Consider the following 144,179-nt stretch of genomic DNA (forward strand, 5'->3'; position numbering starts at 1 on the left):
ATTCTCAGAATTTTTATGAGCTTTTTCAGTCACATTTGCCTTGTATACTTTTCCCCAGTCTGCATATTTGTGGTTGGGTCCTATTCCATTTCATTGCACTGAGGTTTTGGTATATATCTATGTATAAAATGTATCTCTTATAATATAAATGCATTTTATTTTTCTTTAATAATCTTAAACTTATCTATCATACACAAAAATAAAAATTTTATTAAAATATTTAGTTCTTTAATACACCTGCAGCTTAAAATAGTGAACAGTGTGTGTTAAAGACAATATTAATTCATTTGCCAATATTTATTTAATGTTTCATATGTGTTACTTATTTTGTGTAGTAGGTGCTTAACGTCTGGTGTTTTGAATCTATTTCTGGGTTCTTGGCTCTTTTTTTTTTTTTTTGCTGTACGCGGGTCTCTCACTGTTGTGGCCTCTCCCGTTGCAGAGCACAGGCTCCAGACGCACAGGCTCAGCGGCCATGGCTCACGGGCCCAGCCACTCCTCGGCGTGTGGGATCTTCCCGGACCAGGGCATGAACCCGCGTCCCCTGCATAGGCAGGCGGACTCTCAACCACTGCGCCACCAGGGAAGCCCTGGGTTCTTGGCTCTTGATTCAATTTCATTTGTCATTTTTTCCTAATTTTAGCTCCATATCAAACAGATTTCATAATTATGATTACATTTATTTAAATGGTCATTCATATTTTTGGTAGTTTTATTAAATTTCACCAAGGAGTTTTAGTTTTTTAAAATGTCTTATGGTTTTTCTTTTTCTTTCTTTTTTTTTTTTTGCAGTACGCGGGCCTCTCACTGTTGTGGCCTCTCCCGTTGCGGAGCACAGGCTCCAGACGCGCAGGCTCAACGGCCATGGCTCACAGGCCCAGCCGCTCCGCGGCGTGTGGGATCTTCCCGGACCGGGGCATGAACCCGTGTCGCCTGCATCGGCAGGCGGACTTTCAACCACTGCGCCACCAGGGAAGCCCTCTTATGGTATTTTAATTGTTATCTCCTGTAATCTCTATCTAAACTTTGGGTGAATGTTCCTCTCATTTTAATTTATCTGTATGTTCTGATTTTTTTCTGTAGTGAACATGCAGGAACAGTATACACTTAAAAATAAGAAAAATATGATATATAGGATCTTTAGTGGTAATGAAATGAAGAATAAGAGGGCAGCATGATTGTAACTTCATGATTAAGTGTTGATTAAAATAGGCAGAGAAGAGTGGACCATCATCTCACTGGTTTCTGTACATAGGTTCCCCAAGATCTACTGTGTGTTGAGGACTGGAACATTTTACTCTTCTTGATTACAACCCTCAAAGAACTGCATAAGACTCGCATGACCAGAAATAGTCTTGGCACAATATAGGTAGTATGTATTTGCTAAATACATAGTAGTGTTACCTTGATTTTTTTTTCTTTTTTTCTTTTGTCCTGACTAATAATATTTGCCATAATTATTAGTGGTATTTTAAATAAAATGGGTGATTCCTGTCTGATTTCCGTGAGCTGACTTTGCTTCCAGACATGATTAAATAATAAGGATTGGATTTACCTTCTAGCCTTTAACAGCTAAAACACTGGACAAAGTATATAACAACAGTTTTTGGAATTTGGTCAGCAGATAGGACAGATCTGCGGCCCCTGAGAGAAGGAAAACAGATGAGGTGAGTTTTACAGTTGACTCAGTGTGCTGCCTGGATGGACTCAGTGCAGGGAGAAGGAACTCTCTGAGCTAAAAATGTAAACTGGAGTTCAGAGAGGTTAATGTAGCTAGAACTCATGGGGGCAGAGTACTGGAGAGGAGGGAAATGCACAAAGAAAGAGCTCTGGATATTTTCAGAGAGATTCCCTTAAGCCTTTGGCTGAGTGACCTGCACATGTGTGAGAGGAAACTACTGAGGCCATGGAAAGGATCACCACAAAGCAGTAAATTGAACAATTCCTGGAATTCACACAGAGCTGGGCATAGTTTGTGTTCCAGCAGCCAGAGTAGAAAGATCTCATAATTTCTAAAGCATCAACTAGAGATGCCAGAAGGGTATTTCCTTAGTAGTGAGACTAAATTCTCCCTGGACTAAAGGCTGCTCTGCCTTCAAAGAAAGCTTTGAAAAGAACAAACTGATTCTAGGTAACTTAACTGTACACCAGAACAAAATCCAACACTAATTGAGGAAATTAAACAAAACCCAGCACTCAAGTATAAAATTCACAGTGTCAGGCATCCAATAAAAAAATTACCAGGTATGCAAAGAAGTGGGAAAATATGATCCACAAGCAAGAGAAAGGTCAACCAATAGTAACAGACCCAGAAATGACAGAGATGATGGAATGAGAAGACAAAAATGTTAAAGCAGCTTTTATAAATACATTCTATATGGTTAAGAAGGTAAAGGAACACCTGAGATAGAAATGGAAGATGCAAAATGGATCCAAATGGAACTTCTAAAGATGAAAAATACAATATGTAAAATGAAAAAGTAGTAGATGAGATTAACAGCAGATAAGATACTACAGAAGAAAGAAAAATCAGTGAACCTGAAGCCATAGCAATTCAAATTCAAAATGAGGCACAGAGAGAAAAAAATACTGAAAAGTTTTATCATGAGATTGCAGCAATTCAGTTACTTACATCTTTAGGCTCCAAGTCTAATTCTAGTTCTCTTGCTGTTTCCACCACTGCAGATATTTCCTCCACTGAAGACTTGAACCCCTCAAAGTCATCTATGAGGGTTGGAATCAACTTCTTTCCAACTCCTGTTAACATTGGTATTTTGACCTCTTCCCATGAACCATGAATGTTCTTAATGGAACATAGAATGGAGAATCCTTTCCAGATGGTTTTCAATTTACTTTGCCCAGATCTATCAGAGGAATCACTCACTATCTCTGGCAGCTATAGCCTTATGAAATGTTGCTTCCTTTCTGGCTGTTTTGTTCCCTTGTTCCTTTTTTCCTCTCTTGCAGTCTTCCTTTGTGAATTGATGATTTTTCATAATGGTGTGCTTTGATTCCTTTCTCTTTATATTTTGTGTATCTACTGTAGGTTTTTAATTTGTGATTACCATAGGCTTACACAAAATGTTCTATGGATATAACAGTCCGTTTTATGCTGATAACAATTTAACTTTGATCATATATAAAAATGGTACCCTTTTACTCTGCCCCCACATTTTATGTTTTGACATCACAACTTAACATCTTTTTATATTGTGTATCCATTAACAAATTATTATAGATATGTTTATTTTTAATACTTTTGGCCTCTAACTTTATATTAGAGTTAAGTGATTAACACAGCACCATATTCTAATATTAGAGTATTCTGAATTTGACAGTATACATACCTTTACTAGCATGTTGTATATTTTCATGTTACTAACTGCATCCTTTCATTTCAACTTGAAGAATTCCTTTCAGCATTTCTTGTAAGGCAGTTCTAGTGGTGACGAACTCTCTCAGGTTTTGCTTGTCTGGAAAAGTCTTCTTCATTTCTAAAGAACAACTTTGTTTTTGTTTTTGTTTTTGCGGTACGCGGGCCTCTCACTGTTGTGGCTTCATCCGTTGTGGAGCACAGGCTCCGGACGCGCAGGCTCAGTGGCCATGGCTCACAGGCCCAGCCGCTCCGCGGCATGTGGGATCTTCCCAGACCGGGGCACGAACCCGTGTCCCCTGCATTGGCAGGCGGACTCTCAACCACTGCGCCACCAGGGAAGCCCTAAAGGACAACTTTGATGGGTAAAGTATTGACTGGCAGTTTTTTTCTCGCAGCACTTTGAATATATCATCTCAGTCTCTCCTTGCCTGCAAGGTTTTTGCTGAGAAATCCACTGATCGTCTTATGGGAGTTCCCTTGTATGTGAGGATTTTTTTCTCTTGCTGCTTTTAAAATTCTTTTTAACTTTGAATTTAGAATGTTTTATTATATCTTGGATAAGATCTTTTTGAGTTGAACTATTTTGGGGACCTGTGATTTTCATGAACTTGTATGTCTAAATCTCCCCCAGATTTAGTAAGTTCTCAGTCATTATTTATTTAAATAAGCTTTCCCCCCCTTTCTCCTTCTCTTCTCCTTCTGTGACTCTAATAATGCCTAGAATATTATCTTAATGGTGTTCCATAGATCACCTAAACTTTCTTCACTCTTTTTCGTTCATTTTTCCCTTGTTCTCTGGATAATTTTAAGTGACCTGTCTTCTACTTCGCAGATTTTTTCTGCTTGATCCAATCTGCTGTTGATGCTCTTTATTGTGTTTTGCATTTCATTCATTACATTCTTCATCCTAGAATATCTACTTAGTTCTTTTTTATGATTCCTATCTCTCTTTTAAACTTCCCACTTTGTTCAAGTATTGTTTTCCCAATGTTGTTGAATTGTGTTTCTGTGTTTCCTTGTAGTTCACTGAACTTCCTTAAAACAACTATTTTGAACTCTTTATTGGGCAAATCACAGTTCTCCAATTCTTTGGTGTCAGTCACTGGAAAATTATTGTATTCTTTTGGTAGTGCCATGTTTCCTTGATTTTTCATGTTTCTTTAAGTCTTGCATTGTTATCTTCGCATTTGAAGAAGCAGTCACCTCTTTCAGTCCTTGTTGACTGGATTGGGAGAGAAATAGAACTACCTCTGTCAGCCCTGTTAGGGATTCTGACACTTTCTCAGACTTTTTCTATGGATATCTCTACTCCACATTTCTTGTTCTTTCTTGGTGGGGGTAATTCTTTATTTTTTTTTTTTTTTGGTGGAGTTTAGTTTTCTTTATTTCTAGTGCAAGTTATGGGAAGTGAATCTTGAGAGAACAGTTCACAACGTGAATGTGATGATCAATACAATACAATTAGCTTAATTTCCACCCTGGAGGAGATCTTCAGTCAAGACATCAACACCCCTCACGTTGAGTGCATGACCATCTAAATGCAGAACAAGTTCGATTACCCTGTTTATAAAGAACTGCTGGCAGTGACACAAAGAACTCAATGATAGTGTCCTAGAGCATCAAAGAAACTAGGAAAATAAGCACTGTGAAAACCGATGAAATGACATTAATTTGAGCTTGGGACAGTCATTTAACCTCTATTGGTGAAAATTTCATAATCCTTTTCATTCAAATATCTTGTTGTTCTAAGAAGTTAAATACATTTGCAAAAAATTAACAATATCCCAATGAATCAACAAAAAAACCCTCCTGACACTAATAAGCAATTACAGCAAAGTTACAGCATCCAAGGTTAATAAATAAAAGTCAGTCGCTTTCCAATATACTGGCAATGAACAAGTGGAATTTGAAATTAAAAACACGATACCATTTACATTAACAGCCTCCCTAATAAAATACTTAGGTGTAAATCTAACAAAAGACTTAAAGATTTATATGAGAAAACTACAACATCCTGATGAATGAAATCAAATAACTAAATAAATTGAGAGACAGTCTACATTCATGGATGGCAAGGCTCAAAAGTGTCAATTTGTCAGTTCTTTCTAACTTGATCTATAGATTCCACACAACCCCCCATCAAAATTCCAGCAAGCTATTTTGTGGATTGTGACAAACTGATCCTGAAGTTTTTAAGGAGAGTCAAAAGACCCAGAAGTATCAACACAGTATTGAAGGAGAAGAACAAAATTGAGGACTGATGCTACCTGAATTCAACATTTACTAGAAAGCCACAGTAATCAAGACAGTGCGGCACTGGTGAAATAACAGACAGATCAATGAAACAAAATAGAAAGCCCAGGCTCATACATACAGTCAACTGTTTTTGACAAAGGAGAAGTATAATGGAGCAAATGTAGCTTTTCCAACAAATGACGCTGGAACAGCTGGGCACCCACATACAGAAAAAAAAAAAAAAAGAATCTAGACACAAACCTTACATGCTTCACAAAAATCAAATCAAAATGGATCATAGACCCAAACATAAAACTCCTAGAAGTTAACATAGGAGAAAACCTAGATGACGTTGGGTAGGGGGATGACTTTTTAGATACAACACCAAAGGCACAATTCATGAAAGAAAGTCCTGATAGGCTGGACTTCATTAAAATTTAAAACTATTCTTGCCAGTGATTGCCCGTCACTTTGCAGCTCCCGTTTGAGCATCATTAGGTTTCCCGGTTATGCTCCCATCACGAGGCCAAGACGTTCTCAGTAATCCTGATGGTCTTCTTATTCTTTTCCTTCTCCTCCTCCTCCTCCTCTTTTGCAGCAACCTAGTTCTGGAGGCTGGAGGTCCAAGATCAAGGGGCCGGCAGATTCGGTGTCTGGTGAGGACCCACTTCCCGGTTCATAGATGGCGTCTTCGCGCTCTGTCCTCACATGGAGGAAGGGGTGGTGGGGGTAATTCTTAAGATTGTATGCAGAACCAGGCTGGATGCTGATAGCCTCCTGTTTGCTTCCCCTAGGGTGGTGCTTAAAGCACAAGTTTGTTTACTTTCTCCCAGTCCTGAAGTGCTAGGCCGGCTTTCTGTGTGTGCTCGCTAGTTGTCTGCAAAGGCTCACTCTCCCTTCCCTCCAGGGTGCGCACACAGGGAGCCTGCAATGGGGTAGGGTGTGTGTGGGTGAGGCATGTGGAGCATTGTGGGTTCCTGTGGGCCATTTGGGGGATCTGCAGGTGAGGTATCCCTGACAGCTCGTGGAAAGTCTTCCTGATGGAGTCCATGACGCAGTTAATAGGACCTCTGTCCCTTTGATACCCTCCAAGAGCCCCGTTTGCTGGTCTATCGGCCACTTTCTGTCCCCAAGTCCTGCAGCACTCAGAAATATTCTAGATGCGGTGAGAAAGAAGTGGGTCTCTTTGGCAGCATCTTACACAGCTGGGGAAGCTAGGTACACACTCTCACTTTCTCCTGTGGGAGAAATCATGGGCTGAGTAGGTCTCTATTGGCACTGAGTTGTGCTGCCTTGGGGGAGGGGTGACACAGGTAAAGTGAAACTGTTTCCTCTTACTCTCATCAATGTGTCCAACATAAGATTTTTTTTTCTCCAAATGTGTTCTGTAACTTCTCCATTGGACTCCTGGAATTCCACAGAGGCACTCTTGTCCATGGGTGATTGTCAGAATCAGTGACCTGTGGGGGTAAGATAGTAGAAAACTCCTATTTCACCATTGTTTTTTATTTTTCTGGTACGCGGGCCTCTCACTGTTGCGGCCTCTCCCGTTGCGGAGCACAGGCTCCGGATGCGCAGGCTCAGCGGCCATGGCTCACGGGCCCAGCCGCTCCGCGGCATGTGGGATCTTCCTAGACCGGGGCACGAACCCGTGTCCCCTGCATCGGCAGGCGGACTCTCAACCACTGCGCCACCAGGGAAGCCCTATTTCACCATTTTGATGATGTCACTCTGTGTGTTGTGGTCAGAAACACTTTGAAAGCATTAGTCAGTCTATATAAGTGCTTAACATATCAAAGAAACAAAGATCAGACCCAGGAACTCAAGAAAGTGTATTGTTGAAATTTAGCATTGCTCTTGTTGCCAGTTGCTCTCTATACTTTAGTAGGCCCTGCGGGCTTCATTGTCATTTTAGAGAAGATTTAATTCAAAGTTCCAGAAACTCACTTAAACTTTCATAAACTAAATAAAGACACAAGTCTACAAGGGTATTTCAGAGAACCAAATGAAAGAGAGCCTCTGAGGTACCAGATTAGGTGCTGGAAAGCCACCAGAAACCAAGCTGTCTCTCCTTCCTTATCTCTCTTTTTGAGGCTCCATGGTCTTTTATTTCTGTTCTCTCTGAGAGTGTGCTTCATTCTTTTCTTTCCTTTGCTTTTTTGTCTGCTCTGTGTCCCATCGATCCTCGTAAGTACCCATAAAGCCTGACTAGAATGGCTATATACAATTCCAAATTACCATAAGAGAAAATCTGATTGGCCCAGCTTGGCTGAGTGTCTGTCTCTGGGCCAATCAAATGTGGCCAAGAAAGTGAAATCAGCAAGAACATGTATATGGAAATTACCCCCATGAGAAGGGGCAGTTTTCAGGGGAGAATCCCCAAAGGAGTCTCCTACAACCATAAATTATTATTATTATTTTTTAATTGGGGTATAGTTGCCTTACTATGTTGTGTTAGTTTCTGCTGTACAGTGAAGTGAATCAGCTGTATGTATACATATAACCCCTCTTTTTTGGATTTCCTTCCCATTTAGGTCACCACAGAGCACTGAGTAGAGTTCCACACAGCCATATATTGTTGATGTTCATTGCAAGGACTCATCATCTGGAGAAAGATCATCACAAAAATATTTAATTAATTAATAACTGCCCTATTCTAAAGAAGGATGTGAGACAGCTGAATCTTAAAGTATGCACAGGTGCCAATTTTAATATAACAAACCCGGAGAGTAAATTAATCTAGTATTAAACTTCTTTACTCTAAATCATTAAAAATTTCAAGTGTGACTTACTTTAAGTTATTGTTCTAAGTGGGAAGTATCCTTCCTAGTGATGACAGGTAAGTGCGAAGATTTTAGAAAGTGAGTATCTGGCTGGTTTGTTTCTCTTTACTTAAACACGGTCTATAGTTTAGCCAAAATTACGTTAGTAAGAAAATGTGGTAAAACAAGAACTAGTAAATCAATTTGAATGTAATCAACAAAGGGAGCTGGTTTTAGATATTTAAAATATTTTGGTTACTTGTAACGTTTTAGTTAACGAATTGTTAAAATTTTATAGGGAAATGAAACTCAGTTGTCTGGCTTTTACCAGGTGTTCCTATATGACTGAAGATAATCGTACCTAATAGCCTGTGTGTCAAACATTTTAGGCTACATATCTTGTTTTACTGTTAAATGAGTAGGGGAAGTGAAATGTGGAACAAATCATTACTCTGGACAGGAAGCAATAGAAAGGCAAATCAACATTGTTCTTCACTTGGTCCTTTGCGTTGTTTTTATATTTTTACTGGAAATGCTTTACAGCAATGCCCTTTTGGATCACCGTTGTTCAGTAAATATGCAGTCAAATGTAGCTCAAGAGCCAGCTGGGACTGAATTTTTCTGTTCCCCTGGGGAAAGACCTGGTACCCTAAGTTAATTTGTATGTGACTTCAGTAGGCTAGGGAGGGGAGAGAGCAGATGACCTGAAGACCAGGTTTTCCACCTTGGAGGAGAGGGGCTCTATACTCCAACAGACACGAGTGCATGTCCTTTTGTGCAACTGTAACTGGAAAGTAAAATGTTATGGAACGAGGGGGTTAAGTAACAACAAACTTCATTAAGTTGAGCTGCCTGCAGCCCTGGGTGAAGTGGGGCTTAGGGGCAGGCTCTGGTTGGAGGATAAACAGTTAACTGCAAGCTGGTAGCCTGTGTTTCCCTGTGAGGGGAAGTAAAACTTTGAAAGATTGGGATCTCCTTGGGAAGAACCTCAAGAAAATAAAAAGCTGGACTCCTGCTTGAGCAGAGGTTGTCCTAGAGAGACCCACCCTGCAGGGATCAGCTGTTGCTTTTACCCCTGACAAAGAAAAAGCTCAGAGATGGCTGGAGGGATTCCACTAACGGACCACTAGGGAGGGAGCCTGCAAGCAGTTGCAGTCAGACAGTGGAAACAATACTATGAGAACTGGTGGCCCTTTTTTTTGTGGGGGCATCAGCAAGATAAGTGAGGGAGACTCCAGGAAAGGCTGTGCACTTTCAGTGAGGAGGCAGGAAGATGCTTGCAGCTCCGCCTTCTCTCCTTTCTACTGGATCATTCCCATCAGTAGGTGTCACACACACACACAACCTGGCTATTGTGTCTCCCATCTTTAAAAAAGACTTCACTAGATTCTTCATCCCCTTCCAGCTGTCAGACCATTTCTCTGCCTCTCTTTCCAGAAAAAACATCTCAAAAGAATTACCTATGCTCTGTCTCCAATTCTTCACCTCCCTTAAGCCTCCTCTTTATCTTCAGGATTCTTTTGGCATTAAACAACAGAAAACTCTGAGTCAACTGTGTCAAATAAAATGGAGATTTATGAGTTTAAATAACAAGAACCCCCCCCCCCCCCCAGGTAGAGTGGGCTCCGGGCATGGGCTCTGGCTCTGCTTTGGGGCAATTATCTTGGCTCTGTCCTCCTCTTTGGCATTGACTTTATCCTCAGGCTTTTACCAAGATGGTTTCCAAGACAGAACTAAATGTCACATGTAGAAATGACAATAGCCAGTGTAAGTGAGGAGCTGCCTTCTCCTTGTGGCTCTTCTTAAGAAAAAAGAGACCTCTAAGAAATCTTCCAACAGATTTCCCCTCACATCTTGGCCAGAATTGTATCACAAGCACATTCCTAAAGGAATCATTGCCAGAGGAAAGTAGATTGTAGTGGTTGACTTGGACCTACCAGGATTTACAGTGGAGCTGGCTGTAGGGGGTTTGTTTGCAAGGAAGAAGGCGAGAACAGGTTCTGGGGAAGTATCTAACGTATCAATTTAACTTTTGTCCCTAACACTACACTGAAATGGGGTGGCACAGGGCACCAAATTCAGTGAGCATTTTTTGTCTTCATCTTTTCCACATTTTAGCAACATGTGGCTCCTTGGGTACCCTTCAGCCTCTGCTACGTCATATTCTCCAGGTTTTACTTTTCCCTTTGGTTACTCTTTCTCAGATTTCTAGGTACACGATTGAAAAACAGGACTCGTCCTATTTTTTCTTCAGCCTTGTCTTCCTTACACAATCCTAGAAAATGACTCAAGGAGATAATCAGCTAGGACTTGCAAAGGACCAGCCAAGAGTGGGTTTTATGTCCCTTAGTTGATTAAATACCTCCAGTTTATGAAAAAGGTTGAAGATATCAAAGTGCATAGGAAATTGGAGAGAAAATTACTTTAGAGAGATCTGCAATGTAAGTTTTCCCTCACAGTAGGGAAGCAGTGAGAGTGCTTGCTCTTCCCTGGTAGCTTGGTGAAAGAGGCTTTACTGGGAAGCACTTGGAGAGTGGGGCACAGAGGACTGGAGTCTGACCGTGGCTGGTGGCTCCTCTGATGGCAAAGAGATGCTGTGTTGAGGGTGGCTGTTCTCCCAGAGTTTTAGGCAAATGAGGCTTGAGTGCTTTCCATGGACCTGATGTAGTACACATGTAAAGAGCAGGCATGGGGTTTTCTTAGATCCTGCCCAAGAGGGCTCCTTGGAGAAAAACAAATAAACAAACCACAAACAAACCCTGGAGATATACGATTGAATTCTGAGGTGGTGAGGGAAGAATTTTAAGTGACCAGCCCTAGGAGACGCATTTACCTCCAGAAGGGGACTGCCATTGCAAGATTTCCTGAGATGGTGGAGTCTCTAAAAAAAAAAAAAAAAAAAACAAAACCATGGGAAAAAGAATAAGTTCTAAATACCTGCCAAGCCCAGGTACCTTTGTTTAGTTCACCCTCCCCACTCTGCTTCACCCCTGGAGGAATAAGGAGCAGCCTAGTGGTGGGGAAGGGGACTGCACATTTTAGGGGAGAGAAATAAGGATCCATCTATACTCTCTTCTCCCACTAGAGACAGCCAGGTTGGAGCCCGCCTAAGCTGGGGGAGAAACTTCAACTCATGAGTTTGGAAGGTTTGGTAATTACTTTGGACCATGCATATTACTGATTGAAATTAGACTCTGTGTGTGTGTCTGACCACAGGTGACTGGATGGTTTTTTATTACTTAAGAATGTCTAAAAAAGTCACAAAATTTTCCTTGATTTTGTTCAAGGAGTAGTTCCAAGGGGATGGTCTGAACAGGTAGTGGAGAAAAAGAATAAAGTGGTTTTCTGATTATTCCAAGTGCATTCCTCTTGCTCATTGTATTGTTAAGACTGGATTTTTCGTCTTCTATCCAACCTCTAAATGAGATTGTGTCCGAGACCAGTCCTGGGTCTTCTTCCTTTCATTGCCTACATTTTCTTGATATGCTCTCCCTTTCCATTTTATGATTTTGACCCTCCTTATCCTGATGACTTCTAAATGTGTACCTTTAGCCCAAACATTTTCTCTGAACCCCAGAATTAAGAATCTAATTGGTACTGGCAATTCTACTCATTGCCAGTCTAACAGGCATCTTAATATGCCCCAAATTTTCCCCTCTCCACCATTTATTTTTCTTCAGTTCTTTCCTATAAAAATAAAAAGCATCCCCTTCCAACCAGTTGCTTAAACCTAAAATCTAAGAGTCACTTTGGACTTTTCCCCTTTTCTCATCCCTTACTTCCAGTCCATAACCAAGTCTTGTCAATTCTACCTGAAGAATATATCCCAAATCCATCCTCTCCTTTCCATCTCTACTGTCATCCCCTACTCCCAGGCACCATGAACTTTTCCTGGGCTACTGACAAGCTCTCTTATCTGGTCTCCCTTGTTCCACCCCTCCCATGTTAAATCTGTTTTCTACATCACTAGAGTGAATTTTAAACATTTAAATCTAATCATGTCAATGCTCTGCTTAAATCATCTATTATTTTCCTATTTCATATAAAATAAAATCCAAACTCCTTACCATCAAATACAAAAGCCTTAATGATCTAGTCCCTGTCTTCCTCTTAAGTTCATATGGTCCATTCTCTTTTCCTCACTATGCTGCAACCACTTTGCCTTGAATGACCTAGTCTCTTGCTTACCTCAGGGACTTTGCACTTTCTGTTGCCTCTGCCTGGAATGCTCTTTTACTGACTCTGTTAAGGCTGCATCCTTCTCAGCCTTCAGGTCTCTGCTCTAATATCACCTCCTTGAGAAGGCTTTTCCTGAGTATGTTTTCTAAAGTAGCTCTTCCTGAGACCTCTGTTACTCTTTATCTAATTGCCTTATTATTTTTTTTTAATCCATGGCACTTATCACAAATTTAAAGAACCTTATTACTTCTTTGTTCAGTTATTTTGTTTTCTGTTTCTTTTACCAAAATGTAAATTTCATGAAGAGAAGCATTCCTAAATTGTTCACACCAGTATTCTTGCCACCTAGAATAGTATCTGGCAGATAGTAGGTGCTCAGTAAATACACAGTGAATAAATGAATGAAAGGGGCAACATCCAAGAGTGAGTAGTCATCCTCTGGAGGAACCACGTGGACCCGAGTTAGAAGAGCCCAGAGAGAAATTACAGGGCCCTAAACTTGTTCAGTGGGGAGGAAGCCACTTCAATGTGGTGTTTCCTCCAACTGAGCGGGACACTGCCTCACCCCACATTTTACCTAGGAAGAGGGGGACAGGATCCTCAGGGTCTGGGGAGGATAGATGTTAATAGTGATTAGTTTTGTCTTCTCCGCAGTCAGAATATGACAGAGAAGGAAACTTACTTAAGGCCTGGGCAGCCTCTCTCCAAGAAAATCTTGTTAGAATGGCAAAAAGGGCAACACTTTAAGCATTCCTCCCTATAACGGCCAGACTGAAGGACAAATCCCTCAGTCCTTCAGGGCCCAGATGAAGACTTCCCTCCTTGGGGAACAGGATACTTGCTTACACTGGAGCCCTCAAGACCTCCTAAGGCTGGAAATATCTCGCGTACACCCAACTGGTAGAAAATCCAAGGTGACTTGGGTGGGGTGTGGTGAATCACAGAAGTGATGAGAAATTCTGGGATACTACCCAATGTTTAAAACTTCCATTCTTTCCTCCACAACAAATTCAAATTGCAAATAGCAGTAGATGAAAATGACTGTTTGATCAGCATGGTATGGTGGAAAACTCATGGGCTTTGGGGTCAGAGACATCTGGGGTCAAATTCTATCTATGTCACTTATTGGCTTAATGATCTTGGGCAAGTCACTTAATCTCACTGAATCTTGATTTCTCTATCTAAGAAATAATTATCTTTGCAAAGTTGTTTGGGTATAAGCGTCTGATACATGGGAAGGGCCCGACAAATGATGGTATGGTCATTATGGTGGGAGATTTTCAATTTCTATCTCATTGTGCTAAAACGCTTCACAGACATAATAAAATGCAAAGCCTGGCTTACCTTTATCTTCCCATCTGATGAAATAAAATTATTTTTAAGGCAGGACAAGAAAAATTTTAAAGGTAAAATTCTCTCTCTGCCTTCTTGAGCCACTACCCCCTCCCCTTTAGTGTGTATTGTGCATCTGTGTTATATAATACATTAACTAGATCCCCTTAGAGGACACAGGAACGCCTAGTTGCCAAAAAAAAGAAAAAGAAAAGCCATTTCCTCCTTGCCCAAGAAAGGTAACTCCTTAGGAGATAACCTTCCTTTCTCAGTCCTGTAAGGGGTCACAGTAACCCACTACTCACCTCGTTGGACTATGTAAACTGTCAGTATGTTACTTTGATGTATAACCCTTTGTCTCAAAAAATTGTATAACTGTGTTTTGACCTCTAAAAGGCGGAACAGTCCTCAGAGCTTTCTGAAAGACTGTATCCTGGGTTATAATCCTCAGGTTGGCTGGAATAAAACTTCCATTTCTTTCTTTCTTTTTTTTTAAAAATCACACTGGGTATTTATTTATTTATTTATTTATTGGCTGTGTTGGGTCTTCGCTGCTGCGCGCGGACTTTCTCTAGTTGTAGCGAGCAGGGGCTACTCTTCTTTGCGGTGTGTGGGCTTCTCATTGCGGTGGCTTCTTTTGTTGTGGAGCATGGGCTCTAGGCGTGTGGGATTCAGTAGTTGTGGTGCACGGGCTTAGGTGCTTCTTGGCATGAGGGATCTTCCCAGACCAGGGCTTGAACCTGTGTCCCTTGCATTGGCAGGTGGCTTCTTAACCACTGTGCCACCAGGGAAGTCCTGGTATTTATTTATTTATTTATTTATTTTGGCCATGGGGCTTGTGGAATCTTAGTTCCCCAACCAGGGACTGAACTCAGGCCCTTGGCAGTGAAAGCGCAGAGTCCCAACCACTGGACAGCCAGGGAATCCCCCTCCATTTCTTTCTTAGTTTGACTATTGATTAATTTTTTTGTTGACACATCTCTGCAAACCTTGGAGGATCTGAGCCTTTTAGAGAAGCTGAATGCTTTAAAGAAGTTGATTTCCAGTGAATTTGGGTCACGGTTGACATCCAACATATCATTAGTGTATTTTAAGATGTGGTGGCACCTGCGATCCATGCTGGAAAGAAAAACAACCTAATTCCAAGTGATAGGAGGTTACCAAGAAGTAGCAGGTTATAAGATGGCAGGCTGAATCATGACTTAAGAGATTAAGTTTAAACAGGGGAATGGCATTCTAGGCCAGTTCAATTTCTTCCTAGACAAATGGAAAACTATTTTCCACAGGCCATGAGACTATGTTAATTACCCTGTCATGTCATTCGGTTTCTTCAAAGCCTCTGTTTTCTAGCCCTTTAAGAATGTATCTTAAATATCCCCTCAAGCGCTGGGTAATTGTTTGCTATGAGAGATGAAATGATTGCACATAAATGTGGGTGGTAGGCAGTCGTGTTTTCTACCCATGGATAAAGAAGTTAAAAGAGCCAGTCTGAGAAAAATAATAAATCAGATGTTAGGAGAAAAGAGCGTCTACTGGTTCATTCCCTGCCCTAGGAAAGCCTAAGAGCATTCCTGGTCATGGGTTCAAAGTGATCTTCTTGTATCTGTAACAATTTCTTTTTTTATGCTTAGGTAAATTTGAGTTGGGTTTTGTCACTTGAAACAACAAAAGCCCTATTTTTTTTTTCACTTAAAAAAACACTGTTGGGCTTCCCTGGTGGCGCAGTGGTTAAGAATCCATCTGCCAATGCAGGGGACCCGGGTTCGAGCCCTGGTCTGGGAAGATCCCACATGCTGTGGAGCAACTAAGCCCATGCGCCACAACTACTGAGCCTGTGCTCTAAAGCCTGCGAGCCACAACTACTGAGCCCGCCAGCCACAACTTATGAAGCCCGCGCACCTAGAGTCCGTGCTCCTCAACAAGAGAAGCCACCGCAATGAGAAGCCCACGCACTACAATGAAGAGTAGCCCTCTCTTGCCACAAGTAGAGAAAGCCCGTGCGCAGCAACGAAGACCCAACACAGCCAAAAATAAATAAAATAATTTAAAAAAAATACAAATAAAACAGTGATTTTGTTTGCTTATTTGTCCCAAGTGGGTACCAGTTTTTAATAAACATAGTTATTACAAATGTTTTAAAACACTTCTCTAAATGCATTACAGTAGAGCTATCACGCTCATTCCTTGAAATAACACTCTTCTCAAAGTATCCTGCATGTACAATTCTTTTAAACATCTTTATTATGTGTGTTTTTAAGCACTTCTTCAGAGCACAGGCTCCGGACACGCAGGCTCAGCGGCCATGGCTCACGCGCCCCGCCGCTCCGCGGCATGTGGGATCTTCCCGGACCGGGGCACAAACCCGTGTCCCCTGCATCGGCAGGCTGACTCTCAACCACTGCGCCGCCAGGGAAGCCCTAAGCACTTGTTTAAATGCATTACAGAACAGCTATCACATCCACTCCCCGAAATAACACTCTTGTCAAAGTTGCTTGCACAGAACACGCAAGTGTCCTATTTAATACAGCGTACGACACAATGTTTGGTACATAGCAGCAGCTCTCCAACAAATGATCACGTTATCAGTACTGTTGCTGTGGTACCGGTCCATGAAAATCATACTCCTAACCTCATTGGAAACTCAACAGTCAGTGTGGTCCTCAGAGATAGTTTGGGGAGGGTGATAAATCCTGGCCTTAAACTCAATCCTTGCTACTGGTTCTATCTACGAAATACACCTGCACATACTTCTTGCTTTCTTATTCATTCGTTCATTCATCCATCCATCCATTCATTCATTCAATATGCCACCAACTAGGAAAAAGAGTTTCCTGTTAGTAAAATCATCTGATAACAGGAAACAGGGATGCTTCAACCTCCCTGAAGGAGCCCGCAGTAGCAGAGAGTAAGAGAATGGATCTGGTGGTGGCGTTCTATGAAGGAAGTCTCGTTAGATCCCTGCAGTGAGTTTTCTCACCTTTGACCGTGCTTAGATGGGCCATTCCTGTAAGTCCGCAGCTCACGGGCATTTTACAGGCCTGAGCTGATCCATGTCCTGCCTGACCCTGCCTGACCTCACACCAGCCTCTTGGCCCCCTCTGCATTTTGTCTGACTTTACCCTGTAACAGCTGCTGCCTTCTTCCCTGTCACTGCCCCAAACTGGGCCTGGCTTCCAGCTGGCTTCACGACTGCAGGCATCCAAAGGGCTGGAAGAAAATTTCTGCATGTCTTTGTGGGGGCGTTTTCCCAGACAGCATGACCTCTTTGAGCCGCAGAGTCTCTTTTTCGTAATCCTTGCCATCAGCAGTGGCGTTTTCTGCTGTTTGAGCTCACCATTGCCAGAGATAGTTGAAAAAGCAGTACATATCACATAAGGAATGTGTCCTTGGATGTGGATCACTTTCACCAGGCAGGGAACCAAAACACTACTCATTCTGCCTCCGCCGAGAGTCACAGCCATGGAAGCACAAACTGCATGGAGAAATTAAGCAGCTGCATTCATTTGCCAGAAAATGTTCCAGCAACGGCAACCGGGCAAGGAGTGGCCCCACGACAGTGCTGCCGCAGCTGTCCGTGCTCAGCCTACATGGCTGAGGCCTCTTCTCAGGGCTGCGTTAGCAGCCCTGGGGGGAGGTATTGCTGGGGGCTTTTAGGGGGTGGGACAAGGGAACCAGGGAGGAGCAAGCGCTCCTGGGCCTGGGACTGTGGATTCATGGTGGCCCGATGCCATTCTCAGGACAGGAGAATGTTCTACTTACAAGAGCGGGGCCAGGGCATGAGGATCCCCGGCAGGTCAGGTAGGGAGGGCTCTTTGCTTGAAGCAGTCTGAGGCTACGTGGCCAGGGTGGAGAATCAAAAATCATCCCCCAAACAAGCAGCAGCATCAGAATGGACTTGTTCAAAACAAAGGATGTGAACAGCAAGTTTATGCGGAAGTCTCCCTTCCCTGTGGGGCTTGTGTGATTCTGGGGGTGGGTGTGAGGCCTTAAAGTAGCTGTACAGGGTACACAGATGGAAGGCTGAGCCTGGAAGCTGCCCCCTTTCTGCTTTTGATGTGTGAGCAGGGATGGCAGAGAAGGATCAGAGGAAACAACAAAATGACTGTCACCCAAAGAAGCCACAAGAGTAAACGAGGCTGGCCCTTTGCCACGTGTAGCCCATCGAACGTCCAGGTGGGCAGGAGCCACTGTGCAGCAGCGCTCCTGAGACAGGCTGTGTCCCACGGAGCTCGTCAACCAAAGGGGACCAGGTCTCGGGCCCTGGCCCAACCGAGACTTTAAACTAAACTCTTTCTGTCTTTAACCCTAGGTAGCTAGCACTCTAAACCAGTAGGTCTAAACCACCTGCTGATTTGCAATTTCAGTACTTTAAGCTTGGAAAAGTTGAATGCACTTACCATAGACCAGACACCTGGTCTGGGAGAGAAAAATGGTTTCCACTGTTTAATCAAGCTGAAGAAGGAAGTTCAAGCGCCTGATTTCCATTGTGCCATTCATCGGAAAAACAAAAGCAAAGAGAAGATGGCTCTCTGAAACCACAGCTGTCTTCAGGGATGGTGAATTTTGTTAAAGAAAAAAACCTATAAAATCAAGGCCTCTGTTGAAACACTCATATGGCCTATTTGTTCAGCTGAGCCCCTTGAAGGGCTTGCTTTAGGAAGTTGAGCCTGGGGTGGCTTGGGAAAGGGGTACTGAATGGCTCCTCTCAAACTGAGAGGAGAATTTGGACCAGGGGGTGGTGGTGACTGGAAAGAGGGGAGAGGAGAAGGAGGGAGGGGCACAAGCAAGGCCAGGAGGTCTGGACTAGGAGTGGGTCGGGAGATCTGCCCAGTGCCGGGTGTCTGAGGGACCATTACTCTCCCCATGGCAGCCTCATTTTCACAGTTGCTTCTCGGAGTCACAAGTGAAGGGGCTGGTCCTGGGTGAATTGCACTAGGGCCAGGATAAAGGAGCAACCCTAGAGCGCAGAATGGAGAGCCCGTTCCGGGGAGGCTGGGAATCAGGGCTGCCCTGCCCCATTTGTAGAAATCTCGGGAGAGCCCTGGACTTTCCACAGGACCTGGAATTGGGATTTGAGTCTATCTTTTCTAGATCTTAAAGGGGGCAGGGCTACCCCAGCTGACATTAGGGCCACATTTCAAGTGAGGTTTATTGAATGGTGTGATGGCGAAGATGATTAAAATTATGCATTTTCCTCAGGCCTGTGCTTGAACTATAACCAGTTTATGGGCATTTGGAAGTGGTTGAACCCAAAGGCTAGAGCGAATGGCTTATTTTTATATAATGAGTGGCTAGGATGAGGGGATTCATTGACTTGCTACTTGAGAAAAATGACTTGCTGGGAGTTCAAGTTCTGAGAGACTCAAAGGCTACCAGGCTGCACTTCCTCAGTGATGTGACTTTGGTGAGTTGTGGGGAACACTGACCTTGATATTTGTCCAGGGAGGTGCCGGGCCTTAGTCCCAAAACGCACAACTGGGAGGCTCTGTTCGTTTTCCATTTCTGAATTGCTCACAGCTCAGTGAAGTCACAGGTGTTGAAGAGTTAGTTATTTAGCAGAAATGAGTTGTAGTCTTGGAAAAAGTTTAATGAGTTTCAATTGTGCTTAGTTTCTGTGGCTTCTGCTGGGATTTTAGGAAAGGCTTTCCATATAGTTCAGTAATTTCCCAGAAAAACTGGTTTCCTTAGTTATGAACGTTAATTTAAACACACGTAATGTAAATGCACTAATGCATTTTGTACCCGGTGCATGGAACAGGGAGTTGGTAACAGGGCTTCAGCGTGGGACTGTGCTGAGGGGGTACGCTGGGACTGAAATCCTGGCTGACCTCCCCTCCCCCAGCTGTGCGCCCCTGAGTGGGGCTATATCTGCTAGGGAGGAAGGGAGGCCTTTTACTCAAGTGCCTGCCCAGAGGGGGCGCCTTTCCCGAATTCACACCAGGGCAGCCTGTAAGCAGGCAATGGAAAGACCTTAGCAAATGATGCTGCATGACGTGGGCATCATTGTCTCCCTTTGGCTATTCTAAGACGGCAATCAGGGCGGATATCCCAGGGGAGGTGCCCACACTGAGGGAGGCCACGGGAAACTTGGGTGTGCCTCAGTATGAATCCCTTCGGATTGATCAGTTCCCTGTTGGCTTGGGAAAATTAAAATATTTAGCAGACTTGTTATTTAACTCTGGATGGCAAACCGCTAGATATTCCTGAATTAGCACGGGCTTGCCTTATCAACACATTACATTTTCAAGAGCTTAAAGATAAAAATGTATTATGCCCACGTGACAGTCTCAGGGTCTTTGGAGTTCTGGAGATGGGTAGGTGCCAGTGGATACCAGGCCTAAGCTCCATGAGGGCCTGGACCTGGTTCTATTATGTTCAGTGCTGCGCATCCTGCCTTTAGCACAACGCTTGCCATAGAGTATGCAGTCAGTAAATGCGTGTGAATTGAAGGATGCATGAATGGTGCCCCATGGAGGTGGATCAGAGCAGAGGAGAAAAGGTAAACTTCACATAGTGGCTGATCAAGTGAAACCACATTTATGTGGAGCACATCTAAAACAATTCCTTCTTTAAAAGGAATTTACAGGGGTTTGCCTTAGTGGTAGAGCTGAGTTAATAAGATTTTATAAAATTACATGTTTTTATGTATTTAAGCATCAGAGTGTCTTTATTGATGTTACAGTTGCCTGAGAAACATGTGTCGAGGGCATTCACTGTTTTATTTACCAGATTTTATTGAGTATCTACTGTGCCTGACACTAGGGAGATGCAAATGTCCAAGGCACAGTGTTTGCCCTCACACTGCACACTGGTGTAGTGGAGGAATGGGCACTAGAACACATGTTTCCAACAATGGGTGTCAAGTGCCATCGCACTTGGGTTCTATGTGAGCAAATGGGAGGCACATGTAACCGGGGTTGAATGGAATGAGGGAAGGCTTCCTGGAGGAAGTGGCTTCTTTGAATCCCTCTCAACATATATTATTCCTTTGGATTGGGTGGGCTATGGCTTTCCTATTCTCTCAGTCTTCAAAGGTGTAGTCCCACTGGATGTTCTGCCTGGGGCTTGGCCACCGCTTCTTCTGGGGAAAGCAGCTCCCACCTGGGAGAAGCCTACACCTGAAAAAACTTCACCGCTTCCTCCACTGCAGCTGCTACTTGACCCATTGTGGAGGAGACCAGAATTACACTTAGGTATCTTTCCCCCAAAGCAGGCCAAAATTTGTTAAACAGAGCCTTGTATATAGGGATTGCTGAATTAAAAGTAATATCCACTTATGTAAATGTTCTAGCCATTACGTTTTCTGAATCTAAGCTGGCCATATTCTCAGATTAAGAAATCTGATTTGATGTTGTGAAGCTTAGAATTTTCCTTTCAAGAATAAAAATTCAAATAACTTGTGTTCCATTTCTTAGTGTTTACTTTTGTGAAGAATAATAAGACAGGACAACATTACAAAAAAAATGGGACCCTCTATCCTAGTTGGTGGTAGCAAAATAAAGAGCACAAAATCGGTATGGGTTTAGAAAGTATCTAACAGTTGAATAACAATGGTCTCATTTTAAATAGAGTTCACAATACATATATAATTAGGTGTGGGGTACACCCACATCCTGTTCTTGTTAAGAATGAATTTTGGAGGGGAGCAAATTTAAATGTATCGGTTATTAAAATGAGAGGCTAATAATACTCTAGATAGCAGGCGGTACTCAAGGCACTTATTGGTTGGTTCATAGAGAGCTCAGCTGCTTGGAGAAGTGGGACTGGTCACCAGTAGAAGTGGGAAAATAAGATGTGACGTTTTACAAAGAATCCAGCTACCTAGGGATCACATCCATCGGGATGACCCTTTCACATTTCAAACTCAACCCCTAAACGTCAACCTAAACCCTTCTTCTTCTGCCTTAAACCTGCTCTGCCTCCTGTGCCCCTATCCTGGTACAGGATATCACCATCTATCCAGTTGCCCAAAGTAGAAACTTGGGTGTTTTCCTTTATTTCTCTCTTTTCTTCTTCCTCTTGCCCCTCACTCCTTTCTTCTAATCACCTCCCAAATGCTGTGGGCTCTACCTTTTAAATATTACTTGAATCCATGTGCTTTTCTCCATCCCAGACACTTCTCTATCTCAGACCTCTGTCAACTCTCATCTGGCTTCTGCTGGCAGGCAGCAGCTTTTCTGATTTCCCCACCTCCCCTCTTACCTCACTCCAAACCATCCCCCATGCTGCGTCCAGAGCTGATCTTCTTAAAGTGCATGTCTAATGGTCCCTCACTTGCTTAAAGCCCTTCTGTGGTCCTACACCATCATCCAGGCAATGTCCAGGGTCCTGTGGCTCACATAGTCCTTCAGGAACAGGCTCTGGGGATCTTGCCGGCTTTGTCCGTTGCCCACCTCAACTTGCACGCCACAGTCAGCCTCCTTCAGTTCTTGGAATACTCCTTGCTCCCTCTTGCCTCTAGACTTTTTCTCAAGTTCTCGCCTATGTTTGAAATGCTTACCAATCTCCTACTTGTCTTTCAGATTTCAACTTAAACGTGACTTCCTCCATGAAAGCTTTCTCTTCCTCAAGTCCACAACAGGCTTCCCTGATACAGGCTCCCACACTAGATGTCCTCCATCACAGCCCTTTTCTGTGTTCTCATTGCTTGTCACTTGAAGGTGGGACTCTCTCTGTCTCAGTGTTTACCATGTGGCTGTTGCCCCATCAACGTTTGTCACTAGATCCTGGGAGTCCAAAAGGCATGGCTCCCTGCAGAAAGATTGGATAGCAAAATACATTATGATTTTTAAAAAATTTAAAGGAATTTTGTTCCCAACCCCATCTCTATTCTTTGCAGTTCTACCCTCCAAATGCCACAAAGTTTTGATGACTGTGTGTAACGGGACAGCCTGGGATGGTAGAAAAATCCCCAGACTCGGCCAACATTTGCTGTACTCTTGGGACTTGCCAGGATGTGTCTTAAGCACAATACACATGTTAACTCATTTAATCCTCGGAACAGTTCTTCTGGGTAAGTACTGTCATCTTCGTTTGGCAGATTAGGTGCAGAGAATCAGGCCCCAGCTCCAATCCATGCTCTATCACTTATTTGCTGTGTGACACTGGGCAAATGACCTCCCCTTCTGAACTCTCACCTCCTGAGCTACAAAATGGAGACAATACTTGCTGACGACTTGACTTCCAATGTTTCTGTTTTCTTACACACCATACGTATTACACGTTGGCCTTCGGCAGTTCAGTTCTGAAGGCCACCCGTACACTGCTGTATATCAGTGGACAGAAGAATGTGAGCTGAGGCACAGTGATGTTCCAGCCCACCAGCCGTCAGTACAGCTTTAACAGCATAGCCAGTATGTCTGTTCCATTAAATATTTTATTGCAATTTTTCCTTTTATATTATAAAATGTGTGGAAAATGAAAAGAAAAGTTCTGATGCTAGTGATTAATAAGTACAAACTATTCAGTGCTGTGTCGGTTATTAAACTATCATCTCTCAGCTTCAAACCCACTCGTCTGTATTCTGCTTTGTGATGCAGGGACTGGCATTCTGCGAATAACATTCTTCCTTGGCCAGCTGCTTTCTTTTAGGCTCTGTCAATGAGGGACGTCGGAGGGAGATTGCAGGGCTAGATGAGGAAGAAGGGACTTTTTCCTCTTTGCTTTTGGTTTATTTCTGGTTGGCCCCCTGTTCCTGTCATCAGCATCCAGCAATGCTGCTCCTTCGCTCTGGCAGAGGTAGTTCATTCCAGAAGCAGTTTGTTATGGGTTGAATTGTGTTCCCCTAAAACTCATATGCTGTAGTCCTAACTCTCAGTACCTCAGAATATGACCCTATTTGGAGATGGGGTCTTTATAGAGGTAATCAAGTTAACATGAGGGTGGGCCCTAATCCAATATGACTGATGTCCTTATAAAAAGAGGAAATTTGGACACCGAGATATGCATAAAGGGAAAACAACGTGAAGAAACACAGGGAGAAGACCATCTACAAGCCAAGGACAGAGGCCTTGGACAGATCCTTCCTTCACAGCTTTCAGAAGGAACCCACCCTGCTGACACCTTGATTTTGGACTTCTAGCCTCCAGAATGTGAGACAATAAATTTCTGTTAAGTCACCCAGTTCGTGGTGCTTTGTTCTGGCCGCCCTAGCAAGTAACATACAGTTCAATCCAGTTTGAGGTTTTACCAACTTGCAAAACCAACCTCATGGCATCCCTGCAGAGATACCATCACTGCTGGCTGGCCCCCTTTCTTCAGAAGTCTGGGTCCCAATCCATTGGTACCCTCCTCCAGATCCCTAAGTTTTAATAATTCCAACCTCTTCCCTTCGTTTCCCCGGGCTATGAACTCCTTCCTGCTTTTGCTACCTCTGTGGTAGCTTAGTGGTGTTTGCTTGTTTTTTTTTTTTTTTTTTTTTTTTTTGCCTTTTCGGTTGCTTAGTTAACAATTCTTTACTACCTAGTTAAACATTCTCTATATTAAATTCTCTCTATTAAAAGTACTAGAGACTTGTGGGCATGACCCTGGCTGTGGAGGTGGGGCTGCTGCCCCAGGGGGTCTGGAAGGCTGGGCATCAAGCCAAAGGGTGTTATTCTGGAAACTTAAGATCTAATGGAATTTGCCTTTCCTGCAGGACTTATCACCCCTTCCTTCTTTCCTATTTCTCCCTTTTGGAATGGAAATGCCTGTCCTACCATTGCATTTTAGAAGCACATAACTTATCTGATTTCACAGGTTCACAGCTGGAGAGGAGTTTGCCTCAGGATGAGTCATACCTCTAGTCTCACCTACAGCTGATTTAGATATTTAGCGTTTGGACTTTAGACTTTAGAGCTGATGCTAGAATGAGTTAATACTTTTGGAGCTGTTGGTATGGAGTGAATGTAATTTCCATGCAATAAGGACGTGGATTTTGGGGGCCAGGGGCTGAATGCTGTGGACTGAATTGCGTCCCCACAAAATTCATACGTTGAAAGCCCTAATCCCCAATGTGACTCTCACAGAGAGTGTGACATAAAGATCCTTTCTGGCATAGACTCCTCCAGACCGTATTAGGTACCTCTCCTCTGATGCCAGGGACAAGGACCGTAGAACTCACAAATTTAGCACATTCGAGACAAAGACGGAAACTTTTGAAGCAAACAGAGAGGTAGACTTTGTTTCCTCATTTGAATGTACATTGGACTTAAGCCCATTTGCTGAGTGTTTAATTGTTAAGGAAAAGAACTAAACTGAGGAACAGAATAAAATGTTGAAAATATATGAAGATTGGATTTAAAACTTCATATAATTTAGGGTGTCTTATTTTCTCATAGTAGCCTGCATGTTCCACGTACTATACAGAGATTTTCTGTTCTCATGTTGGCCTCATTAGGCTGGGAGGTCCTTGAGGCAGGGCTGGAGGATATTTAGTCCCCTCTGTATCCCCTAGTGTCCAGCACTGTGGCTGGCCCATGCTTGGCATTTAATACATATTGATTAAACTTAAATTCTGGAAAAGGGCCCATTTCAACTCCCCATCATCAGTGTCATCTTGGACTTGTCTATGATCCAGGACAGAGTCTGCAGGGAAAGGGGCAGCCTAGCAAGAGGAGTGTATTTTGTCGACTTCAGACAGAGAAATGACTTTCCGTTAAGGTGGATTATTTTGAGAGGGCTAGACATAATTTACATGTCAGTCAGTCAGGCAGTGGCCCAAATGGTTCTCATGTCTGGAGGGAATTTATGTCTCTGCTCTTTTTTGCTTAGAGTTTGAAACTTTTTTTTTTTTTTTTTGTGGTACGTGGGCCTCTCACCGTTGTGGCCTCTCCCATTGCGGAGCACAGGCTCCGGACGCGCAGGCTCAGCGGCCGTGGCACACGGACCCAGCCGCTCCGTGGCATGTGGGATCTTCCCGGACAGGGGCACAAACCCATGTCCCCTGCAACGGCAGGCGGACTGTCAACCACTGCGCTACCAGGGAAGCCCAGAGTTTGAAACTTTTGTTATTTAATAATAGTTGTTATTTATTTAGCACTATGGTATGTCAGGTTTGGTGCTAAGGACTTTACATAATCATCTCTCATTTGATAACCACAACAATGCTATAAGATGGGTAACCCATTTTATAGATGAAGAAACTGAGGATCTGCAAAGTTAAGCAAATTGTCAAGGCTACACTGTAGGAAATGCAATAACTGGAATTAAAATTCAGGTCGTTCTGACTCCAGTTTGGTCCTTTCTAATGGTCTTCTGCTTTCCTGTTCAAGCAGAGCCCCTAGACCCTTAGAATGGAGTGACAGATCTCCTGACTCTCTCCACACTAGGATCCTCTCTCCAGGTATAAGCGCTCTAGTTCCAATTATCCCTCTGCAAAAGTGATGGCTAAGTTTTCCAGTCCCTGGTTTAAATTAGTTTACTATAACTTCACCTTTCCACACACCATACTGAAGGAGACAATTTACGAACAGGCAGTGTGAGATTCAAAAGTGAGCATGAACTTCTACTTTTGAGTGCTGTCCCCCTCAATATTTCCTGCTATATTTGTACCTGGAAGGATTAACATGATGACTAAGTATGTTGATGGATAGACTATTGGTTATACATGGTACCCTTTAATAATATTTTATCTTCTCATTTATTATATCCACAATTCTGAGCAGCAGTGTTGTTAACCCAGAATGGGGATCATCTAAAAGTCCTTCCTGAATGCTTTTGGTATGTGTTAAAATGTTTCTACATATATTCTGAGAATCATAAAAGATCAGAGCTACTGAATCATATTTATTGTATCAGGTTTCCAGTATGTCAAGTTTAAAAGAATTTAGATTAATTTGAGAATCTCTGGATAATGTGGATGATATATCCAGAGACATACATGAAAGCTTCCCTTGAAATGGAGATATAGAACGAGTAGACTTCATTGACCCAATGTTTTCCTTGTTTTTCATCTCTCGTCTAAAGATGTATTGAAATTCTGTAGCTTGAAATGTCAAACAGACTTGCTCACATTTTTTCACCCTAGATGAAATGTTTTAAGGGTGAGAAGGCCACCTGGCTGTTTCAAAATGAGATTGATTGGAAGTCCCCTTCCCCCAACTCTTACACCCTACACTATGCTACGGTCTTACCCTTAGCTGTTCAGGTTCACACTTTAATTCTAAGGGTACATCCAGAGGTGACCATCTCTGCTGGATTTATTTACTCAGCTGGGAGCTTGTTGTAAGATTGAGTCCCTGGTGAGGCTCTGGCAGTGGCATCCCTGCCCTCTACTGTGTCAGTGAAGCAAGCTGCAGGATTTGTTTTGTTTTTTTTAAGATTTCTTATTTATTTATTTTATTTATTTATGCCTGCGTCAGGTCTTCATTGAGGCACGTGGGATCTTTCGTTGTGGCTTCTCTCTAGTTATGGTGTGAGGGTTTTCTCTTCTCTGGTCGTGGTGCCCAGGCTCCAGGGCACGTGGGTGCTGTAGTTTGTGGCACATGGGCCCTAGTTGAGGCGCCCGAGCTCAGTAGTTGTGGCATGCGTGTTTCTTCTCTCTCTCTAGTCGTGGTGCAGGCTCCAGAGCACGTGGGCTCTCTACTTGAGGAGCACGGGCTCAGTAGTTGTGGCACGCGGGCTTAGTTGCCCCGAGGCATGTGGGATCTTAGTTCCCCAACCAGGGATCGAACCAGAGTCCCCTGCATTGTAAGGCAGATTCTTTACCACTGGACCACCAGGGAAGTCCCGACTGCAGCATCTTAACTCGGGCATAAGGAAAGTGGTGTCCTTACCGGGCTGATCCTTCAGAGTGATTCTGAGCCTGTTCTTAGCTGCACCTTTCAAGCCTCGTTCTCCATCCATGCTGGAGATTGTGTGCTCCCTGGAGATTATGTGGTCCCTAAACACTCCTCCAAACATTTCAAATTTAAAATATAAAAGAATAGTAAAATGAGCTTCCGTCTGGATGCCGTCTGGATTACTGTGATAGACTCCACACTGGCCCCCTTTTCTTCCTGCTTATCCGTGCTGGCTCCTAGTAATTTGTTTTCCATACAGAGACAGCTATTGTCAAAGTGCAAATCTGATTATATCTTACACACTCAATCCTCACTGGCTCCCCGAATCTCTCAGAGGTAAAGACAAAACTCCTTAACCTGGCCTGTAAGACCTTACATGATCTGGCCCTGCCTACCTCTCCAGCTCCATCCCACACCATTCTCTCCCAACCTTTTTTACTTTTTTTACTCCAACCATACGGCCTTCCTCCAGTTCCTTATACTTGCTGTGGTCCCTCCTCACTGCGCTTTGCTATGCTATAGCCTCTGCCTGGACAACGCTTCATGCGGGTACTGCATACTCATCCATCACAGCTCAGTCATCAGAGAAGCCCTCGCTGACTTCTCTGACTGGGTCACATTGCCCCTGATAAAGTTTTCCGCCAAGTACATTTCCCTCAAACATTTAGAATGATTGCAGTGTGTGTGTTGATCTCCTTCACTAGACTGAAATATCCTTGAGGGTAGGAACTGTGTCTCCTTTTGCTCACCCTTGTATCCTGAGCACCTAGAACATACTCATGAAACATCTGATGAATGAATGAATGCCTTTCCTTCTGGTCTTTTATCTATTTTCATACACTATTATGTTTGCAGAAATAGAAACATCTTGTACCTACCATTCTGTAGCTTTCGTCGTGTACTTAGCAGTAAGCAAACATTTGGGGGCTGCTTTTATTGACAAAACCCACTCTTTGGAATTTTTGCTGTTTCCAATTTACTCCTTGACTTTTCATTTGGAAAGTCCACTGTAGGGTTGGGCGTAAATAGCAAAACTGAATCAGCACTGGCTGCAGCTATGGTTTCTGATCTTTTTTTGAGGCCCATCTTGGCACCTGGCAACAACCCTGGTCCACGCAGGAAGGGTAGTGCAGTGGTTAGCGTGTGGGGGGGGGTCAGACAGATGAGCATCTCAGCACTGCTCTGCTTCTGTCCCAGCGAGGCCCAGGTGAATATAATGAGCAAAGTCTCTATCAAGCTACTTCAAGACAAGTGGGGATCTAGGCAGAAATCTCTCTGGAATCCAAGAGCAGAGCTGTAACTAGAGCTAGAAGGTGGATCCAGATTCAGAGCAGCCCCAGGAACATCAGGAGCCCCTGGCTCTCCACCCAGTCTCAGGGTGACCTGTCTCGGCTACTCTCTACATGTCAGCTTCAGTCTCCTCTTTAACCTTCCAAGTCCCTCTGCTTACTTACAGTTTTTGCTTTTCAGACGTTTGGCTTGCAAATGGCTTTAACTTGGCATGGTTCTGACTCTATCTGTGGCATCTCTTGATACATCTTTTTGCCACCTCTTTCTGCTCTCAAATGGCAAACTCTGTGTTTCTTATTTCAAAATAGAGAGAGAGACTCTTGCTATCCCATCTGATCTTGTTGAGCCAGTTGTATATGTCCTTGAACTAATCTCTATATACACTTGGCTGTCTTTGGATGGGGGCATCCACTCTAGTTAGTAACAAGGGGAAGCAGTGGAGTCATGTAGTCCCCAAAATGGCTTCCTGGGCAACAGAGGAGGTGGGCTGGGAATTTTCCATTAGAATAGGGCATGGACAAATCAGACGCTATTACTGACTTACCTAGTACAGCCTGTGTGACCTGGAACAAAACACCCAACTTCAGTTTTGAGCCTTGGTTTCCTCAGCTGTAAAAAGAGGAAAGCAACCTATTTTATCAAATTCTCAGGATATAAGGAAATAAGATGAGATAAAACACACAGAACATTTGACCCAGTAGCATCTCAACTAGTAAGAGGTACTATTACATGTCTTCATTGTAATAGTATCATCTATAACATATTAATGTTTATAATGAATATACATAATACATTATATCTTTGAATATATTCTTTGAAAATAATATACTTTCATATTATAAATAAATATAATACATATAATGTGAGATATATATATAGAGAGAGAGATATATGGGATAATGTAGTTTCAAATTACCTCTTTTTTTTTTTTTCAAATTACCACTTTAATCCAGGTTACTTCTGGGAAGAATTTCTCAGATGGATAAATACTTCTATAAATTGTGACTCTAGGTAGAATAATATTTCTGACGCACAGGGTGGAGTGATGGGAATGTTTTTTTCCCCAGGGAGATGGTGGTCTATTGGCCCCTCTGTACTATGTGGAAATGATCCAAGATAACATGGGGACAATAAACAGCCTGTGGATACTAACAAAGGCTATTGTACTGAAGGAGTTTTTTGGTCTGGAGCCAGAAGCCAGATTTAGAATGAAATGCACACAATTTCTTTTCTACAGAAATGTTTAAATAGTAATAATTAATGCTTACATAGTGCTTACTATATGCCAGGCATTGTGCTAAAGGCTTCACATGTATTAACTCATTTCCCCCTCTTCACAACACATCAAGGTGGATATCTACGATTTACAGAAAAAGAAACAGAGACATTGATCTGTTTCTTAAAATCCTTTCCATAAGCTGTAACCAGCTGACCTTGCTTTGACTTTATGTCCATCTCTAGTCCTCAGTCCTCTGAGTGCCGTGGTTGGTATTGCTGTTGTTCCAGGACTGGAGTCTTGCCTTGCACCCTCTTTCTTCCCACTGCCAGTGTTCTTCCATGAATTCCAAACCTGAGGGCTGCCACCAAAGCCCTTAATAACTTTTTTTTTCACAGCCCAGAGGTTTTTTTTTTTTTTTTTTTTTTTTTTACACGTATTACTCTATGCATTATAGGGAATGGGTTCCAGCAGCTCAGGCTCCTTTGCACTGGTTCTCACAAAATGTGCTTCTGTCGGAGGAGCAGGCTGGCACTTCAGTTGAAACCAAGAACATTTCTCTTGGCTTCCTTCTTTTTTCTGATCGTTTTCCTTCACACATTTCAGGAAGCTATCTCAGCTCTTAGAGGACTGAATATGCTCAGTGTGTACATTACTTCTCTTGCCCTTAACTTCTTTGTTTCCAGCAATGCCAACAGCATGCTGGGTAACACTAGACTCTCCCAGTTTTGCCCTGGGAACATTTGTGGGGAATTCCTTTTTGAACATGACATCTACAATATCACCTTTGTTGTAAATTCACATGGATGTGGCTGAAGGAACTATTCCATGTTTTCTAAAAGGCTTAGAGAACTCATAGTGGGTGCCTCTCTTCTTTCCCTTTGTGTTGGTCATTTTGGCAAATTACTGGAAGTTGGAAGTTTCAGCCAAAAAAGAGAAAAATAGAACCCCTTAATAGCTTGAGCAAGCTTAGCTAAGTAGTAAACTGTGACATGAAGTCATAATAGGATAAGGAGTGAGAGGTTACATGGGCTAAGTGGCTCAAAAATCAGTGTCTACTGAGAAATTCCCTTTACAGGAAAACTGCATTTGCCTTCAGGGCAGGTGTAGAAGCTTGGAGGTGCCAAGCTGGGCTGTAGATGTGGCTGCCATGTCAAGTACTTGGAGGTGGGGACGACAACAATGTCCGAGGAGGAGGGGTGGTGTGCTGACCAGGGTACGGGTCAGCTGGAAGAGCGTCCTGATACTGCTCTGTCTCTGTTCTAGTGAAGCCTGTTTAGATGTAGGGAGCAGAGGCTCAATCCAGTTACTTTGAGAAAAGGGGGATTTAGGCAGAACGCCCCTGCAATCCGATAGTACAGCCTTAAGTGGGGTTGGAGGGTGTTACGGTCTCAAGGTGGCCTCGAGACCTAAGTTGTGTAAAGGGGAAGACGGTATATCAGTTGTGTGCTGGTTAAAAAAAAAGCCCTGATTCATAGCATTTATCATTCTGTTGTGTAAATACTCCTGTCACCGCCAGTTTCAACCAATATGATGTCTTTGAGCTTGAAGCTGGGAAGAAATGCGTGCAATTCAATCTCTCGAATCAATATGAGTCTATTCCAGGGCACCAAATTTTAACTTTTTTTTTTTTCTAAATTTTCCAAGTTTCCAACAAGGTGATTTATTTTTGTTTTATAGTCAGAAAAACACCTAACAAAAGTTATTTTTAAGAAGGAAATAGAAATAAAAAAATGGGACTTAATTAAACTTAAAAGCTTTTGCACAGCAAATGAAACCATTGCCCAAACTAAAAGACAACCTATGGAGTGGGAGAAAGTATTTGCAAATGATATGACATATAAGAGGTTAATATCCAAAATATATAGGCAGCTCATAAAACTCAATGTCAGAAAAACAAAAAACCCAGTTAAAAAATGTGCAGAAGACCTAAATAGACATTTTTCCAAAGAAGATATACAGATGGCCAACAGACACATGCTCAACATCGCTAATCATCAGAAAAATGCAAATCAAAACCAAAATGAGATATTACCTCATACCTGTCAGAATGGCTGTCATCAAAAAGACCTCACCACCACGTTGGTGAGGACTTGGAGAAAACGGAAACTTAGTACACTGTCGTGAGAATACAAATTGGTGCAGCCACTATGGAAAACAGTATTGAGGCTCCTCAAGAAACTAAGACGGGACCACTTTCACTTCCATCAAAGGAAAACATTACTATTTTCTCTCTTCCAACATTAATTGGGAAAATGTTATTGAATGCCTATAATAGGCAAGGTGTTTGGCATGCTGGAGGGGGAATAGAAATAGGATGACCAAATTGAGTTTTGGTTTTTTTGTTGTTTGTTTTTTGCGCTACGCGGGCCTCTCACTGTTGTGGCCTCTCCCGTTGCGGAGCACAGGCTCTGGACCTGCAGGCTCAGCAGCCATGGCTCACAGGCCCAGCCGCTCCGCGGCATGTGGGATCTTCCCGGACCGGGGCACGAACCCGCGTCCCCTGCATCGGCAGGCGGACGCTCAACCACTGCGCCACCAGGGAAGCCCTGTTTTGTTTTGTTTTTAATGTAGAGGCTTTGTTTTACTTTTTCTTTTTTTTGGCTGCATTGGGTCTTCGTTGCTGTGTGCAGGCTTTCTCTAGTTGCGGTGAGCAGAGGCTACTCTTCGTTGCGGTGCGTGGGCTTCTCATTGTGGTGGCTTCTCTTGTTGCGGAGCACGGGCTCTAGGCACGTGGGCTTCAGTAGCTGTGGCACACGGACTCAGTAGTTGTGGCTCACGGGCTTAGTTGCTCTGCAGCATGTGGGATCTTGCCGGACCAGAGCTCGAACCCGTGTCCCCTGCATTGACAAGAGATTCTTAACCACTGTGCCACCAGGGAAGTCCCCAAATTCAGTTTTCTCAGGACTGTCCCAGTTTTAGCCTAGAAAGTCCGGTATCCTGAGAAATCCCTCAGTCCAGGCAAACCAGGATAGTTGGTCACCCTACAAACAGAAGACACTTCCCAGCTCTCAAGGATTTTATAATCTAGAAAACGATCTCAGATCCACATCCTCAAGAAATATTTAATCATGTCTTAGGAGAAATAAAAATATAGGAAAACGAGAGAGAATATATAGCCGAACCTATCAGAGAAGGCTTCATGGAGATAGTTTCAATGAAGATGGCTATAATTTTTTTTTTTTTAAACCCAACATTGGGCTTCCCTGGTGGCGCAGTGGTTGGGGGTCCGCCTGCCGATGCAGGGGACATGGGTTCATGCATCATCCGGGAGGATCCCACGTGCCGCGGAGCGGCTGGTCCTGTGAGCCATGGCCGCTGAGCCTGCGTGTCCGGAGCCTGTGCCTCGCAACTTGAGAGGCCGCAGCGGTGAGAGGCCCGCGTACCACAAAAAAAAAAAAAAAAAAAAAAAAAAAAAAACACCAAGGAGACTTCCGGGAAGATGGCGGAAGAGTAAGACGCGGAGATCACCTTCCTCCCCACAGATACACCAGAAATACATCTACACGTGGAACAACTCCTAAAGAACACCTACTGAACGCTGGCAGAAGACCTCAGACCTCCCAAAAGGCAAGAAACCCCTCACGTACCTGGGTAGAGAAAAAGAAAAAAGAATAAACAGAGACAAAAGGATAGGGACGGGACCTGCACCAGTGGGAAGGAGCTGTGAAGGAGGAAAGCCTTCCACACACTAGGAAGCCCCTTCGCGGGCGGAGACTGCGGGTGGCGGAGGGGGGGAGCTTCGAAGCCGCGGAGGAGAGCGCAGCCACAGGAGTGCGGGGGGGAAAAGCGGAGAGATTCCCGCACAGAGGATCAGTGCCGACCGGCACTCACCAGCCCGAGAGGCTTGTCTGCGTACCTGCCAGGGCGGGCGGGGCTGGGAGCTGAGGCTCGGGGCTTCAGTAGGAGCGCAGGGAGAGGACTGGGGCTGGCGGAGTGAACACAGCCTGCAGGGGGTTAGTGTGCCATGGCTGGCCCGGAGGGAGTCCGGGGAAAAGTCTGGACCTGCTGAAGAGGCAAGGGACTTTTTCTTCCCTCTTTGTTTCCTGGTGCGCAAGGAGAGGGGATTGAGAACGCTGCTTAAAGGAGCTCCAGAGACGGGCGCGAACCGCGGCTAAAAGCGCGGACCCCAGAGACGGGCATGAGACGCTAAGGCTGCTGCTGCCGCCACCAAGAAGCCTGTGTGCGAGCACAGGTCACTCTCCACACACACACCCCTTCCGGGGAGCCTGTGCAGCCCGCCACTGCCAGGGTCCCGTGATCCAGGGACAACTTCCCCGGGAGAACGCACGGCGCGCCTCAGGCTGGTGCAATATCACGCTGGCCTCTGCCGCCGCAGGCTCGCCCCGCAGTCCGTGCCCCTCCCTACCCCCGGCCTGAGTGAGCCGGAGCCCCCGAATCAGCGGCTCCTTTAACCCCGTCCTGTCTGAGCGAAGAACAGACGCCCTCAGGCGACCTACACGCAGAGGCGGGGCCAAATCCAAAACTGAGCCCCTGGGAGCTAAGAGAACAAAGAAGAGAAAGGGAAATCTCTCCCAGCAAACTCAGAAGCAGCGGATTAAAGCTCCGCAATCAATTTGATGTACCCTGCATCTGTGGAATACATGAATAGACAATGAATCATCCCAAATTAAGGAGGTGGACTTTGAGAGCAAGGTTTATTATTTTTTCCCCTTTTCCTCTTTTTGTGAGTGTGTATGTGTATGCTTCTGTGTGAGATGTTGTCTGTATAGCTTTGCTTCCACCATTTGTCCCAGGGTTCTATCCGTCCGTTTTTTTGGTTTTTTCTCTTAATAATTATATTTTTATTTTAATAACTTTATTATATTTTATGTTAACTTTATTTTATTTTACTTTATCTTCTTTCTTTCTTGTTTTCCTTCCTTCCTTCCTCCCACCCTTCTTTCTTTCTTTTCTTTCTTCTTCTACTAATTTTCTTTTTACTTTTTCTCCCTTTTCTTCTGAGCCGTGTGGATGAAAGGCTCTTGGTGCTGCAGCTAGGAGTTAGTGCTGTGCCTCTGAGGTGGGAGAGCCAACTTCAGGACACTGGTCCACAAGAGACCTCCCAGCTCCACATAATATCAAATGGTGAAAATCTCCCAGAGATCTCCATCTCAACACCAGCACCCAGCTTCACTCAATGACCAGCAAGCTACAGTGCTGGACATCCTATGCCAAACAACTAGCAAGACAGGAACACAACCCCAACCATTAGCAGAGAGGCTGCCCAAAATCATAATAAGTCCACAGACACCCCAAAACACACCACCAGACGTGGACCTTCCCACCAGAAAGACAAGATCCAGCCTCATCCACCAGAACACAGGAACTAGTCCCCTCCACCAAAAAGCCTACACAACCCACTGAACCAACCTTAGCCACTGGGGACAGACACCAAAAACAACGGGAACGGGCTTCCCTGGTGGCGCAGTAGTTGAGAGTCTGCCTGCCAATGCAGGGGACATGGGTTCGAGCCCTGGTCTGGGAAGATCCCACATGCCGCAGAGCAACTGGGCCCGTGAGCAACAAGTACTGAGCCTGCGCGTCTGGAGCCTGTGCTCTGCAGAGAACAAGAGAGGCAGCGATAGTGAGAGGCCTGTGCACTGCGATTAAGAGTGGCCCCCACTTGCCACAACTAGAGAAAGCCCTCACACAAAAGCGAAGACCCAACACAGCCATAAATAAATAAATAAATTTAAAAAAAAACAACGGGAACTACGAACCCACAGCCTGCAAAAAGGAGACCCTAAACACAGTAAGATAAGCAAAATGAGAAGACAGAAAAACACACAGCAGATGAAGGAGCAAGATAAAAACCCACCAGACCTAACAAATGAAGAGGAAATAGGCAGTCTACCTGAAAAAGAATTCAGAATAATGATAGTAAAGATGATCCAAAATCATGGAAGTAGAATAGACAAAATGCAAGAAACATTTAACAAGGACCTAGAAGAACTAAAGATGAAACAAACAATGATGAACAACACAATAAATGAAATTAAAATAGATGGGATCAATAGCAGAATAACTGAGGCAGAAGAACGGATAAGTGACCTGGAAGATAAAATAGTGGAAATAACTACTGCACAGCAGAATAAAGAAAAAAGAATGAAAAGAACTGAGGGCAGTCTCAGAGACCTCTGGGACAACATTAAACGCACCAACATTCGAATTATAGGGGTTCCAGAAGAAGAAGAGAAAAAGAAAGGGACTGAGAAAATATTTGAAGAGATTATAGTTGAAAACTTCCCTAATATGGGAAAGGAAATAGTTAATCAAGTCCACGAAGCACAGAGAGTCCCATACAGGATAAATCCAAGGAGAAATATGCCAAGGCACATATTAATCAAACTGTCAAAAATTAAATACAAAGAAAGCATATTAAAAGCAGCAAGGGAAAAACCACAAATAACACACAAGGGAATCCCCATAAGGTTAACAGCTGATCTTTCAGCAGAAACTCTGCAAGCCAGAAGGGACTAGCAGGACATATTTAAAGTGATGACGGAGAAAAACCTGCAACAAAGATTACTCTACCCAGCAAGGATCTCATTCAGATTTGATGGAGAAATTAAAACCTTTACAGACAAGCAAAAGCTGAGACAGTTCAGCACCACCAAACCAGCTCTACAACAACTGCTAAAGGAACTTCTCTAGGCAAGAAACACAAGAGAAGGAAAATACCTACAATAACAAACCGAAAACAATTAAGAAAATGGGAATAGGAACATACATATCAATAATTACCTTAAATGTAAATGGATTAAATGCTCCCACCAAAAGACACGGATTGGCTGAATGGATACAAAAACAAAACCCATATATTTGCTGTCTACAAGAGACCCACTTAGGACCTAGAGACACATACAGACTGAAAGTAAGGGGATGGAAAAAGATATATCATGCAAATGGAAACCGAAAGAAAGCTGGAGTAGCAATTCTCATATCAGACAAAATAGACTTTAAAATAAAGACTATTAGAAGAGACAAAGAAGGACACTACATAATGATCAAGGGATCAATCCAAGAAGAAGATATAACAATTGTAAATATTTATGCACCCAACATAGGAGCACCTCAATACATAAGGCAAATACTAACAAACAGCCATAAAAGGGGAAATCGACAGTAACACATTCATAGTAGGGGACTTTAACACCCCACTTTCACCAATGGGCAGGTCATCCAAAATGAAAATAAATAAGGAAACACAAGCTTTAAATGATACATTAAACAAAATGGACTTAATTGATATTTATAGGACATTCCATCCAAAAACAACAGAATACACATTTTTCTCTAGTGCTTATGGAACGTTCTCCAGGATAGATCATATCTTGCGTCACAAATCAAGCCTTGGTAAATTTAAGAAAATTGAAATTGTATCAAGTATCTTTTCCGACCACAATGCTATGAGACTAGATATCAATTACAGGAAAAGATCTGTAAAAAATACACACACGGAGGCTAAACAATATAGTACTTAATAACTAAGTGATCACTGAAGAAATCAAAGAGGAAATAAAAAAATACCTAGAAACAAATGACAATGGAGACACGACGACCCAAAATCTATGGGATGCAGCAAAAGCACTTCGAAGAGGGAAGTTTATAGCAATACAATCCTACCTTAAGAAACAAGAAAATCTCGAATAAGAACCTAACGTTGCACCTAAAGTAATTAGAGAAAGAACCAAAAAAAACCCAAAGTTAGCAGAAGGAAAGAAATTATAAAAATCAGATCAGAAATAAATGAAAAAGAAAGGAAGGAAACGATAGCAAAGATCAATAAAACTAAAAGCTGGTTTTTTGAGAAGATAAACAAAATTGATAAACCATTAGCCAGACTCATCAAGAAAAAAAGGGAGAAGACTCAAATCAATAGAATTAGAAATGAAAAAGGAGAAGTAACAACTGACACTGCAGAAATACAAAAGATCATGAGAGATTACTACAAGCAACTCTATGCCAATAAAATGGACAACCTGGAAGAAGTGGACAAATTCTTAGAAAGGCACAACCTGCCAAGACTGAATCAGGAAGAAATAGAAAATATGAAGACACCAATCACAAGCACTGAAATTGAAACTGTGATTAAAAATCTTCCAACAAACAAAAGCCCAGGACCAGATCGCTTCACAGGCGAATTCTATCACACATTTAGAGAAGAGCTAACACCTATCCTTCTCAAACTCTTCCAAAATATAGCAGAGGGAGGACCTCTCCCAAACTCATTCTATGAGGCCACCATCACCCTGATACCAAAACCAGACAAGGATGTCACAAAGAAAGAAAACTACAGGCCAATATCACTGATGAACAAAGATGCAAGAATCCTCAACAAAATACTAGCAAACAGAATCCAACAGCACATTAAAAGGATCATACACCATGATCAAGTGGGGTTTATTCCAGGAATGCAAGGATTCTTCAATATACGCAAATCAATCAACGTGATACGCCATATTAACAAATTGAAGGAGAAAAACCATATGATCATCTCAATAGATGCAGAAAAAGCTTTCGACAAAATTCAACAGCATTTATGATAAAAACCCTGCAGAAAGTAGGCATAGAGGGAACTTTCCTCAACATAATAAAGGCCATATATGACAAACCCACAGCCAACATCGTCTTCAATGGTGAAAAACTGAAAGCATTTCCACTAAGATCAGGAAAAAGACAAGGTTGCCCACTCTCACCACTCTTATTCAACATAGTTTTGGAAGTTTTAGCCACAGCAATCAGAGAAGAAAAGGAAATAAAAGGAATCCAAATTGGAAAAGAAGTAAAGCTGTCACTATTTGCAGATGACATGATACTATACATAGAGAATCCTAAAGATGCTACCAAAAAACTACTAGAGCTAATCAATGAATTTTGTAAAGTAGCAGGATACAAAATTAATGCACAGAAATCTCTAGCATTCCTATACACTAATGATGAAAAATCTGAAAGTGAAATCAAGAAAACACTCCCATTTACCATTGCAACAAAAAGAATAAAATATCTAGGAATAAACCTACCTAAGGAGACAAAAGACCTGTATGTAGAAAATTATAAGACACTGATGAAAGAAATTAAAGATGATACAAATAGATGGAGAGATATACCATGTTCTTGGATTGGAAGAATCAACATTGTGAAAATGACTCTACTACCCAAAGCAATCTACAGATTCAATGCAATCCCTATCAAACTACCACTGGCATTTTTCACAGAAGTAGAACAAAAAATTTCACAATTTGTATGGAGACACAAAAGACCCCGAATAGCCAAAGCAGTCTTGAGAATGAAAAACGGAGCTGGAGGAATCAGGCTCGCTGACTTCAGACTATACTTCAAAGCTGCAGTAATCAAGACAGTATGGTACTGGCACAAAAACAGAAAGATAGATCAATGGAACAGGATAGAAAGCCCAAAGATAAACCCACGCACATATGGTCACCTTATCTTTGATAAAGGAGGCAGGAATGTACAGTGGAGAAAGGACAGCCTCTTCAATAAGTGGTGCTGGGAAAACTGGACAGGTACATGTAAAAGTATGAGCTTAGATCACTCCCTAACACCATATACAAAAATAAGCTCAAAATGGATTAAAGACCTAAATGTAAGGCCAGACACTATCAAACTCTTAGAGGAAAACATAGGCAGAACACTCTATGACATAAATCACAGCAAGATCCTTTTTGACCCAGCTCCTAGAGAAATGGAAATAAAAACAAAAATAAACAAATGGGACCTAATGAAACTTCAAAGCTTTTGCACAGCAAAGGAAACCATAAACAAGACGAAAAGACAACCCTCAGAATGGGAGAAAATATTTACAAATGAAGCAACTGACAAAGGATTAATCTCCAAAATTTATAAGCAGCTCATGCAGCTTAATAACAAAAAAACAAACAACCCAATCCAGAAATGAGAAGAAAACCTAAATAGACGTTTCTCCAAACAAGATATACAGACTGCCAACAAACACATGAAAGAATGCTCGACATCACTAATCATTAGAGAAATGCAAATCAAAACTACAATGAGATATCATCTCACACCAGTCAGAATGGCCATCATCAAAAAATCTAGAAACAATAAATGCTGGAGAAGGTGTGGAGAAAAGGGAATCCTCTTGCACTGTTGGTGGGAATGTAAATTGATACAGCCACTGTGGAGAACAGTATGGAGGTTCCTTAAAAAACTACAAATAGAACTACCATATGACCCAGCAATCCCACTACTGAGCATATACCCTGAGAAAACTATAATTCGAAAAGAGTCATGTACCAAAATGTTCATTGCAACTCTATTTACAATAGCCCGGAGATGGAAACAACCTAAGTGTCCATCATCGGATTAATGGATAAATAAGATGTGGCACATATATACAATGGAATATTACTCAGCCATAAAGAGAAACGAAATTGAGCTATTTGTAATGAGGTGGATAGACCTAGAGTCTGTCATACAGAGTGAAGTAAGAAAGAGAGAGACAAATACCGTATGCTAACACATATATATGGAATTTAAGAAAAAAGAAAATGTCATGAAGAGCCTAGGGGTAAAATAGGAATAAAGACACAGACCTACTAGAGAATGGACTTGAGGATATGGGGAGGGGGAAGGGTAAGCCGTGACAAAGCGAGAGAGAGGCATGGACATATTTACAGTACCAAACGTGAAATAGATAGCTAGTGGGAAGCAGCCGCATAGCACAGGGAGATCAGCTTGGTGCTTTGTGACCACCTGGAGGGGTGGGATAGGGAGGGTGGGAGGGAGGGAGACGCAAGAGGGAAGAGATATGGGAACATATGTATATATATAGCTGATTCATTTTGTTGTAAAGCAGAAGCTAACACACCATTGTAAAGCAATTATACCCCAATAACGATGTTAAAAAAAACCCAAAAAACATTGTAGGTATTTCTGGGAAATGATATTCTGGACTCTTTGTAGCTCCTAAATCTTCGGTGAACATCCTTACTTCTGTAATGAGAAAAAAAGAAAGTAACACTATCCCCCTCAACCAGAAACAATTTAAATAGATTTCAAATATACATATAAAGCAAAAAGGATATAAGAAGCATTACCAATCTTACCACCAAGATATAACCTCATTTAAAATTTTTGATAGGTATGTATCTAGGACAGTGGGTCTCAGCCAGGGTGATTTTGCCACTTGGGGGGACACTTGGCAGTGTATACAGACATTTTTTGACTTTCACAACTGAGGAAGGATGCTACTTGCATCCAGTGGATAGTGGCTAGGGATTCTGCTAAACATTCTACAAAGTACAGGACAGCTCCCTCTTCCCCAAAAAAGAATTATCCAGTCCAAAATGTTAGTAGTGCCATGACTGGGGAACACTGTCCTAGGATGTACATATGGTTTTGGTTTGAATTTACAAAAGTGATGCTAAATCTATGTATAGTTTTCTAATCTGAATGTGTTGTATTTCCTCAGGCAGAGAAGGGGAAAGACAGTCTAGGCAAAGGGAATAAGTACAATTAAAAGACAAGAAAACTCTAAGCATATTTAGAGACAAAATATGTAGTTATAAAATCATAGTGACAGAATACATCATAATGGTTAAGAACCCAGGCTTCGAAGTGAGCAAATGCAATTGGAATTTTAACTTCATCTCTTTGGGTCAAGGGGCTGAGTGAGTGGGAAGGAAAGATGAGATAGGAGCTGTATGCTCTTTTTTTTTTTAAATAACTTTTTTAAACTTTATTAATTTATTTTTATTTTTGGCTGCCTTGGGTCTTTGTTTCTGTGTGTGGGCTTTTCTATAGTTGCGGCAAGCGGGGGCTACTCTTCGTTGCGGTTCACGGGCTTCTTATTGGGTGGCTTCTCTTGTTACAGAGCACAGGCTCTAGGTGCGCAGACTTCAGTAATTGTGGTACTCAGGCTCAGTAGTTGTGGCTCGTGGGCTCTAGAGCGCAGGCTCAGTAGTTGTGGCACATGGGCTTAATTGCTCTGCGGCATATGGGATCTTCCCGGACCAGGGTTCGAACCCGTGTCCCCCGCACTGGCAGGCGGATTCTTAACCACTGCGCCACGAGGGAAGTCCCTGGAGCTGTATGCTCTTCACAAGCCATTAATCCTCTATTAGCCTCAGTTTTCACATGCTTAAGATGAGGAACAGCAATACCTACTTCAGAGGACTACTGTAAGCGTTAAAAGAGATAATGGTTGGCAAAGCCCTTGCTTCTGGTAGGTGTTCTATAAATGGTGACTATGTTACTATTATTATTGTTAACTTTTTTATTGTCAAACAAAGCATAGATATAGAAAGTGACACATAGGGCTTCCCTGGTTGCGCAGTGGTTAAGAATCTGCCTGCCGATGAGGGGGACAGGGGTTTGAGCCCTTGGCCGGGAAGCTCTCACATGCTGCAGAGCAACTAAGCCCATGTGCCACAACTACTGTGTTCTAGAGCCGGCGAGCCACAACTACTGAAGCCCATGTGCCACAACTACTGAAGCCTGCACACCTAGAGCCTGTGCTCCGCAACGAGAAGCCACTGTAATGAGAAGCCCGCGCACCACGAGGAAGAGTAGCCCCCGCTCGCCACAACTAGAGAAAGCCTGCATGCAACAAAGACCCAAAGCGGCCAAAAATAAAATTAATTTAAAAAAAAAGTATTCTTCAAGACTTGTTTCTATCAGTATAATTTGTGTTAGGGAAGATGGTTGACTGGGGTCAGAAGGGGCAATCCCTGGCCTTAGGCATAGAGATCTTCCTTGAGTACAGCTACCCATTTGTATGGGGACAGAATCTGTTCCTTACAAACATCATAAAGCCAACTAGCTTAGTAAGATATAATTAGATAGTTTTCTCAGTAGTAAAGCTTTTGCCAGTGCTTTGTATATTTTTCTGCCTGGTAGGAAAATAAAGCTTCCACAGAACAGATTTATTTTGCTTGTATCTGTAGAGAATATTTACAAGTTCATGCTGAATCTCAGAACATATCCAGGTTGACATAGATGCACTGATTGTGTTTTTTAACGTTTCTGCTAAAATCTAATCATAGATCTTATCACACTCATGGTACAACTCTGTGTGTGCTTGCTTACTAGGAAAATGGAGGGTTTGGGGGGAAGACAGCAGTTATCGGCTTATGTCAGGGGATGGGGTGGGTGGGCTTGCAAGGTAAATATATGGAACACTATGAGGGAACTTGGTGAATAGGATCTACCATGAATGAAGAATTGAGTTATATTCTTAATTTTGGTGTTTTGGGGGGTGGTTGGATGGAGTTGGATTATGGCCAATGTTGTTTATAATCTGAGAGGTTCTAGAGGACAAAATGCCACGAGAGGCATCGGGTCATGTGTTGTCCTCAGCTGTACTGGAGAGCATAGTTAGAGTCACGGAGGTGCAGTTCTGAGCTCTTCCCTGCCCAGGCCTGCAGGAGGAGTTCGGATTGTGCGTGTCCTTGTGGCAAGCACAGGGGGATAACTGTACACCAGCCCACCACCCTCTTCTGTGTTAACAGGTCCTGATTGTGTTCAGCTATCAGATGGCTATTCCTTGATCTTGGGGGAGGTGGACTAGTCCCAGTGCATGAATCATGTTTGGTGCAAGGCAATTGTGGTACTCAATTTATATTTCCTGGTGTTTGGTCTGAGGTGGCCAAGTGACCTAGGAAAAGTGTGATGGGGATTTTAGGAAATAATTTTCTCTATGATAAAAAGAGAGATGGAGGAGAAGAGGCCTGCCCCTTTCCATCCCGATTTTGGACCAGGGTTCTGTGAAGACATGGTGTTTGGTACTGTGCCAGCTATTATGTGACCATGAGGGTACACCTTTATCACACCAAGGGTGACAGAGTGAAAGATGGGAAAATCTTCTGTCCTTGATGACATCACTGAGCTTCTGGATCAACCTGGGACTCCACACCGCTAGCTTCTTATAATATGAGACTCTTATTGTTTAAACCACTTTTGATGGGATATTCTGTCATTGAAGCCAAAAGCATTTTTTTTTTGGATGCACGCGCAGCTTGTGAGATCTTAGTTCCCCAACCAAGGATTGAACTTGTGCCCCCAGCAGTGGCAGTGCACAGTCCTAAGCACTGGACCACCAGGGAATTCCCAGAAGCCAAAAGCATCTTGATTGACAGAGCTCTGGATGAAGAACAAGTGTTGGGAGAATATCAAAGGCCCCAATTTTAGGAGTAAGTATCCATGCGTAGAAGAGAAGAAGAGCTGAGGCAGAACTGGGACTCTGGGAGAGGCTTCAGTCACCACTGGCAAGGACAGACAGTTGGGCTCCTGCTGATCAGTTTCCTTAGCTATAAAATGAGGAAAGTTATATTAGTGCCACTGGGTTGTTATAAGCTTAAAAATACCTTAACTCCTATACATTTCCTAGGATATAGCAGGAGTTTAATAAAAGACAGTTATTTCTATTTAATGGAGACCTACAGAGGCAATGAAAATACTTCATGATCCACTACTAGATGCATGACCAATAGATGCTGGGTGAGGTCAGGCCAATTTGAGGCTTCCTAGGGCCATCTGGTGTCGACCTACCCTGATTGGTCTTCTAAGAGAGAAGACCCTGGGGGTGGAGTTTCTGGAGACCATTTCTTCTCTGCCCCCAGAGGCATATCTAAAACAATAGACATTTTGGGGGGAAGGGGAACATTAATATTTGCCATGACATTGTTTTCCCCTGAGCAGGGAGGAAGACAAAGACAGATGACATGCAGAGCTGATAGAAATGAGAATGCCAAAGCTAAGTGGGTTTTCCAAGGTTCCCAAGGGACTGGTCTGGGGCACATCATGGGGTCTCAGACTCCTGGGAGGAAGGAGGAGGAGGGTTTGGAATGTCCCCTGCCCATCCCATCATTGACACCTTGGGATACAGAAGCACCAGAAGTATGAATGTAATAACCAGAACCAGAGGCTTCCTGCTCACGGATGTGAGGGGGGTGGGGGAGGTGGACTGAAATAGCCACACAGCACTAACAGCAGACTCTGAGAAGCCACTCCTTTTCACTGGAGTGGCTTCCTACACAGCCTTCTAAGTAATTTCTAAGCTTGTGATGATTACAGAAAGAAGAAGAATAGAAGTTACTGGCATTTGTAGTAACAGGATGAGAAAGTGCAAGACTTCCTGTTATGTGTGTGTGACAGCTGGTGATAAGTGGAGGGCCCTGCACAGGAAATCCGCTCAGCTTCTGCAATGTGACCTGCCTGAAACTTGGGCACTTCTTCAGTCTGGATGTTGATGGCAGGACAAAGGGGCACCTGGACCATGGACAACGTGGTAGAGAAGAGTTTGGAAGGGCCCCTGGCACCTTCTATAGATGAGCCCTCCCAGAAAAGGGGAGACCTGGTAGAAATCTTAAATGGGGATAAGGTAAAATTTGACGACACTGGACTCTCCTTAATTCTGCAGAATGGCCTGGAGACCCTCCGAGTGGAAAACGCTCTGACAGACGTCATCTTGTGTGTGGACATTCAGGAATTCTCCTGCCACCGCGTGGTGCTTGCCGCGGCCAGCAACTATTTCAGGTCAGCACGCCTAGACCAGAGTCAGATTGGGTGCAGGTCATCAGGGAAATGTGTATTGATGTGAGAGCCCAGTGTAACTAGTTGGCTGTTGCATTTACGGTTTGTATATTTATTTCTGTTTGTGTGTCTATTCAAGATTCCAAAAAGGAAGCTATTAAACTTTAAAGTTTAGAATTTAAGTCATATTAAGAGAGCTTGCATCATTTAAGGGTAATGTTTATACATTATGGTGAACCTTAATGTGTATATGTCTTTGTTCCAGAGGGTGGAAAATTACCAAAGTTATGGGGATTTTCCCCCCACCACCTGACTAGTGTGTTGGAAACATAATGCTGTCTTTGTTCACCAATAGATGTAGAGAAAACAACGTGGCCACTCAAAGTTATCCAATGATCTGCTGAAAATTAGCGGCTTCTGTTTAAGTGCAGTGAATGGGTAGGAAGGGAAAGCAGTTACAAAGGTGCTTTAGAAGTGAGAGGCCACTAGTTACAACAAATTCAAGGGATCTGGGTTCCATCCCACTCTGCCCCTTCCTGAGCCTCTGACTTGAGGCAAATCACTTAATGCTCTGAGTTTCTGTTTTGTCATATGTAAGATGGGGACAATAATGCTTACCTCTCAGGATTATTGTGATAATTAAATATGAGAGGGAAAAGAGTCTCACATAGTGCCTAGCATCTCGTAGATGCTCAAAATATCTCTGTTGAAATTCTTCGCCTCATTCTTCTTAGTTCATCTAAGAGCTGTGTATCGGGCAAAAGCTTGGGGGTAGGAATGTGGGAGAATCAGGAACCCAGTGAATTCCGCTGGATCCAGAGTTCTCCAGATCGATGTAGACATGGTGGGAACCAGTCCCCAAGGGAAATGTGGAAGCAAAAGGTACTTGGAAAACTTGAAAAAAATACTCTTGTAATTCTTCTTAATAAGATTCTTCTTAATTCTTTGTTCTGGCTGAGGAAATTAAAAACTATTTACCTATGTAAATATCATGGAAGGTATTTTATTTTTTCATTTTTTGATATGCTTAGGAGAAAATCTTTGGAATTCAAAAAGCAAGGTTGACAGATTGTTGTGGGACTGATTAGGTACCGTATGTATACGAGGCAAGAGGTTATACGGGTTTGTAGGAAGCAGGGCCTGCTATATGCCAGACAGACAGTTATCTGATTTTATTTTTGCAATAGCATAATGAAGGTGGCTGATACGCCCTTTTACAGATGAGGAAATGTAAACCCAACATTACATATCTAGTCATTGCTGGAGCAAGGATTGGGCACATTCTAGAAATTTTTGTTTTTATTGCAATACAAACTGCCCCTAGATTGGAGGCTTTATTCCACAAGAAGTGTATAAAAGGTAAAGTGTAGGCACGGCCATAACACTGGGTTCACATAGATAAACACATTATTCACTCTACCAATATTGATCATATGGTTTCACATTGATCACAACCCCTTTCAGAAATGAATGAGAGTCAACTTAGCTGATGTGTTGAGCACTCACTTTCAGGTTTAATCTTTTTATTTTGGGTCACTAGAAAACTGCTATTATAAACTATATACCCGATTAGCGATTTCATTCGCTGCTTGACCTGGCTATGAAGCAGGACCGCTGGCTGTGTGCTCTTAAGTACATCAATGCTGTCTCCAGTCCTGGGGTTTCTCAGTCTAAACAGAAGGTGTTTGGGCCCAGGTCCTTCCAACCCTGCTGATGTAGGGTGCTTAGGGAAAGTGTGTGCCAGCCCCAGAGGCAGCAACGGGCAACGAGAAGTTGGAGGCGGCCATGCAGTGCACGTGTCTGCCTGTGGATGAAGAGTCTCTTCCCAAATTGCGTGGTTATGAAGGGAAATTCCTTCCATTCTCTTTTGATTCTCATTTTGGTATTTCCAAGGTGACTGTCCTCCTATAATGACCACAGTCCTGGAGACAGGATTCATTTTTCCGGTACTACTGTTAAAAATAACTTCTGTTGTTGAACACTTACTGTGGGCCAGTCCCTGTGCCGCCTGTGTCACATACACTGTCCCACTTAATCCTCATGACAACCCCCCTGAGGTGGGGAGTTGTCTCCCCATTTCCAGATGAGGAACCAAAACTTGGAGTGTCTCAGTTAACGCAGTGCCCAAGTGGGATTTGGACCTAGGACTGACATTAAGTCTGACATTGCCTCACCGCCTGTCTTGCTTTGTTTCTAAGATTTTGAAAAGGGTTGGTAGCCAAGTTCCTCTTATGCTCAGACTTTGAAAGGGCAGAGAGTCTGCTCTGTCTGAGAAGCTTCTGACATAGCCCTCTGTGCTCTGGAGGGCCTGAAGCTGGTTGTAAAATTATGTAGGGTTTTTTTTCTTTATTCATTGAGAACATAAATATTTTCCACTAAGTAAACCATAGTTTATTTAACCAATCCTCTATTGATAGACATTTGGATTGTTTCGAATTTTTTGCTATTATAAACAATGTTATAATAAATAATCTTATACGTCATTTCATATGCATTCAGGAGTGTCTGGGGGTGCATTTCTAGAAGAGGGTTTGCTGCGTCAAAGAGAAATGTATCTGCTGTTTTAATGGATATTGCCAGATTCTTCTTAATAGGGGTTAAATAATTTTGCAATCCCCATGGCTTTGCCAAAAGAGGATGGCATCTAATTTTGGGGTTTTCCCCAATCTGATAGATGAGAAACAGTATCTCAGGTTAGTTTTAATTTGTATTTCTCTTATTTTTTATAAGGTCAAACATCTTTTCATATGTTTAAGGGTCATCTGCAGTTCTATTTCTATGAACTCTCATTTCATAGCCTTTCAAACTTTTATTTATATCTTTTTTTTTTTGCGGTACTCGGGCCTCTCACTGTTGTGGCCTCTCCCGTTGCGGAGCACAGGCTCCGGACGCGCAGGCTCAGCGGCCATGGCTCACGGGCTTAGCCGCTCTGCGGCGCGTGGGATCTTCCCGGACCGGGGCACGAACCCGTGTCCCCTGCATCGGCAGGCGGACTCTCAACCACTGCGCCCCAGGGAAGCCCCCTCATTTATATCTTTTTCAATCAAAATTAATTTTTATCAAAGTACTATGTACAAGTAGTTAACAAAGAGTCAAATAGTATTTAAAGGCTTATAATGAAAACCAAAAATTCCTCTTCACTTCCTCCACCCTTCAGTCTTGGTCACTAGAGCCCACCATTTTCAAAATTTAGCTGTTTCTGTTTCTTCTGGTATTATATTTATATTTCTATAAAATACTCTTATACTGCTCTTTCTTCATTTCTCAGGGTTAGACATCATTTATTAATTTTCTAGTAGGTCTGATAAGGATTTAGCACTTATACCTAACTCCCTTCCTTCCCCTATCCTCTCTCAATATAATGTTATCACATTTTTCATACATTTGGATTAAGAGTTTACATTATATCTATGAAAACATTGTTTCCTGTTGAGCCAAACTGTGCTTTATGATTACATTTTCTTTCTTGTAAACCTTCTTGTCTTTCCTGAAGTTAATAACTCACTCTTTTTTCCATTTGCTTAGTTTTCGGGGTATCTTTTGCTCACAGCCTCTCCACAGTGATCTTTCATGTAGTCCAAATGCATCAGAGGATCTACCACTTCTTTATCTTATCACTTCCATTACCCTATACAGCTTCTCTGAACCTGCTGCCCAGCTGTTGTCTAGCTGCATGTGTAACCACGGTGGCTGTAAATAGGAACTATATTAGTAACTCAGACAATGTAGTTCCCTTTGGGGGCCTATTTAAAAGCCTGCAATGGAATGAGGAATCTGGGCAAACACGTAGAGTTGAGGCTGAGAAAAGGGTGAGGGGAAATAAAGCTTAGAAAAATCGAGGGAAGCACAGATTTAACACTTATAATAATATTTTTTAAGTGTATAAGATTACTAGTGTCTTTTATAAGATTGCTCCAAAGCTGCCATTTGTGTTTTGTCTCTGGACAGGTCCCCAGATCAAAGTCATTAGAAGGGCTTGTGCATCCTGCATGCAGGGCCCCACTTCCCAAATGATCTCCATTTAAGCCAGTGGTTCTGTCCATTTGCAGGGGAGCAACTCACTGCAGAATATGGCACATTCTGACGTTGACCCATGAGGGCAACCATGCTGTGATTCCCAGGGTTGGCAGAGGGAGGGGGGTAGTGCTGATGTAGGGAGGGGTCACCAGGCTACTCAGTCCTACGTGATGACTGGCTCTTCCTCCATGAATATATAAGCTTCCAGGCTGAGGCTGTCAACAGCAAGCTCCTTTGTTGCTGCTCCTTGGCCCCTGCCTTGCACCTCAGTACCTCAGTCTCTGGGTCTGGTTTCCTGAAGCTATGATAAGGGGACTTTAACCACTAGCTACAAAAATCAAGCACAAGGCCAGGAATGGCAAGGGTATTGTGGGCACAACCTATGAATAATTATTCTATATTAACCAATTACTGGATGACAGAAAGGGGGGCAAGAGGCTACTCATAATTTCTGTTTATATGTAATCCTTTGCATTTTCTCCATAACGACATAAGATATCTAGAAAGGAGCCAGTAATTGCAGGTGATAGAATAAACAAGGATGAGTTACAGCCATCTGGGTCTGGATTGAAAATCTGGCTAATGGCAAAAACATTGAGGATTGCTACTGCCACAGTGGGTACTGCTGATGAACTCAAATGGACTGATGATCGTACTTGGCATTGACTGGCACTGGGTTCTGTATTTTACACTTCAATATTGTCCTTTTGGCAGAACCAATACGGTGGTTAATATTTAAGTACTATATATAGGTCTATAATCTCTTATCTGCAGTTTCAAAATCCCCAAAGTGCTGAAAACGGAAAAGTTTTTCGTAATTTATTAGATGGCCAAATCCAACTGGAACCCCACTCATCTCCTCTTCTGAACCGAGAGGAGGCTACTTAGAGTCTTTATTATTTAACTTAGGACAACTATTCATATATTCACTGCTGAGGTGCTAATGTGTTCGATTAAGGAGTGCTGGAGGTACCATGTAGTATTCATGATATGGTAATAGCCAAACAATTCTGGATGCCAGAGCACATCCAGCTGCAAGATTTTAGGGGTAAGGGATTATGGAACTTGCTGATAAAGTTAATTTTCATTTTGGTGTTGTTCTTCTACCTTTTTTCATCTGCATATTTTAATATACTTGTAAACATAGTTTATGTATAATTTGCATCTTGCTTTGCACCCTTTTTTTCTTATAACCTTTCCCCCATAGTGCTCCATAGTTTTCATAACTACTATTTATTTATTTATATAGCTACCATTTTTAACAGAAGCATAATAAGAAAATCTTTCATCGTGAATATAGGTTGCTTCCAAAATTTTGTTTTTATAAAGTATGTAGTAATAAACACCTTGTATTAAGTACTTTTCACAGCTTGGAAAGTGGAAAGGCTAACATTTTTTTTAGCATTCATTGCATGCCAGGAACTTTGTTGGATTCTTTTTCACTTCGTTTAATCTTCACAATGTTGGCAATTAATAACGACAAGTAGGTAGCATTGTCTCCATTTCACCCTCCAGAGAATTCACTTTGCTAGGAAGAACGGTTTCCCTACTGGGATCCAAACTGAAAACAGACCTCTCCACTGGGCAGAAATATGGCTGTTAGGACATTTCCTGTGCATGACCATTAACTCCCCTTCCCTGCCGTGCACTAGTGTGGTCTACATAAGCTGAAAATGAGGAGAAGATGTAAAAATTATTGCCTCTGTGTGCTTGCACACACATGCACAGGCAGGATATAGTAGGAACACTCACCCAGTTTGTGTCTGGGGGCTGAGCTGACAGATGCTGGTAGCAAAGACCCAGCATGCCTTAGGGTACTGGCCTGGGTCAAAGGGCTAAGTGAGAAATCAGGAGGCAGGTCAGAGTGTGAGGTGAAGAGACAGTATGCTTTCAAAGTATAGGATCTCAAAAACCTGTGGGACATCATTGGGGCTGGAACCAATAGCTGTTGATATAGTGCAAAGAACACTATCTTAAGGTTCTGTCACTGGAATTTGAGTCCAGACCCTGCCCTTTCTTGGCTGTGCAAATGTTGGAGGAATTGTTTGGCTCCTCTGAGGCTCAGCACCATTATCAACAATACAGTGAGGCTGGGCTTCCTTGGTGGTGCAGTGGTTAAGAATCCACCTGCCAAGGCAGGGGACACGGGTTCGAGCCCTGGTCCGGGAAGATCCCACATGCTGCATTGCAGCTAAGCCCATGCGCCACAACTACTGAGCCCGCACACCTAGAACCTGAGCTCCGTAACAACCGCAACAAAGAGTAGCCCCCGCTTGCTGCAACTAGAGAGAGCCTGCGCGCAGCAATGAAGACCCAACAGAGGCAAAACTAAGTAAATAAATAAATTTATATAAAAAACAAACAAACAGAAAAACAATACAGTGAGGCTAATGATTTGTGTCTACCTATCCTGGGGAGTTATTGTGAAATACACATAATAAAACAGATTCACTCATAAATTTATTCGCCTAAACATTTTATGCATGGTAATAAGTCATATTTCTTAGTTCCAAGGAATAGAAATCAATTGGCTCTTTTGAGAAGGGGATGTAGGTAGGTAACTCACAGAATCCTCCAGAAGGCTGGAGTACCAAACTCAGAAAACAGACAGGAGCAAGGGAGGCCAGGCAGTGGCCAGGACCACAACCTAAAGCCACCTAGAACCCTTGTGGGGAGGACTCCCTTGCTGCTGCAGGACCTCGGAGGCCAATGCTAGCACGGCTGTGGCCCCTGGCACTGCTGCCACTGCAGTCTCGGGAAACTGGAGGCTGTGCTGCTTCTGTTGCCTCGACCAGAACAGGTTTTCCTCTGTTCCTGCCTTTGCACCACCAGCTCCCAGTTCATAGCCTGGTGTTGGTTTAGCTGATTGGTCAAGTCTGAGTTACACATGTTAGGGTATTAACTGTGACAAGCTGGAAAGTGAGCATCGGACTTTGCAGCTTCTAGATAGGGAAGTGGCTTCTGCCACAAACTACATCTCATTCAGAGGGAGATTTGCCACACCTCAGGAGGGTCTCAGATGCTGGGCAACCAAAAATTGCCAAGGGTCCATTATATGCAGCGACTATGTGACAGGCCTGCATCAGAGGCAGAATAGGGCTTAAAGTAATATGAGATAAACAAGTATTAGGGAATTCCACTGCTCTTGTCACGTATGCATCAGAGATAAGGATTCTGAGATCCTAGAAGACAAGAGGACAATTACTTGCACTTTCCTTCCTCCTCTCCCTCCAAATTGTGGGTAGCCCTGGGCATACCTGTGAGAGTATATGGCATCATCCATCATATATGGACTAGAATCAGGCTGAAAGTGTGAGCTACCACTGCAGTAGCTGGCATTCAGCACACCCTGTAAATGTTTGACATGAATAAAAACTTGATCTTCCTCCTGCAGATTCTGTCACTAAGTGGCATCCTGGTCAGAGCAGGAAGTCCTCAAAGAGTTGGGAGGCCATTGCACAACTTTAGAAAAGGGAAGGATGATAAAGTGTGGTCACCATAGGAAAAATTAGAAGGAGCAGTGAGAACATCTAAATGCTTCAGAATGTTGTGGATTCAATAGGTCACTCATGTGACCATCTGGACACAGATGTGCTATGCCTACAAAGTGACTCCTGCAGACCTTTCTTAGGATTGGAAGATGCTGGGCAGAGGTTGCTGCCTTAGGGCAGAAGTGCAATCAGGTCCTTTGAATTTTCAATAAAATGTAAGCTCTGTCATCTCCACCCTGGTGTCTAGAGCATATGGATCTTCTTTCAATCAAGAACAGAAAAAAATATTCTTCTCCAGTTGTTTTTTCTTACATCTTTATTGGAGTATAATTGCTTTACAATGGTGTGTTAGTTTCTGCTTTATAACAAAGTGAATCAGTTATACATATGCATATGTTCCCATATCTCTCTTCTCCAGTTTTGAATAATGTTCCGTGTAGCATTCAACTAAAACACAACAGAGAAGTACTTTCATCATTTACATCTTAAGTTCTGAGCTTTATCCCTGCATCAAGTACATGGATATGTAACAGTCTCTTTATGAAAATGCCTTTACAGAACTCAATTCTACTATAGTAAATGCCAAACAGTCCCTGAGAAGAGATGGCCAGATGCAGAACATCTGTGTTTTTGGTAAAACCTCCTTGGACCTCACCATCCATCTCATTGCTCAATGTTCCCGAATTAGTCAGCATTCTCTTGGTTGCAAGGGATAGGAACTCAAAATCAAACCAGCTTAGGCAAAAGAGGAAGGTATTTGGCCACATAACCAAAGCATAGGAAGGGCCGGAATGTAGCAGAGCCCAGGAGGAAGAGGAACAAAGTCCTTCAATGCAGTCAGGGAGATTTCTTCCCATCCATTTGGCTTCTCTCTCAGGTAGGATTACTCAGGTTGCACTTCTGCCTCATGATGGGGAATTTGCCTGTTGGCAGCTCTGAGACTCAATTCTCCCAGCTTTTGTTCTAGGGATAAACTGAGAGGCTAGCTTCAGTTTGAAAGTCCCCAGGAAAGACTGATTGGCTCAGCTCCATTCAATTACCCAGTCCTAGACCAATCACTGTCAGGAACATGGGGCACAATGGTCAGCCCAACTTAGCTCAGGAGTCTACTGTTGGACAAAGAGGTGAGTGTGTGTGTGTGTGTGTGTGTGTGTGTGTGTGTGTGTGTGTGTGAGACACAGAGAGAAAGAGAGATGTCTATGAAAAGGTGAGAGCTCCTACTTGAGCCACATAGTTTGAGTGGGACCTGGGTGGGGAGAAGAGCATTTTCCAGAAAGAGGAGGAGGGGTACTGGACAAAAGGAAAAATAAATTTCCATTAAAGACGGATAACAGATCCTGGCTTACTTTTTAATTAGCCAACTTGTTATACTTCTGTATTTGCTTTGGCTGTCAGGAAGCTCAGTGCACCAGCTTTCCTTAGCCTAGGTTTCCGTGATGTATTCTCCTCCTACTTTAATTCCTTAGTTCTTATCTTCTTTCTGTTGTTACTGTTTTATTTTATAATACCTCTGCTGCTTTAGTATAAGCTGTCTCAAGTTCTTTTGGAGAAGCCATTTCTGTATAAAGATAAATCCCCATTGCTATGAAAGAATATCATCTAGCCAACCTATATGTCCTCTGCCAGCTGTAAGGATTCTTTTATTCTTTTAGTACATGTAACTTTTATGGAAAGCTTCAAGGCCACAATAATTGCAGGAGCGCTGACACTGTTATGACTTTAAAACACAGGGACTTCCCTGGCGGTCCAGTGGTTAAGACTCCTTGCTTCCACTGCAGGGGTACGGGTTCCATCCTTGTTGGGGAGCTAAGATCCCGCATGCCATGCGGCCAAAAAAAAAAACCACACAGTCAAACCAAAAGTTGCATCATAGCTTTTTCTGAGGAGACACTCAGGGATCTATAAAAATTAATGATCAGCAGCTTTGCATATAATGGTCCAGGTCTTGGGTCAAGTAAGAGCTGACTGGCATTCAAGAGATCACATCATGAAGAGCGAGCTCAGGCTTGCAGGGGGCTGGTGTTGGGGGAATTAGGGGAGGAGCAGATGCCTGGTGAATAATTCCAGGAAGGTGAGGTTGGTGGACACAGCACACAAAAGAAACAGGACAAAGAGAATGGAGGGGCTTCCCTGGTGGCGCAGTGGATGAGAGTCCGCCTGCCAATGCAGGGGACGCGGGTTCGTGCCCCGGTCCGGGAAGATCCCACGTGCCGCGGAGCGGCTGGACCCATGAGCCATGGCCGCTGAGCCTGCGCATCCGGATCCTGTGCTCCGCAACGGGAGAGGCCACAACAGTGAGAGGGCCGCGTACCGCAAAAAAAAAAAAAAGAGAATGGAGATCAGGAAATTTAGGAAAGTTCTCAAATGACTGGCAGTATCCTTAAAGCTTAGGATAGCAGGTTGGCTTGGCAGACGATGTCTATTTTACAGATGACCCCGAAGAAGGAGCGAGGGCGAATTCTTAGTAATTGCTGTGAAAAGCTGCACTCCTACTACACTTCTTCGTGTACCACTAGTGATCTGTAGGCCTTTAACTGAGGAACACCGGATCATATAACCTCTCTTAAGGTGCAAATATCTGGGGGTTGGGGGCACAAAATATTAAGCTTTTAGTACTATGGTGTTGAGTGGGTTTAGTGAAATTCCACCCACTTACCCATTCATGTATTCATTCAACTGGCACAAATTTATCAAGGCCAGGCACTGAGTGTACAAAGATGAATGAGTTATGGTTCTTGCTTGACTTCGAAATCACAATAAGTTGGAAGAGAGAGACAGGTAAATCAGTGTTTCAGTACTGGGTAATAAGGGATATGATAGAGCTCTGCTTATGGAAGGGGCATGAAATTGTTACGGACCCTTTAGAATCGTGCCCCAACAAGGGTCTTCCTGCCTGATGTCGCTCGTGCCCATAGAACGAGACCGAGTTTGGTTCTGAAGCAAAGGAAAGGTTTATTCTTTGATCAGAGAATGAAGAAGTGCCAGCTGGCACTCTAGAGCACACACTCTCCCGAGAGGCTGTGGGTGGGGCTGCTTTTATAAGGCTCTCCTCGGAGGGGAGGGTATCGAGTTCTCACTGGGCTGGCGCAGGTGCGCTGCCCACACTCCGAACTGCAGTGCAGGGCACAGCATCTCTGCACACGGCCCACCGCCCTCTTGAATGGCGGTGTTGAGCGCAGCGCTTCTGCTCACAGTCTGGGAGCTGAGGTGTCCAGCCCGGTGCTTCTGCCCAGGGAACTCTAATCTGATGAGTTAGGTGCAAGGCCTCTGCACACGACCCCCTACAGGCAAACTAAGCACAAAAGAAGACGTTAGACCTTATCTTATCAGCTAGATTCCATCTTATTTTTCCCTGGGGACCCCAGTGGGCTTTGCCAGTGACAGAGTCAGACTGGAGAAAAAGCAGTCAGCGAAGGCTTCCTGGAGGAGGTGATATCTGAGCAGAGTTTTAAATGATGAGTGGGCATTGGGCCAAGGGGACCAAGAAAAAGGGAGAAAAGGAGCAGTGTTCCAGGCCAAAAAAAGCCACATCTGGGAAAGTATCATGCAGCGTAAGGACAGGGACCACAGGTAGAAATTAAAGTTGGAGTAAAGAATATGTGTGGACCAAGAAGGCCAAGAGAGATGGGCAGGGTAGGATAGCATGAAAAATTTGTTGGGTTAGAATGGAGAGTGTGAAATGTACCTTATAGGAAGTGGGAAGACAGGGAAGAGTTTTTAATGAGGAGAGGGATCCAACCTCTCTGTTAATCCTTTGGGCGGTGATGTGGAGGCCCTGATAATCTAGGGAGACCCTCAGGTGATTGCAGAAATTACAGGTAGAGGAAATGAGGTCGGAATTAAGGCTGAGGCAGTGGGGATGGGGAGACAGTCTCAAGTGACATTCTGAGTCCTCTCTAAGGGCCCTCAAGGCAGCCAGACAACAGAGAGCTGGACAGAAAGGAGCGGGGCAGCACTGGCTGGTGAGAAGGGGAGGAAGAAAGCAGGGCTGGGGGACTGGAAGACAAACTAAACTGGAAGACAAACCATACTTCTCTGAGCTTCAAGACTGGAAAGAGACAGAGAAGGCAGGGTAATTTTATCAGTCCTCCACCCACCCGTGCCACCCCACTGTAGAGCCAAACCTGGAAACAGAACAAGTAATTTCTTTCTTTCTTTTTTAAAGACTTGTTTATTATTTATTTATTTATTTGCTTTATTTTTTTGGCTGCAGCGGGTCTTAGTTGCGGCACGCGGGATCTTCGTTGAGGCATGCTGATCTTTCGTTGCGGCGCATGGGCTCTTTGTTGTGGTGCATGGGCTTCTCTCTAGTTGCAGTGTGCGGGTTTTCTCTCTCTAGTTGTGGTGCGCGGGCTCCAGAGCATGTGGGCTCTGTACTTTGCGGCACTTGGGCTCTAGTTGAAGCACGTGAGTTCAGTAGTTGTGGTGTGCGGGCTTCTCTCTAGTTGTGGCGTGCGGGTTTCTTCTCTCTCTAGTTTTGGCGTGGGCTCCAGAGCACGTGGGCTCTCTAGTTGAGGAGCATGGGCTCAGCAGTTGTGGCACACAGGCTTAGTTGCCCCGAGGCATGTGGGACCTTAGTTCCCCAACCAGGGATCAAACCCACGTCCCCTGCATTATAAGGCAGATTCTTTACCACTGGACCACCAGGGAAGTCCCAGAACAAGTAATTTCAGAGTAACTCAAGCTCTGAACTTTTGTGTGTGTGTTTTTAACACTTTGAGGGAGAACACACCACAGCTATTAAAATCTGTTCCCCTCTCTTATCCACATCTCTGATCGCTGCTGGCTTTTAGGATATCTTTGTATGAATTTTAAAAAGTCTGTCTGGGTGGACCAGTTAGAAATATGTGCTTCTTTCCCTGGGGACTGTTGCTGTCCACATCAGGGCTCAGGACTTGGTGAGTGCAGACTGGATGTCAGCCCCAACTCTGGCCCCGTCTGGGCAGCTCTGAGGGTAGCCCAGCCTGAGGTAACTCCTCCTTTGCCTCTTGCTTCAAAACTCCTCTCCATCCCCAGCTTGAAGGTCTCCTTTCGCCCTCCCACTTTCCTCTGGATTCTGTGTCATAAAAGCCCAAAGAACAGGCCTGGCAGTCCGGATTCCTCTGTGGCAGCTGGTGGTGGGAGAAGTCTGGAACACATTTATGATCATCTTTGCCCTGTCACAGTAGGGATAACTTTTAGGACTGGGGAAGCCTCAACATTTGAATACCTTGGAGTGAGGATTGGGACCAGTTCGCATGTTTTTAAGTGGTCAGAGCCAGGGAACGCTCAGAAAAATCTCTAAGCAGAGGCTGATCCTTGATTTCTGGATAATGACATGGAGGCCATAAGGAAACCAACGTGGGGTACTTGGTGGGGGGGTGTTGAGATGGAAAATGTTTGGAAAAAGAGAGTGACAAGGAGCCTCCAGGGCAACAGCCTAGTCAGGGTGTGACAGTGGATAGTAGGCACAAATGTTGACTCCCAGACTAAGGGAAGTGAGAATCAGAGCAGACCTCATTGAAGGGGGTTGTGAGGGAAGCGGTGTTTCGTTAGCAGAAGCCAGGTTTCACCTTTGGGCAAGGAAGTGGAAGATGTGCAAAAGCAAATTAAAGTGAAGAACAACCACCATGTTTTGTAATATAAAATCTCAGGTAGGAAGGCTTAGGATAAACACCATGGGCTTGGGGTTCTGATTTAGAAAATCACTGGAAAATATAGTTCTTCACACACATACTTTGCTCCAATCAATTGGTCTTGGAGGTCCTTGTTATTTATTCTCATGGCAGTTAGAGGAGAAATGTGGGTTTGGAGACAAGGGGAGTCCACTTGGCCTACAGGAGCAAGTATAGGACTGAGCTGCACGTGTAGCTTCCTTTTCATCCATCCATCCATCCAACAAATGTTGAGTGCCTACTGTGGGCCAGTAAATAAGAAGTGAGAGAGAAGTAAAATCCAACCCTTGCCATTAAGATCCTCATGAATCTAATAGAGGGAAAAGACACATTAAAAATAGGCCCTATAGAGTGTACACAGAGAGTCCTGTCTGCAGCCCAAAGCTGTTGATGTAAACAGAGGCACATGTTGGAAACTGCTAGCTATTGATACATCATGGGATGGGGAAGTGGGTGCACAGATCAGACTGTGAAGAGCCTTGTATAGCAATGTTGAGAGTACTTTAACGTTTCTTTTTCTGGGCACTTTTTATTTAGTCTTCTTTAGCATTTGGTCCCAGTTTTTATTCAGGATTTCTCTTGTCCAGTTGTGTCGGTCAGGACTGTGCATTGCAAATGGCAGATATTCAGTTCCAATTGGTTCAAGCATATAAAAAAAGAACTTATTTGCTCACATGATTTAAAAGTCCAGTGGTATTGGTTTCAGGGTTAGTTGGACCATTGTGCTCATATAATGTCATCAGGGCTCAGTTTCACAGTCTGTCTCTTGTCTCTCCTTTGTGTTGGTCTCTCTCTCTCAGGGGGGTCTTCACACATGGAAGCAAGAAGGTCTCCAGCAGCTCTGAACTTTTATTTCTCTCAGCTCAGCAACTGCAGTGGGAAGAGAGCTTCTCTTTCCCAATAATTCCAGAGAAAGTTCTGGAATTGGCTTCAATTGGACTGGCTTCTTCCTGGGCCCATCTGTGACCCAATCACTGTGGCTTGGGAGACATCCTACCAGACTGGTATTGCAGGAGGGGTCGTTCCCCAAAGGAAAATCTGGTTCCTTCTCCTAAAGTGATTAGGAATGATGTTGGACAGCCAAAGCAAGAACTTCCCGTTATGTCTTTGTGGCTGAATCATTGCTGAATTCTGGCCACAAGCATTTGCTGTGACTGATGTTGAGCCTGTCTGACCTTGCAGGTCAGTACGAGCCCTTCCTTCTGTCACAAATTTGGATGGGCTGAGGCCATCCACGGCATGCAGAGGCCTCAGCAATGGTTCAGTAGGGCTGAGAGGGACTCTGATTCTATAGAAACATGGCTGGCGTTCTGGTTCCCTAGGGGTACATGTTCAGCATCCTTGAGGAACGGTGAACTTGGGCAAGGAGCTTAGTAGAGGCAGTTCTTTTGAGGTCTGATGATGTTTAGAGTCAGGCGGGGGCAGCTCTGGGGTTCCAGCTCGTCTGTCAGCTTGGAGCAAATACTGAGCCAGCAGCTGTGAATTCAGGGAGCTGACTCCAGGCCCCAGAGAGAGACAACAAAGTGCTGTTACTCATGTCTCTGGAGTGGAAAGAGAGATGCCCATGAACCTCCCAATCCTCTGAAGGCATCCCTCCAGGTGTGTGAGATTCGCATGTGCACAGCAGATTAAGAACAGGGAATTGTGCACTGTTTGTGACTATAGGGTTTTGCCACCACATCCTGTTTCAGAACTACTAGATCTAATGAAATGTGTTACTTGAATATAAGCTGCAGGGGCTCTGTATAAACAGCTAAGTTAGAGAAAGACTTAAGAGGCCAGGACAAGACCTGCTTCCATCTAAAACCCCACCAGGTTGGGAAGTAGAAGAGGAGTACTACCCCCATCCCCACTTCCAATTTGGGGGCCAGCCCTAGACCTCATGGAATTCTAGGAGGGCTGGATCTCAGAAGATGAGCATCTACAGGGAGGGAAGACTTTCAAGGACATGTCTGTCCCAGAACCACAGCCAGTTTCCTCGACCTGGACCTTTGTCCAATCTCCTCATTCTCAGGGTGAGCCAAGGGGAGCTGGGTTGGAAAGTGAGGTGACCTCCCTCTAGGGCATTGGTTCTTAAACTTTGGTTTGCAAAACAATTATGGGCGGGGGCCGGGTGAGCCAGATAACGTTCATATTCCCACTGCTAGAGATTTTGATTCAGTAGGTCTAGGGTGGGTGAGGTTCAGAATTCTGCATTCTTAGCAAACACCCCAGGAATTCTTATGCAAGCTACCCATGGAATATACTTTGAGACCCACTGTCCTTGAGGTTGGAGTGTCTGCAGGCCAAGGATGTGGGCAGGACTCATGTGTTGGGACAGGGTCTACATGGTAGGGCTTAGGGAACAGCTTGAGGTCAGAAACTTGGCTGAGCCAAATGCCTACATACATCCTTTGTTTAGGAAATGGCAGGTGGAAGGTTTGGTGTCTTCAGCTTAGAGGTGCTGGGGGACTATAGTGATGTCATCCCTTGCTAGGTCACCCTTGCATCTGCTGACTCCCTGCTTCCTTTGGAGTGGAAACCCCTTTGATTGGCCATATTGGGTTTATATCCAATAATCCTTTCTTAACAGTATAATGTTCATTGAGCAGCACATGATTACTAATTTAAAAATATTTTTAGCCAACATATACATATAGACATATGACCTTAAGTAGAATTTAACTCAGTTTGCAACCAGTGTTAGAGCTATTTCCAACCCTGAATACCTCACTGATGCAGAAGAGTTAGCTCCTGGTATGAACGGGATGGCGAAGGGATTAGAAGATGAACAGAGCAGGGGTCAGCATGGGGGGAGCTGGTCTAAGAATGAGAGAGTGGGGGTGGTGGAGGTGAATATTTGTTTATAGGACTGTGATTGGGGTTAGAGGTTCAGGAAGCAGGAAGTTCAGTGGCAGGTGTGGAGGCCTGGGGAGGGGGTGGGCCATAGCGAAGCTGGGCTGTTGAAAAATCCTGAGTGAACGACATTTAGAAACTGTTGGAGCATCAAGAACTCATTGAATTTGTGAGTGGAAAGTTCTCGTGTGGGTGTGTCCACTTTAAGCTCCAGGCCCTAGACTCGGTTCTCTATGGGCAGCCTCTTCAGCCTCATCCTTCAGAGAGTGTTTGATAATTCTTGGAGGTGCAGATTCCTGTCAAAAGCAAACACACGAGGGCTATAAGCCCAAGTTCATTCATTCATTTATTCTCTCTCCAGATATTTACTGAGTCTCTACTAGGTTCCAGGCACTATTCTAGCCTCAGGGATATAGCATTGAACATGGCACAACCCCTGCCCTCACTCAGCTCACATTCTAGCAGGGAGACAATTATTAAACTTGCTAACAATAGATGTGTAATATAATTTCAGGTTGTTACAGGGTTATGAAGAAAAACAAAAGAGATGATGTTAGAGAGTGACTGTCTTAGACTGAGCATCAGGGATGGTCACCCTGAGGAGGGGACATCTGAGTAGAGACCTGAATGAAGTCGGGAGTGAGGTTGGCAGAGCTTGGTGGGGAGCGAAGCCCAGGCAGAGTGATGGGGCCATGGCCTGACTTCATTCCAGGAGACTATTGGGCCCATGGCTGTCTTCATGGCTGTTGTGGGAGATGAGCTCTATTTTGGGATTGGCACTGACTCACTGCTGAAGTATTGGGCAACTGACTCCCTACTCTGAGATTATTTCTAACTGTAAAAAGAGGATCTTCATAGCCACCTCTGTTTTACAAGAATCTCATGAGACTTGGTCAGTGTCTGTCTAGAAAATATTGTTATTACACAAAAATTTTATTTACCTCCTGTAAAAGCTAAGGGGGAAATGGTTAGTAACTAACCCAGTTGTGCTCTTGGGGAGCAAAATGCGGTCTGGTTCACTCAGTGCTGACACTTAGTTTGACCCCCTAAAAATGGCTTTGAATTACTGCTGATTTTCTTGATTTTAGTGCACTGGTGAGCTCCAGATTAAGAGCCCAAAGTCCTAGGTTCTTGTCCCCATTCTATTGCTGACAACCTGTAGGGTTCTAGGCAATTCACTTAACTTTTACCTCAGTCTATCACCTATAAAATGGGTATAATAATCAAAAGAGATGGTGCTGTTTGCCCTACAAAGGCTATACCCATAAATGTGAGAGATTACTGTTATTAAAGTGGAAACCTAGGGATGGCCCATTTTGCCCAGGGGGTCCCAACTTTGCTAAAGTGTATCCATGGATCTCCTAGAGAGCAGCAGGAGGCCTAGGAGTTTGGTCTATGAGAAATATGTAGTTTTCTCCTTAGTTTCATGTTATCTGTGTTCAGCATGGTGTCTGGGGCCCAGGAGAGTTTATTTAGGTGGCAGAAAATCAGTGAAAAAGTCTCAGAGGAAAGCAGAGAAATGCTGGGACTTTGGGACCCAAACCAGGCCAGAAAAGCCCCAGAGGAAGGACAGTCTTTGGAGCACTTCCTTTCCTCTCTCTCCCATGAACATTTATTGAGCTCCTACTGTGTGCCCACACCATGCTAATGTCTCTAAGTCAGTTTGTGAGCGGCCCTAGCCCTAACTCTATGCTGAATGGTTGGTGCACAGCCGTGCAGGGGCCTGACTGGACCAAGCCCAATGCTGGCAGGTCCCGGCTTGTGAGTCAGAGGGCAGTCGGCTGCCTGCTCCGAGTATCTCCCACAGCCTGCCGAGATTCCTCTGACCTGGTCTGAGACGCCTTCCCTTACTGAGTGCTGGGTATTGTTCCAGCCACTTGGTGAGTGGTAATTATCTTATTCTTCCCAGCAGCTCACTGGGGTCAGGACCATTGTTATATCATTCCACAGAAGAGGAAACTGAGGTTTGCTCCCTTGTACAAAGTCACGTGGTGAGTTAGCGTCACAGCCTAGACAGCCCAGCCCCTCCACCTTCCAAAAGCCAGCACTGTAGCTCTTCTTCCCACGCTCCTCTAGGCTCCTGGAATCATGCTGCTTGTGCACATGCACACCCACACACATCAAAACCCAGAAGGTGGGCTTCCCTGGTGGCGCAGTGGTTGGGAGTCCGCCTGCCGTTGCAGGGGATGCGGGTTCGTGCCCCAGTCTGGGAGGATCCCGCATGCCACGGAGCGGCTGGGCCCGTGAGCCATGGCCGCTGAACCTGCGCGTCTGGAGCCTGTGCTCCGCAACGGGAGAGGCCACAACAGTGAGAGGCCCGCGTATCGCCAGAAAAAAAAACAAAAACAGAAGGGCGTGAGAATTTACCTACTTCTGGGGTGGCCTGTAACTAAGACTGTCACAAGGTTTTGGAGTATCACAGCCCAGCTTCTTTGCCTCTTTTGGGGACAATTCTGGAATGTATTCTCCAGAGGTCCCTTGCAGGACTAGGCCAAAGTGACTTTCTGTATGACTTCTGTTTTGCTTGGCCTCCTCCCCTCCCTCATCTTGCTCCCCCATTCCCCTATAACACATCACTAGCTATTGAGGGTTGGCTTCAGGGGATTCCAGACACCCAGTTAAGTATTGGCTGAGCTGGGCCAGGATGTTATTCAGTGACTGATTCCAAGAGAATTCAGAAGCTGTGTCTAGCACTGACAGCCTGATCAAGAGTCCAAATGATCCCAGAGATCCCAATAATCATGTCACATGGGACCCCCAAAATACATAGGCTTCAGAAGAGCCCCTTGAAGTGCGAGGCATTGAATGAGACAATTTATATACCTATCTCATTTAATATTAAAACATCTCTACTGTAGACTTTTTCAGTTTTCATTAGAATGTTTGAGATCATGCAGATCCAACAAAATTCACCTTTTACTAATTTTAAAATCACATTTTAGGTGAGGGGGTACTTCTAAATTTCACTTTGGTAGGATTCCACTGATATGTTGCCTCAGGTACATGAAGCTTCATTTCACCCCATCATCACTGCCCACCCTCTCCTGCTAAATGTCCTGTTACTCATATATTCATGTACACGACATTCATGTGGGTAACATCCACTTTACCCCCTGAGATGATTGCAGATCTGGGTGACCAAACAGCAGAGTTGATGTTCTGGAGCATGCCGCGGAGCGGCTGGGCCCGTGAGCCATGGCCGCTGAGCCTGCGCGTCCGGAGCCTGTGCTCCGCAACGGGAGAGACCACAACAGTAAGAGGCCCGCGTACCGCAAAAAAAACAAAAAAGACAGGAAGAAGGGCAGAGGGAGACCCAGGGGAGAAGACCTCATGGGCTAAAACAACAGGTTCAAACATCAGCTTGTCGGGGCTTCCCTGGTGGCGCAGTGGTTAAGAATCCGCCTGCCAATGCAGGGGACACAGGTTCGAGCCCTGGTCTGGGAAGACCCCACATGCCTCAGAGCAACGAAGCCCGTGCACCACAACTACTGAGCCCACGAGCCACAGCTACTGAAGCCCGCACGCCTAGAGCCCGTGCTCTGCGACAAGAGAAGCCACCGCAATGAGAAGCCTGCGCACCGCAACGAAGAGTAGCCCCCGCTCGCCGCAACTAGAGAAAGCCTGCGCACAGCAACAAAGACCCAACAGAGACAAAAATAATAAATTAAACAAACAAAAAAATCAGCTTGTCAAGTGATTTCTTCCTCTCTCTTTTTTCTCAGTGATTTCTTCTTCCCTTTCTCTCTCTCTTTTCTTAATGTCTTTCTTCCTGCCTGGGACTGCCTTGGGGACGACACTTGGGCCCAGCAGAGCAGGACACATTAGTTCAGTAAGCACTCATGGAATGTCTGGTGGGTCCTGGGTGCTGAGGGATGGAGAGCAATCGCCCCAGGTTCCAACCTTGGGAACCTCACTGTCCCATGGGGGCAGACAGGTCTGAAGGGGGTCTGTTTAGATTTGGAACCAACGGTCATGGTTGGACTCACATTCACATATCTCTCTCCCAGGGCCATGTTCTGCAATGATTTAAAGGAAAAGTATGAGGAGAGGATCATCATCAAAGGGGTCGACGCGGAGACCATGCACACTCTTCTGAACTACACGTACACCAGCAAGGCGCTGATCACCAAGCAGAACGTCCAGCGGGTCCTGGAAGCTGCTAACCTTTTCCAGGTGTGTGAACAAACAGGCCCAGTGCTCTCTGGAGAGAAAAAAGCAGCAGTTCTCTGGAGACCTGCCTGGCCTGGCTCCCAGGCCTGTACCTGGGACACACATACACACTTAGCTGGGCTTGTGCTTACTTGAAATTTCCCGGGGAGTGGAGAGCTGAGTCATTGACCCCTTAATGCGATGAAGCCAGGGGAGCTTGGTGCCTAGAACCTACACTTGGTTCCTGACTCCAGGAACAATGACTACAATGTATAGAAGCCTAATTGGAGTGGGGACTGTTGTCACCAATTCATATATGTACCTTCTACTCCTTAGCACAACCCAGGGAGATAGTCACTTTCCCCTACTTTGCAGGTGGGGAAAGCAAGGCACATAGAGAATAAGACACAAGGCTGTGATTTGAACCCTGGGCTTTCTGAGCCCAGGGGCCACATGTATGCCACTATACTGGGCAGCCTCTCAGGGAGCAGTGTCTAGATTCCAGGGGAAGCAGGAACTTTGCTGCTCAGCAATTTGTGGTGGGTGTGAAAGAAGATTACTTCTCATGAGGAGTGTCATGGAAGATGAATAGAGAACCCTCAGAATTGTTTTATTGTTTGCATTTAACTGTGTTTCAGTCTGATTATAATAATTATAGTTAGCTTCATAAAATAATTAGACCCACAGATTACGTCAATTGCATCCACAATTATCACAGGAGATCCAGCTTGAGTTACCATCTTTGCCTAGGTCTAAGATTGCACCTTGAGCTCGGTTCCGTTGGGTTATGACAGAGATTATCCCACTGAGGATGTCGAGATTTATGATAAACAGAGTCCAGGGACAGGCCAGGTCATTCCCAGGGACTGAAGACAAGCATCAGATCTTGTCCATGGTTTGGGAGTTTGGGAGTTGGCATCCTCTTGGATCATCAGTAGGTCAGCAGTTGAAAAGAACAGAAAACAAAGTCTGGGAAGGTGGGGAAAGAGGAGTCTAGGGTCAAGATCATGGGCAATTGGATTATCTTTGTGAGGCTGGAGTCTAGGCAGGATTTAGGAAGCCCAGCAAGGAAGGGAAAGTGTAAAGAGGGAGAAAAATTAACCATGGAAGAGCACTGATGATTCTGAGTAATGGGTTTCTGCAGCGTTAGCCAATTTTGTCTCAGTTTCCTCAGGGCATTTTAAAGATACAGAACAAGTTACTTCCCAAAGGACTGGTCACGCCTTACCTGGCAATGTGGCCAAGTCAGTTACCACCTGTTCACCCAGCCCCTTGTCCTTTCTCTCTCCTTACCTGCTTAAACCCTCAGCCTTATTCACTGGCAGGGAAACTTCCTTTGTTATGTAGAGGGAGGGGCTCAGCAACCGCAGGCTCAACATCCCCAACTCATCCCCTCTACCCACTATTCCACCAGTCTAACTTCAGGGAAATCCTTGTGTTATGGAAGGGACTCTCTCTAGTTCAGCTTTTATGCTTTTTGGGAAATTTCTCTTACAAGGCAAGTATCCCTTCTTCACTGCTTCCCCCCAAAGGACCAATAAGCTTGAGCAGAATCACCCCATTCACCATAATTCAATCAAACCACAGTTGTCATTGTTACCTTCATGCTAATATCCTTTCCTGGGGTCCAGAAAGTGTTGTTGACTTGTCTAAAGATGGACAGGTAACACTGACAATAATAATAGCAATAGCATTTATTAAGCTTCAAGTACAGTGTCTGACACCAGAGTAGATGCTTAATGAATACAAATTGTATTGAGCACTTACTGTGTGCCTTGAGTGACGGTGTTGGATCTAATAACAAGGTCTCCTGTTTTTCCCACTAACTGAAAGTAGGTCTTATATGATAGGCTGAGGAGATAATGTTTTTAAAATGCAGGTTTTAATATTTATAAATTGTAATAACATTACAAACTCATTTCAGAAAATTAGAAATCCATACAAGCAAAAAGAACATAAAAATTACCTACAACCTCTTTCTATTCAGAGGCAATATGGCAGCTTCCTTAGTATATACACTTCCTGGTCCTTTTCTGTGCATTGATTATACAGAGGCAGCTAGCAGGGTGGTAATAGCACAGCTTGGAGCCAGACTGCTGGATTTAAATGCCAGCTCCACCACTTATTGGCTGTGTGACTTTGGGTGTATTTCATAATTTTGCTGTGCTCCAGTTTCCTTGTCAGTAAAACAACCAAACCAGGGAATACCAAGGAGAGAGAAGACAGGAGACAGACATGGAAAGGAATCTCCTTCAGAGCCTGCAGAGAGAGCCAACTCTACTGACAACTTGATTTCAGACCTCTGACTACCAAAACTGTGAGAGAATAAATTTCTGGTTGGTTAAATTGCCAAGTTTGTGGTAATTTGTTGTGACGGCTGTACGAAACTAATACAAGCTTAAAAAGTAAACTATAGCTAAAAGTCTTAAAATGAAGAAGTAATCTCCTATTCCCACCCCCTCCTTCAGCTCACTCTTCTGGAACAATTACTTTCACATGTTTTTAAATGTTTCTTCTTTTATCTACTTCCAGATTTCTAAATGATTTGTGTGCACTGTTATCTCTTGAGGCATCAATTCTAGATAACTTTTTTTCCCTCTCTCCTCCTGCTCTAATTTTAACTGGTCACTCTCTAGGCCTGTTGCACAGTTGTTATCCTGGGAGTTCCCTTTGCTGTCATACTGGGAGTTCCTTTTACCTCATTTCTAAGTTGGATTTTCTCTTCCTGGATCCCATATCTTCTTTCTTGTATACTCCCACATTTTTATGGATCACAATCTTTAATATCTTACAATGAAAGAGTATTTAAGAGAGAAATTTTTTGAGACTTAAATGTCTAAAAATATTTTTGTTTTCCCTTCATATTTGATTGATATTTTGCCTGGGTATAAAATTCAAGGTTGAAAATAATTTTCTTTGACATTTTGAAGGCAGTGCTCTATATTGTTATCTATTATGTACATATCTTGTAAGAATAGGTTACCACTGGACACGTGTTTTTTCATCTATTTCATCCATATTGTATATCATCATTTTTTTTTTATGTCAATAGATTCATGTCTGCAACAGCACTTACAATTGCTGTGGGTCTTTTTTCACTTATTATATTCGTTTCTTCTATTGGGAGATTCATGTCTTTCAATTCTGGGAACTTTTCTTGTATTTTCTCTTTGATGCTTTTCTTCCAACTCTTTTATCTATTCTGTGCTCTGGAACTATTATTAGTTAAGTGTCGCACCTTCTGAATTTAATTTTTTTCTTATCTTTTCTTTCCTAATGACCTTTCTGTTCTACTTTCTAGGAGATTTCCTCAACTGTATATTTCAACTCTTCTGTGAGTTTTTAATTTCTGCTACTGTATCCTTGCTGTTTATTTTAATAGATTCCTATTCTTATTTCTTGGAGACTATTATAATATGTTTGAAGTTTTCTTCTGCCTTCTCTTTCTTTTGAGTTCCTTTACTCTGTGTGTTTGCTTAGGTCTCCAACTTTCATCTTAGAGGGAGTATCAGTTTCCTAGGACTGTTACCATAACAAATTACCACAAACTGCGTGGCTTAAAGCAACAGAAATTTATTCTGTCACAGTTCTGGAGGACGGAAGTCCAAAATCAAAGTGTCAGCAGGGCCATACTCCCTGTGGAGACTCTAACGGAGAACCTGTTCTTTGCCCTCTTCCAGTTTCTGGTGGCTTTTTGACATCTCTTCACTCCACTCCAATCTCTGCAGTCATGTCACCTTGTCTCCTCCTCTTCTGTGTGTCCTGTGTGTCTGTGTTTTATAAAGATATATGTGATTGCATGTAGGACCCACCAGGTAAGCTTCTCCTCTCATGCTACTTGACCTAGTCATGCCTCGTGCCACATAAAGTAACATTTACTCTTTTTCCATATAAGGTAACGGTCACAGATTCTTGGGATTAAGACGTTGACATATATTTTGGGGAGCCACCATTCAACTACTACAGAGGGTTTCTTCAAATACCCTTGCTATCCAGTCATATTTTATATTGAGGCCGTAATATACTAGGTTCAACTCAGTGCACATGGAGTAGAATGGGAAGCGAGCAGACTAGAGAGTTTTACTAGGGTTATCAGGTGGCCTGCCAGTTTTTTTATTTGGGCTCCTTAAATGTCAGTAGTTGCTGAACTTTTCCTAGGGCCGTTCAGTTTCTCCAGATAAAGATCATTCAGTCTTTTGCCGGGGGTTATAAGTCAACTGCATGTATTCTGGACCGGTTACGTAGGTGTAGGTGTGTGTGCAAATCTTTGCTTAACCCCTGTATTTTAAGTAAGATGTCCTCATGTGTCTTCTTCAGTTTCTGGTGTCCCTGAGTCCAGAACCTTTCTGGTCTGGTTTCTCCACAGGATAAATCGTCTTTTCCAGTGGAAGTGGGAGTTGTTAGACTGCAAGAAGTAAGGAGGAGAACCAAGAGGCTTAACTTCTTAAACCAACTCCCTGCTGTCAGCTCCCACCTACCCTGGTCTTCCTGGTTTGGGGGGACTTTAATATTCCTACTTTTTTGGATTCTGAGGGAAAAACTTAGTGTGACCTCTGTCCTCTCAGCAAAGTCACTTACCAGTCTTTATATTGTGTGGTTTGGGGTTACTGATGTCTCTTGGTTTCCTTGTGGATGGAGTTTGTGTTTCTGTTTCTTGTTCTCCTTTCAGTTTTGGGTGATTTTTCAAGAGACCTATAAAAACCGTTTAGATAGTAAAGACTCTAATCTTTTGTAATACTGTTGCAAATATTTTCCATTGGTAATATGACTCATAATTGTTCATTATAGTTTTTTGATGCACAAAGCTTAAAGCTGGTCTTTAGTCAGGTTTATTGATCATTTCCTTGATGGTTTTGCCTTTTTAGAAAGACCTTCCCCATTGCTTGACTATGTACCTGCTCACTTATAAGTTCATTTAATCTTTTTACATCTACAGATTTGATACCTAAATCTTTAATATACCTGGAGATTATCTTGGCATAAAGTTTTGTCTTCTCCGTCTTCTTCTTCTTTTCATTTTCTCCAAGTGGTGAGCTTCAGTGGAGAGTTTAATGAGCTTTAATGAGAGGGATTGAAGGGGAAGATGGAGACAGGATAGAACTACAGCAAGCTTTGTTTATTGTTGATTCTCCTATTCTGGTAATCCCTCACCTCAAAATTTTCCAAATCTTATTTACCTTCTTGGAAAAAAATAGTTTCTCTCTGAAGCTATTTTATTCATTTTCCTGTGAGTGTTAATTCTTATGAAAATAAGAGAAGAGTACTGTGGGCATTTGGACGTCTGTTTAACTCACTTTCTGACTGATATTGTTTCTGGACTACTTGCTTTGAAGTCTCAGACATAGAAAACTGGGAATGTTTTCATGCCTGAAGGCACCATAAGGGACAGATGTTTATAGGTTGTTGAAATCACTCTGTGGTTTTAAAATATTATTTACTCTTTTCGATGGATAAGACATAGCCCGTTCTAAATTCAGAAATATAAGGAGATACAGTGAAACATTTGCCATCTTCACTCTTAGCTTCCTTTTTCCTGTCTTGCTGTCCTTCCTGTTCTATGCACGTACAGTGTATATGTGCATCTATCACTCACTCATTGCCTCCATTTTTTAAACACAAATGTTGGCACAGTAAACACTCTATTTTGATGTCTTGCTTTATTTAGCTTCACGATAAGTTTTGGAGGTTGTTACAGGTCAGCATGTGTAGAGCTGTCCTGTTCTTTTCTTTTCTTTTTTTTTTTTTTTTTTTTGCGGTATGTGGGCCTCTCACTGTTGTGGCCTCTCCCGTTGTGGAGCACAGGCTTCGGACACGCAGGCTCAGCGGCCATGGCTCACGGGCCCAGCCGCTCCGCAGCATGTGGGATCCTCCCGGACAGGGACACGAACCCGTGTCCCCTGCATCGGCAGGCGGACTCTCAACCACTGCGCCACCAGGGAAGCCCTGTCTTGTTCTTTTCAATGCTGGATAATATCGTTGGGGTCTCTCTAGATGTCAAACATATACAGTTATCTGTAATGGTCTCTTATAAGGCAGGGTGGTGGAACAGAAAGAACATGGGCTTTGGAGTCAGGCAGAACCTGGGTTTATATCCCTGTTCAGTCACTTATTTGCTGTGTAGCTGTGGACAAGTTACTTAAATTTTCTGAAACTCAGCTTTCTCATTTATAAAATTAGGATGACAATAATACCTGCCTTTCAGGGAAAGTGTGCCAGAGTTGGCATTTCATTTTGTCATTTTAGAACCTCCACAGAAGCCAATACCTCCTTTGTGGAACTGAAATCAGCGGGAATCAGATTATCTTGGTTTCCCTGTGACATCCAGTAGTAAAGGTTTCTTAATTTTCACACCTTTGATGTGACTCAGCTGCTCTCTCATTTTCTGCTTCTCTTCTCAGGCCTCCTCTTAATCTCTTCCTGTTAAACACTGATTGCTTCTCTCTCAGGATTTCCCAGTCCAGAAAGGCAGAAGGGAGAATTCAGTTGACCAAGCCAATCACCACTATGGCTCTTTGAAAAGAGTTTTCACGTGAGGCCACTTCACGAGTGGCTGGCCTGTTAACACTGATTGCCCTTGGGTCAAGGGCCCGTTGGTCCAGTGAGGTATGGCATAGGGCCAGACAGTTTCTTTGGAGGGAACTTTGGGTGTGTTAGGTACTGCATGATCTGCCCACTTGAGGAGATTTGCAGTAACCTGGCTATAATTTAGTAGCCAGTTTTGGTGAGGAACATATTTTCTCTAAGTAGTTTTGGGGAAGGTAAAAGTAAGAGAAGCACCTAAGAGAAAAGGCCCAAGTAACCTGTTCACATGTGAGGCAGGGATTTTAAGATGCTTGTCACCCAGTGCAGGCTCCAGAGAAGCAAATGTCCCTCCCTTGCCTTAACTGGACTTCTAGGCTTCTGAGCTCTACATAAGCCAGGTGGTCAGAAACTACAGATCAGGGACCATGACTATAAAAACTTGGGCAATTTTTTAATCTTGGAGGACTTTGCCATGTTTGTTTGGGGAAGTTTGCCTTATCTGTTAGTTTCATTTTTATTATTAAAACCTCATGAAAGAATAAGGGCTTGTGAGCTTATCTTCAGGGCAGCAAGAAGATGTGAGGTCAGGGAGACCATACTCATCCTGCATTTAGTCTTAGATGGAAGGATCCCCGAGATACAGAGCAGCTGGTTAGAAGGGGCTTGGATGAAAAAGGAGGTCAGGCTGAGTCCCTACGGCTGAAGTGAGGAAAGAAAGAGGGATGTCGGAGTGGCAGCCTGATCACCTGGGCCGAGCCTGAGAAGACCCATGTGGTGTCTTCACAGCACCCCATGGGGAGGTGATATAACTTTCATCATGGTGGCAGTCTGAGGGGACTTTGGTGAAAGTCCTGGCATTGCTTATTTTCCTATTGTATCTTTTGCTAATGACAGGATGGATGCTGGTGAGACCTGTGTGATGAGGGAGCCATGTGGTCAGTGGCTGACTTGATAGCCTGGGTTGGCGTCTTGGCTTCCCAGTACTTGGAACATGGTACATAAATGTACCATGTTGAGCCAGTGAATATGTGGTGCTCTGGTTCATCACTAGCTGAACATGAGGACCTGCTCAAGATGCCATCAAAATTTGCCTGACCTCCTACAACAGGACACTAAGAAGCCCAATTCTGGCTCTTGGAAATGCCATGAGCTAGTAGAGGAGGAAGTATTCCATGGGCTAATACTGATACTTGTTCATTTTTAAGCACCTACTAAGAGCCAGGCACCTAGGTAAAAGTAGGTCCCATTACTGTAAGGTACAGATGAATTGCTGTTCTTATTGACAGGGACCCACAGATTATGTCTACTCAACATCAGAATATCCGGTTGATCTAGGCAAGAAAACCAACCCAACGCTTTCTTTACCACCATCCCGATAAAATCAACCTGTTTACTGTCTGATGCACCCTCTCCCACACATTCCCCTTGTCAATCAGTGATACTGTGTGGCTACTGTGAGTGTTAAGAAATCAGGGTTAATTTCCTGGGTCTACAGGACAGTAACGGTTGCCATTTTCAGAGTATTTCAGAACAACTATTTTGCCTGTATTATCTCATTTAAAATGAGGTAGGTATTTTTACCCCCAATTTATAGACGAGGGAAATAAGATTCAACAATGCTAAGGAAATGCTCAGGGTTTCACGGCTAATGAGAAGGAGGAGCCTGAGTTAACTCCTGTGCATAGCCTGTGTGTTCTTCACCACACATACTGTATCCACCCCTCAGAGCGAGGCCTGAAACAAGCCATGATCCTGAAGGCAGCTGGGGCCTTTAGTATGGTGCTCTGTGACCAGCACAGCTGCAAACCCTTTCACCCAACTCCCTCTGGGGAATCTTGGACACTTGGGGTTACCAGGTGTCTCCCCAGTGAGCCTGCTGCTGCCCACAGAGCATCTCTCTTAACTTTGCATCTCTGTGTTTGATCTCAATGTTTGCTCTTTTAAATTTTTAGGCATAACTTACGTTCAGTAAAATGTGCATATCTTAAGTGTACAGCTTGATGATTTTTCTTATATAGGTATAGAACCTTGCAACTACCACCCAGATCAAGCTCTAGAGCATTCCTGGCATCTCAAAATGCTCCCTCATGCCCTCCCCAGGAAGTACCTCCCCAGGGGTAACTACTACTCCAGCCATGCCACCATGGATTAGTTTTGCCTGTTTTTAAATTTTGTATTGTTCTTGAATTCCAATTAGTATAGGGGTCTAAATCTTAGGCTACAAACTCAGGTATGCAAAAAAAAAAAAGTGTGAATTAACCTATTCTTTTTCTTTTTTGTGTATTTTAATTTATTATTGAAATACAGTTAATTTGTAGTGTGTTAGTTTCAAGTGTACAGCAAAGTGATTCAGTTATACATATATATGTGTATATATATATAGATTCTTTTTCAGATTCTTTTCCATTATAGGTTATTACAAGATATTGAGTATAGTTCCCTGTGCTATACAGTAGGTCCTTGTTGATTACCTATTTTATATATAGAAGTGTGTATATGTTAATCCCAAACTCCTAACTTATCTCTCCCCACACCCCCCATCCCCTTTGGTAACCATGTTTGTTTTCTATGTCTATGAATCTATTTCTGTTTTGTAAATAAGGTCATTTGTATCATTTTTTTAGATTCCACATTTAAGTGATATCATATGATATTTGTCTTTCTAAACCTATCATTTTTCTAACATCGAACTTAATCTCTATTCTGAGCTTCCCATTCTACCAGTGGCAGAAGCTGTAGGCAACTTAATGACAACCCACTTCAGGAGAGCCTTATCAGTTCAGGGTTTGGGCTGCTCATATAGTTGCAGGGTGCATTTACACAGTGCCAGAACATTGTAGAAAGGGGCATCTGGCTCAGGCTCACCGTGGTCATTCGCATATGGGTCCATGCTGGCACCTCCTGGAGCGTCTACATTCCCATCGGTCTGTCTCTTGATCATCAGCCCCTTCCCCACTGGCATCAACTGAAAGTCGCCAGTCCCACCTGGTTCTGGCCATCAGTCCTTGCTGGTCATTTTGCATTTTCTCTGTCCTGTTTTCAAGGCCTGTTCAGGCCTGCCAATCCTCTCAGTGTTTCCATGTCCCTCTCAGGGGCAACACAAGAAGCATCCGTTTCCTCTCCTGTGCCGATCAGGAACTGTAGAGAGCTCAGAGCAACTGCCCTAGGCCCGCTTTGTCTAGAAACAACACGCTGCAGTTTCTCTTCCGCTGCTGCTCTACTGGCCTGCTGCTTTTCTGATTTCATCTCGGCAGTCAGGGTACATGTTCTTTTGTTCTCATATCCACAGCCTCTAAGGGCTTCCAGCATCCCCCTTACTCTGGAGTTCTGGCCTGCATTGAGACAGAGGGATCCTCCCAGGGACCCACACCTGCTTCTCACTCCATTACTAGACTCCCCGTTTCTCCTCTCTCTTTCAGGCCTGAGAATTGTTGTTTCCTCCAGTGTGGGAAAAGCGGACTCTTATATTATCATCCATTCTCCTATTTCTACTGTTTTGGCATAAACTTTTGCACACACTCTTTAGGATTCTAGATTTTGAAGGTCAAAGGGCCCAGTTATTACCACTAATTGGTATTTCAAAACTATTTTTCTAGTGTAAGTTCTAAAAGTGTATTTAGAAACACAAAAGCCAAAATTGTCTTCTTTCATCTACCCTTTCACCCTTCCCTGAGTAAGTAAGCCTGGAATGCCCTAGTTGCTGTTTATAGATCGTGGAATAAGGAAGTGGGATGTGGGGTTTTAGCTGTAATACAATCCATGTTGCTACCAGATTCTGACTGTTTCTGCTACCTAACTACCACAAAGTACTGAGTATCTGCTACGTTCAAGGCACTTTGTGAGGCGCTATCAGGGGGAAATAAAGATAAAAATTGTAAATATAGATCACATTTAAGTAGCAATTTATCATGTTCTTTCCCCTACATGATCCCATTTGATATTGACAGTATTTCTGAGCGTGAGCAAGCCAGGTAATACCCTCCTAATGAGCCTGTAAGGTGGGTTTATTATTCCCAACACTTTCCAGATGAGGAGACTGTGGCTCAGAGAGAGTCCAGCTCATCAAGTGGTGGAGCTTTGATCTGGGGTCTAAGCCCAGAACTTCTGGCTCCTGTACCTGCCTCCATTTACTACCCTTGAAGCCTCAAAAACGAGGATTCCCAATGAGCTTCCAGACCCCAAGGAAGAATGTAGTCATTGAGAAATTTCTGGCTCTGAAGGAGGTGGACTTCATAGAATGGGTAGGATTTCAACAAGTGGCAGTTGAGTTTGGAGAAGCGTATTCCAGGCAGAAGGAACTTGTAAGCAAAGACTTAAGGTTTCACCTTCTCTACCCGCTACCCCACCTATTGCAGCTGTCTGCATTCATAGACCTGCTTCTCAGGACTTGGCTCCTGCTTAGGTACTTTCTTCTGTGCCCTACACACGTGTCCCCACACACACACACACACACACACACACACACACACACACACACATGCACACATACTCAACTCCCCGACATCCTGAGCCTCAACCACGTCCCAGACACAATCATTCTATTTAATCCTTACAATGATGTCCCTCCCTGGCCTTCACCCTCTCCCTGGGCTGAGTCACTAAGCCGCAGCTGTGACTTGCCCCTTGAATCTTAGTGTGACCCACATGTATCCCCTTGAATCTTAGTGTAGCCCACATATATCCCCTGTTGCACCCTGCTAGCCTGTTGGGGCCCCCGCTATGTCCTCCGGGAACTCAGGGGCTGTCTGTTGCCTGAGTCTCTACCAAACTTGCCACACCCTTGGGCACTGCCCCTCCCCTTTCCCTCTGATTCCACTTCTGAGGTAGGTGCACCTCTATGTGCCCCAGTCCCCCAGCACCTGCCCCCCTTAGTGAGTGGGCTTTTCGCAGGTCTTAGCTCCTTCCTTTCCTGCCCACCCTGTATAGCTTCCAGGAACTAGCAGACCTTTCAGTCAAGTCTAGAGGAAGGACTGAAAGTCTGGAGGGAGCAGAGGCCATCGGAGGGGTGGGAGAGTGTATTCCCACAGAGTCAGAGGCGGGTGTCTGGCTTGAGAGGGAGGGAGAGGCAAAGGGGGAAGATTAGGATCAGTGGTAATTTACAATTTGTATGAAGACCCCTCTTTAATACCAATACAGACCTCACAAGAGAATGGCTTTACGTTTAGTATCTATTGTCTGGGAAGACAAAAATAGTGACAAAAGTTCACAATGAATTCAGAAACACTCTCAAATAAATTTGAATTTTATTCATCTCATCAACAGCTAACACACTCTTCACATATACTGATTTGTTGGGACTTGAAGGTAAGAATATCAATGTCTTTATAGACCCTTTGCAAGAACTCCAAGGCCACGTAGGGACTATGGTCAATGGAATTCCTGATTTAAACCAAAATAGTACTTCAGTTATTCTGGAGTGGAAGGAACCTCTAGTGAGATGTGGAATTACAGTGGTGAAGTTCTTTAGGATGCCTGGTTTTGGAGAGCATAAAGGGAAGCAGAAGAGGGCAGTAGAGATGGGGAGGGAGGGGTGCACTCTCTTTGAGGCAGACATTTCTCATGGGAACTGCAGCCATGTTTCAAGTGGTTTCTTTCATTGTATTTTTAGTCTCCCTGTTAGAGTCAGGTGCCTGGGTGTAAATTTTTACTCACATGTTCTCCCAAATAGGAAGTTGACTGTTGCCATTATCTATCATCACTCAGCTTTAATAAATAAGTTCATGTGTCATTGGAACAGGCTGAGACAGAAAACTTACCCTAAAGTCCTAAATAATCTTAAATATGAAGAAGCAAAACCAGATTTTTTTTTTTTTTTTTGCGATACGCGGGTCTCTCACTGCTGTGGTCTCTCCCGTTGCGGAGCAACAGGCTCCGGACGCGTAGGCTCAGCGGCCATGGCTCACGGGCCCAGCCGCTCTGCGGCATGTGGGATCTTCCCGGACCGGGACACGAACCCGTGTCCCCTGCACCGGCAGGCAGACTCCCAACCACTGCGCCACCAGGGAAGCCCCAAACCAGATATTTTTAAAGAGAACAAGTTCTTGTCCCCATGACTGCCCTGCACATCAGCAGTTTCCCAGCCATTGGTTGGTATCCCATGATGCTGCCCTACACAACCATCGCACTCAAAAGTGTTTTTGAAGCATATTTTGGAGGGAATGTAGGCAACTTGGAGAACCCCCACTGACCCTTCTCCTTATAAGGCCTCTTCAGACTCTCCTGGAATTTTGTTAGCTCAACAATGCAACAGTCACTGATGCTCAGTGAGAAAAATTAGCCAGGTGATCTCCAGTATCACTTCTACCACCTACCAGCTGTGTGGCCTTGGGCAACACACTCAACTCTGAATTCTCTATTTCCTCCTCTATACAAATGGCAATATTAATACCTACTTAAAATATATTCATTAAAAAATAAAATTTATTCATTAAACAAAATAATGGATGGGAAATTGTCTAGTACAGATCTTGGTACCTACTAGGTATCTGAAAAATATTTTCTTTCTCTCTCTCTCTCCTTCCCTTCTTTCTCTCCTTTTGCCAGAGTTTGTGCTAGGTGCTCCTGGAAATAAAAACACACGGATGACCTAGAACCTGCCCTTGAGATACTTGACCATAGTACAGGCAGTACAGTGTTCTGCTAGAGGGGCAAGTGAGTTGCCTAGTAGAGCCCAGAGGAGGGAGGAATTGATTCCATGTTGGGCAATTGAAGAAACCATGAAGGAGGAAATGGCTTTTCAGAAAAAACTTAATGAATAGGTAGGATTTCTCCACTTCTTTTCCCTTCCCTTCTCTTCCATTCTCCTTCTTCCTTCTTAACCAAGTATCGACCCAGAATTTTAAATGTCCAGAGGCAGGGAAGGCTCAAAGCACAGTCTGATTAAGACTCTGGCTCTGTGTCTTTCTGGTCCTTCAGGTTGGCTCTCCCTCTTGTATTGGCTTTGTCCTCTGGGTGGATGGATACCAGAGAGCCACCCAGTGTCTCCTGCAAACACAATTCCCAGAAAAATGTCACATGTGCAAACAAATGTTTGCATACAATGTAGGGGTTCATAAACTCTCTGGAGCATCCGTTGGTCCCAGATCTAACAACTCTGAGTGAAGGAAACAGCCCTGTAGATAAAGTGATGGCCATGGTACTCACTCTTCCTTCCTTCTGAGGTATACTTAAAAGGGGAGTTCTCAGTTGCAATTAGGATAAGCTATCCTGAGTCCTTTCTTTAAAAGTGGGGCCCCAGAGTCAGACTTGCTTGGGTGAGGAAAGCAGGATTTTAGCAGGTAGTAATGAGGGACAAAGGTAGTCCTGGCTGAGGAAATGGTGTGAGCATAGAAAGGCACTGTGACAGGTGAGCTTAGGGCTATTTGGAGAAGGTGAGTAGACAGGTGTGACTCCATCAGGGAGAGTCCCAGTGCTGACTTAGAGCCACACTGGGCACAGCTTGAGGGGTAGGAGTGGACTTTCTCAGTCCAGGCAGTGGAATCACTGAACTGTTACATAGTGTTTATCCTAGCTGTAACTCTACACATTCCATGTGATTATTTGATTCCTGCTTGCCTCCCGCACTGGTCTACCTTCTCAGACGAGCACAGGCACTGTGTCTCTTTCTGCTCCCCTCTGTACCCCCAGCCCTGGTTGAGGGCCTATGATCTAATAATGTTCAATACATATTAGGGAAAAGAACAGGTGGACGAATGGTTTCTGAGTGGGGAGAGACACGTCTGGGTCACTGTTGTTCACACGTGTGAGCTTTGGTACTTGATTCTATTCTCCTTCCTTGTTCCCTTCTTTGCTCATTGGTGTTTATCACACAGGGGTAGCAACTGGCATCTTATCAGCCAGGCCTTCCTTGGTCTGGACAGATCAGACCATCTGAGTTTTCCAGTGAAGTGTGCAAATGACCCTCGGCATCTGCGAAGCCCTTGTCCTGTGCACACACTATTTGACCGGAGGCAACTTGAAATAATGTAAAAATGTGCATTTTTGGACTGAGAAAGATTATTTCAAATTTTAGCTCTGCCTCTCATTGTAAGTCTCTGAGGAAATTACCTCACTTCTCTGAATCTGTTCCTCATCTATAAAACAGCAGTGATAATAAATATCTACTTGATAGTGCTGTTGTGTTAAATGAGCTGGTTAGGCTGGCTCCTAGTATGTGCACTTTTTTTTTTTTTTACATTTTATTTTATTTTCTCATTGTGTACTTGAAAATCACAAGAAAGTATTTATTTTATTTTTTTCTGATTTTAAAAGCAACTTCATGCTCAGTGTAGAAAACTTGGGTCTGTACAGCAAGGTCTAAAAAACAAATTACTGTAATAACTTTATCTACAAAACTCTATTGAAATAACCACTATTAGCATTTTGATGTATTCCCTTCTAGTATTTTCTCTACTTGTGAGAAATGTCATTTATTTTAAATAGATAATTCCTCCACATGGCACCCAATTGGGGTACAAAAAGGTAAACAGTGAGAAGTAATTCTCCCTGTCTACCCTCACTCCGCCCACCAGTTCCACTTCCCAGAGGCAACCTTGTTACCAGGTTCTTAGGGGGCCTCCCAGGGCCAGTCTACATATTTAGAAAATCTCTTTGATTTTCATATCATCTTTTTCTCAGGCAAATGCTGGCAAGGCGTACCTGCCATTCTGCTCTGGAGGCTGCCATCTAAGTGAGTTCCCTTTCAGCCCTCATGATGTCTCTGTGGGCAGAGCCGCAGAGGGCTCTGGTTACAGCTTCCGAGGGCTCAGCGAGCCTTGGTCTCGGTTTTATATTTTTACTCTTTGAACTGAAAATCTGCAAACAACTAAACAGGTGTTATATTTCTCAGTCTCAACTGTTTCCTCAGTTGCTCATGCGAGGAGCAGATCTGCAGGCCGTTGGGGCCAGCTCACAGGGTGGTCTGAAGCAGAATTTAGGCGTTCTGCAACATTGACCATCAGGTCAGTGTTTTCTGAATTGACAATTGAAAAGTGTGGTCTGAGAGGGTAAGATAATATTTTGCAATTGGGATTGATCCCCCCATATTAGGGACGTGTGCCCCCTAGAATGCTCTGGAGTGAAGAACAAAGCCTAAGTCAATATGGTCCACCCTAAGACCAGTCCTGTTCCCTCCCTTCAGGACCCATAACCCTACCACCCCCAGCTCCTGTCATTAGAGTTTCTCCTCTGCAGGCTGCACCCTCCCACTTGGTCAGGCCTGCCCATCTGTACTCTCAGTAGGCCCCGTCTTCAGACCACCCCTCCCCAACAGGCCCTGTCCCCTCAGCCTGCCTCTTTCCATCCTTCTTCTAACTGATCAAACCAAGAACATTGACAACTTGACCCTCTAAAGGGCCCAGTGGACAAGGAGGGAAGGTAGGAAGTTAAACTCTTTCAAAGCTGAGCTCCAGAGAGCAGCAAATAGAATGGACAGGTGCATTTGAGACATCTCATCTGTAAAATGAGTATTAAATAATATGATGAATACAAAAGGGCTTTGTAAGCTGTAAAGTGCTATATACGCATATGGGACTCATATTCTTATGAAGATGATGATAATTTAAAAATAAGTCATGGAAGCCAATTTTACAAATTAATTTTTTATTACAAAAGTGTTACTTATTCATTTTAGAAGATTTAAAAAGTATATAAATAAACAAAATAAGAAAAAAAAATCTCGGAACTTCCCTGGCAGTCCAGTGGTTAAGACTCCATGCTTCCAATGAAAGGGGCACAGGTTCAATCCCTGGTCGGGGAACTGAGATCCCACATGCTGCACTGCTCGGCCAAATAAATAAATAAAAGAAAAAAGGGAAAAAAAGAAAAAAAAATCTCATAGTGTTATTACAGAGTGTGGTGCCTTGTATTATTTATACAGTATATTCCATCTATTCCTATGGGACCTGTTTCTGTGGGAGGATTATTGTTGCCTTGACAACAAATTTTGCCCCGTGACTTACTCTGGCCAGTTAAGTGTGAGTGGAAGTGGCATGTGCCACCTCTCAGCAAAAGTTTTAAGAGCCTTTGTGTAGTTTGCCATCTTTTTTCTCCTTCTGTCACAAAACTGGCATGTCAGGAGCTTTTCCATCATCCTTGGTCTTGGACTGAAGCCCTGTGAGCCCTGTAATGTGAGTGAGAAATAACATTTATTGTTGTGAGCCCGTGAGATTTGAGGGTTGTTTGTTACTGCAGCATAATTTGTCCCAAGATACCTGATACGCGGAGATTAACAACTGTTAATATTTGGGTTTATATCCTTCAGTCTTTTTTTATGCCTATATTCAATATATATTTTTCTTTATAAAAAGAGGATCATAATGTATGTATGATTTTGTGAAGTGCCTTCTCATTTCACCTGAAAATATTTCAGTATATAGCTCCAAAAGATGAGTTTTCTTTAAGCAAAACTACAACACGGTTACCACACTTACAATTAATAATAATTGCTTCATATCACCAAATGTTGGTCACTGTAAACATTTCTCTTCTAAAATTTTGTTTAAGTCAGGGATCCAAATAAGCTGCATACTTTGTAGTAGGTTGATATATCTCTTAAATCTCTTTTTGTGCTCCGGCTCTCCCTCGCTGCCCCACCCCCCTTTTCCTCTTTCCCCTTTTGATGTATTTGTTGAAGAAACCGAACTGGTTGCTCTGTAGAGTTTCCCACAGTCTGGGTTTTGCTAATTGTATTCACGTGGTGTCATTTAACATGTTCCTCTTTCCCCTAGGTTTCCTGTAAGTTGCTGATTAAATCTAGACACTTGATCAAGATTCAGTGAATGGATTTTTCAACTCAATACATTATGAACATTTTCCATGTCATTTACTATTCTTCTACAACATGCTTTCTTAATGACCATACAGCTGTCAAAAATATGAATGTATTTTCATTTATTTAGCTAGTCCTCTACTGTGGGTCACTAAGGTTGTTTCTAAATTTTTGCTACTACACACAACTCACTGATAAACCTCCTTGTGGACTAGTCATTTTCTGGCCTGATTTGCTGCCCTTCTGTTCTCTTAGTTCCTGCGGATGGTGGATGCCTGTGCGAGCTTCCTCACAGAAGCCTTGAACCCAGAAAACTGTGTTGGAATACTGAGGCTGGCAGACACACATTCCTTGGACAGTCTAAAGAAGCAGGTTCAAAGTTACATCATCCAGAACTTTGTGCAGATCCTGAACTCCGAAGAGTTCCTTGAACTTCCTGTGGATACCCTGTACCACATCTTGAAGAGCGATGACCTTTATGTGACAGAAGAGTCTCAGGTGTTTGAGACTGTGATGAGCTGGGTTAGGCACAAACAGTCAGAACGACTCTGCTTGCTCCCCTATGTCCTGGAGAACGTGCGCTTGCCGCTTCTGGACCCATGGTACTTTGTGGAGATGGTGGAAGCGGATCCTCTCATCAGACAATGCCCAGAGGTCTTCCCGCTGCTACAGGAAGCCAGGATGTACCACCTTTCTGGCAATGAGGTGAGTTGATGATGAGAGATGCTGTATATAACCAGCGAAGTGAAGGAATTAGCAGACCTCCCAGAGATACAGGTGAGACTGGCTCACAAATCATTAGGGCATCAAGCAGTAGATGCTGTAGATGTTTATAGTTTGAGTCAGGCAGTTCCAGAAGCCCTGGATTTCTGATCTGTAAAATGCCGATAATACTACATGGTAGACAGCTACTGAGAGAATTAGGTGAGATCTGGAAATCACCCAGCACCATGCCTGGCACATCCTTCCCCTTTCCGGTTGTGTAAGGGCGGGAGTTTGGTGGGGGAGACACACATATGAAGGGAGTGTGCCCTGTCCAGTCGCCATTCCACAGGGCTGCTGCTTTCCCAGTTTGTCCACTCTGGAGACTCTTCTATCTCCCCTGACATTACCTAGGTTCAGACTCTCATTATTTCCTTCCTGAACCTCTGAGGATTCCTCAAAACTCAGCTTTCTGCCCCCAATCTGGCCGCCCTGCAATTCATTCATCAGCTGGATGATCTAAAACTCAAGCCTAATCATTTCACTCCTGGGCTTAGCCTCTTCACTGGCTCCCCACCACTTTCAGGATAAAGCCCACACTTCTGCCTAAACTCTCTGAGCCTGGTCTCTTGCTCGCTGCTCTAGTGTCATCTGCAACCTCTCTCTCCTGCTATAGTCTGAGTGCACTGCTTGTAATTCCCCAAAGCGGACGCACTTTTTCAGCCTTCAGGCTAATGCAGGTGCTGCTCAAATGACTTTTTCCTCTTCTTCATCTAGTTAACTTCTGCTGCAGCTTCAAAACTCAGTTTAAGCATCACCTTCTCCAGAGGCCTCTGTCAGTCTCATAGCACTGGAGCATTGCTCTGTTATAGCACCAACCACTGCATGTTAACCGTTGAATTCCTCATCTGTAAATATCTCTAGACAGGGAGGTTGTTATGGTAGGAAATATGTCTTATTGGACTTTTCATCCAGACCTTAGGAGAGTCCTTGGTATATAGCAAGGGATTGGTTAATGTTTGTTGAATGAATAAATGGGTACCAAGATAGTGAATAAACATATCATTTGTATCTACCTGGTTCTCCTTAACAATTCCTGAAGAAAGGTTATATTCAGAACTTTATAAAGACAAGAATAGGCTTAGTGGAGAGGAACAAAATAATCATTAAGTAACGATAGAGGGGCAGTTTGTTACGTTTGTACACATGAACAGCCACACGTGTATACCACTATACAATGGTTCTGAGGTTGGCTACCAAGCCTTCTTCATTAGGCCATTCGTAGAAATATTAGCCAAAATAGTTTAGGAATTGTCTTTCAGAGGCCCCTTGGGAGCCCCTTCTTTTCTGTCTGTCCTTTTCTAATTCTGTGTTTTCCTCAGATCCATTGTCACTTATTCACTCTGCAAACACATCCTTAGATATTTGGTAGAATTTATCAGTGATGCTATCAGAACCAGGAGGAATTTTTTGTGTATGTGAGAAGGTTTTAAACTTCAAACTACAAATTGTATTTCTTTAATAGCTATATAGATACAAGAGGCTATTCACATTATCTATTTCTTCTAGAATGAGCTTTGGTAGTTTGTATATTTCAAAGAATTTTCCATTTCATAGAAGTTGCTGAATTTACTGGCATAAAGTTGTTCACAGTAGTCCCTTATTATCCTTTTTAATATCTGTAGAATCTGTAGTGATGTTATAGCTCTCATTCCAGATATTGGTAATTTGTGTCTCCTTTTTTCTCCTGATCAGTCTGGTTAGAGGTTTATCAATTTTATTGATTTTTTCAAAGAACCAGCTTCTGGTTTTACTTGACTTTCTCTACAGTCTTTACATTTTCTATTCCATTTATTTCTACCTTAATCTTGACTACTTTCTTCTGCTTACTTCAGGTTGAATTTTCTCTTCCTTTTCTAGTTTTTTAGGGTAGAAATAAAGGTCACTAATTTGAGATTTTTTTTCTAATATTGCCATTAGTGCTATAATTTCATATGCTATACTTTCATTCTTCACAAATAAATCCTGAACACCAACTATATGCCAGACATGGCACCAAGCACCACAAAACAGTCTCTACCTTACTAAACTTACGGTCTTTCAGAGAAGACAGGACACTAAGCAAATGAAGGGTGACAAGCAGACTGATAGAGGAAGACCAGACAACCACAAGGGTCCTATGCTGGATATGTGGGTCACTGGCAGTTGGCTCAGCACTGGGAAAGCCCTCATATTCCTGAAGACAAGATCAATCTCTGCAACTGCTCTCAGTTCAGCATTTAAAGTACAGTCTTGGGGCTTCTCTGGTGGCGCAGTGGTTAAGAATCCACCTGCCAATGCAGGGGACATGGGTTCGAGCCCTGGTCCGGGAAGATCCCACATGCCGTGGAGCAACTAGGCCCATGCGCCACATCTACTGAGCCCGCGAGCCACAACAACTGAAGCCCGCGCATCTAGAGCTTGTGCTCCGCAACAAGAGAAGCCACCGCAATGAGAAGCCTGCACACCGCGACAAAGAGTAGCCTCTGCTCGATGCAACTAGAGAAAGCCCACGCACAGCAACAAAGACCCAACATAGCCAAAAGTAAATAAAATAAAATAAATAAATTTTTTAAAAAACTAAAAAAAAACCCCCAAAGTATAGGGTCTTGATCAACTGTACTTTCAACATTCTTGCTATTTTCGTTTCTGCTTTCCATTTCCTAACTCCCTGAAATGCAGGTGATAAAGGCTTTCCTCTTATATAAAATGTCCCTACTATGTCTTCTGCAAAACTGCTGCTATGAAATATCTGCTCTGCCTTTTGTATTTGCAGTGGGGTGGGGGTGGGGGAGTGGGATTATAAGCTTTGCATTTAGGAGGAGAGAGAATTCTGATAACTAGAAAATGTCAAGAACTTGAGCTCCCAGTCAGGCAGATCTGGGCTTTAATCTTGACTGCACAATTTACCTATAGTGTGACCTTGGGCAAGCTACTTAGCTGCTGTAAGGCTCAGTCCTTGTAACATGGGGAAAACAATATCTACCAACTGATAGAATTGTTTTGAGAATGAAATAAGATAATGAATGAGATGTGCTAGCACAGTGTCTGGCATATGTTAAGTGCCCCAGAAATAAAGACTGTTCCTATTCTCACTCAGTTCTTTATGGTACTCTGTCTCCCACAATCAAGCATTTTCTTTCTTTGAGGCTAAAATCTCTCTTTTCATTGTGTCCTAGTTTTTTTCTGCCTTATTGTCCCAAATCCTGCTCAGGGCATTTTCTCATCCTCATTTTATAGTCTAGGTAACTGAACCAACCAAACATTGTGATCTCTGAGTTGTGTCTCATTGCTAGTTGATTCCCTGAAACTCCCAGCCTTCTCGCTGCTTGTGTGATCTTGGCTTTATTCCTAATGACACTAGTGTAAGCCTGGAGGATACTCTGTGAACACATTTCTCCTCCTAACCTTCCTTTCCCAAACTTTAACCCTGCTTGTCCTATCATTATCTCTCCATTTTAGCCTTGTCCCTCCTCTGAGCTCATGGAGGTGGTAACAGAAGGAAGTTTTAGAACCCTAAAAGCAAGTGTCAACTTACATTTGATTTAGGAGTAGTAGCTGGTACCTTCATTGGGAGAGGTCTTTTGGGGCAGAGAAAGTTACCCCTTCATTTCCTTGCCTCCTAAGTCTCCAGGGACCCACTTGATCTATACCAAAGGCTGCTCTGATATGTGTGCTGTCAGGAGGACCTACTCCTGAGGGCAGCGGGGCAGAAGCTCACCCTGAGGAGCTTTATCCAAGCAGTTTGGTCACTTCTGTTTGGTGCTCTCAGATAGGTTCTTTGGACAATGAGTAGTCAGTAAGGGGAAACTTTTTTGCTCTACTTCTAACAATCTGAAAATAAACTGTGTAGGCCTGATGGTTGCATGTGATTCTTTGGCAAACACTTACTTCCGTGTGTCTGCAACAAACTTGCCCATCTCTGACTTCAGATTGGCGTTTGTCCTGCCTTTGGGGTTAATATTTTGCAAACCGTAGCTGAACTTACAATTTGGTAATGGTGCCACCACCTGGCAGTCCTGTGGTTCCAAGTTACAAGGCAGGTCTCAATACCCAGCCAGTCCCATCAACTAGATGATTGTATTAGTTATCTATTGCTGTGCAACAAATTATCCCCAAACAGCTGTTTAAAACAACAAACATTTATTATCTCACAGTTTGCAGGAATCTGGGAGTGATGCAGCTGGGTGATTCTGGCGCAGGGTCTCTTCTGAAGTTGCAGTCAATCTGTTGGCTGGGGCTGCAGTTAGTCATCTCAAAGCTCAAAGGGGGCTGGAGGATCCACTTGCAAGTTCCCTCGCAGGATTGTTGACAGAAGTCACTTCCTTGCTGGCTGTTGGCTGGAAGCCTCAGCTTCCTGCTACTTGGGCTTCTCCATTGCAGCTGTCTTTCTTTAGAGCAAATGACCCAAGAAGGACTGAGAGAGCTGTCAAGATGGAAGCTGTAGTGCCTTCATAACCTAATTTCAGAAGTGGTATACCAACACTATTGTATTCTATTGGCATAGAGATCAACCCAGGAACAATGTGGAGGGAACAACATAGGATGTAAATGCCAGGAGGTGGGGATTGCTGGGGGCCATTGTGGAAGCTGGTTACCACAATGATCTAGACTGGAAAAAAAAGTCTTTATCAGGTCCTGGGTTAACTAACTTGCCCATTCATTCATTCATTCATTCAGCCAACATTTATGGAAGCCCACAAGCTCCAGGCACTGTTCTTGGTGCTGAGGATCCGTTGGAGAAACGGGCTATCCCTGCCATCAGGGACATTAGAATAAATTACACGAGGGTGAAAAGCGCTGTGATAGGGAAATTCAGGACTGTGGGAACAGGTGTGGAAAGGCAAGAATGGCTTCCTGGAGGAAAGAACAAAATGACATTGAAAATAATGTCAAGTGGCTTACAGGGTAAGTGGTTGGGAAGGTAGTGTGGGCAATCGAGGACAGATATTATGGGGAGATGCAGACAGCAGGCAGGAATGCAGGCTTCAGTCAGTGGGAGCAGAGTCTTCCACAGGCCAGGACTCAGGACCGGGGTGCCAGCCCTGGGAGTCAGGAGTAAGATCATGGCTGGTTTGGTCCCCTGCTAGTCAGCAGGCTGTTGATGCAGGAGAGCAGACACTGTGAATAAGATGGGGGGCGGGCTTCAGAGAGGAGGCTGAGGCTTGGCTCTCAGAACCAGAGTAAGGGTCACGGGGAACCAGTTCTGAGAAGCTAGTGCTGTCCTCTAAGCATTGCCCTGTAATCCCTAAATCCTCCCTGCAAGAGGACCAGATGGGTGCTAGAGGTTGTCCCTCAGCCGTGGGAAGGAAGGTTTAGAGGCTGGAGGGAGAAATCTCAGATCGGCCAAGCTTGTCTTTGGTGCCAACTCATTGCTCATTCCTCTCCTACCAGCTTGGTTTTCTCACAGTGCCTCCAAGTTCTCGGGACCACCCCTTCCACCCTTATCCCAGCCGGCCTTTCCACTGTCAGTGCCCTCAGTCTCAGCCCATTGCCCAGGATTTAAACTGCCACACACCTCCACTCCTTTCTGCTGACCCATAAAGGAGGTCCTGCCACATACTTGATGGCCATGGTCTGGCCTCAATAACTGAGGATGCAGCATTTACTGTATCTGACTGTTGGCACAGAAAAACAAAGTCTCTTCTGGGAAAGTAGAGGTTGGGTGTTGGCTGAGCTGATTACATGTGACTATTGATTGGATTCACCACTTGTGGACTCAGGTAAACTGTTTGTCACCATCTGTGGGCAAGATTGAAGTTCCATAATCCATATTAGGTCAGCTTAACCTTGTAGGAGAGAGTAGCTGCTTTGGCCATGTGGGAAATAGGTGCTGCTGCCTCTCTGTCTCCCATCAGAACCCCTGTAGAACCTTCCCATCAAGCCCAGGGATGGCTGGAACCAGGAGGAGGGCAGCTCTCCCTTTTCATTAATTACATCAATATGACATCTCCCACCACTCCTACTGCCGTGACTAGCTGTGGAGGGCCATGCGTGTGCCAGGTGCTCTGCTCAGCCCTCTACATCACAACCTCATGAATGCTCACAGTGGCATGGTAGCATAGGAATGATCACAGGAATTTACAGAGATTGTGTTGCTTCTCCAAGGTCACATGGCCATCGGTGGTGGAACCAGGATGGAACTCTGGTGTATTTGACTCCAAACCTCTGCTCTTTCATCTGGGTTCAGATATCTGTGGTATGGATTTCTTTGCTTGTTCAAGGCTCTGAAGGGTCATGTGCTTGATGTCGGGACCCAGTCCCCCAACCTCCTTGGACACATCCTTGCTCCCTTTTGGTTCTTTTCTCCTAAGTCTCTGGATGCTCTTATGTGCCCTCAGGACTTCTCTTCCAGAAAAGGCCTGGTAGCGAGCAAAGTCTGGGATATCATCAAGAAACTGAAACCAGGGGGGAGTGGAAGGTGGCCAGAAATGAAATTCCAGGATTCAGTGCTTCTGACCAAGCAAGAGGGAAGAGGCAGGAAAGTGCATTTGATGGTAGACAGACCTGAACTTCTTAAAAAGTAGCAAAATCTACAACCAATAACCTTTATTGAGTACCTACTATACATCAGGCCCTGGGCCAAGCACACTAAATATATTATCTCATTTAATCCTCATGACAAACCTATGAGGTTGTTACCACTAAAATTTCCATTATACAGAAGAAAAACCTGAGGCCCAAGGAGGTGAAGTCACATGGTCCTACGGTGGCAGAGTTGGGAATTGGGCTCTGCTCCTCTGGCTCCACAGCCTGAGCTCTGAACCACTGTACCATTCTGCCTTTTTGTACTCCCATTGATTTTCCAGATCATTTCGGAGCGCACCAAGCCCAGGATGCATGAGTTCCAGTCTGAGGTGTTCATGATCATCGGTGGCTGCACGAAGGATGAACGGTTTGTGGCGGAGGTAACCTGCCTGGATCCCCTGAGGCGCAGCCGCCTGGAGGTGGCCAAGCTCCCCATGACAGAGCACGAGCTGGACAGTGAGAATAAGAAGTGGGTGGAGTTTGCATGCGTGACATTAAAAAATGAGGTCTACATCTCAGGTAAGCAGAAGCCATGTGATGCCAAAGCCAGCCCCCAAGGCACTACATGTTTTCCTGAGTGAGAGACAGGCAACCATCCCAGAAGAATTACTGTGGATGGCACTGATCTAGCACTAACTGGGTCAGGATATGGAAACCAGGCACTCAGATGGTCTTATCATGGAGAGTGAACCCTAATCCTTGAGCAGTATTGTAGTAGGAACTGGGGGAGCAGGCAGATAGGACTTCCTTCATGGAAAAGGAAGAAGGAAAGTGGTACTAGAGTTTATTCGGTGTCTGCTATAGGCATAGGACACTGAGCTAGCCACTGGGAATACAGTAATGAATAAAAATGTCTGCTCTTCCCCCCAAATCTGACCTCTCCCCTCAAGTTTATTAGGTCTTACTTTTAGGTGCTCCAATAGCATCCAGTACTTTTTCATTTCTTACTTCTAAGTTGTTTGCTTAATTGTTTTTAACTGCTCTATGCCTGTTTCCCATTAGTCCTTAAATTCCATGAATCAACACTGTATTCCCAATACCTAGCGCTGTGTCTGGCCATAGTAAATGCTCAATAAATATTTATTAAATGATGTAATCTCTACCATCTTTACAGCATAGTAGATGAATTTACTCTTTGGTAGCAATTAATTATTGCCTCTCACATCAACTCTATAAGGTAGGTGATTTTAATCTCTGGATTACAAATGGAGAAAACCGAGGCTCAGAAAGGTATGGAACTTACCTAAAGTCACACACTGGTAAGTGTCAGGCAGGATTCCAATCCATGTTCTCTGAGTCTCGTGCTCTCCCATGACATTAAAAGCCACCTAGCTCTTCTTGCAGCACCAAGGGAAAAGACAAACATCCCTTCCCTTCTCTTGGAGGTTTTCTTTAATCTGAACTTGTTTTGGAAAGAGCTTATTCCCAGAGCTGGTCTCCTCCAAGGTAAAGGGCATGTCAGTTCTTCTTTGAGTCTATTAATACCACAGACTAGGGTTTAGCTTTCTTTTGTCTTACAGAAACATTTTTTAATTGTTGTAGAAGATTTAAACAATACGGGGAGTGTAAAGTAAAATATGGCAGTTTCTCTGTGCCATCACAATCCTACATGTTTTAATCTTTTTTTTTTTACAAAAATGGTTTTATATTGTCTTAGAGTAAGTAATGCCAGCTGCTGTAACAAACCCCGAATATCAATGAATCACCAGAGAAGTATGTGTGGGTTGGGGGAGAGCACCTGCTCCACTCAGTCATTCAGGGACCTAGGCTCCTTCCATCTCATGATGAGGCTGTTTCCAGACGTGACCTTCAAGCTTGATGCATTTCGGGAAGAGAGAGAAACCCAACAAGTTGAAAAGACACACCTGCTCACAACAGCCTCGGCCTGGACATGAGGCATCAGTTCTGTTCACATTCTATTGGCAAGAACCAGCCGCATGCCCTCCCTGCACCCCCGCCCACCATGCAGTGGGGCTGGGAAATGTAGTTTAGCCGTGTGCCCAGGAGGAAAAGACAGGTTTGGTAATCATGGTCAGTCTTTGCCACATACACTACACATAGTTTTATTCTACAACTTGTCTTTTGTCCGTCTTCAATTTGTTGTTGTCTTTTAAAAAATGATACAGGCTGCTAACACATATATATGGAATCTAAAAAAAAAAAAAAAATGGTCATGAAGAACCTAGGGGCAAGATGGGAATAAAGACACAGACCTACTAAAGAATGGACTTGAGGACACGGGGAGGGGGAAGGGTAAGCTGGGACGAAGTGAGAGAGTGGCATGGACATATATACACTACCAAATGTAAAATAGATAGCTAGTGGGAAGCAGCCGCATAGCACAGGGAGATCAGCTCGGTGCTTTGTGACCACCTAGAGGGGTGGGATAGGGAGGGTGGGAGGGAGGGAGACGCAAGAGGGAAGAGATATGGGAACATATGTATATGTATAACTGATTCACTTTGTTATAGAGCAGAAACTAACACACCATTGTAAAGCAATTATACTCCAATAAAAATGTTAAAAAAATAAAAATGATACAGGCAATACATGAAAGCATGCTTGTTGTACTAAATCAACATAAATGTGTACTCAACTATCTGTTCTGAACACCATTACATGTTGGTATAATTGATCTACTGTATGTGTTAAGCAATGTAATGCATGTAGAGTACAGCACAATCCCAAGCACGTGGTGAGAGCTCAGCAGTGTTAGTCGTCATTATCATTACTGCGAGGATCGTTATTACTGCTCATTTCACCAGCTTCAGGGCTGTCTATTGAATGAATGAACCATAATTTTTTTCAGCTTTTATTTTCCCACTGAAAAAAATACCTCAATAGGCATTTTCATACATATATATTTATGAACTTGCGCTGATATATGGAGAGATTCCTGGAAGTAGTCATAAGATGTGTAAATTTAGAGTTTTTGTAGATATTGCTAAATTGTCCTCCAGAAAGTTTGTACCAATTTACAGTTCAACCAATGATGAATGTCAGTGCCCATTTTCTACATCCTTGTTAACATTTTTTATTATCAATTACATTTTTAATAGACTTGATTGTGTAAATTTACACTCTTAGATCGTTAATGAGGTTGAATATATTTTCATATATTTATTAGCTAAACGTATCTGTTTTTTAAAAATGATCTGTTCCTACCCTTTGTTTTTCTATTGGTTGTCTTTTCCTTATTAATTTTTTGGAGTTCTTATTATATCTCCTTTGCTATTTGTATTACAAACACTTTCTCCCAGACAGTGGGGTTGTCTTTTAACTTTGATTTATATTTTATATAGTAACTTTCTTTTCTATATGTTCTAGGTTTCTTGCCATGCTTAGAAAACCCCTCCCCACCCCAAGATCATTAACATCTTCTCCTATATATTCTCCAGTTACTTCTATAGCATTTACATTTAAATTTTAAGTATAATGTGAAATAGGGATCTAAATTTTTCTCTAAACAGATAGCCAATTGTTCTAATGCCATTTATTTAATAATCTCTATATCTTTTAGTCTGTTTCTGTACCTTGTTTTTATTTGATCAGTTTGTCTTATACTAGTAGCACATTATTTTTATTATCACAGCTTTTTAGTATATTTTGATATTTGCTAGGGAGAGCTCTCTCATTCCTTCTTCTTTTTCAAAAGTTTCTTAGAAATGTTCCTAAATCTACTCTTCCAAATGAAGCTTAGAATGTTCACTTCATGTCCTGCAATCCATGAAAAGCCCTGAAGGCACCTAATATATAGGTTAACTTGGGGAGGGTTGACATCTTTGCAATAACCTGTCTTATCGTCTGTGCACATGATATGCCTGCCCAGTTAATCAGGTCTTCTTTTACATCCTGAAGTAAAAAAAATTGTCATTTTTTTCCCTTTTTAATAAAGTTTGCATACATTTCTTTGAAAGTGTATAGTTATTTTATAATTTTGGACACTACCTGAATGGGATCAATATCACAGTGTTTTGAATAGAGACCTCTAAGAGGTATACAACACCCCTCCCCCAGAATGGTTAAACCATATGAACAAAAAGATAACAGGAGAGGATGAAGCTCAGTCTCCCTAGCAGCCAGGGGAAACCAAACTATGGCATCATTTTTCTCCCTCAGGCTGTAAAACGAAACAAACCAACCAAAAATACCTTCCTAATATCCGCTGCGGGTGGGGTATGGGGAAAAGTCAACCAGGACAGCTTTGGAAGGTTCTTTGGTAGCACCTGTAAAAATTCAAGGTGGGCACACCATTGACCTAGGAATCCCACTTCTGGGCTCCACCCTTGAGAAACACTTACCCGTGACACAGAGCGTCATTAATGCTATTCATTTCCACACTGGTGCACATTTTAGTCTGAAAGGTACATCCTTTGTTTTAGGTAGTTGGTAGTACTCTGTGCTGATGGGGAAATGGAAACACAAAGTCATTAAAATATTTTATTAAAGTCACCAGAAAAGTCAGCTCTCCTTTGTCTTGGTCTCTCTCCCTAACTGAATTACATATTTTCTATTTATTGAGTTGTCTTGAAAAAATGTTTACCAGCTCACTCTCAGATGATCTGGGGTGAGCATCTCATTCTGTTCCAATAGAAATTGTTTCAAAGTAGGACAAACCTCACTTATGTTTTTATAGAGATCAGAGTTATGAACCAAGAGAATTTTGTAAGATTTCATGGTGATTTTCCCAGGTTTGTATTTGTTTGAATAAATAAGCAAACAGAGAACTTAAGCTGGTTTCTCATTTGCCCGCTGGTCAAGGCCCTACTATCCCCACCTGCAATCGTCCAACTTTACCTGTCCTGCCTGACCTCCTGCCCCTGAGCCTCACAAACACGGGAGTCCAGGCTCCTGTTGGTCCCCACTCGCCTAGGCAGACTTGGGTACTACTCCCCTGAAGCCTTCTCTGGACCTAGCTCGCGGAGCCTCCTCTTCTCTGAATTCTCACAGCACGGAGGTGACACAGGGCATGATCCACCCCAGCCTTACACTGTGTCTCCCTGTCACCCTGTGCAGGCTCTGTCCTGGCAACCACACTGCATGCACCTTCATGATTTCTTTTGTCTGGGGGGATGGAGCGGGGGTTGGTGCTCGTCTGGGGATTTAACACTCTGGACCAGTGGGGAATTATGGGAGAAGCTGCGTTTCTGACATATCAGTGGTTTCTTAAATGCTCTCTATGTCTCCTAGGTGGCAAAGAAACACAGCATGATGTTTGGAAATATAATTCTTCAATCAACAAGTGGATTCAAATTGAGTATTTGAACATAGGCCGCTGGAGGCATAAGATGGTGGTGCTCGGGGGCAAGGTCTATGTGATCGGAGGTTTCGATGGCTTGCAGAGGATCAACAACGTGGAGACCTATGACCCCTTCCACAACTGCTGGTCAGAGGTATAGATTATTTCTATGAGTAACTCTGTGTTATTGCTTCAAAGCTTAAAAAAAAAAAAATTGGTATCTGCCAATGTAGGTATACGGCTTTCTGATCTCCCTGCTCCCACTGAGAACATTTTCAGTGGCTCTGAGCTTCCGTCCTCATAGGAGCCATCGAGTCAGCATTGCTGATCAGGTCACGGAAATGATTTCCTTCCAGGTGGGGGAGCTCTGTGTGGGTACCTGTCCTATCCTGGCCAGAACCCCAGATGTAGACGGGAGGCTTGATCCTGTCTTGGTCTGCATGTCTTGGCCTAGAGTCTCTGTCTCCTCTGATGCCATCTGCCCTTGTCTTCTCCACACTGGGCATACCAGGATCTCTTGACTACACTGTTTGTTGAATCCAGGGTCATTTGGTAGTATTTAGAAATCAGCCCTTATTTATTTACCTATTAGTGATGAACCATTTGCGTGCCTTCAAACAAGACTTTAGCAATGCAATCTCAGGTATATATCATACTCAAGAAAAGGCAAAGCATTGCTCATCGATGGGCATAAAGTTTCCATTATGCAAGATGAACCAGCTCTGGAGATCTGCCATACAACATTGTGCCTATAGATAACAATACTGTATTTTACACTTTAAAATGTGTTAAGAGGGTAGATCTCATGTTAAGTATCCTTACCCCCACCCAACACACACACAAAGGTAAGGTGACCTCACTTCCTGTACTTCCAGATTATTCCCAATTTCAAATTTTCTTTCTCCTTATCAGATTATATGTCAGAGCATGTTCCAGCTTTGGGGTGTGTGAAACGTGGTCATCACAGGCACAAGCAAAGGTAGACAGGTCATGATGGCATCCAGCCAAGATCTGTTAACCTGAAAAGAACTTTATGGGGAGCCCTTAACATTTATAAGGCTGTGCCCAAGAACTTCTCAGTTTAAGTCCCATCACAAAGTTGCTCCATGACCCAAGAGGGTTATGTTAATGGGTAAGAGACTCTTAAAAGTCCCCTTTAGTGCCCTGGGGTTCACAGGATGGAAACACAAGTCTGGCTTAACCCTCAGATCTGTATGTTGCCCCAGAGTGGGAGAATATGCTTACCTGTGGCCACCTGAAACCCTTATACCAGCTTTTCTTCCTAGCTATAAGCACCAAGGACAGTGCCTGGCACATAGTAGGCACTCAGTAAATATTTTTTGAATGAAGGAGCACATGAATAAATATGAATATGCATGTCTGAGAAAGCATTCTCCTCCAACATTGGCTGGTTTCATCTGTATAAACACTTATTCCTGTACACCCCTCCTGCCCTGAGAACTGAACTCTGGGAGAAACAGGCTAGAAACATCTGGAGCCTGGCGGGAGGGTGGGAAATGTACGCTTTGATCCTCTCTGTGTCTCAGGGGAGTCAGGCCCACAGGCCTTGTGACTTCAGGCAAAGGATTCCCGGGTTTGTGTCCCCTGGCTCCTGGCCTGTGTCCTGTGAGCCATGGCAGCAATCTGGGCAGTGTCACTGACAGCTTCTCCCGGTGCCCTGTGTCTCTGCAGGCTGCACCCCTCCTTATCCATGTCAGTTCCTTCGCAGCCACCAGCCATAAGAAGAAGCTCTATGTGATTGGGGGAGGGCCCAATGGGAAACTGGCCACGGACAAGACTCAGTGTTACGACCCTTCAACCAATAAGTGGAATTTAAAGTCGACCATGCCAGTAGAGGCTAAATGCATCAATGCAGTGAGTTTCCGGGACCGTATCTATGTGGTTGGTAAGTGAGCAAATTGCTTCTTATTTAAGTGTAGGGTCCCCTACACCTGCAGCCCTGCAGGTAGAGCACATGAGATCCTCCTGGGAATTCTTGAGTTCCTGGGTGATGTGGGTGGGGTTGAAAAGAAGAGAAGATGGAATTGGTCCAGGCCTTGGTGGAATTTACCTTGCAGTTCTGGGGACAGAAACAGCCCCCATTTAGGAGACATACAAGGCAGATGGACAGTGGTGCCCAGGGGAGGAGCAAGAAATTGCTTTGGGAGCAAAGTGTGTTGTAAGCATTAGCAATGCACAGAAATTGAAATATGCACCATATAAGTGCCCAATAAATGGTAGCTATCTTTATTTCTTATTCTGTGTTCATGGGAATTTTATTCTTCCAACTTGCTTTGGGGGCTCTGAACAGTTGCATTTAGCTGGAAGGAAAGCCTGACTAGCCAGACCACAGATGGCATGTAATTGTTAAGGGTGATGGATCTCAACCCTGACTACTCATTAGAGTCATCTATGGAGCTTTTTCCAAAAATATGGGTAGCTGGGGCTCGTGCAGACCAATAATATCAGAAGGAGAAGGAGGACGCTGGCCACAGTGTCAGGTGTTTTTAATGTGCAGGTGATTTTAATGTACAGCCAGGACTGAGAACGACTGATCAAGGAAATACCAAAAATAAATAACTCCAGCAAATGAGAGCTAATCAGAGAAGGCTTCCTGAATGCAAAATATGGGAACAGATTAAGGCAAAACCCCTTCTCTCCCTTGCTTCAGGTTTCCTGTGTCTTTATGGTCAGACTCGTGACTCTGCCCCAAAGGTCTAATCTCAAGATGGGTAACTTGGGCTGGTGTCCCAGGTCATGCTCAGTCTAGAGATGCCACCACCTCTAGTCACTGCCATGTAGATCAATACAATGCAAGACTCCTATGCACCAGGCCTTCTGCCAGGTGCTTTATGTGCATGGTCCTTCTGATTTCTTATCACCACCGTGGTCTTGGTGCTCATGGTTACAGGTCCAAAAGTGGCAGAGCTGGGATTAGGAGCCGGGCCTATCTGATGCACCAGGTGGTATTTCTGCCAGGAAGCAGTCTTTATGGTACATTTTGGCAGCCATGTGAAGACAGGTGTCCTTCAGAACCTGATTAGCACCGGGCTGCAGAGTTTAAAGGGCTATGAAGTGCTTCCAGCATGAGACTTGCTGCCCCTAGTTATCCATTCTGGCTTTCTGGAGAGCAGAGCCATGAATTTGCTCTTTCTATCGGCAAGATGGTAGACTTGACCTAACCAGGAGTAGGAGTTTAGTGGTTAATGGGGAAGAAAACCAGAAAACAGTGAGATGCCCACGGTGTTTCCTTTCCTCTTCAGGAGGGGCCATGAGAGCGCTGTACGCCTACAGCCCTCTGGAGGACAGCTGGTGCCTGGTGACCCAGCTCAGCCACGAGAGGGCCAGCTGCGGCATCGCGCCCTGCAACAACCGGCTCTACATCACTGGCGGGCGGGACGAGAAGAACGAGGTCATCGCCACGGTGCTGTGCTGGGACCCCGAGGCCCAGAAACTGACGGAGGAGTGCGTCCTGCCCCGGGGGGTGTCGCACCACGGCAGTGTCACCATCAGGAAGTCGTACACCCACATTCGGAGGATCGTGCCTGGAGCTGTGTCGGTCTGACTGCGGGAGCACGGAGGGCGGAGCCCCGCGGGGAGCCCTCCTCCCTCTCCCCCGCATCGGTCGCTCTAAAGCAGCTAGCGGAGCTTGAGTTACAGGCTGTGCATACATCAGGGGCTCACCGCAGCTCCCCACGGCGGCTCCTTGGAAGTCACAGCTTTGGGACTTGAGACCAGCCAGGACTGTCTGTGAGACCTACCTCAGGAGGAAAGAAGAAGAATACTTGACATTCAAGACACACCTGTCCCATGCCAGGTTCGATACCGGGCACTTTTGTATACCAATTCCTTTAACCGTCAAATGACCTGGTGACCGGATTTTATTACTCCCATTCTACAGGTGAGAAAACCGAGTTTAAGAGAGGGTAAGTGATTTGCCCCAGGTCAGTCAGATTACAAGTTAGCTAAACCAGGAGTCTAAACCCAGGTCTTCCAATTTCAAAGTTAGTGTAGGTTCTGTCATGTTGTCTATCTCAGAACATGGTAAACACAAAACAGCTCATTTTTGTTCTGACAAGTTTGCTAAAGGATTCACTCAGCAAGGCAGGGAAATAAGGGTGCTTCTTTTTTTCTTTTCTTCTTCCCTTATATTTAAACCATTTGGGATCTTTGGTGTGGAAACCTTGGGCCCCTTGTCAAGAGCATCTCATAGGCTGTTCCATCTGACAGTTCTGGGGAGATGGGTCTGGGAAGACCTGTTTGCTATGAAAAATGTAAAAGACTTCTGTCCTCCCCTCTATTTTTTATGATCACAGGAGGCCCATTGTGGACTGGAACTGTCATGGCTGGACAGAACTGTACCTTCAGCACAGCCCAGTGCCCTAGCCTCTCAATGTCCAACAGTTGTATTGCAATGTAGAAAAGGTTTTTGCAGAGACTCAGAATACCATTTTTGTTTTTCCGGGGCGGGGGGAGGGTTGTCTTTGGTTTTGTTTCTTCAGTGTAAACATCCTTACATTGCTGGCCACTGTTGAATGACTGGCTCTTCTTGACAGCACACTTTCTACTTTTTAGACAGTGATTTGGGTCCATGTCCCTGTGACCCCACCCTCCTGGAACCTTCGTTTTCAGGATCCTTTTAATCCCTTCTATGTGGTTTTTGGATCAGCTTGGCATAGTTTTGACTCAAAGAACAGCGTCTGTTCTTCACTCTAAGAGATGGAGCTTTCACATGAGCTCACTGGAAATTCATTCTAATCCCCAAATTGGGGACACAGATTAAGAGATCCTGTTTCATGTGCTGTACTTAAAAGGCAGTAACAGGGGCTTCCCTGGTGGCGCAGTGGTTAAGAATACGCCTGCCAATGCAGGGGACGTGGGTTCGAGCCCTGGTCCGGAGACACCCCACATGCCGCGGAGCAGCTAAGCCCGTGCGCCGCAACTACTGAAGTCCGTGCGCCTAGAGCCCGTGCTCCTCAACAAGAGAAGCCACCGCAATGAGAAGTGCGCGCACTGCAATGAAGAGTAGCCCCCACTCGCCCCAACTAGAGAAAAAGCCCGCGCGCAGCAACGAAGACCCAACGCAGCCAAAAAAAAAACCAACAACAACAACAGCAACAACAGTGGTAACAACATAGTAACTGCATTACTTAATGTCCTTTATTTTCATCGTATGATTTCAAATCTCTTTAGAGAGTTTTATTTCATGTCAGATGTGCCATTGTGTGCTTGTACTTCTCAGCAGTTTGGGAAGGTATTAACAGTTGATGGTGAATTTAACTTTCATAGAAAAGTTATGGTTAGAAGGAGCTACAGTTCAAAGCATATAAAAAGACTTGGAAAATTACAACTGAGATTTCTATTTATGCTTAGGTCATTGAGGATAAATATAAATGCATGTTGGTGTTTGAAAAGCTCTGTGGCTTAGAGCTCAGCTCCTTGCTGTGAAAAGTGAGATGGGAAAATACGAACATATTTGTGGGAATTTAGAGCACATACCTCACTTACAAACACCGATAACCTTAATGAAGCTCTCAACTGAAACAATTTAATCTACTTCCATTCAGCAAACATTCCAGGAAATGTTTGTTTGGCAAAGCCTTAGGGACTCCAAAGAGCAAGACCAATCCCCACCCTAGAAACACTCGATAAACAGGTAAACAGGCCACTTGGTCAATATTATAATTTTTCTTTTCATCAAGTTAGAGAAAATGAGACGTGTATGAAGTTATGAGGTTGCATCCAGGTCTTTGTTGCCCTTCCAAGTGATCTCCTTGGGAAGCTGTGCTCTTTGGTCAATGATGTGGCCATTGTTTACATATTTGTTTTTCTTTGAGATCGCCTTCAGAAACCACTTCTGGGCTATAGGAGCTATCAGTCGTATTTGAAAGACAACTTCAGGAAAGAACTTTCAAAGAGGAAGTTCAATGACAGCATCATTGGCAATGCAGAGAGCCTCCCCTCAAGAAAGAGTGTTCTCTTTGTCCTGGTGGTCCTTTGATAAGAGCAACTGGCAAACTTTGAGCCCAGATTTTCAGCAGGTTAACCCTATGCCGGGAAACTGAGGATTTAGGATCTCTGTGTTATAAATCTGGTTCTCAACGCAAGGGTTCTCAATAACGGCATGGGTTGGCGGACAGAGACACCTACTAAGAAGATCCAGAGTTCTGCACTTGAAGCTGCCCATCTGTAACGTTTAGGGACATAATGAATTTCAAGTCATTTTGGGGAAACTTTATATCATCAGGATTTAAGTCTCTAGGCAGTAGCCAGGGATGGAATCTCTTAAAATCTAACTTCCATTCTGAGATGAACAAACAAACAAAAATCAAGTTTGCAGGAAGTTAACTCTCATAAGCCGTACTACCAACAGGGGGACGAGGCAGGGTGGTGCCAGATGAGCCAGAGACGAAGGGCCCTAGGACTCAGGCAGGGTGTGTAGGATGTCCTGGCACAGCAGACTGGATCTTGAGGCGGGTCCCATGAGTGGATAGAGTACCCCTGACTGGGAGGAAGAGGATGAGGTAGGAAGAGGAGAAAGTCAGGTTTAAGGACGCAGGTCTAGAAAATGATGTCAGGGACCCTGGAGTCTGTGAGCACGACTCCATTTTCAAGAAGTGTGAGGGGAGAATAAGGAACCAGGGGTTCCAGGCAAGTGGGTTCCAGGAGGAAGCCCACTTCTTAGAAGTGAGACAAAGTTAGAGCAGGACCAGCCGTCAGACCCATTTGCTGTGTGGCCTCTGAGCTGCTTGCCTGGGTCTCTTATCGTTCTGGACCAAGAGAGAGTGAGGCCCAGAGGCTCTGATGAGGTGGAATCTGTTGGGGAGGTTAAGGGGCCCCAGTTACCAAGGCTGATCTGAAATGGATGGGGAGCTAAGCTCACCCAAACATCAACAGATTAAATGTTCTCTTCTTAGCTTTCATCACATTCTGCATACACTGGCTTCAGGAAACACGCAGACACACAAGCACACAGAGCTCTTGAACTGAAAGAAACTGTGCTCTCAGGGAAATGCAAATATTTGCTTATAGCTATGAAAGTGTAGCTTTGCTATTTATAAAAGCCCTTGAGGTACTGCTGTTATTCACTTATCCTACTTGATTTTGAAAAAGAAAGTACTCAGTAAAATTTTCAAAGTGGGTAAACACCACTGGAATTTCTTATATAAAGTCCTAACTTGGGGTTGCAAAATCCTTTTTTCCCTTAGTATCTGATCTGGGTGTTGTATGAGATCTTTTAATTTGCAGAGTCATCCTTCATGGAAATCCACAAATATCTCAAACACGGCTACTGCAAAACCAGTTCTGACAGGTCAGATTTTCATATTTATAGATAAAAATATCAACACTTAGTTAACCAAATCCTTTAAGCATTTTGGTTACATGAGGTTGTATTTTCTTTTTAAGTGATCAAACTAAAGATACTGTTTATAGGTAAAAATACAAATAAAGTTTTTATTTATTCAGTAAAATATGTATGGAGTGGATAAGTATATGTTGTGTACAATCACTGGCTGAATTTTTTTTTTTTTTTTGCTTGTTTTGGTTGATATGAGTAAGTGGTATCCGAATAGAAATTAATTTAGGAGGGGAAATTTGAAACATTTCGGTTGATTCAAGGGGGTTTAGATAAACTCATAGGCTAAAATTAATCAGATTTGGTTTACAGAACGGCAAAAAAGTAGACAGCTTTTCCCTCTCTAATGCCTCATCGCCACTCCGAGCCAGCATTTACCAATCGGTTTGCAAACTGTGACCCTCATCCTGCCTGGCCTGACACCTTCCTGCAGGAGGCCCCCCTCTAGGTTTCTGGTTTCTGGTCTGACTTGGCAGCCCTGCCTCCACCAATGTCACTGTGTTGTCCCTGAAGCCCTAACTGACCCGTGCTTCTCAAACCAGAGCACGTGGAACTGGACGTATGAGCCAGAGAGCTGTGACTCTCAAGCACTGGTAAACGTGTCATCATTTAGTTTGTTTTGGATTTCAATGCAAAGGTCCTATGCAATTGAAAAGGAAAACCTGAGGCTTTAAAGAAATGTGGGGTCACATGAATAGCTTTAGACCATTCCCCCTGTGCCTCCCTAGAGACAGAAGTTCTTGCTTCTCAGTCTTAGGGATTCTGGGCGGACAATCTTGGGAAACACAGCCCCATCTCACTGGTTGGAAGTGCTCTGGAGTTAATCCTGGGCCGTAGATCAGAGAGCCGGTGCACCAGCTGAGAGTCAAAATGGGGTTTTGACCTTAACTTCACTGCTGAGCCCTCCAATTTCCCTGCTGGATCTAAGTGGTAATCTGCTGCCTGGACAGCTTGGCCGGGGCCTGGCATCTGCCTAGCTTTCCTTGGCGCCTCTTCCTGCTCTTGGTGCTCTCTGCTGGTTTGTGGCTTCCCCTGGACCGACCTCCTTCTCCCTGGAGATTTTGCCTTTATATAGGATCTCAGTCCCCATCGCCTCCTCCGGTGGGCTTATGCCTCATTTTCTCTTCCTGTATGCTGCCACAATGAAGATCCTTGGTGATGGGGGCTAATTTGGGTCAGGTCCCACCCACCCCCAAGCTGCCCAGTATCAGCCTGCCTGATGACCAGTCACTCTGGTTTTTACTTGCACATTCGTTTCTAACACCTGGGAATTTTCCTTTTCTTCTTGCATGCTCAGATGTCTCCTTTGTTATTGATTCCTGCATGCCACCCATGACCTTGACACCCACGCATGCCCCATCCCTGATCATCTGCCTGGGTTCCTTACCTGCTGCCTTTCCTGTGGTCTCCAAACATAGAAACCCCACTACCCTCTTTGTCTTGGCCTCTAGCTACACCAACACCATAGTGTCCCTAGGGCCTCTTGATTTCTCAAGTTTGGAGAAAGAGCAAAAGAGGATATAGGACTTCTTGGCTACAAATTCATTAGGAAGGTTTCTCTGTAAGGAAACTTTCCTGCTCCCTTACTAAAACTAACCCAGTTCCTCCAAGTTTGGTGGTAGAGGGAGAAACTCCCAGTGGGGACAGATAGTTGTATCTTATAATCTTTCTCCTATAAAGGAAGAGTCCTGTACATGACTCTTTATCTAATTTCCCAAAGGACAGCACAGACCAGGCTGGAACAGTTAAGTGAGACTTTACTGATGACTTAGAGGTGAGAGAGGGAAATAAGCCCAGAAATAATGCAGTGGATAATGAAGATGACAGGATTCAGCTATTTCTGAGAAGCAATGTTTGTTCTTAGGAGGGGGGTGTGTGAGTGCATGTGTGTGCGTACATACATGCTGTCAAGGGTAAACAAAGCTGGACATTGGTTAAAGTGGTGCAAACATTTTATTCAGTAACCACTGACAGTAGGGGAACGGGCTGAATCTTACTATGATCTGTGCAGAGGTGACCGGGTGATTTAAAGGGAGGGTGAGGGGTGGGGACTGGGAACCAGTGGGGGCTCAAGTAGAGTCAGGGAAGGAAGAAAGCACAAAGTGTTGGTCGTTGTAAATGTGATTAAGGCAGCTGCCTCTGCTGGCTGGCAACCATGGAGTTAGATACTCTCTTCCCACAAAACTGGGAGACAGAGGCTCTGTCCTTCCTGATAATTACACTTCAAAAGAATGGCTTCAGGGCCTTGAGAAAGACACGCCTGGGTTGTAGGAGATACATAGATATTTATCTAAAAGGGACAGAGGAAGGATTTACAATTGTAAGCCCTCTTTAGTAAATGCTCTGGGACTTCCCTGGTGGTCCAGTGGCTAAGACTCCACGCTTCCAACGCAGGGGGTCCGGGTTTGATCCCTGGTCGGGGAACTAGATCCGGTGCAGCCAAAATAAATAGATAAATATTTTTTTAAAAAAGTTAATGCTCTAAGAAAGGGAGGTCAGGGGCCTATTATTAGGTGTTGGCTAGAACGAATGGTAAATTCTTGAGAGAGCCTTGAGCTTTTCCTGACAGAAACTCAAAAGGAGAGCCGGGTCACCCCAGGATATGGCCATAGGCTGCCGGCAGCCATGCAAGGGTTGGTCAAGTTTCTTAATGCAGGGGTTTGGATGGAGTGTTCATGCAAATAAGGCATGTGTCTCAGTGCTCCAGGTACAGTTGCTTTATGAAGCAGATACATTAAAGAAACAGGTGTACCCACCACTTGTACTGCTGCTGAGGATGTTTTAAAAGAGAACTGACCATTTTCTACAACCCGACATGTGCCCTTCTTCTAGAATATTCTGAAGACAACTAAAGAGAAGAATAGGCTAAAACTTTTTTCAACCTATGTAGGCCCAAGCAGTGCTCTCAAACTATTTGGACTATGTCCCACAGTTTCAAAATGAAAACATTTTCAATATTTTCTATCTTGTTATATTTTTTCTTAAAATTGCTGTTCACAGCCCACTAAATTAATTTCATCACCCGCCATGAGTCACAAGTCACAACCTATACTTGAAAAATACAAGGATGGAGGGTGCAGACCTGGGCAAAGACAGGGCAGGGGCGTGGGGAGAGGAGGGGCAAACCTTAGTTTAACACTTACAGTAGAAACCAGAGGGAAAAATCTGACTGCACAAAGAAACCTATGAGTCTGACCTTAGACAAACAGAATTTTTGTGGGTAAAATTCTATTCTTTCATAATTAAAATATAGTAATAGGAGCATCTAATGAATAATTTCCCAGAAATATGGACAGAGCCATAAATAGTTATAGAACAGTGATAAAATTAGTCTAGGTAGAAATTCTGGAATTTTTAATTATCAAAGTGCATCCTAGTAGAATGTTGCATTCCCAGAAAATGTCACTCTAGAAACCCGGGGGAAAAACAATACATTAGACTTTGTTAGACTTTGTTCTGGCTGAGTCATAAGTAGACATTAGTGAAGGAAGTAATGGAGTGAGTCTTTGTGAAACAGTGCAACAAATATTGATTGAGTACTTAATATGTGCCAGGCAGGATTCTAGGTACCAGGGCTCCACATCCACGAACAAAACAAAAGTCCCTGCTCTCTCGAGCTAACATTCTAGTAGAGACAGGCAACAACCAAACAAGTATATAATATAATGTCAAGCAGTAAAGATGCTTGAAAAGGAGTAAAGCAGGGTTAAGTATATGCATGCTACTTTAAAGAGGGTGAGCAGATGCCCTTTCTGATAAAGAGACAGTTAAGTAGAAACTTGAGTGAAGAGAGTATCTGGGGGAAGCATATTCCAGGTAGAGGGAATAGCCAAAGCAAAGGCCCTAAGGCAGGAGGCTCAGTTTACTCAGGAACAGTAAAAAGGTCTTGGTGGCTGGAGTGAATTCCAAGTGATGGTAAGGAGTCTCAAGGCCCTGTAAGAACTTAGCCTGTGGACTTCCCTGGTGGCACAGTGGTTAAGAGTCTGCCTGCCAATGCAGGGGTCATGGGTTCGATCCCTGGTCTGGGAAGATCCCACTCTAGAGCCTGTGAGCCACAACTACTGAAGCCCACGTGCCTAGAGCCTGTGCTCTGCAACAAGAGAAGCCACTGCAATGAGAGAAGCCCGTTCACCACAACGAAGAGTAACTCCTGCTCTCTGCAACTAGAGAAAGCCCATGCAGAACAACGAAGACCTGACGCAGCCAAAAATTTTAAATAAATAAATTAAATAAATTTTTTTAAAAAAAGGAACTTTGCCTGTGATCAGAGGAAGATGACAGGGCATAAGACACGTTCAGAAATGACACAGATTCACAAATGTTACATAGTTTACAAATTCAAGTTGGCTACATTCACTGTGGCAATTAGTAGCTAGGGACTGCTGAAAGCAAGTTTTCGTGAACCCAACAAACATTGAGCTTTCTCCAAAACCTTGGTCTTTCTGACCCTGCCCTGTGCACTCTCATCACGGTGGGATGGGGTTGACTCTCCCAACTGCCTGGTCACACGAGCCCCGGGGTATTTGGGGAAAGCCTCTCAAATAATTATCTATAATTCCCTGTATAAATGGAAACGGCAGCACTCAGGTTCATGGGCATCTGGTGAAAATGAGACCATCACTGGTGATAATGGTAGGTGGTACAAGGGGGATGAAAGCCAGAACTTTTAAAGGCAGTGATCTGTAGGAAGCCTAGATGATTTTGTAAAACCTCTTATGAGTATCCGAAAATAATGTGGACTGAGATTCAGCACAATAGAAAAAAAAACTAATAAATGTCCTTAGTGGTTAAGTGTAAACCAACAAACCATTTTAAAAACGTAGGTAAAATGTGTAGCAGTTCAGATGGGAACTAGAAATTAGGTGCCAGAAGTGTTATTTCTAGATGATTTTAGAGAATGTATCTTCCTAGAAGATGACTGAAATTTTCAGTAGGAACCAAGGCTGGAGACATGGTGGGTTAGACTAGGCTGTAACATTGTCACCAACCTCCCTGCCTCCAAGGGAGGGTTGTAATAGGGGCCGTTTTTCTGCCGGTCTTTGTATCTAGGGCACCTTCCATAGAGCTGGGCACACAAATGAACACTCAAAGAATGTTGCTACTTCATCGCCTGCCAGGAACACTGTATAGGGCAGGGCTGGGGCTGGGGAGTTCCTGAGAAGTTGCCACCAAACAATTACCACCACCATATTGATCGCTTCCTTGATACTTTACACATATCAGTATTTGAACGATAAAAACTATCTTTTCTTTGGACTGTGCAATGTTTTTTTTTAAATTGGCAACACTGGGGCCATATTCCTACATAACAACTGGTCAGAGCAGAGTAGGGGAAGTTCCTTTTAGAAAGGGGCTGTGCTTTCCAGTTTGCCAGACTCCACTGGCCTGATTGGCCCCCAAAGGCATTTGAGTTTGCAGCCTCTGACATACACTATCTTGTTTAATCTTTGCACCAACTCTATGATGTAAATTGATGCTTTATGGCTGAGAAAACTGAGGCTCACAGATGTTGAGTACTTTCCCAGCATCAGGGCTAGACACCTGTCTGTGGGTCTCCCCAGCTGATGCTGCTTCTGCTATGTCCACTACAGCTGTAGTGATGACATAGGACCCACGTAACTCCATACTTCTAGGATTCGAGGATTTTAGATCATGCAAATCACAATTCTAGAGTCACTCTGAAAAATCTAGAAATACGTACTACTAACTCACTGTGTGATCTGTGCGAGGACAGAGACCTTTGCCCAAAAACGCAGCAGCGAGGGGTTGGAGATGACCTCTAAGTTGACTTCCAGCCCTAACAGACTCTCATGCAGAAGGCGAGACTGCACTTTTAAAGGTTCCACATGGGGGCAAAAGATGACAAGAAGTTCCTTACTTACATCTTGGTGATGGGGCAGAGCCAAGGACTCCCAAGGGTTTATTTTCCTAAAAAAGAAAGGTCTGGTCTGAACTGCCAGCCCTATACCTCTGATCTGTGGCTGCTCCCCCCGCCCACCAGTTCCCTACCAGGCCTCCTCTCTCAGACTGAGCTCTTAGGGGGTCTGTGGCCTATCCCAAGGTCATTGAGGCTATGACACTATTGACAATAAGACAAATCCTTATCTTAGGTGACTCCCAGCAAAGGAAAGATGGCACAATGCCTTAATGATAAGATTTCGTATTGCACGAATCAGTCACAACCAGCTTTCGTTGCTTTGAAATTTCTTTTCTCCGTCTTCAGAGGTTGGGCCATGTGCCCACCCTTCACTTGCATTCCTTGGCACTGCATTGGTGGCCCTTTAGCACATAGTCTCAGTGACAAAGTATATTATAGCATAATTTACTTAGGTGTCCTACAGCACTTGTTCTTGCTTCACAAGAAAATATGGGATTGTGGTCATTCTTCCTCTAATGAATATCTGTTTCACTAATGTAAAATTTATGTCCCACTGCTCTGTTTCCTCGCTTTTCTATACATGATAACTTTTTGTTTCAATGCCAAATCATAGCTTTATCATGAAATCATTTATTAGAAAAGCCTTATGGAGGTAAAATTGGCCTACAATAAACTGCATATATTTAAAGGGTACCATTTGATAAGTTTTGACATATGCATACGAAACCATCATCACAAACAAGATAATAAAACTACCCACCCTCAAAGTTTCTCCTGCCCCTTGGTAATCTCTGCCTCTCACCTATGCTATTCCTCCACCGCCTTGTACAGACAGCCAATGACCTGCTTTCTGTCAATATGGAGCAGTTTGCATTTTCTAGAACTTTATATAAACACAACCATACAGCATGTACTCTTTTTCTGTCTGGCTTCCTTCACTCAACAGTTATTTGGGATTCATCATTGATGTTGTATCGATACATTCATTCCTTTAAAAATAGCTTTATTGTGATGTCATTTACATGCCATAAAATTCACCTAAGTGTAGAATTCAATGATTTTAAGTATACTTACAGAGTTGTGCAAACTTCACCAAAATCTAATTGTAGAACACTTTCATCACCCCCCAAAGAACCTTATGCCCATTTACAGTCACTGCCATTTCCACCCCAGCTCTAGACAACCGCTACTCTATTTTCTGCCTCTATAGGTTTGCCTATTCTTGGCATTTCTTATAAATGGAATAATACAATATGTGGTCTTTTTTCTGACTTCTTTGACTTAGCATGTTTTCAAGGTCCCTATCCGTTGTAACGTGTATCTATGTTTTATTCTTTTTAATGGCTGAAAAATATTCTAATTTATGGAAACAGCATTTAGATTATTTCCACCTTTGGCTATTATGAATGATGCAGCTACAAACTTTTTTTTTTTTTTTTTTTTTTTGCGGTAAGCGGGCCTCTCACTGTTGTGGCCTCTCCCGTTGCGGGGCACAGGCTCCGGACGCGCAGGCTCAGCGGCCATGGCTCACGGGTCCAGCCGCTCCGTGGCATGTGGGATCCTCCCGGACCGGGGCACGAACCCGCGTCCCCTGCATCGGCAGGCGGACTCTCAACCACTGCGCCACCAGGGAAGCCCTGCTACAAACATTTTTATACAAGTTTCTGGGTGAACATATATTTTCATTTCTATTGGGTATAAACCTAGGAATGAAATTGCTGGGTCACATAGTAATACTATGCTTAACATTCTGAGAAACCTGCCAAACTATTTTCCAAAGTGACTGCACTGTTTTACATTCCCTATAGCAATGAAGAAAGGTTCCAGTTTCTCCACATCCTTGTCAACACTTGTTACTGTCTGTCTTTTTGATTATAGCCATTCTAGTGGGTGTGAAGTGGTATCTCATGGTTTTGATTTGCATCTCCCTAATGACTAGCGATGAACATCTTTTCATATGTTTATTGGCCACTCATATAACTCCTTTGAGGAAATAGCTCTTCAAATCCTTTGTCCATTTTTAAATTGAGTTAAGTCATAAATGGCATTGGGTTCTCTTCCTTTCTCTTAGATCACTCCCTCTGGGGAAGCCAACTGCCACGTTTTGAGGACCCTCAAGCATCCTTGTTGGGGGCTTCCTGCCAACAGCCATGATGAACTGATCTGTCTTAGAAGTGGCCCTCCAGTCCTCAAGGCTTCAGATGATCACAGCCCCACCCAACAGCTTTACTGGACTCTCAGGAGAGACCCTGAGCCAGAGCGGCCTAGCTGAGCTGCCCCCCAGAAACCGAGATAATACGGGAGTTCCCTGGTGGTCCAGTGGTTAAGGCTAGGCACTTTCACTGCCGTGGCCTGGGTTTAATCCCTGGTGGAAGAAAGAAACTGAGATAATAAATGTTTGTTGTTTTAAGCTACTAGGGTTTGGGGAATTTGTTACACAGTGAAAGATTACTAATATATGGGGAATGGGTAAGTGGTGGAGGGTGGAGGCGAAAGTGGCTCTGGGAGGCGCCTCCCACCGCCCTCCTCCAGGTGTGACTGCGGGGCACCCGCGGTAACCCCCAGAGACGCCTCTTTAGGGCGGCCATCCCGCGTGGGTCCCCTTGGACCAGGAGCAGACAGTGAGGACGGAGGGACGGCCGTCTTGCTGGAAAGCTCTTAGGGAGGGACAGAGCAGGAGCGGTTGCGCCCTTGACCAGCCCCTGCGTGGATAGAAGAGCTGCGTCTGCAGGGGCCGTGGCCTCAGTGCCCCAGGCAATGCCGGGTGCCAGGGGCCCCAGAGCCGCCCGCTGGGAGGAGCCCGGGGTGGTAGCGGGGCTGGGCGGCAACCTGGGAACTGAAAGACGCGAGGACGAGGTCCAGCCATTCCTCGAGGTAAGTGAAATGATGAGCTGGTGCCGGGGCTGCTTTCCCCTCTCTCCTGTGGACCCTGCGGGCTGGGGAGTGTGCGGGGGCCTCAGCCGGGCAAGGGCTGGCACAGAGGGGCCCTCGCACACTTGGCCACGCGTTGACTGCATTATTTCAGGGTCATCCAGGCCATCATCCCCTGCCTCCAGGTACGGATTTGCCTGGGCTGGCAAGAGGACCAATCCTCCGAGCACAGTCAAGACCCAGACGCCACCTCCCTGCTGGGGCCGGCGGTGCACATGGGCTCCTCGGCTCCTGGTACCACAGGTGAGGGTGGGAGCCGCCTGGGGCCCCACAGGCCTCCAGTTTAGTCTAGGGCAGGGTTTTCCATACTCCTTAGAGTGTGACCCAGGGATGGGCAAATTTTACATCCCAACGCAGTGTACACACAGAAATACATTCACAGAATTAAAACCAACGTTTGTGGAACCATATTGCACTTACGGTGTGTGATGTCCTCATCTATTCTGTTCTGTTCTTTCTAGTCTATTCGTTTGTTCTGTTCTTTTATTCTGTTCTATTCTATCCTGGAGACAGAGGAGGAGAGGGGCTGTGGGAGGCGGCGGGGTCACCCACAGTCTCCTCACAGGACCCTTCGAGGGAGAGTTTCTTCTGCGGCAAACTGCATCTGCCCTGGGTGAGCCCTCATGTGTCTCTCCCATGGGCCTCGGGCTCTTGGCAGCAGAGACAATACCCTCTTCACCCAGTATCCCTCATGGCTCCTGGAAGAAACCCAGAATTCTTAGAACCCTCAAGTCTTGGAGAACGTCCCTCAGTCAAAGCCCCCCAGTTGTGCAGGGGAGGAAAGTGCAGCTCACGGCAGTCTTTTGCTGTACCTTTGTCATTTCCATATTTAAGCCCTGCCTCCTGGATTCACTGGCCATGGGCTCTGTGGTACTAAAAGTCTTAGGTACTAAGTCTTAGGTTTACGGAGGTGGCAGCACTGAGGGGACCCCAGATTCTGGGTCTGGCAGGTCACAGGCACCTGAGTGAATGAGAGGCCCATTGCCTGGGGTAGCAGCAGGGGCTTTGGAGTCAGTCAGACCTGAGTGCAGTTTTGACTTTGCCTCTCGCTCACTGGCTGTGTGATCTTGGGTAAGCCACTTAACCTCTCTGAGCATCAGTGTCCTTACCTCTAAAATGGGAATAATACTGCCTGTTTTGTAGGATTGTTATGAGGATTAGCAAAAATGTATATAATTTACAATGCCTGGGAACTCAAAAATAGCACTTGCTATATTTGTTGTTAATAGTAATTGTAACACTAACTAGAGGGTCTCAGAACAACTTCATATATGCTGCTATTACTTAGTTTTGGAGGTAATCTGACTGCCATTGTTTTCACCCTAGGCAAAAAGGAAATTTTCATAAACCTCTAGGGGAGGAAGCAGGTTATATTTGTCAGGAACAGCCTTAGTAATAAAAGGAGAGGAAACACACACACACACACACACACACACACAAAACCAAGAACACAGGTCCTTGCCAAGAATCCAGCTGGTTACAAAAGACAGTTGCGTTTTTGGAAAATGAATGGAATGACTCTGGTCCCAGCCAGTGTCCAGCAGTGTGTTGGGAAGACATAGCCCTGGTCTCTGGGGCACTCCCAGTCCATATGCCCGAATAAACACGGTCTGTTGGTAGAGAAGTACAAGATGAGTGGGAATGATGGGCCATGAAAATTCAAGCTGATAACACCTGGGGAGCATTCTCTCTTCTCTCGGCGGAACTTCTTCATGAATACATAATTTAGGAAATATAGTTTTGCGGCTTAGAGTTTAAATACTAGAGTTGTCGTTTTGCTTTACAAATTGAATGAACTCTCTCTCTCTCTCTCTTTTTTTTTTTTTTTTTTGTGGTACGCGGGCCTCTCACTGCTGTGGCCTCTCCCGTTGCGGAACACAAGCTCCGGACGCGCAGGCCCAGCAGCCATGGCTCACGGGCCCAGCCGCTCCGTGGCATGTGGGATCCTCCCGGACCGGGGCACGAACACATGTCCCCTGAATCGGCAGGCGGACTCCCAACCACCGCGCCACCAGGGAAGCCCTGAATGAACTCTCGTAACTAGTGAATCTAATAGGGACTTTAAATTATTCTGATTAGAAAACACATTTTCGGTGAATTAGGGACTTGGAAAACAAAATCATAGCTAGATCAATTATTTGGCTCTAAGTTTGGCTTTTCCCCACATGTCCACTAGATGGCGAGATGGGACCACTCTAGATCCCACTAGTTCCGAAGCGGCTCTTCCCGCACAGGGTTAAAGTGAGGAAACTGCATTTTTGTTTTGGTTTCCTGTAAAAAATTTCTTTTCCTTTAAGAATAGAAAGGTAAACACTTTATACACCACTTTTTAAGGGCCCTTTCTAGCACTAAATGAGTGCTAAATAGAGGTATGCCATTTCCCTGTCTGAAGGCCTGAACCCCAGGTGTTTTATCTTTGAGGAAAAAAAACAGTTGATGGTACCAATGAGTGAAAGCTTACCCTGAATCAGGTGCTGTGCCAAGAGCTTCATCTTATTCATTCCGCACAGGGAGGCTAGAAGGTGTCACTTTCATTTTGTTTAAATGCTACCATTTTCACGTGTGGATATTTTGTAGGTAAGAGCTCTGAGGTAAGAATTTCAAATAGGACTACATCAACCAAATGAAGAATCTAAGAGAGTGAATGTAGGGAACTAAGTGAAGCTAAGGAAGCTTGCTTCCAAAGAGAGACTTCTTTTGGGTGCCCAGGTTTTCCCTCCTGGCCATGACAGCTAAAGGGACAGAGCTATATACTTCTTGTACAAAGAGGCAGGAAACATCTGGATAAGTGAATCAGCACAAAGCCTGGTCCAGAAATGAAAAGTAGAAGCTGTGGGACCAAGGGGCCTGTGATTACAACTGGCAGAAGCAAAGAGGTTCCTTCCTTTCCAGCCTAAGTACGCAAATAAGTCAGCACTGGGGCCCTTTGTTCAGCACCTACCAGGTGCCAGGCATGGTGCTAGGTGCCCTATGATTCAATCCTCATTTATGCCTCACAATCACCCTTTAACATGGGTGCTGTGAAGGTGGGATGACGTACAAGGCAATTCCACTGAGTCATCAAGATTATTTACTCAGCCTTATCTCTGCAGCCAACATTCTGCTCAGGGAAGTGGTGACTAAAGCAGATTACAGGCCACGGTCCTTCCCTTGCAGTGAAAATACTTCCATTGCCGAGTTACACAAACTAGTCTCGGAAAAGAAAAACATTCTTTCAGTCTGAGTATTCAAACTTTGGAGCTTTTTGGTAACCAGTCAGCATCTAAATGGAATTCAAATCCATTTCTATGGCATTGGATTCAACAGAGAAAAGCCTTTGAAACATGGAGAGAAATCAACTTCATTCTGGTTGAGATCCACGTGGACAGGCTTTTTAGAAGTGTTTCCCTCTGTGATTTAGCTAAGCTAAGGACGAATTGAGTTCACACAGCTGGGAGAAAAATTAAGTATCAGAAAGGAATTTTCCCTAGGTGTTTTATTTATGAATTCATCCATTAAAGTTCAACTACTTCCTATTAGAAAACCAGGTTAAATTTGGACTTTATAAGTTTAAAGCCTAAGTCAGATCATGACGTTTCTCTGCTCAAACCTTCTAGTGCCTCATCATGTCCCTAAAAACCAAAGTTATCCCAAAGGCCTACAGAACCCTATGTAGTCTGGTTCCCCATTACCGTATTTCTCTCTCTAACCTCATTTGATTTCTTCCTTTGTTTTTTAATACATCAGTTCTGTGACTAAGAAGAGATTGCTCTTTGCAGCTCCCTGAATTCCCCCACCTCTTTCTGTTTTCTCCATCAGGATTCAGCAGATACAGCCTGTGGGTGGACCAAATGCCCATTTTTGTACAGCCCACAAGATAAGAATGGTGTTTACATTTTTAAGTGGCTGGAAAAAAAAAAACTTGGAAAACTACTATCTCATGACATGAAAATTATATGAAGCTCAAATTCCGGTGTCGGTGAATAAAATTTTATCTCTGCTAAGCCACATACTTCCTTGTAACCTGGGGGTCGGTCTCGTGTTAAAGTGACCACCGTTTTCTCCAAGGGAGCTTTGATGTGGTCTCTCTATCTATGTATTACATAGGTATATAAATATGTATATAGATTATAGTTAGTATAAAGAGGAAATATTAATCCTTCATAATTTTACTATTAATAATCCTAGTGGGGTAGCCACAGTAGAGGTTTTTGGCATATTTACTTCTAGTCTTTTATATACACATTTACACATACACAGTTATTTCTAAGCCTCATTTTGAATTTTCATTAAATACTTTTATCTAGAAGAAAACACTATTTCTCACTCTCCTAGATATCCTCACTTCAAAATTACCTTTAAAATTTTAATTTTTTAGCATACATTATAGGATATAATTTATATCCTATCCTATAGGATATATAGGATATAATTTAAAGATAAATAAGGAAAATGAAACTGCCATCAGTCTCCTCACCCACAGACAAGCACCAGTAACAGTTGGTCATACATAAACATGCATATTTAATACCCAGTACCTTAGCCAAACCTCCTTCGGGGTTGCCTGGGTCTACCTCCAAAGCTTCAGTAGATGCAAAACTCAGCAGACTCTGTATTAGGAGCTGTGTTGTAAATCAAAAACTAGAATACCAAGTAAATCTACTCTGCAGAAAACCTCAGCCAATGCTAAAACAACTGAAAACATGCTCAAATTTGTCTGTCTCTCTTGAGTAAGAGGGAGACAATTCACGACACGTATAGCCCAGAGGTTTCCCCGCAAATACATAGAGTCGTACTGTACCTACTATTAGGCAGCCTGCTTTCCCCACTCAGCAATATATCATGAGCAGGTTCCCATATCATGTTATCATAATTCTTCTAAAATGTGTTTTTTAATAGCTGTAGAACATTTCATTCCAAAGAGTAAAAACATAATTGATTTCGTCTACTCTACTCATGAACACTCAGGTTGTTTGTAACTTTTAACCTATTCTAATAATCATAAGCATCTTTGGAGATTTTTTCCAATAATATAGAGGTGGACTTGCTTGGTCACGCTATATGCAGACGGTAAGGGGTTGATGCATGTTTCCACGATTCCTTAGAGCAAGGTCGAATTCTCTCTTTAGTCTACCTAGGTTATTATCATTTAACAAAAAAACCTTTGTCAATTGAATAAACAAAGCAATTCTATCTTATTGTTGTTTTAACTTGAAGTTTGTTGATAACTAAAGAGATTGAATATATTTTCATATGCTTATTAGCATTTCTACTTCTTTTGTGAACTGCCTATGTCCTTTGTTTATCTTTTATTTATTAATCTGTAAGGGCTCATTATGCATCAAGGAGACTAACCTTTTGTAGTATATGATGTGAATATTTCCCCCAGGTTTTCATTTGTCTTGTAATTTTTAAATGGTGTATTCTATCACTATCTCTCCTTGTTTTATTCTTAGAAACTTCCCCCAACACTCACCCACCAAGATCCCATGAGGCAAAGAGCCCAACAGTCTGTGTTTCTCATCACTATGCCCTACAGACCTCCACGTAAGGTACAGACGCAGCTGTTGCGTCAACATCGCTTCTATGGGAAAGCCCGAACCCTTCAGTACCGGGTTCCCAGGGAGTGGAGACCCCCACGTAGGTCCTGCTCCCTCCTCAGTGCGCTCAGTGGTAGGACTTCTGAAGTTCGGATGACAGTAAAGATGGGGCCGTCAGAGGAACATGAGGCCCTAAGCGAACGCTGTACCAAAACATGCTCACAGATGCAGCTCTTGGAGGGAAGCAGAGGCTCCTCAGCCTCACTCCCAGGCTGGTGTGACAGCTCCATGTATAAAACAACAGCCGCACGTTACGTTGCGGAAGCTTCCTGGGGGTCAGCCCTGAGTGAGCTCTCTATTGCGTCACTCACTGGCTCCTCACAGCAACCTGTGCAGGAGGTTCTAGTGTCCTCACTTTACAGGTGAGAAAACCAAGGCCTGACAGGTCCAGGCATCCCACACTGGCAGTGGCAGAGCCGGTGCAGGCAAGGCTGGGCCTGCTGATGCAAAGCTGAGAGGGTAACTTGTTCTGAGGGCAAAACGTTGGCAATAAACTTAACTGCCCTGAGCCTCAGTTTCTTCAACTTCAGAGCCTTTTGGCACATCTGATGGTGGGGATTAAATAAGACTAGATTGTCTTTACTATCCCTCCTCACTCTAAGATTATTCTATAAACATATTTCTATTTCTAAAAAACTTTATGAAAAGCAAAATCACACCTTGCTTTTCTTTTCTCACAAGAAAAGAAGCAAAGGTCGTAAGATTTTCTGTCCATTTACACCCTCAATTAACTAAACAGTTAATGTGTGACTGCATGTACAATAGGACGGCAAGGAGAAGGAATCAGCGTGGGCTGGAGAGGTCTTGGTGGAGGTGAGATCTGGACTGTCCTGTGTAAGAGGTGCAGACTTGCAGCAAGACAGGAGGGTGTTCCAGGAGGAAGGAAACAGGAGCAGGGCTAGGAGTCGTGGCTACACCCGGGGCCTTGTGGGAACCAGGTGCTGGGGCAGGGTCTGGGTGGGAAGCGTGGGAGTCAGGGGGAGCCGGATGGAGGAGACGGTTGTCACACCAGGCTACGGCAAGACTCCATGAAGGAGCCGAGGGGAAGGTTCAGGAGACCGAGTTGGCCAACGGGGAAGAGAAATGTCCAGGAGCCCGTTTCATTCAGCACTGAATGGGTCCTGAGGGTTCAGACTTAGGAAAACATGTTCTTAGTTTCACATCCTTCTTCTGTTTTGGTTAGGTGTTCCATAATTGCTTAATAAATTCCCAGAACTATAAATGGCAACAACATGAAACACTATGGACCCATACAATGACCATGTTGAAACCAATGTGTTTTTCTGTTTGTTTGTTTTAATTAATTTATTTACTTTTGGCTGCCTTGGGTCTTCGTTGCTGTGTGTGGGCTTTCTCTAGTCGGGGCGAGAGGTGGCTACTCTTCGTTGCGGTGCGCGGGCTTCTCATTGTGGTGGCTTCTCTTGTTGCGGAGCATGGGCTCTAGGCGCACGGGCTTCAGTAGTTGTGGCACACAGGCTCAGTAGTTGTGGCTCACGGGCTCTAGAGCGCAGGCTCAGTAGTTGTGGTGCACGGGCTTAGTTGCTCTGTGGCATGTGGGATCTTCCTGGACCAGGGCTCGAACCCGTTTCCCCTGCATTGGCAGGTAGATTCTTAACCACTGTGCCACCAGGGAAGCCCGAAACCAATGTTTTTTTTAGGCATTAATTTAACAACATGATGAATATAAACACTCCCCTGGTTCTTAGGAGGCCAATGTTGTACTTGAGAATTTTGCTCAGTGGCTGAACTTCCATCTGTTCGTTCCTCTCTTCTTCTGTGTCTCAGTTTCTATCTCTGTGATCATTGGATTTGTTTTCTATTTTTAATATTTTTTGTTTACATAAAAACTATTTCAAGTGCTTTTTGGAAGTAGGTAGAATACAAATAAATTATTATTAAAGCTTCTCTAGATATATGGTCTTCAATATCTCATTCTACTGAATAATAACAAAACAGGTCTTCATACATAAGCCCTTTTGGACAGAGGATCTGAAGTCCTTTGTAAATCCAACTTATTAAACCTAATTCAAGTTAACAATCCCTGCATTTGTATGTATAGCATTTTAAGGATGAAAAATGTGGGAATTTTCTGGTTAATGTGCATTATTTTATTTGAGCCACAAAAGTCCTGACTTTCATCCCGAGTACCCAGCACAGACCTGACTTTTCATCCCGAGGACCCAGCACAGCACCTACGGCATAGGTAGACTGCCTACAAATGCTTATTGAAAGAACGAATGATTGAATTAAGTCAGAAATAACAATTCTGTGAGCAGGAATATGTACTATTCATTATTCTCATTTCACTGAGGAAGAAGCAGTGTTGTGCTGGAGTCATGAGACAGACTGGGACCTGGGACCTGGGACCCTTTACTGGAGAACTTGCACCTGGACAAACATCTCCCGGAGCAACAGAATACAAAGAAATCTTAAGAGACTAAAGATAAGTGCGTGCATGTGCAGTTGGGGCAAATTATGAACAATAAGATGCAAAAAGGCCTAAAACCAACTGTCACTTCTGAGGTGCCAGGAGCAAGGGTACTACGCATGATCCCTGCACGCAGCACCACCAAGGGGGTGGGCAGACCACCTAAGCCACGCCTCTGGCCCCACCCAGAGATCCACCCCTACACTCACCTCATTTAAGGGACCAGCCCACGCTCTTTCCAGATGGAGCAGGGGCACCTGTTCCTTGTTTTTGCTCCCTCCTGCTACAGCAAGAGTCCCAATAAAGCCTTGCCTGAATTCCTTCTCTGGCCTCTTATCAATTTATACTAATTAAAGGGTCCAAGGACGCTGGTTGGTAACAATTAGGACGTGCTCAGGAGAGCCGATGGCATATATTTCTTCCCAGCTCCACTTCCATTAAGTGACTTCATCTTGGCAGCTTGAGATTGGCCACGGTGGGAGTATGTACACCAAGGAAATCAGCAAAAGCTGTAAGTCTGCAACCCTTCCCCTTGAACCCTCGAGAGCCAGTTTTAAAATATTTGCCAGTATACCGCTGAAATTAGGATTCAGACTAGTTAAGTGACTTGACTGAGGTTAAATTGCTGGCTTAGAATTCAGGTCCAGGCTCCTGGCTCTAAGGCCAGAGGCCGTTAGGGAAACTGATGAGTCACGGATGAAAGTGCAGCCAGTTTCTGACTCCGCAGCCCTGCTCCGTAAGTGACGGAAACTGTGTCTCTAGGGATGTGAAACAGAGCAGGCCCTTTTATAGCAATGATGATGGGTTAGAGTAGGAAGACCTAACTCCTTTAAAATATAATAATGCTCCTCAATCCGTGTGCCACCAGTTCCCTTAGTAAAGACTCAGGGCTTGTCTTTGCCTATTTGTTCATTTGGCATTTTGCTGCCTTTATTTTTCCACATCAGTGAATAGAAACCTACCCCATGTGTATCTTATGAAGAAAGGTATTAGGGGTGTAGGTGTGGATTTTGTTGCTGGCCACACTCGGTGGGTTTCAAGTGGCCAACAGTGAGAAATGGTAACGTAACCCAAGTTTCGCCTAGGTCTCACATCCGTGCTAAGTTGGAATTTTAAGTCTTTGGACTAACACTAGTCAAGAACTAACTCTCTAAATGTATTCTTTGCGGAGGGATAACGCCAAATAGCCCCTAATCTTTGCCCACGATGTGGGCTAAAGTTCCAAAGCCTACGTCACAGCCACAAAACACGGGAAGACAGCTGGTGAGTAGAATTGTGGTTTTTGTGGAGGGGACAAATTGGAAACCCTCAAATTTGAATTGATAAATGATGTAACAACTGAGAGAACACATAATTTTCCACACGTAAAATGTGGGTTATAAATTCAAACTTCAGGTTGTTCCCTTCCTGAAGATAGGATAAGCAATTACCATCAAATAGGAAATATTTACACTTCTCAGCACCAGTTGCTGCAATGGGTTTCCTGAGAAAAATCTACAAAGTTGAAATTACAAGCTTTCCAATAAATTCTGGGTGATTTGTAACTTCTTTTAACATGCCCATTTGGCTCTTGGACTGGTTTTAGCAGGGACAAATTTGTTTAACGAGCAATAGATCATTAGAAGAAGCTAGGGGGAAAAAAACTTAGAATGTAGAAATCTATGTAACATTAAGAATTTACAGGTAATTTTATCTTTCTTTTGCCATTCCTGGGCAAGAGCCAAGAATTGTCCTACCATGGGACTTGAAAGACTAAAAGGTACAAAGGAGTAAAACTGATTTTTACTGTGGCTTCCCAGAGGATCCTTTAAGTTCATAGCTTTTAAACCTGACACTTTCACCTTTAATACTGATGATTCATGAGACATTTTGAATATCAGATTGATTTTTTAATGAAAACACCAGTCCTTTTTCCTAACTCATATGAAACTATTCAGACTAGAATAAGAGACCTGAAGTTTGAGTGTGTTTCCATAGATATGATAAAGGGACACTCAGAGGGGTAGGTTTCATTACAATCCTTTATTTCCCCAACAAGAGGAACCTGGAGTCAGAGTGGAATGATTAAATGACTTCTTTTTTTTTCTGACAGTCATATAATATCTCCTAATTCTACTCCCCTAGTCTTCCCTTTGGATTACATTATCTCCTTTATGGAACTTTGGGGTTTGTTTTTGTTTTGTCCATGACCAAAAGGTGAGATGATCCCTTTACAGTAGGAGAGAACTTTGGATCCCTCTGCTGGTGGTTTCTTCAAATTGCAGTTCTCCACTAAAAGGTTTATGGAGTTTGGTGGGTAACCATCAACAAAAAAAAATTTTTGAGTGAAAATATGTACTGAATATAGTAAGTGTAAATGTTTCTTGATGAAACTTTGTTTCCATGATGTGCATACGAATGCAGAGTCAAGATTGCTTTTCAGTGAGCAATATTCAGCACCAGTGGGCTACCTGCAGCAGGATGGGATTAGGGTGAGAGGAGTGAGGCAGGGCTAAGGAATTGTAGAGTTGGAGATTGTCCCTATTTAAAATTTTGATGTTTTGTTCGTCATGGATTTTTTTGCATTATTTTTGATTTTTCAAAAGTATTGTTTAAGATATTTATTTTGATTACTGTGCTTTTTTGGTGCCCCCTTAAATTTTGTGCCTCAAACGACTGCCTCACTTGCCTCTGCCTTGCCCTCCCCTGACAGTGGTCAGTGTGCTTTACAGAGGGAACGGCAAGGGCTGGCCAGCCTGGGGAATTCCCGAAGAGGAAGCACATGTGGGATGAGATGGTGAGAATGTGTGTGATGTCTTTTCCTTTCTCTATGAGTCAGGAGGGGAAGCCATCAGCTAAGAGGAGCAGGACAGGCCTTGGGAGAGGGGGAATGATGTAGCGTGGCTGGTGAAGAGCCTGGGAGAGGGAGAAGGTCCAGGACAAGTGGAGGACGGCCACACAGCCTTGAGTACTCTGCCCACAGCTGGATATCGCCACTTGTGGTGATGCTGTCTGCCTGGTGCCTTATGTTTCTCCAGCAGCCCGCAGGTGTTGTAGAGAAGACAGGAATGACCCAAGGTCTGGGGTTGCTGGGGTGGAAGGCCAGGAACCAGAGAGAGGAGGGCAAAGGTGCCAGGTGATCCTGCATCTGCGACAGGGAGGCAGGTAGAAGAAAGGTCGGGGATGGCTGGCTGGACCCGGGGTTTTAGGGGGCAGGCGGGGGGTGCAGAGGTTTCCAGATGAATATTTAGAGGTTGTAGCTGAAGAGAGAGTGGACTGGAATTTGAAATTTCAGAAGAAATGCAGTTCTAAGTGAAGCCACATAAATGACTTGGGCTCCTTAGGCTTCTGAGTGTTGTACGTCTACTGGGTAAGACGTAGAAATGTAGTTTCCCCAAGATTGGATGTTGTTCATGTATCACAATGATGGCCAGAAACGGTGGTCAAGAAACAAAGGAGTGGACACAAAAATATATGCATTTTTGAATTCAAACCCACTGGTTTCTCTAGTTAACATTACTCAGCCTTCAGGTCTAGATTCAGTGCCGCTTGTCCTCCTGGAAGATGCCTTCCCTAACTCCACCCAACCCCACCTTGAGAGCCCCCTGCGCTCCCAGCACAGCTCTCACTGCTCCACGTCTGTCTTCCCACTCGAGCGCCAGGACTAGCCTTTACGTCCTGCCTTCCGACTGTCTCCATCTTAATTCTCTTTGTTACCCCATCTTAATTTTCTGACGGACCAGCCCTTTAAGCTAGTTCCTGTTTTTTCTTACTCCTCCCCCTTCTCCTTCCCCAGAGTTTACTGTTCCAGGCCTCTGCTCAGCTCCCCCGCTGGAGAGCTCACCCATGTTCATAGCCTCCATCGTCTCTACACGCAAGGTGCCCACCGGACCTTCAGTCCTGTCTGCCTCCAGGCTCAGATTACCTACTGGACTTCTCTACCTGCTGTCTCTCCAACATCTCAGTCAGCGCAGCCTAAAGCCAAACGTGTCCCCTCCTCACTCCTAACTCAGGAGACCAGAGTTCCCTCTTTTGTCAGGAATGCTTTGTCGACAGGAAAAATCATAAACAGTCTATAACAGGAATAGAAAAGAGTTTTATTTGAGCGACACGGAAGACTGGGTCTTTCTCAAGGACGTGAAAGCCATTCCTTTGATATGTAATCGTCAGGAAAGACAGAATCCTAAATTTAAGATTGCCAGCTGGCAGACACAACCGGCCTAATCACATTGACACTGACCCACTTTTACTGGGCGTTTTATAATTTTTCACTTCCCTGACTCTACTTGAGCCTCCACCCACTGCCCCTCCCTGTTCCCTTGTTCTCCCTTTAAAAGCACCCAGTCCGCTCTGCACAAATCGGGGTGGAGCTCAGCTCTTTCCCCTTCTGTCAGTGGTTACTGAAAAAAATCTGTGTCCACCGCTTTAACTAAAATCTGACTGTATCTTTGACACCTGAAACAAAGATCGCTTCTCCTTCTGAGACCACCTAAGCCCTGTTGGTCCTCAGGTTCTTCTGGAATTCTGTGATTCATCCAACCCTCACTGATCTCTGTTCCTCAGGCCACCCCTACAGGGCCTGCCGTTGGTACTGCCCAAGTTAACACTGACCTGCCTGTCCCTTACAGTGATGTGCTGGGGTTTTTTCTGCGATTTTGTCTTGACTCCAATTAATTGTCTCCAATACTTTGAGGTTGAAGACACTATTAGTTCATTATTTTTCTTTGTGTCTAGTATAAGTATTTAAATAGAAAGTATTCACTTACAGCATGAATTGAAATACTGGAAACTGCGATAGATTAACTGTAAGTTAAAATGCAGTCCTGTCATCGAAATTACAATTTCAACCGATATAGTTGGTTTTGCATGTTTTAGGATCACAAAAGTAGACTCAACAAAGAAATGCGTAATCAGCAGGGGTGAGATAGAATAGACAAGAGGTGACTGTAGGTAAACTAGCTTTGTCCAGAAAAGGTGGAAGGACTCTCTCCTATTTTTTTTGAATAGTTGTGAGGCACAGCTCCCAGACTGGGGGTGGGGTCTACCACCCCCTTCCCCAAATTCCTTTACTCTCCTCTTCTTTATACTTCTGACCACCACCCCCTATTAAAAAAGAGGATATAAATCTGTCTCCAGTCCAAACACAGATAAACCCAAGTTATGTTCCAAATATTTGCATATTTTCCTCTAAGCAGTTCTTTGTCCTGTTCTCTTCTATAGTCTTCCCTGTTTCCTATTTTCAGCAGGCTCTGAAGTCATCTGTAATTTGTATATCCCCTCGGTAACAATACTTTGATCTTTGCCCCCAGATTGCAGACTAAGTCACCAAAGCAGAGAGCAGTGAGGGGTGCCTGAGGTTACATGGTAAATCTGGCCCCAAACGGGGTAGCCCTGGAGTTTCCAACCCGTTGATTGGTCATCCAGCTATGCTGCAGGCACAAAGAAGCTGAGTTACAGTCATCATTGGGATCGCTTTGTTTCCTGGAAGCTCAGCATTTTCTTTCTCCAGCTCAGGCAAGCCTGTGGGCCTCTACCCAGTTCCCTCCCCTGCACTTGGAGTAGGAAGCTAGAGGATGTGCTTTATTTATTTAATAGATCTTTATTGGAGTATAACTGCTTCACAATACCGTGTTAGTTTCTGTTGCACAACAAAGGGAATCAGCCATATGCATACACATGTCCCCATATCCCCTCCCTCTTGAGCCTCCCTCCCATCCTCCCTATCCTACCCTTCTAGGTCATGCAAAGCATCAAGCTGATCTCCCTGTGCTATGCAGCTGCTTCCCACCAGCCAACTATTTTACATTCGGTAGTGTATATATGTAGATACTACTCTCACTTCGCCCCAGCTTCACCCTCCCACCCCACGTCCTCAAGTCCATTTTCTATGTCTACCTCTTTATTCCTGCCCTGCAACTAGGTTCATCAGTACCATTTTTTTTTTTTAGATTCCATACATATGCTTTAGCATACTCTATTTATTTTTCTCTTTCTGACTTACTTCACTGTATGACAGGCTCTAGGTCCATCCACCTCACTACAAACAACTCAATTTCATTTCTTTTTATGGCTAATATTCCATTGTATATATGCACCACATCTTCTTTATCCATTCATCTGTCGATGGACATTTAGGTTGGTTTCATGTCCTGGCTATTGTAAACAGTGCTGCAATGAACATTGTGGTACATGTCTCATTTTGAATTATGGTTTTCTCAGGGTATATGCCCAGTAGTGGGATTCCTGGGTTATATACTAGTTCCATTTTTAGTTTTTTAAGGAACCTCCATACTGTTCTGCATAGTGTCTGTATCAATTTACATTCCCACCAACAGTGCAAGAGGGTTCCCTTTTCTCCACACCTTCTCCAGCATTTCTTGTTTGGAGGTTTTTTGATGATGGCCATTCTAACTGACGTGAGGTGATACCTCACTGTAGTTTTGATTGAATTTCTCTAATGATTAGTGATGTTGAGCATCTTTTCATGTGTTTGTTGGCAATCTGTATATCTTCTTTGGAGAAATGTCTATTTAGATCTTCTCCCCATTTTTGGATTGGGTTGTGTGTTTTTTTGATATTGAGCTGCATGAGCTGTTTGTATATTTTGGAGATTAATCCTTTGTCTGTTGTTTCATTTGCAAATGTTTTCTCCCATTCTGAGGGTTGTCTTTTTGTCTTCTTTATGGTTTCCCTTGCTGTGCAAAAGTAAGTTTAATTAAGTCCCATTTGTTTTTTTTTTTTGTTTTTATTTCCAGTACTCCATGAGGTGGTTCAAAAAGATCTTGCTGTGGTTTATGTCAAAGAGTGTTTTTCCTATGTTTTCCTCTAAGAGTTTTTAGTGTCTGCTTTTACATTTAAGTCTTGAATCCATTTGGAGTTTATTTTTGTGTCTGGTGTTAGGTAGTGTTCTTTTTTTTTTTTAAGTTTTGAATTTTATTTATTTATTTTTTATACAGCAGGTTCTTATTAGTCATCAATTTTATACACATCAGTGTATACATGTCAATCCCAATCGCCCAATTCATCACACCACCACCCTCACCCTCTGCGGCTTTCCCCCCTTGGTGTCCATACGTTTGTTCTCTACATCTCTGTCTCAATTTCTGCCCTGCAAACCAGTTCATCTGTACCATTTTTCTAGGTTCCACATATATGCGTTAATATACGATATTTGTTTTTCTCTTTCTGACTTACTTCACTCTGTATGACAGTCTCTAGATCCATCCACGTCTCAACAAATCACCCAATTTCGTTCCTTTTTATGGCTGACTAATATTCTATTGTATATATGTACCACATCTTCTTTATCCATTCGTCTGTCGATGGGCATTTAGGTTGCTTCCCTGACCTGGCTATTGTAAATAGTGCGACAATGAACATTGGGGTGCATGTGTCTTTTTGAATTATGATTTTCTCTGGGTATATGCCCAGTAGTGGGATTGCTGGGTCATATGGTAGTTCTCTTTTTAGTTTTTTAAGTAACCTCCATACTGTTCTCCATAGTGGCTGTATCAATTTACATTCCCACCAACAGTGCAAGAGGGTTCCTTTTCTCCACACCCTCTCCAGCATTTCTTGTTTGGAGGTTTTTTGATGATGCCCATTCTAACTGACGTGAGGTGATACCTCATTGTAGTTTTGATTTGCATTTCTCTAATAATTAGTGATGTTGAGCAGCTTTTCATGTGCTTCTTGGCCATCTGTATGTCTTCTTTGGAGAAATGTCTATTTAGGTATTCTGCCCATTTTTTGGATTGGGTTGTTTGTTTCTTTACTATTGAGCTGCATGAGCTGTTTATATATTTTGGAGATTAATCCTTTGTCCGTTGATTCGTTTGCAAATATTTTCTCCCATTCTGAGGGTCGTCTTTTCATCTTGTTTATGGTTTCCTTTGCTGTGCAAAAGTTTTGAAGTTTAATTCAGTCCCATTTGTTTATTTTTGTTTTTATTTCCATTACTCTAGGAGGTGGATCAAAAAAGATCTTGCTGTGATTTATGTCAAAGAGTGTTCTTCCTATGTTTTCCTCTAAGAGTTTTATAGTGTCCGGTCTTATATTTGGGTCTCTAATCCATTTTGAGTTTATTTTTTTGTATGGTATTAGGGAGTGTTCTAATTTCATTCTTTTACATGTAGCTGTCCAGTTTTCCCAGCACCACTTATTGAAGACACTGTCTTTTCTCCATTGTATATCCTTGCCTTCTTTGTCATAGATTAGTTGACCATAGGTATGTGGGTTTATCTCTGGGCTTTCTATCTTGTTTCATTAATTTATGTTTCTGTTTTTGTGCCAGTACCATGTTGTCTTGATTACTGTAGCTTTATAGTATAGTCTGAAGTCAGGGAGTCTGATTCCTCCAGCTCCATTTTTTTCCTCTCCAGACTGCTTTGGCTATTCGGGGTCTTTTGTGTCTCCATACTAATTTTAAGATATTTTGTTCTAGTTCCGTAAAATATGCCATTGGTAATTTGATAGGGATTGCATTGAATCTGTAGATTGCTTTGGGTAGTACAGTCATTTTCACAATATTGATTTTTCCAATCCAAGAACATGGTATATCTCTCCATCTGTTGGTATCATCTTTAATTTCTTTCATCAGTGTCTTATAGTTTTCTGCATACAGGTCTTTTGTCTCCCTACGTAGGTTTATTCCTAGGGGTTTTATTCTTTTTGTTGCAATGGTAAATGGGAGTGTTTCCTTAATTTCTCTTTCTGATTTTTCATCATTAGTGTATAGGAATGCAAGAGATTTCTGTGTATTAATTTTGTATCCTGCAACCTTACCAAATTCATTGATTAGCTTGAGTAGTTTTCTGGTGGCATATACATTTTCTATATATAGTATTAGGTCATCAGCAAACAGTGACAGTTTTACTTCTTCTTTCCAATTTGTATTTCTTTTATTTCTTTTTCTTCTCCAATTGCTGTGGCTAGGACTTCTAAAACTATGTTGAATAAGAGTGGCCGAGTGGATATCCTTGTCTTGTTCCTGATCTTAGTGGAAATGCTTTCAGTTTTTCACCATTGAGTATGATGCTTGCTGTAGGTTTGTCGTATATGGCTTTTATTATGTTGCGGTAGCTTCCCTCTATGCCCATTTTCTGGAGAGTTTTTAGAATAAATGGTGTTGAATGTTGTCAAAAACTTTTTCTGCATCTATTGAGATGATCATATGGTTTTTATTCCTTAATTTGTTAATGTGGCATATCACATTGATTGATTTGCATATATTGAAGAATCATTGCATCCCTGGGATAAACCCCACTTGATCATGGTGTATGATCCTTTTAACGTGCTGTTGGATTCTGTTTGCTAGTATTTTGTTCAGGATTTTTACATCTATGTTCATCAATGATATTGGTCTATAATTTTCTTTTTTGTGACATCTTTTTCTGGTTTTGGTATCAGGGTGATAGTGGCTTTGTAGACTGAATTTGGGAGTGTTTCTCCCTCTGCAATTTTTTGGAAGAGTTTGAGAAGGATGGGAGTTAGCTCTTCTCTAAATGTTTGATAGAATTTGCCTGTGAAGCCATCTGGTCCTGGACTTTTGTTTGTGGGAAGACTTTTTTTTTTTGTGGTATGCGGGCCTCTCACTGCTGTGGCCTCCCCCGTTGCGGAGCACAGGCTCTGGACACGCATGCTCAGTGACCATGGTTCACGGTCCAGCCGCTCCGCGGCATGTGGGATCTTCCCGGACCGGAGCACAAACCCGTGTCCCCTGCATCAGCAGGTGGACTCTCAACCACTGCGCCACCAGGGAAGCCCTGTGGGAAGACTTTCAATTAGAGTTTCAATTTCATTACTTGTGATAGATCTGTTTATATTTTCTAATTCTTCCTGGTTCAGTCTTGAAAAATTGTACCTTTCCAAGAATTTGTCCACTTCTTCATGGTTGTCCATTACATTATATTGGCATATAGTTGTTTGCAATAGTCTCTTATAATCCTTTGTATTTCTGCAGTGTCAGTTATGATTTCTCTTTTTTCATTTCTAATTTTATTGATTTGCATTCTCTTCCATTTTTTCTTGATGAGTCTGGCTAAGGGTTTATCAATTTTGTTTATCTTCTCAAAGAACCAGCTTTTAGTTTTATTGATCTTTGTTATTGTTTTCTTCATTTCTATTTCATTTATTTCTGCCCTGATCTTTATGATTTCTATCTTTTTACTGACTTTGGGTTTTCTTTGTTCTTCTTTCTCTAACTGTTTTAAGTGTTGGGTTAGATTGTTTATTTGAGATTTTTCTTGTTTCTTGAGGTGAGATTGTATTGCTATAAACTTCCCTCTTAGAACTGCTTTTGCTGCATGCCATAGGTTTTGGGTCATCGTGTTTTTGTTGTCATGTTTCTATGTGTTTTTGATTTCTTCTTTGATTTCTTCAGCGAGCTCTTGGTTATTTAGTAGTGCACTCTTTAGCCTCCATGAATTTTTTTTTTTTTACAGTTTTTTTCCTGTAATTTCTTTCCAATCTCATAGCATTGTGGTCAGAAAAGATACTTGATATGATTTCAGTTTTCTTAAATTTTCCGAGGCTTGATTTGTGACCCAAGATGTGATCTATCCTGGAGAACGTTCCATGTGCACTTGAGAAGAAAGTGTATTCTGCCACTTTTGGGTGGAATGTTCTATAAGTAGCAATTAGATCTATCTGGTCTATCATGTCATTTAAAGCTTGTGTTTCCTTATTTATTTTCTGTTTGGATGATCTATCCATTGGTATAAGTGGGGTGTTAAAGTCCCCTACTATTATTGTGTTACTGTTGATTTCTCCTTTCATGGTTGTTAGCATTTGCCTTATGTATTGAGGTGCTCCTATGTTGAGTGCATAGACATTTATAATTCTTATATCTTCTTCTTAGATTGATCTTTTGATCATTATGTAGTGTCCCTGCTTACCTCTTGTAACAGTCTTTATTTTAAAGTCTATTTTATCTGATATGAGTATTGCTACTGCAGCTTTCTTTTGATTTCCATTTGTATGGAACATCTTTTTCCATCTCTTCACTTTCAGTCTGTATGTGTCCCTAGGTCTGAAGTGGGTCTCTTGTAGTCAGCATATATATGGGTCTTGTTTTTGTACCCATTCAGCCAGTCTGGGTCTTTTGGTTGGGGCATTTAATCCATTTACATTCAAGGTTATTATTGATATGTATGTTTCTATTACCATTTTCTTAATTGTTTTGGGTTTGTTTTTGTGGGTGTTTTTCTTCTCTTGTGTTTCCTGCCTAGAGAAGTTTCTTTAGCATTTGTTGTAAAGCTGGTTTGGTGGTGCTGAATTCTCTTAGCTTTTGTTTGTCTGAAAAGCTTTTGACTTTTCCATCAAATCTGAATGAGATCCTTGCTGGGTAGAGTAATCTTGGTTGTAGGTTTTTCTCTTTCATCACTTTAAATATAGTCTGCCACTCCCTTCTGACCTGCAGAGTTTCTGCTGAAAAATCAGCTGATAACCTTATGGGGATTCCTTTGTATGTTATTTTTTGTTTTTCCCTTGCTGCTTTTAATATTTTTTCTTTGAATTTAATTTTTGTTAGTTTGATTAATATGTGTCTTGGTGTGTTTTTCCTAGGGTTTATCCTGTATGGGACTCTCTGTGCTTCCTGGACTTGGGTGACTTTCCTTTCCCATGTTAGGGAAGTTTTGGACTATAACATCTTCAAATATTCTCTCAGACCCTTTCTTTTTCTCTTCTTCTTCTGGGATCCCTATAATTCAAATGTTTCTGCTTCTAGTGTTGTCCCAGAGGCCTATGAGATTGTCTTCAATTCTTTTCATTCTTTTTTTCTTTATTCTGCTCCTTGGCAGTTATTTCCACCATTTTGTCTTCCAGCTCACTTATTCATTCTTCTGCCTCAGTTATTCTGTTATTGATTCCTTCTAGTGTAGTTTTCATTTCAATTATTGTATTGTTCATCTCTGTTTGTTCTTTAGTTCTTCTAGATCTTTATTAAACATTTCTTGTATTTTCTCAATCTGTGCCTCCATTTTATTTCCGAGATTCTGGATCACCTTTACTATCCTTACTCTGAATTCTTTTTCAGGTAGATTGCCTATTTCCTCTTCATTTATTTGGTCTTGTACGTTTTCACCTTGCTCCTTCAGCTGTGACATATTTTTTGGCCATCTCTTTTTTTTTTTTTTAATGAGTGTGATTGTGTTCCTGTCTTACTGGGTGTTTGTCCTGAGGCTTCCAACACTGGGTTTTGTAGGCATTTGGGTAGAGGTGGATCTTGGTGCTGAGATGAGGAACTCTGTGAGACCTCACTCTGATGAATATTCCCTGGGATCTGAGGTTCTCTGTTAGTCTAGTGGTTCGGACTTGGAGCTCTCACTGCAGGAGCTTCAGCCTCACCCCAGGCTTGTGAACCACGATCCCGCAAGCCACCTGGGGCAGCAAAAAAAAAAAAAAGAGAGAGAGAGAGAGAAGAGAGAATAACAAAGTAAAAAATAAAATTAGATTAGGAAAGTAACAGATATGTTAGGAAGAATATAAAAATAAAAATATAGATGAATCAACAACTGGAAGGTACATCAGTACCACAATAGTAGAAAAGAGGAGGAAGGTAAAGAAAAAAAAACAAAGCAGGGTGGTGGGGGAAGGCCTTGGCTGTGGAGGGTGGGGCCTAAGCAAGGGCGAGGTTTTGGTGGTGAGCAGGGCCTATGCTTAGGACCCACAGGGCTGGAAAAGGCACTAGGGGCTGTGGAGGGTGGGGCTTTAGCTCAAGGAACAGAAGGGGCCCAGGCGTGCCCCCCACCCCTGGTCCCAGAGGACAGGGGACCTCACCTGGGAGTCCAGCAGGCTTCCTGGGCTCGAGTGGGCGGGGCAAACGCCTTCTTCTCCTCTCCTGCTCCTCAGGTCCGGGAGGGCCCCTCCCGCCTGCCTCTCCTGATCTCCGGGGACTCCCTCCTATGCCCTCAAGGACCCACGTGCCTGGAGGGGGCCTTGGAGGGCAGGGGACTGGCCTGAGAGCTCAGCAGTTTCCCTGAGCCTGAGTGGGTATGGCAATCACCCTCTGCTCTTTTTCTACTCCTCCCGGAGGGCCCCTCCCAACCTGCATCTCCTGATCTCCCCTGCCTTAGGGGCGTGGATCCTGTCTGGTCTCCACTTGTCTTCCCCCTCAGTCCCCCTACGTCCTACCAGTTCACTTTGGGGTTCCTCCCGTCTCCTTGGGCATCAGAGTCCCCCACCAGAGCCCGGCAGGTGCCCTAGTTGTGGGGGGACTCTAACTCCACGTCTTCTCACACCTCCGTCTTGACTCTGCCTCCAAGGATGTGCTTTAGAGAAGCTTTATGACTCTGTGTGAACTGGAAGTGTGGGCCTCCATCACCTGGGTGTGGCCTCCAACAGCAAAGCCAGGGCTGGGGCAATGTTGTTTAGTTGTAATGAATGAATTTAGATCATGGTGTTTTGTTTTGGGGACAGCAAATTAAGCTTAGAGACTGATACTGTCTTTACCAATAGTTTGATTAACACAAGTTCACTACAAGAATTATAATTTCACAAGCCAACAGCATACATGATAACGTCTCTTAATAAGGCAATAAAGAAATAACACTACAAAGATATGATAGATTAATTACACTATTGTTGCAGGCGAGGGGAGATGACAAAGTCCCATTTCGCCTGAGGTGTACCTTTTCTCTGAGGTTGGTTCTCGGGAGAGTGGGCTTAACCAATCAGGAGCTGAGGTCCAGCTGCTAGCAAACCGAAAGTGAAAAGTTCCCTGTTGCTACAGCAGGTTGCTAGGGAACGAGGGCGCAGGTATAAGCTGCTAGAAGATCCTGGTGGGGCGCTGCAGGCTTTCTGCCACCACCAGTAAGAGTCTCCTTTACCACTGCAGGAGCCAATGTCCCAAGGTCTTGATGAAATAAAATTATTTTAAGGCAGGACAAGAAAAAAAATTCAAACATAAAATTCTCTCCCTGCCCCTTTCTGCCACTAGCCCCTCCCTTTAGTGTGCATTGTGCATCTGCACCATACATTAACCAGATCTCCTTAGAAGACAAAAGAATGCCTGCTGGACCAAAAAGAGCAATTTTCTCCCAGTGCCAGCAAGATAACTCCTTAGGAGAAAATATTCCTTTCCTTTTCCTGTAAGGGGTCACGATCACCCACTAATCACCTTGTATGTGCAGATCTAGACTATGTAAACTATCAATATATTTTCTCTGATATATAACTCTTTGTTTCTAAAAGTATTTAACTGTGTTTGACTTCTAACAGGGGGAACAGTCAGTCCTTAGAGCTTTCTGAAAGAGTGTCTCCCAGGTTATAATTCTCAAGTTGGTTCAAATAAAACTCTATTTTTTTTTTTTTTTTTTTTTTTTTTGCGGTACGTGGGCCTCACTGTTGTGGCCTCTCCCGTTGTAGAGCACAGGCTCCGGACGCGCAGGCTCAGCGGCCATGGCTCACGAGCCCAGCCGCTCCGCGGCATGTGGGATCTTCCGGACCAGGGCACGAACCTGTGTCCCCTGCATCGGCAGGCGGACTCTCAACCACTGTGCCACCAGGGAAGCCCAAAACTCAATTTTTTTTGATTGACTCAACTAATTTTTTGCCAACAGTCTTCAGGCAGCTAGATCAGCAAAGGTTAGCTTTGCCCAAACCGAAACTCTCGGATTGTCCGTACACATTCTGGGTATTTATAGTCTAAATGTCCCCTCATCCTAGTTGCTTCTTCATGTGTTTTTACTGATAACCCCCCAGCTCATCCTCTCAGCAGCTGAGCTCTGAGGGCTTATTAACCCCACAGATGAGATGATGACATCCTGACACAGCTTATTTCATTCTTATGTGGAAACAACTTTACATCTAAAAACAACTTCCTTTTTGTTTGTCTTTGTCATAAACAAGTGGATTAAAACAACTTAAGTCATAAACAAGTGGATTTGAAATCATATCAAACGAATATACAATACATGGAGATGCTTTTGCTTTTGGTTGGGAAAGGCCATGAGTGACTATATTTAATTTGGAGGAGTTGAGGTGTTCCTTTGTTATGAAAGAGAAACTGGGCACTCTAAAAGAGGAGTTTACCTTTCCTCGATCTTCCCTCATCACAACAACCCTATCACTGGGGTTTAGATATGGTTTATGTAAACAGTGGCTAAACAATTGAAGTTGCTGTGGATGGGAGGGTTTGGTTTTAAAACTTCCTAACTACACTGAACTGAGGAGAGTGACCAACAGTTCTGATTTGCCCAGGACTGTTGAGTTAGCACTGAAAGTCCTGCATTCCTGGAAGCTGGTACACAAAAAATCCCAGTTTTAGGCAATGAATGCTGAAGGTTGGGGGAAAAAGTATAAGTCCATGTGGCAGATGCCCAAATAGCTGAAAGTGACACTATTTTTAGTATCGAGTGGATACAGCATAGATTGTCTTCCAAAGTTGCTGTTGTTTTTTTTTTTTGTTGTTGTTCCTTGCTGCTGATGTTGGCAATCATGATTTGCAGTCACAATAATTGATTATCTATTTGTGCATTACTCTAAGTGATGCACCTGAAGTGTACAACCTAAATGTATTTGGAGTGTCAGTGTTAGCAGTTGTCTTTGACTTGGCCTGTAGATTGACAATTGTGCTTTGTGTTGAGATAGTGCTAATTTAATTTTGACACTATGAATGTGTGACAGTATTTGCTAAGAGTTCAGATAATGATCATGAGAACGATGACCATACCAAAGCTGGCATGATGTAGACATCATCTTAAAGGAAGGCTAAATGATTGTGTTATTTTAATGACAGATGGAAGGACTATTACAATTGGATTAGGAAATTTAAAAACCAAAACAGTACATTCTGCACAATAGATAGAAAAGAATTGGGGATTGGGCATTACTATGGTTTGAATGTTTGTGTCTCCCTGAAATTCATACGTTAAAATCCTAAAGCCCCATGTGATGGTATTAGTAGCTGGGGCCTTTTGGTTAGGTCCCAAGGATGGAGCCCTCATGAATGGGATTAGTGCCCTTATAGAAGAGGCCCAAGAGAGCTCTATTTTCCCATCTGCTATGTGAGGATACAATTAGAAGTCTTTGACCAGGAATAGGGTCCTCACTTGACTGTGCAGGCACCCTGATTTCAGACTTCCAGCCTCCAGAACTGTGAGCAATAAATTTCTGTTGTTTATAAGCCACCCAGTCTGTGGTATTTTGTTACATCACTGCCAACAGATTACAGCAGGCATGGTGAAGAATCGGATATGAAATCCTGTATGGAGACTGAAAAAACCCAACATCTGATGACTTGGAAGTGCCTAGAAGTGAAGTATTCTGTGAGTAGAGGAGAAAAATAGTTTCCCTTACAAAAGCCCAGGAATAGAGCTACATATAGTCAATTATATTGATCTGATCTTTGACAAAGGAGCAAAGGCAATGCAATGGAGAAAAGATAGTCTTTTCAACAAATGGTGCTGGAACAATTGGACATCACATGGAAAGAAATGAATCTAGACCTTATACCTATCAGAAAAATTAACTCAAAATGGATTACAGACCTAAATATAAAACACAAAACTATAAAGCTCCTGGAAAATAACATAGGAGAAAATCTTGATGACTTTGGGTTTGGTGATAACTTTTTGGATGCAACACCAAGGGCAGGAAAGCTATTGACTTTGGACTTTATCCCAGGCAAAAAAGGAAAGCTATTGAATAATTTATATTTTTATGAGGTCACTCTGGGGGCTGAGTGGTAAATGGATTGAATAAAGCAAGACCAAGGGCAGGGAGGCAAATTTGGAGACCACTGCCAAAGTCTAGATAAGAGGAGGTACAAAGTAATGAGCTAAGCATTACTGGAGAAATATGGTAAGTTTAGTTTTGAACATATTGTAGTGCCAGAGTCAGCAGACTGAAAACATCCAGGGAGTGGTTGGTCTAATGCTTGGAGGAGCACATAGGAAGCCTAAGAAGAGTGACAAGAGCATAGCAGAGGGCCACATACATAGGAGGGAGAAAAGTGAGAGTGGGGCAGAAGTGTTGTGGAGGAAGCTGTTGAGTTCAAGAAAATAATCAGAGATGTCTTTAGATGGAGATAATAGTTGACTTTGATTCTGAATAAAATCCACATTTTTAAGCAGGGCTGTGCAGGCCTTTTGGTAAATTCTGTAGTTATTTATACCTTTCCCTAATACAACACGTTATGTTTGTTGGATTTTGTCTAATCTTTATGTAGTTCTCTCCACCTGCCTTCCAGTCTTTGTAGGGAACAGATGTTAAGGTAGATACCATCCCCTACATCTCATTCTTTAGGATCTCCTTTCAAAAATTTACTTACTGAAGACAGTGGTGACTTTTAATTCATTTGATACTTCCAAGGATTCTGGCATTTGTCTTATTTGCCACATCAGCAGTTTTATGATAAGTTGTGTAAACAAAGGATGTTACACCCTGAAAGCAATTCAGGATGAAGCATCTTGTTTTTTGAATATATGGGCCCCTAAGTAGTTAAGATGCATATGTAAGGAAGAATTTCAATGACCCCAGATTCTTGCATCTTCCCATATATAGATAAGCACAAAAATAATCATCTTGAGATATTTGGGTTTTTTCTGTACATGTAATTAGCAGTAATCTTTTACCAATATATATGCTTGACTACGTGTATTTCCCAGCCAAAAAAATCATATATATACTGGCTCCCCCAATCCCTACCTCTTCAGAGCAGTTCCTCAGAGCTATCTGAAAAGCTCTGGGCTATAGCCCAGGCTATAGTCCTCAGTAAGGTCCCTGAATAAAACTGAAACTCACTGGTCTTACACTGTACATTATTTTCCAGTCGACAGTGGCAAGCATCAGTTCTAGGACTGAGAAAGGACAAGGGTGCTGCTTTTCCCTAGAAATTCATTACCATATTTTTTTTCCTATCTGATACCAATCAAAGCAACTGGTGGAATAGTCACTGTCTGTCAGCATTGTTCTTTTGACAAATTATAAACTGTGGTCAAGAAAAAAGATTACTTAATAAGTAATTTGTGAGAAGGAGAAAACAAGGATCATACTCATTCCTTCTGTAATGGAATCTACTATAGCAACTCCATGTTATTGTTATGGAAAAAGAAATTTACTGCTTATTAACAAAAAATTTGCTGTTGAGTAGCTACATGGCATATACAAGGAAATGTTTGCCATACCAGAAGAGGGAGGAATCTTACATTCTAATGCTTCTTTTTTCTCAAAGAAGCAGATAATGCTTAGTAGATAGTACTGATGAAATCTGCAGTTGATGAGTCTTTGTGCTACTGCCATGTAGCAGCTAACTTGGAACTATTAAAACTTTTTATGAAAAGCCACGTTCATTGTGTCCTCTGTAGTTTTACAACTAGAGTAAAATATTTACTACAGTGCTGTTTTAACCTTTTCCTTTGCAAATATGGAGTTATGGCAAGAAGTACAGATCTTTAAGGAATAAGGACCAAACAACTTTAAAGAAAAAATACGTCATTTTAATTTATTGAAAATTCAATATACAATACAGCAATTTTTCTGAGATTTAACTGTAGGACATGATTGTTGCTGGTGTTTAGCAAAAGACTCTAGTTTACACTTACCACTAATAAAATGCCTTACTGAATAAAAACGATACCAAACAAAATAAATTCAAATATTTTCTTAAAAAATTATTTTAAAGTTAGTTCCATTCAGTCTAATGACTAACACAATAACAGCAGATATACTAGTTTAATATAATTGGCTGTTTTTCTACAGCACGTATCTTTCAGTCAACAAGTATATTATTAAATGATAGTGAACACTCAATATAACCATGTGTAGAGAACTAGGAGATAAAATTCTAAGATTTACAACCTCATCTTTTTCTTAAATTGAAGTATAGTTGATTTACAATGTTGAGTTAATTTCTGCTCTACAGCAAAGTGATTCAGTTATACATAAATATGTATTCTTTTTCATAGTCTTTTCCAATATGTTTTATCACAGGATGTTGAATGTAGTTCCCTGTGCTATACAGTAGGACCTTGTTGTTTATCCATCCTGTATATAATAGTTTGCATCTGCTAACCCCAACCTCCCAATCCATCTCTCCTCTCCCCACCCCCACTGCCTTGGCAAACACAGGTCTGTTCTCTATGTCTGTGAGTCTGTTTCTGTTTTGTAGGTAGGTTCATTTGTGTCATATTTTAGATTCCACATATAAGTGATATCATATGGTATTTTTCTTTCTCTTTCTGACTTTTTCACTTAGTATGATAATCTCCAGTTCCATCCATGTTGCTGCAAATGGCATTATTTCATTCTTTTTTATGGCTGAGTAGTATTCCATTGTATTATATGTACCACATCTTCTTTATCCATTCATCTCTAGGTGGACATTTAGGTGGTTTCCATGTCTTGGCTATTGTGAATAGTGCTGCTATGACCATAGGGGTACATGTATCTTTTTGAATTATAGTTTTGTCTGGATATATGCCCAGGAGTGGGATTGCTGGATCATATGGTAATTCTATTTTTAGTTTCTTGAGGAACCTCCATACTGTTCTCCATAGTGGCTGCACCAATTTACATTTCCACCAACAGTGTAAGAGGGTTCCCTCTTCTCCACACCCTCTCCAGCATTTGCTATTTGTAGACTTTTTAATGATGGCTATTCTGACTGGTGTGAGGCAGTATCTCATTGTAGTTTTGATTAGCATATCTCTGATAATTAGCCATGTTAAGACTTTTTTCATTTGCCTGTTGGCCATCTGTATGTCTTCTTTGGAGAAATGTATATTTAGGTCTTCTGCCCATTTTTCGATTGGGTACAAACCCATCTTTTATAGCTACCCCAACAGTCTAATTCTAAAGAGGATAAAGCCAATGACTTTCCTCACATGAGCTCATGGCTGAAGTTGCTTTGCTATCAAAATCTATATTTTTGATCTGTTATGAGCATTGAGACAGAACTTCAAATATTTCCCCCAAAAGAAGCATGATGCACCTTGTGATTGCCTATTCACCAACAGCAAGCACTACATTCAAAACCATTTCATCCCAGGAATTAAATTAGGTCATCCACATTCATTGGCATTTCCTCCAGTGTAGTATTGTAGAAAGGCTCAGTGTCACAAAGAATCTTCTTCTTTTCTTCAATGTTTAAGGCCACAGCCTTCCTCCCAAATTGACTCCCACTGCCAATTCTGAACAAAAGAAAAATTATTAATCAGAATATCACTTATCAAGTACTACATAAAGTACTAATGATATGAGCTACTTGTTAACCATCAGTGGCTGTTTATTTGCCAAGATTATACTTAGAGGACTTCTAATTGGAGTACTAGATCCTAGTCACAATATCTAGAGAAAAAGAAAAGATATCTTTTGTGGTTAGCTCAAAAAGATTCTTCTGGTTGCAAGATCAGATTCTATCAGGTGGCTTGAGTGTTATTACTTACAGAGCAGATGACAGTATTGTGTTTGGGGTAGTGAAATTAAAGCCCCTACCGAAGTGGGCCAAGAGCAGGTGTCAGCCTGGGACAAACATAAATACCAGGGATGAAACAAAAGGAACAGCTGTGTAATCCATTTTGACACAATTTTGGAACTCTAAACTGAAAATATAAACTCTGGAATGTTAACTATTGTTTAGGACTATGCTGTCCAATGCAATAGCCACTAGCTACATGTGGTTATTTAAACTAAAATGAAAATTTAGCTCCTCAGTTGCATTAATCATATTTCAGTAGCCGCACATGGCCTGTCACTACTGTGTTGGGCAGTGCAGATATAAAACATTTCCCTCACTACAGAAAGTTCTATTGGACAGATTTGATCCAGGACTTAAAACTTTCTCCAGTGTGGGGGAAACCTCTAAAAACTTATTATGGTAACCCATATTTATCATTGCTTTCTGCTCAGGTCACCTCATACACTGTAGCAGATGCCTGAGATATGTTTACCACCATAGCTTTCTACTAAAACAGATGATAGAACCAATCAAAAATGTCTTGGCTGGAGCAACTTAAAATACCAAATAACCAGTACAAGAGGAAAACAAATATGAGAATACTGACTTGCTCCTTAACCAAACAACATGCTATTTCACTTATGAATCTATGTCCTAAATCAGGCCAGTGCCATGTCTGAGCATCACCTCATTATCTATTCTTACCAACTACTATATTTTTTGACAAGTTATTTTTATATTAGTAGCAAGACATAATTCAATTTATTTAGTGATAAAGCTACTGTAACTAAGCCAGGGTCAATATAAATTGCCACCAGAAAATGCTGAGAAAAACCTTAATTACAGAGGAATCACCAAGAAAGCACAAGACATGAGCAACATGACTTAAAAAAAAAAAAAGACTCGTGTAAGTTAAGACAACCAGATCTAACAGCATTATTGATTTTCCCTTTGAATATCTACTCTGTAGGGTCCAAAATCTGGGCTACATTTCACATTGTTTTCCCACTGTGTTCTGTTTAACCACGAATATTTCCAAGTACAATTTAAATACGACTTACGTGTTACTACATTTCCTGATTCAAGGTTGTCTGGCTGACAAAATCATACTTGAAAAGCAACACATGAATTTATTTTTCCAGAATAAAAGCAAGTAATTCAATGAAGATGACAAATGCTAAACTGAAAATACAGTTTTCATAAGTAGTGGGCAAGTCATAGTTTATAACCATAGACATCAGTTGTACATAAAAATCATGAGCCTGAGATATGATAATATCTGTTCAAATTCTGATTCAAAAAGCAACTTCTATACAATCTTTCAGGGCACAAAATAGTAGCGAACTGCATATATATCACACAGCTCACTGGAGTATGGTCTTTATTCCCCCACGTAGCTTGAGCTGACAAAGATGATGAAAAATCTTCCCCTTGAAACCATCTTTTAGTAGGTAAATATTGTAATTAAATTAAATGCCAGTAAGTCAGTAGTAATCAAAATGCGGTTGGTCCCTTATCTGAATTCCCTCTTGGTAATGTCTCTTTCTTTCTGCCACCACCTGTAAAATATTAATAAGCCTTAACTCTCAGGAGTCATTTGTTGAGTCAGGGTTTAAATTGGTACATGTGTATGAGACCATGCATCCCTGGCTGCTACAGCACCATGGCTAACAGGGCTTGAAAGGAAACAGTCTTATTTTGAGCAGGGGGCAAAGACAATGCGGCACTTCACAGCTACATTGTAACTAGATCCTGCTTCAGTTTTTAAGGAAATAATTAGAAATTAACAGTGTCTTAAGTAGCAATACTAGGCAAGAACAGCTCTTGCCACATCAGAACTGAAATTCCTGGCATGCGTTTTCTCAGAGCCAGTCTACCCTTTGTCTGTGTTCTGAAAAAGAACAGCCTGTTTACTGGCCGGTCTCTCATATGTCACAAAGAGCATACAATTCCTTCCCTACAGTATTTCAGAGAGGAAAATGTTAATTCAGATCAGAGTCAGAATAAAAAGCCATTTGACTTCTCTATCCCTACCATTGGAAGGAACCAGTTAGAGAAATTCATTCTATTAATTCTGCCTAAATTCTGTACCAAATCTTAGAACAAAATACCCTGGAGTTACCTGCAGTTTTTCTACTATCTGGTATGGTTGTTTTTTTCCTTGTGTTTACTCTGTCAGCTTTATTACAAGCACTAAGACACTACAGATACTAGTTACTGCAATTTTAGCACAGAGATTAAATAAGAAAGTTAAAAAAATAATCCTGGCTATAATTTTTATGTATATCAATTAGAAAAACATTACCCTCTTTCAAAATTATTATAAGATACTCACCTTTTCAGAGGTCAGCTCTTCTTTCTTCACTAGAATTTGAAATGGATTTCTCAGGAACTTTTTTTTTTTTTTTTTTTTTTGCAGTACGCGGGCCTCTTACTGCCGTGGCATCTCCCGTTGCGGAGCACAGGCTCTGGACGTGCAGGCTCAGCGGCCATAGGCTCACGGGCCCAGCCGCTCCGCGGCATGTGGGATCTTCCCGGACCGGGGCACGAACCCGTGTCCCCTGCATCGGCAGGCGGACTCTCAACCACTGCGGCACCAGGGAAACCCTCAGGAACTTTTTGAGGTCTTCAGCATATCAATTGGCACTAAGGCAGAAAGCAACACAACCTTAAAAAAGAGACAATGACTATGTTGACATATCAATTATAACAGTTTTCATAATAATAGTTAGAGAAATAATGTTTGAGACCAAGCGTCCCTGTCTTACTACAGAACTGAGCTAGACAGAGATTGTAGGACACAATTGCTTTCGGCAGAGGAAAGGACAATATAGCACTTTACAGCTATATTGTAACAATGAACCCAACCTGCCAGCTGCAGAAAAATCACGTGCACACCTGAGTCCTTGTATTTGATTTCTGGTAAATCTCGTGGATTTGACCTTTAATCCTTTGGCTCAACATTTTTACTGGCTTCATCCAAAATAAGCATCTTGATCCATTTTGGAAAGAGAAAAAAAAAGTCTTACTTAAGAGTGGGTTGTGCATAGAGACTTCCTTCCAGAGACTACAGTACAGAAGGAGAGGGGGGAAGAATAAGTTTATGTGAAGAAACCTGACAAACTACCTCAGCCAGGTGAGGTAGAATGAGATGAAATAGAATGAGATAGAATAGATAGAATAGAATGAGATGAAAATGTTACTTTACCTCTGTGGTCTTCCTCCCCAACACCCATAACTACAGTCTAATCTTGAGAAAAACATCAGACAAATTCCAACACAAGTGCATCCTACTAAATATCTGACCAGTGCTTCTCAAAATGGTGAAGGTCGGGCTTCCCTGGTGGCACAGTGGTTAAGAATCCACCTGCTAATGCAGGGACATGGGTTCGAGCCCTGGTCCGGGAAGATCCCACATACCGCAGAGCAACTAAGCCCGTGCGTCACAACTACTGAGTCTGCACTCTAAAGCCCGCGAGTCACAACTACTGAGCCCGTGTGCCACAACTACTGAAGCCCACATGCCTAGAGCCCATGTTCCACAACAAGAGAAGCCGCCACAATGAGAAGTCCATACACCGCAACAGAGTAGCCCCTGCTCGCCACAACTAGAGAAAGCCCACATGTAGCAATGAAGACCCAATGCAGCCAAAAATAAATAAATAAAATAAATAAATTTTTTTAAAATGGTGAAGGTCATCAAAAAAAAGGGAATATTTGAATAACTGTTACAGCCAAGAAGAGCTTAAGGAGACATGACAATTAAATGTCACGTGGTATCCTGATTGGGATCCTGGAATAGAAAAAGAACATTAGGCGAAAACTAAGGAAACCTGAATAAATTCTGGACTTTAGTTCATAATAATGTGTCAGTGTTGGTTCATTAATTTTAACAAATGTGCCATACTAATGTAAGCTGTTAACACTATAGGAAGCCGGGAACTCTCTTCTCAATCTTCCTATAAATCTAAAACTGTTCTAAAAAATAAAGCCTATTAAAGAAAAGTATTAGTATCACCTCTAGATATTCATGCATG

General features: G+C 43.3%; 1 protein-coding gene and 1 long non-coding RNA gene across 5 annotated transcripts in view; one reads left to right on the plus strand and one right to left on the minus strand.

Moving 5' to 3' along the window:
* Positions 1-45,379: 45,379 nt before the first annotated feature.
* On the plus strand, positions 45,380-99,157 carry KLHL6 (kelch like family member 6; the record flags this gene model as incomplete). Of its 3 annotated transcripts, none has more annotated exons than XM_082839659.1 (7): positions 45,380-45,672; positions 65,674-65,839; positions 83,340-83,789; positions 90,635-90,872; positions 95,544-95,746; positions 97,285-97,498; positions 98,856-99,157. In XM_082839659.1, the coding sequence occupies 7 exons, from the start codon at positions 45,380-45,382 to the stop codon at positions 99,155-99,157; spliced, it is 1,866 nt and encodes a 621-aa protein (XP_082695785.1). The 3 variants fall into 3 exon arrangements, with proteins under 3 accessions (XP_082695785.1, XP_082695787.1, XP_082695786.1); XM_082839661.1 differs by having other exon boundaries at positions 45,386-45,672; positions 95,625-95,746; XM_082839660.1 differs by having other exon boundaries at positions 45,386-45,672; positions 83,349-83,789.
* A 39,085-nt stretch (positions 99,158-138,242) lies between these two features.
* LOC309962367 overlaps positions 138,243-144,179 on the minus strand; it is a 6,271-nt gene continuing 334 nt past the window's right edge. The window contains exons 2-3 of one of the 2 annotated variants that reach the window (XR_014326240.1): positions 142,478-142,788; positions 138,243-139,876 (exon numbers count right to left, since the gene is read on the minus strand). This is a non-coding gene — a long non-coding RNA (uncharacterized lncRNA). Of the gene's footprint in view, positions 139,877-142,477; positions 142,811-144,179 lie in introns of both variants that reach the window. The other variant, XR_014326241.1, reaches the window with a different exon arrangement.

This window comes from Leucopleurus acutus (genome assembly GCF_964270905.1).
Source record: "Leucopleurus acutus genome assembly, chromosome: 5".
Taxonomy (NCBI): Eukaryota; Metazoa; Chordata; class Mammalia; order Artiodactyla; family Delphinidae; genus Leucopleurus; species Leucopleurus acutus.